General features: G+C 45.6%; 1 protein-coding gene across 1 annotated transcript; it reads right to left on the bottom strand.

Moving 5' to 3' along the window:
• Window positions 1-6,070: 6,070 nt before the first annotated feature.
• DNAJC27 (DnaJ heat shock protein family (Hsp40) member C27) lies at window positions 6,071-120,342 on the bottom strand. The gene is made up of 7 exons (XM_086928028.1): window positions 120,081-120,342; window positions 94,274-94,356; window positions 92,922-92,991; window positions 62,254-62,418; window positions 56,728-56,850; window positions 12,737-12,897; window positions 6,071-11,120 (listed from the first exon to the last, which is right to left on the bottom strand). Exons 1-7 carry the CDS (start codon window positions 120,165-120,167, stop codon window positions 10,988-10,990), a joined length of 822 nt encoding a protein of 273 aa, XP_086784154.1. The 5' UTR covers window positions 120,168-120,342; the 3' UTR covers window positions 6,071-10,987.
• Window positions 120,343-144,179: the final 23,837 nt, after the last annotated feature.

The raw sequence follows: 144,179 nt of genomic DNA on the forward strand, positions 1-144,179 counted from the left end.
ACCCATACGTTCTTTTGCCTACTTTCGATTTAATGGATTGAAGAATTTGCATGAACCCATTGGCAATTGTTGAAGGGGCGTGGGTACCACAATCTGAATCACATATGTTACCACTGAAAGATGGCCGCTGTGAATGTCAAATCAGTTCCCCCCACCTGATCTCTTTAATTTTAAGCCACCCCTATTGCCGGCTCCAAGGAGCTCAAGGCATATTTAGACACTATATAACTACTATGGCTAGACGGTGCACATCGGGAATACCTTCACCCACCTGTAACAGTGGAGGAAATCTCTCAGCTAATAGCGGGCATGCCCAGGGATAAAGCCCCGGGCCTTGACAGCCTAACAGCTACCTTCTATGAAGAATATGCCTAGATCCTGGCTCTCCAACTCCTAGATATGTACCAGGGTTCCCTGACGGTGGGCTTGCTCCCCCTCCTCTGCAGGATAGTCAAAGTTCAACCAGACAAGCCAGTCGAGCATTGCAACTCCTATTGCCCGTTATCATTAATAATATTGATAACAAGATTTTTACAAAAGTTATGGCGAACCGACTGCTATATTGTCACTGATCCTGCGGCCGGACCAGTCCGGCTTTGTTCCGGGCTGTTCGACATCACACAACCTCCGCACAATCTTTGCTATAATGCACCACTTGCAACCGCAGGTATCAGCCGCAGCCATGCTATTTGACGACACCAAGACGTTCGTTTCACTTGAATCGGCATATCAATTTATACTGCTTCGGCGACTGGGCGTTAGTCATCAGTTCATTAAACAAATCCAACTCCTATACACCTTTCTGGCGGCCCGGGAGCGACACAATGACCTGGTCTCCAAACCATTTACTTTCACGCGGGGCACTAGGCAAGGATGCCCGCATACGCCAATTTTATTCATCCTCGTCATGGAGCACCTAACTGCTAAGCTGCAAAAACACCACGTGGGGATAAGTGATATCCTTGTATGCAGACATCACCATATACACGCACGAGTGATATCCTTGTATGCAGACATCATCATATACACACACGACCCCCAGAGTAATCTGGCCCCACCTACGCACGAGGTGATGCGAATTTGGAGAATACTTGGTTATCCAAATAAACTAGTCCAAGTCTGTCCTTTTTTCCTTTAACCAACACCACCCTGCAATTCCCCACAGAATACCCCTTAAAATGGGCAACATGCCCGACCCAATACCTGGGAATAAGGCTAAGCAGGGACCCAGTGGAAGTGTGGCAAGCCAACAATAACCGCGCAGTCAACTGGTTAGATCATTGGGTTCCGGTATGGTCCAAACATCCGTTAACCATAGAAGGCCGCATTGCGATAGCAAAAAAGATCCCTCTATCTATTCGTAAATATCCAAATTCCACTCACAAGCTTTTTTAAATGTCTACAGCCCAAGTTGATATTGTTAGTGTAGGCGGGGAAACAACCTCTGGCTTCCTGTGAATTGCTTACATCACAAGGGGCTTAGAAGTACCGGATATGCAGCTTTATGCTTTGTGTGCGCAGGCCCAATTCTTACATTACTGGCTCCATCCCACACCATTCCAACTGCACCTGGCCATCAAGTGTGATAAAGTCTCTCCTTGGGCAATCACAACAGCACTATTCTTTCCCCATATGACTCCAAGAGCTGAAATCGACTCTGTGGGATGCTTATGCTGGGTGTGGGATGGACTCAGAATGCGGGTCGGCGCCCCTATTCTATATGCCTCCTCCATCCCTGCAGCCAGCAACTCCTTAGTCCCCCCACACCAAGACAAGGGTGCAACCACTTTCTCCCTTCCCCAGCAGCTACATCGGGCCCTGCACAGCTCAAAACTTTCCTATACTTCCAACTGTGAGCGGCATGCCGGATGCTTCATAGTACCTTTCCTGTCCCAAAGGCGACCCTCACTGCTTTGGAATACATGTATACTAACCCATCACTGAGTAAGTTGATAACCCATATTAACACGCGTATGCTACACGCTCATCCAATCCTTCTCCTGAAACGTGAAAGACATCTAAAGCCCACCGCAGAGACGCCGCTATGTTATTTCTTTTGGCTAAGCGAAGGGTTGCAATACACTGGGGAAGAAAACAGGCCCCAACAATCCAGCGCTAGTTAAAAGAGGTGTCCTACTGTTGCAAACCACTGTCCACATTCTGGGAACTCATGCCTTTGTGATACCGCTCGAAAGACATCTGCGAACTCTTTTCTATGCCTATCTGCGACAAAGAAATACAGACTCAGCCACCGTGGCTAGCACCCGGGCAGGAATTCATACTGCTAATCCCGAGTAATGACTCCATATACATGTGCCACGCTCTACGGTTCTTGCATCCTACAACTCTGAACACACATCACTATGCATGTTGGCCTGACAGCTGCCTAGGATATAATGTATTCGTAGTGGTTCTACTGACTAGTTCTCTATTGAATAAGACTCAAATGTGATCCTAGTTTGCATGAGCACTGTAACTGGAAATGTATCTTAATAATGTGAAATGCCAATAAAAAATTAAAAAAAGATTGCCGCAGCAGTAATTGTATTTAAACAAGGATAGCTACAGTCTCTGCCAGTGTGCCTTTTCCAATCCCCCAATAGGAGCGCATTATGTTTTGCATAAAACACACACTTTCCATATGATGTTAACTAAAGAGCCAGTATTGAGAAAGGCGTAAGCCGAAACACGCCTACCTGCAAAATGAATAAATCCACCTGGACCCCGTGAGTGCTCAATATTGTCCTTCTTGGATATCTCGCATGTTACACGTGAGTTCTACCCTCACAAATCTTTGAAGCATCCGCCTGAGTTTGGCTAGTTGCTGGTGGAACGTGTGACATTGGTATTGTGGAAAAATATGCAACTGCCAGAACCACCACAATCAAGTCAAGTAAGCGCTTATTCCATCGATCTGTATTGGCAGTTTTTAAATTGTGGGATGCATGGCAAAATGACCGATCCCTGCATAAATGTGGCTAAAAGATATATTATTTCCGCTGTGGCGAGGGGCACACTGATTAAATAAAGATCATGTGGAGGTACCATAGCCTCTTATGGGGACTGGTGGCAACCCATTGATGGGTGATATTGTGGAGAGGACTGAGCAAATTGTGCCATTGATGTGGTGATATGTGTAAATGTACCCATATGTTCCTTTGCCTACTTTCGACTTAATGGATTATTGAATGTGCAAGAACTCATTGGCAATTGTTGAAAGGACATGGATACCACCATCTATAATCATGTATAAGTTGCCATTGAGAGAAGGCTGCTTCAGTAATTGTATTTAAACAAGGACAGCAACAGTCTCCAACATTTTGCTGATTCAAATCCCCCAATAGGAGCACATTATGTATTGCATAAAAACGCAACCGCTATGTGATGTAACTAAAGAGTAAATATTAAGAAAGGCTTAATCCACAACGCGTCAGTCTGCTAAATGAATAAATCCACCTGGACCCCATGAGTGCTCCATATTGCCCTTCTTGGATATCTCACATACATATATATCTATATATATTCACTATATATATATATATATATATATATTCACTGAAAAAAACAAAGGTTACAGAGACGTTATCGTTCGACTCAGGTGCCACTGGTACAAAACCAGAGAAATTCAGTCATTATAGTTCGTGAGGTAACTATAACATCACAACCCTCAAAATACACTGCTTATGACCTCACATATTAAATTGCTCATGACATGGTCAGTAGAGGCTTCCTGGAGCATGGTAGGCAGAACAACTAGTTAGACATCTGAACAACCCACTATGGGACTATTCTCTAGTCTCTGCAACCCCTGACCACACCCACCCAAATGAGTGTCTTTCAACTTGGAGGTCAGCTATTGAAGATATTTTAGATTAGCTGGGGTAGAGAAGGAGCACAATCTGGAGGACCGTGGTTGGTATCACATGGGTGAATATCAGGAAAAAATACAGGTTCCGCCTAGCACTAGGAGAGAGAACACATCATTTATGAAAGGAATCAAGAAGACAGTCCTCTCACTGTGCAGAAGCCCCTGCAATCCCCAAAGACTTAACAGGTATGCTGAAGGGATGACCGGGCCTTCACAAGAACAATAAAGCTTACAAAGATCTTGTCTCTGAATGGGGCCTCAATGTGTTTCCGGAAGTCACACTGAGAGGCAGCAGACCAATGAAAGTGGGCAATAGCAGTCTGGGTCCACCCTTGGCGATCCAGGTCTTTCCTACCTTCACTAGCCCCCTGACTTGTAAGTGTCCCAGTCCCAGGCTTACACAGTTCTCGCCTGCTGAGGGACCCAACATTCTTGCCATTCTGAAATCGCTCGAATCCGGTTCCCCGTCGGACCCTTGCTCAGCTAGAATTTTAGCTGAAGTGGCAGAGAATGTGTATTTAGAAGCCACTACCATCATCAATCGTTCCCTACAGTTGGCCACGGTTCCGTGGCAATGAAAACAGGCCAAACTTCTCCCTCTTCTAAAAAAAACCTACTGAAGACCCCGCCGCCCCCTCCAACTACCGCCCGATCTCCTTACTGCCAGCTTTGGCTAAAGTGTGCGAAAAAGTGGTCTTCCGCCAGCTCGAGAGCTTTGTGGAATCCTCGGGGGCCCTTCATCCAGCGCAATCAGGGTTCAGATCAGCCTACAGCACTGAAACCACGCTGGTTGAAATGGCAGAGGCCATCAGAGAGTGCCTGGACCTCTCTGCCGCCTTCGATATGGTGCTGCACTAGCTCCTCCTCGCTCGCCTTTCTTCCATTGGCATTGCAGGCTCTGTGTGGGCCTGGCTCAAATCCTTCCTGGACGAGCGCACCCAGCAGGTCTGGATGCCCCCATTCTCATCTTTCGACAGGAAGCTAGCAACCTGAGTCCCTCAGGGCTCGACCCTGAGCCCCCTGCTTTTTAATGTCTATTTGACTCCCCTGATCTTCCTGGCAGAGGAGCAGAGTGCGAAAATCATGGCGTATGCCGATGACACCCAATTATTATTCACCTGGAATGGCCTTGATTTAGACGTAGGCATTGTCCAACAGTGCCTCTCAGCCGCATTCACCTGGCTGGCACGGGCCCAACTCAAGTGTAACAAGGAGAAATCCGAGGTTCTGCTGTATGTTCAGTTTCCCCCGCTCTTCAGAGTAGCCTTATGGCCCCCGGATTTTCCACGACCCTCCACGGAGGGAGGCCCAGCGAAGAACCTAGGGGTGTTGTTCGGAGATGATCTCCGGTTCTCAGAGCACATCAATAAACTCCCAGGTATCTGTTTTGGCACCCTCAAGTCATTGAGAAAATTCTTCCCTCGGCTTCCAAAGCTGGCCAAGGAAATGGTCGCTCGCGCCCTTATCCTCTCTCGGTTTGACTATGCCAATGCTCTTTTCATCGGCATCCCTGGCTATTTGATGAATAAACTTCAGTTGATTCAGAACGCGGCGGCCAGACTCCTATTCAACATCTCTAAGAGATCGAGTGTGAGATCACAACTCCGTGATCTGCACTGGCTCCCTGTGGCCCAGAGGGTTCAGTTCAAGGTTCTCACCTTAGCTCATAGAGCCTTGCATGGCCTGGGACCCTCTTATATCAGGAAGCGCTTTGCTTTCTACAACCCCAGCCGGTCTCTGCGCTCGGCTTCTCATCGCAGGATGGTCACTCACCCCTTCCGCCGCACCAGGATGGGGGGCCAGTCTCTTTAAGTCAAAGCACCCATTCTGTGGTACAACCTCCCTGACAGTCTCCGTCACACTCAGGACCTTCACATTTTTAAGAAACTGCTTAAGACTCATCTTTTCAACCCGCCCGCCTAATTACTCTAATTTTTCTTACAGCCTCAGTCTACCTTCACGCCAGGACACTCCAGATTATTAGTGCTCGTTATAAATCATCTATAACATAACATAGCTAAATCTTGAGATTTGGTTCTGTCCTATGTATGAGTAGTCTGCATGAATGCTTTCTGATGCTGAAGCTGCCAATAAGGCATCTGTATATCAGGTTCTTACTTATGACTTTACCAAACACCAGAAAACAACAGGTTACAAAGGAGTGGGCAGATAATGAAGCAATTACAAGTTACAAGATGGAGATTTGTTTCATTTCTTTTTTAATAAAAAAAAACATGTCATCCTTAACACACCTATAATTACAACTGACGGTATAAACAAGAGAAAAGCAAAAAACATCTCACCCCCATAAGACACCACATCTTATATACAACTAGCATAGTTTCATCCACCACATTAGGCATTCTAAATCAATCCTTGGAAAGAAGGATAAAACACGATTAATGATCACAACAAAAGGATATATGTGCACACCAAATCACACATCAGAGTTTTTTAAGAATATGGAAATGTGCCCAACTCATTATGTGCGAATCTCACTAAATCTTTGTATATAGATATAATAGATGAGGTAATTCAGTGCTGTAGAATCTATTTGGTTCAGTAATGCAAATGTGATGAAGAAGATTTTTGATGTGGCTCTAGTAACACTGTCAACACTGTCAAAAATATGTAATAAATAATTAAGAGGTTTTAGTGGTAGTGGTTCACCTAAAATTTACTACATAAAATTACTAATCTCATCCAAATACTGCAAACATTTAGGGCATTTGCAAAACATGTGTGCGAGGCTACCTGCATTGCGGGATTAAGAATGTATTGGATTGTAGAAATTCAAGTAATCTCCTCTGGCAATAATAATAATACTGATGATACGTCTTTTGATGAATGGATTAAGTGTTACTGATCAATTTGGGCCATTATAGTAGATTCAAAATTTTATCCCACTGTAGTCCTGATACTGTATACAAAGCGGGAATGCGTTGATGTTTATCTATATTAATAACTATTAAGTAACACTGACATGAGTTATACTCAGGTGCAGTGGGATGGGAGTCGGTGAGGCTTGTACTGATTGGTGGCGGTGGGGTCTCGCCTGGGGACCCTGTGTTGGGACAAGTGAGGTGTCCAGGCAGAGTGCCTGGCAATTATGAGGAGGAGACTGGGAGACCACATGGGCTCTGTCAACTGGGTGGCCATCTCTGTTTCGCACGAGGCACAGATATAGGGATCAATTGCGTGCAATTTTGCCCACATTACACAGAGAGGATTTTAAACCTGCGTTATTATTCCTGCTGATGGCACTTGGATTGCTTTGATTTGGGCCCTGATAAGTCAGATTACCGTGCCTTGCCTCCGGTCTCATAAGACTGCGGAATGAGAAGTAAGTACATGGAGAACTGATTAGGTCGCCTCAACTTGCCCTTATACGTCATAAAGATAAATTGATAAGTGACTGCCACTGTAATTTACCATGTTCTGACACTAAAGCAAAGTGTGTAGTGCTGGGAGAACTTCTGGGCACTACAAAATGGTGAAACCATGCACTCAAAGGATCGCAATGGTGAAACCCCTGGCAGATGCTTTACCACTTGACATCATGGAAGAGGGCCCTAGGCTTACGAAGGTAGAAACGGTATTTGAAGGACACACTGAATAGTTTGGAAAAATACTAAAGGCATTTCAGTTTAAAAGGTTCACTAGAGTCCAAGATTGATGAAGTTAATGTAGATGTGGGTCTTCTTCAGACTGATCATAAAAAACTGGTTTAGAGAGTGACTGATACTGAATCTGTCTAGTCCTCTATGAGACAATCGATTCAGGAGCTGCCAGTCAAAGAGAAAGAGCTGTCAGAAATGGTGGGACATTTGCAGGAGTGGACAGAAAACTTGGAAAATCATTCCTGCAGGAACAATATTCGTGTTATTGGACTACCGGAGGGGCTCGAGGACCAGGATGTAGAACAATTCATGGAAAAGTGGTTCCTTGACAATATCTTTGGTGGCATTTCTCCTACTTTTTTGTGGTTAAGATACCCCAGAGACTCCTTGATCACCACTCTGTTCTGGGTACACCTCCTTGCCATATGGTGATCACAATTCTAAATTATAGGTGCAGGGATCACATTCTGTGCCTGGCTCAATATCATGGTCCATAGGCAGTTGGCAGAAATCAATTATTTCTGTTTCCAGATAAACATGAAATATGCGGTGTTATTCCTGGCATGCCTTCGTGTGATAAAAGATAACAACGTGCATGTATTTGAGAACTCCTCGGAATTCTGGGATGACTGGAAGGTCATCCCAGCGGTGGAAAGGGAAGAACAGAAAAAGGTAAGCGGCTGGAGTAACAGGCCTAGGTTGCAGCAGAGAACTGAGTTGAGTGGAAGCCAGACCTGTAGACAGGCAGAGGAGGAATGGGGCAGAATAATGGCAGCCGTGCAACAATAGGGACAATCTGGCTCACTGCCCCAAAATAGAGACTGGAGATAGATTCAGAGGCGGAGGTGCCCTCGGGTGCACTTGGGGAGTACCCTCAGGTGTCTTCCATGGCAGCAGATACTATAACATGACTGCGGTGTTCTTTACCAAAAGGGAATTGTGATAAATCAAATGCTCTGTCCTATTTTCAGTTGCTTGTGGGCAGACAGAGATATGCAATGTGCGACCAGGGTGAGAGTGAAATAAAGCTATGACAGGAGATGTGTGCAGAACCCCCCTTTGTGGTCCTCCTTCCAGTTATGGTACACACTGCTTTATGGTACATTAGAGGCCACCCCTTTACTGGTGATGAGCACATATGCCCCAAATATGGGACAGAATACATTTTTATACACATTGGCCCCGTACCTAGTGAAATAGCTGGAGTGCTGAGGTATTTGGGGTTTGTGGTCGAAGCCGAAGAAGCAGCGTTAGTCCTGCTGCAAAGACAATCTGTCAGGCCTGTATCACATGATGTATGGGGGTACAATCTTGGCCAAACTAGAACCTAGATCGCATGATGTGCCACCTTGAATGCTCAGTCTGTGTATAGCTATTTTATGCTCATTAAGCAATAGGTCTTGAATATGTAGTTACAACGGATGAGTGCAATGACTAAACAGCCAATTATATGAGCTGTTAATCGTCTATTGGTCGTTCTGAGGGTTTCTCTTTCATAGTATTGTCTTCGATAAGCCAGCTGAGATCATTTAATGTAGAAACATACTAAGCACACAGGACAATAGCTTCACAGAATAAGAGTCTTGATTTCTTTCTGAAAATTAGCCACCACATGCCAAACATTGAGAAATCATTTAGGACAAATTGAATTGTTCATGTGTTTTTTCTTTTTCTTCACATGCTCTCTAGCAGTAGAATGCATCATATACTTTAAGCTTCACTTTGGAGAGAAGAAGGTGAGTGTACAAATGACATCTGCTGTACATGTATCTAATTCTTATTTGTTTGATGGCTGTATGGGATAACGTCAATAAGAGTGACACAATATTCTACGTGTTTTACAGGTGGTTAATACCTGTTTTAAATAAATAGTTACAAAAACGTGATGTCACCATTTTTTGTGTGTTTAAACTGCTTTCGTGTGGTTATGTACTGAGGGTTACACTTGTTCGTCCTTGTTTATGATACATTTTAATAATGAGACAGATCCGATGCTAGCCTTCAAGGAATGTTTAAACATGAATCCTTTGAGATGAAGCGGGTTGTTTCTAGAGGTTTTGTTTTAATTTTCCATTTGTTTGTGTTTAACTTATTTTTTTGTCCTGGCAAGGCAAGTGCATCTGGTTTATTTCAGGCATTTCTGCTCTGTTCATGTGAGCACAACCTCCAGGGTCCCATGTAAAGTATTCTGTACATTTCCAGAAGATTTAGTCCAGTATTCATTTTCTTTTACAGACATGTGACCTTCATGGACCCTGAAGAACATCTCCTCCTTTTCACATAGTACCTTAATAATCGAATATCATAAGTAGTTGGCTATTTCACATGCCGAAGTACAGGCCTGCAATGTGGACTCGATACTGATGGCTTTTAGGTCACCCTTTAGAATGCTTACAGACGCAATGCATTGTTAACTGATGGTGGAAAACGTCGCACAGCTCTTTATAATTTGTATCTAGGCAAAATACTTCACAAGATTTTTTTTATACATTAGTGAATTGCTGTGATACCATGCCAATTTTCCTCCCCAACTCTTATTTATTTGTTCGGCAGGTGAGAGCACAAAACACTTTGCAAGGAGGTGTTTTTCTTCGCATTCGTACTCTCATACAGTTATTCTTCATTAAGTGCTTGTCGCAAGTGCTGTTGCTCTGCATTATGGATGTAGTGCCTCGATGCATCTGGTTCATGATGTGCTGGCTCCTAATCCCCACCAGGCTGGTCACATCCCACAACAATAAGGGTATTTAAACAGTGGCGTAAGGCAAAATCATGGAGTCCCACCTGCAGAATGGTCTCCATGGGGCCCCTGAACGGTTTCCCCACCCCGCACTGCAGGTGCCTGATCGCTAAAGCAGAGGTGCTTTCCTTAGCGCTTAACTATTTCTTATTGCAAATCATTGCATGCATTCTGCAAGGCATGAAATGGTACGCGTTTGAGGGCGAGGGGGCCCCTCCAAAACAAGGAACCCTGGGGGCTCCCCTCCGCACCACTTGGCTGCAGGAGCCTCCGTTACACTCCTATATCCTAACAGATACTTCACAAGAGTAACTTATGAATTATACAGTGGGGAATGACGTTAATCCCCACCTAATCGTACAGATTGTAGTGAAGCATACATTTCTGACAATATTTCATACTTATCAAGTTTATCCTTAAAAAGAAAATCTACAATAGTGACGCTGAACGGAGATACTTGCCTGGTGGGGGGATTGGAGAACACAGGCACAGTACGTTAAGAATGGGCTGCCTTGTACATCATCGACACTTCCCCATTCTTAGAAGGGAGAGTTCTGTTTGTTAAACACTGAATTTCTTCTGTCTTCTAGAATCCAACAGTCACACCGCGGAGAACAGGCATACTAGAGACCTCCCAGAGGACAACCATATGTGAAACAAGCTGGACGGTGAAGATGGTGGAGGGGAAGAACTTCACAAGACGTCTTGACTTGTACAAAACCAATCCTTCCTGTATTGAAGCTGGTCTTCTCCCATCCTCTATTTAATGTTCTTTAGAAGAGCCGTCCGCGAGTTGACCACCGCTTTGAAGGCATCCTCGCTGCCAGGGGCCACGCATTTATCTGGGTGAAGAAGTACAGCCAGCTTCCGGTAGGCTTTATTCACTTCGTCCCTAGGAGGAATAAAGATTCACTTGTCAGTAAATAACCAGCACCAGTAGTGAGAGCTGCACACACCCATAGCCATGATCTTGTTCTTCTAGCTCGGGGATCCTTAGCTGAGGCATATTTACTATGATCTTTGCAGCCACTACTCATGCAGGAGTGTGAAATATCCCTACTGAAGAAATGCCTCACAGTTTGTTGATGGGGACCTTCACATCCTTGAGGTCACTACATTCACTACCATTGAACTAGCTAATAATTACAGCTGTTAGTTATGCAGCTATTGATGTTGAAGATTGTAGCATCAAGTGCTGTTTGAAAAGCAAAGTATTATTAGTTTTAAGGTTCATGCCTCAAAGGTAATATCTGCAGTCTAATAAGGGTGTAAGGTCTTTATGAAATTTGCTGTAGAAAATATTGGCATGAATCCTGATGAGGAGGTTTGGGGAAAGCCTTACGTCAACATTATTTTACCAATCACTCCTGAAGGATAAGTCATAGACTATAACTCTGTGTCCCTGAAGTGGTACCCAGATGACATCTAATAGCTCACTAGAATGTGCAAGCTTTGAGTGAACTGTCAAGGGCAATGTTTCACTTATAGGAACCTCAGAAACAACTTCCTAGTGCAAAGTTAGGCTACATCTGGCTAACTCTTCCAGCCTAAGGTACATCCAAACTAAAGGCATTGCCAGTTTATCCACAGATATTTACTTTCAATATATGGTGAGGCCAGGCAGTAGCTTCCGTATGTCACATACCGCACATTTTCAAAGAATTCCAAGTGGAGACATTTTCAACTAACTTTGCTAGACTGCTTCTTTTTACAGGCCTTCTGTTACACAGTGAAGTGACTGACAGATGCACCCGTTTGACACACATTCAAGTCCAGTTAGAGTAAGAGAAAGTTAAACCCAAATTTCAATTATCAATGACCATGATGATACACTGAATACACTTACTCCAGTTGGAAAAACAGCCTGCATCAAATATGCATCTACCCTGGCCCCTGATTAAAGAAGTACTAACAATGTCAATGGCAACAATGTTGACTTTTTGTGTAGTGTGAGGGAAGGTGAGATAATTAACACCTTAGCAGCTATGGAACGTCCAGCTCCAGTGCTGAACGTTCCATTGCGCAGGTGCAATTGGAACGTCCAACGGCCGACGGCAGCACTCCCGAGGTAGTGGTGCCGTCGGCCGTTGGACTGGGCGCAGCACTTATGAGGTTAAGTGCCAAGGAGGGTGTTTGCAGGAGCACCAAATGTCCTCAGAGGGGAGGGAGTAGCTGTATCAGAAGACATATATTTAAAACATTTGTTATTGATTAAATATCCGGCTGAATTTCCTCCACTATAGGCACAGTATTGCGGAGAAAACATAGCAGGGGTATTCTACTCAATATTTAGAGTTTTTTCCAGAAATATGTTCCCTATTTACTTTGCTGTAGTCAAATATATTTTATGCTCTAAATTGATTTTTGTGCTATAGCAGCAAATGTATTGTACACCACACACTGTGTGGTTAAGCTTAAGTGAATTGAAAGTGAGACCCTAAGTGTTAATCATTATGTGGAAATATAAAGAAATAAAATACAAAAATAAAGATGTGAACTGCCAAGTACCTTGTTGCACCTGGTTTGACGCCCAACATATCCCAGCTGTCTTTACTGTTACGGATCCTGCGAATAGCATCTGCTTGTTCCTTCGTGAAACTAACGCTCACAGCAGACACCGGCCGTTTCCCACCATTTTCACATAAATCAATAATGGCTGAATAAAATGCCTGAAAGGAAACACATTACTACTTTACTACTGAATAACCACTCACATAAAACTTCAAGAGAATACTTTCTAATGCTCTGTTTTTCTTAGCATATAACACATTTAAAGTATGGGGCCTTGTAAATGTATATCATAGGAGATAAGTATGTATTGTTAGCTGTACGTACGTTATCTGGGATATGGCAGGACACAATACTCACATTCTTTAACTCTAGTCCCTTCAGTGCACAATTTACTTTTCATTACCAACACATAAGCCATATGCTGCTGTACATTGGAACCAGAAACTGTGACCTCATCGTTTCTAAAGGTGTAAGGAGATGAAAAACAACTTGCAGTGCCAAGCGTACCCTGGCTACAGGCCACCTTCCCAATCTCTGTGCCAAGTGACTTGTAATGGGAATATCTTCTGGACATGAACCTAGGGTACCGGATACTCTTCTTTACCCTACCATGAATCTCTCTTCCAATCAGAACTGACTGGGAGTGGATTAACAGAGACATGAGCCGCGTCAATCAGATGTAATTTGCTGAATGTGCCATTGGTTGACCACTTCCTACAAATCATGGATCTTCAGGAAGATTAAATTCGGTGGCAAGTGGTTGAGCAGGGCCAGCAAAACTGTCGGAGTTAAGACACATCGATTCAACTGCGACTAAAGAAAGTCGCTGGATAGCAATACTTGATGCTGTTCTTAAGGGATTATTGAATCTGAGGAACTATTAACACTGGAAAATGTCTCTAACATAGCTGGTGTAATGAGGCTCATGAACCATTACTCTGTATTAATTATTATGCACTAGCAAGCTGTACAGTATTAGGCCACTGTATGTTTGATGACCTTTCAACATTCAATGTATGCCTTTACTTGACGTACGCTTCTAATGTCATTCCCCTGACTATAATTTGAAGATTTGTTCTTTTGACAATGTCTCTGTACCTGTTTGCCCTATGGATTGATCTACCCTTTCCAATTTTGACGTGCAAGTCCAGGATAGCACCTGCCTGTTGTTGTAATTCTCTTCTCTGTGAGTGATCCAGCTTATCCCTTGTGTGAACCCTCGTGATTCCTCCCACCATGCCCCCGCCCCTTTCCTGTGACACAAACAGCTAATCCTGCACACAGTTTCTACATAATGTTACCATAAGTGGTTCCACATTGCTATGGGAAGACCCACGAGCTAAGGTTCCACCCACTGCAGCGGCTCCTTAAACGCAATGTGCCACTGGTGTTCTTATCTTACAGGACATGAGCGGTAGCTCCTGACTCACCTCTAGGAGCATGCTGGCAAGTGACGTGTTCTGCATTTATTTCCTTGCTGAACTGAGTAATTTCACCAGACAACACTCTGTCTTCTTTCAAGATAGTGAAATTCAAACTGCCTCTCATTAGTATTTGAATATTGCGCTTGACATCATTTTTGGACCTCATTGGTAAGTCTGATTAATTCTGTGCCCTATGTTTCCTTCCAATGGGAATAGGACCTTAATGTTAATTCATTTACTATATGCAATACAAAAGTGACACTGGCACTTACTTTGGCAGCTGTAACCTCTACTTATGCGGTCATCATTTATGAACTTGATAAGCCAGTTCCTACTCATAATTATCCTGCTGTTTTCTTGAAGCACAGTGCTAATTTATTTCAAATGTAAAAACTTACAGTGTAGTTCACCCAGGACACACTCCCTGTTTACCTGCGGGACTTCTGATAGCCCTCCTTTAAACCACTTTGGTAAGCATATTTGTTAATTAACTTTCACCCATCACCTGTGGGAGGGTTACATATTTTTCAGGCCTTTACAACAGTCATACTTCACTTTCTCTGTTCACCGAAAAAAATCCTTTAGTTCGCCAGACATTATCCAGTGAATCTTTTGATTGCTCTCGATTAATTATCAGGTACGCAATTCCTCATTTATTCTCCTTAATTACCAACACTTTACATTACCACTTAGAAATCTGAGTCTCCTTTCTTACAATTAGTGGGGATGCTACCCTCTAAACGTTTTTCATTGTGATGATGAAGGTCACTTGAATTGACTCTTCTGGGGTCGAAACATCAACTTTTTCAGCCTGGGACTGTCTAGGAGCCAGCTAAGAAGAGCCGGGGGTCAAGTAGGAAAAGGGTTGCTTTTCAAACCTCCTGCTGATCTTCCAAAATAGTGGCAGCCACTGTCCTTCTCTATCATGTGCTTTTTTGCATGTTTTATCACTTGAGCACTGTGCTGTTACTTTTATAGCACTGTTTAATAGTTTGTGAACAGCTTTTATTATCATTGACATTATACATATGAATCGTTTTTTCGATGGTTTCGGTGTTATTTATGGTGAAATGACTAGACTTTTCTTGTACATGGAGTGCAGTGCATGTGCCCCTGAATATGCTGAACATGGCAGATCCGTTCTTTCCTATACGTGGGAAGTGGATCAACAGGAAGAGGATACTCGGATGATGCGACAGATCATCCAGGCCAGGGAAATAGATTTCTACGGAATAAACAAACTGACCATCAACTCCTGAACTGATGTCCTAACTGCAGAATGAATGTGGACTGGCCCAATGGGATGCCTTACGCAACAGTGACAGAGAGGCGCTTTAAGCAATATTATTATATTTTTATTTGCGTGATTACTTAAAACTATTGCAACAGTGAAAAAAACAATATCAGATTTCTCCATGTTTAAAGACCATGATTAAGATTAAATTTAAATCCTTTACAACAGTAAAACAATAATAGTCAAATTTTCCGAGTTAAAAGGCATGATTATATACTGAGGTATGCAGTTATTAAAAGGATTAGTTGGGATCAAAGAGTCAAAGACTACAGAGCTAAAAAAAAAAAAAAACAAGATTGATGGCAATGTGTGAAGCCTGCAATGGACACATTTATTTCCTAAGCAGCACATTCGGGGAACGCGGGATATGAAATGGGGCCAGGGATGTGGAATTCCTATAGTCCCATGCCCAGGACATATTGTTTGGGGTCAAGGGCAACAAGTTTTCAGGTGCATTTTGTCCTTGGATGTAGGCCCAAACCCCTGCAGCACAAACCCCTTGGCTGCCAGTTTACAGTAACACATTATGGATCAGGGAAACACATTGTTAGCAGTTAAGGTAATATTTGTATCCATTTGTTAATGCTGGTCAGACTTGTATTTATGCTTCATTAATTGAAATCCTTTACTATTAGGGATTGAGCTCTAAGTAAATGTTGTTAGCTCTAACGGCACTACTGACTGGTTCCAGTATAAAAATGTGTGCACACATTTTCAAACTTTAGCAATATAAGGCTATGTATAATGCTCCCAGAATTCTCTCTGATAAGATGCAAATATTTGCAGGAGCTTTCAAAATAAAATGTTCACAAAAAAATGCTAGGAAAAAAACATTTAGCTAAAGTACTGTAAACGTGTAGGTACTATTTCTTTGCAGCATCATTTAGTAAAATGTGTTGATGTATGCTAGTATTCTCCAACATATTCATAATGGAAAATAAGTATAACCAGTTTCAATAAGATAATAGGAAACATAAAAATAAACAAGCATTGGAAAATCCATAGGTCTCAAATTGGTGGTCAGATTTTTGGTTTTGTCAGTGAGTGAATTGTTTTGGCATGGTTTTTGTAAAGCCTTGTCGGTATGGGAGCTGCTGGGCCCTCTCCATTATAACAAACATTGGCAAAGGCAAACATTGTTTTCGGTCTCAAAAAGCACACATTGCCACAGTAGTTCCTGGCACTGAACAAAACTACTTTGTGTGCTATGCTCCTTGTGAAAGAGCAGAAGGCTGTCACTCACACTGAAGCCAGCTGATAGACCAAAGGAGAGACAGAATTTTATAAGCACAAATGGTCATGGTTCACACCAGATCTAATTAGGGGGCCGATTAATAAAGAAAGTCTCAAAAGTGCACCCATGATATATGTCCTTGCGTTAAGTGCATATATACAGCTTTCATTAATTCACAAGAATTTACAGAAGAAGGTAAATAGATTGTACTCTTAGAAAATATTTGTGAACTGCATTTTAGCATGAGCAAATATACATGTGCAGATTTGCTCATGCAAAAGTTCAAGTTGCAAGTTCACTTTCTCTTCAACCACTTTTTCCCCAACCCTGGAACAAGTTTTTCGTTGCCATTGTCTTAAGTAATTTTCCAACCTTTTTCAGTATGGGAAAAGATTAGAGAAGAGTAGGTGAAAATCCTTAAAACACGCAAGTTAGTAGGTTTGCATGGACTTAAAATGGCATTTCAACCTTGGAACTATTGCTTACCACTACCTTCAGCCCCGGTATGTACTTCTGCAGAACCGCTGCAACATAAGGGAATTGCTAGTATTCAAAACCTACTATGATATGAGCCATTGCATAATTAGTGAGGCTATATCAGAGCTTTCATACAACGAGATTGCTGCCATAATTTGTCGCCGCATTAAATGGCACAAAAGGGACAAGTGGATTTTGTTACAGAACATGTAGATTTATGAAGCAACTTGCCCCATGGACAAGTAGATATTTTATTAAATTCCACACCTCTGTGGGGGCTCCCAACGGCCGAAGCGGGCAATGTGCAAAATCAGCAGCAGGCGAGGTGACTCTCTTGGGTACTGAAGCAGTAGTGGCTGGCGCTTAGTTGCCTATTGAGAGGGCCCAATTGGACAGCTAAGTACTGGTGTTTAGTATTTATTTCGCTATGCCGATAAATTGAACAAGACAGCAGGCTACCTGGACATCCTTGCCTTCGAAGCATGCTTTCACTGCCTGCCTACACGTTCTTAACCCCTTGATCTTTAAGGCGGGTTTTAATAGAAGTCACCATTGCTGGTTTAGTCATGCCGCATATGCACTGTAAATGTAGCACATCCTCTTTTGATTCTCCACAGTATTGACAGTTGGTTATTATCTGTGGTCATTTCCATGGAGGCAGATGGAGCAATGATGGAAGAATGCCCAGCCGCAGATGAAGATGCTTCAAACATTTACAATCTTTGTCAGCTCTGGTGGTGCTGGCATGTCGGATGCTAGTTCAATGGGATACAAATTGCCATTGTATTAGGGCAAATGCAGTTTTCTTTTTTCATCCATGGGGAAACCATTCCACCCTCCCAGTCCTCCTGCCCCCACAGCCTCTTTGCCTTTACTCTATGACTCTGTCCTTAAGGATTTGTTGTTTTTTAGGGCTGTGATCACGATCTGCATACTCGTAATGGAAACAAAGTCTTTGAAGCAAATCAATCTAAGATATTTGGAACCCAACACTAGATGGCAGCAGAGTGCTCAGCATTTGATCTGCAACAACAATCCACATAATTTAACAGTATTTTTTGGTTATATTTTTTTTCTTTAACATAATAGCGCATCTGCGTGTAATAAAAGTAGCTTAATACTTGTAATACAAAAGGCTATTCAAACGTATAAGATGAACTAAAAATCACAAAGACTTTGGTGACACAAGCCATCAAATTTCAGACTTACTAAATGTTTTGACATTCTCAAATATGTTTTGGTATTAGAAAGTCTCACTTCTTCACTCCTTAAAGTGCTGACAGTGCCACGTTCTTATGCTTCTACTCTGACGTCAGCTTCAGCTGTAAGACCCATTCATTTCAAGCACTTGACGAAATGTGCCTGGCATCAGTTGAACATGCCCTATAGACCGGAGCTATTCATACCAAAAGCAGAATACAAACCCACCTTCAAGGCGCGGGTCTTTTCTCATTTCCATAAAGGCAACACTGTGGTATGTGTAGTTAGGTAACTGTAGAAGAGTTACCTTTCTGGTCTCTGTCTTGGAACGTCCTGTGGAGTTCTCATTGCGAATGTATTATTCTCAGGCCTGAATATTAAAGTCTCCTTGAGCTCATCTTCTGCCCTGATTTCACCCATATCCTTTTAAGGTCTCGCCTATGCAGCACGCTTGCGCTACATAAAAGCGTGACCTAATGCCATCGGAACAGCTTTCCCTGCAACGACGTGCACGCATTGCATTACTTGTAATGGCAACGTGTGCACGTCTGGAGATTTCCTTGCGGGAGCCACACGCTCCCGCAAGGGAATTGCGCAGGTCCCCTCCCCTGCGCGAGGAACGCGCTTGTTTTATAAGTTCCAAGCGCGATCCGCTTTCATTTTCGGGACCGCAAGCACATTCACTTTAAAAGTGTTGCACCCTGCCGAGAAGTGATAGTACTTTCATATTAAAACATACTTCTCCCACCTGAGAAGTACTGGCACTCTACTATAGCATCCTGTGCAGAGCTGATAGTACTTTCACATTAAAAGTAGTGCACCCTGCTGAGAAGTCCTGATAATGTCCCGTTACAAGTTGTGCTCCCTGCTTTGAAGTGCTGGTACTTTCGCATTACACGTACTGCACCCAGCGGAGAAGTGCTGGTACTCTCCCGTTCAAATTAGCGCCGTGCACGTCATCGGTACCTATCCATTTAAAACACCGACTCCAGCCCTGTGGCGTTCCTCCTGTCCGGAGTGCTCGCTGCCGCCCCACAATCATTAACACTGGACACAAAACAGCGATTCAGAGGACGGCCAGCCGAAGACGGCCTCCCAGCCTGTCCATTCTCAGCCCCCCTTCAGCACACATCGCCTTGGTGTTTGCCACGAAGCACAAACAGTGAAGGAATGAGCAGAGGATGCACTCCACCTGCGACGAACAAGGGCCCTCTTTTCCCTTTCACAATCGGGCCTCTCCAAAACAGCAAAAAGTGTTTATCCCCTACGCAGTGGGTCACCTGGGATGCAAGGTGCAGACAGGGGAGTTAATGGTTAACTGGCTTGGGGAGGCTGGGCGCAGCTGAGCAGGTTCTGGTAGGAAGGTGTAGTCACTGACGTAGCACAGGTGTCTTGAGCCCTAACACAAACAAGTGAAATGCCCCCATAACCATTTGAGTAGTAAAAGACAGCCATAATGTGGGTGTAATGGACCTTTCTCTGCCTTGGACCCCGGTGCCACTGCACTTGCTGCACTGGATAGCCACACCCCAGGGCGCCGTCCTTTTTTTTTTACCTTGACCAACCTGGCAGGTGCTTTTGGGGCTGATGAGTCATTTATTTAACCTCTTCCAGAGTTACTGTTAGCTCAATAGGGCAGGGTGGGGGGGTGGGGGGGGTGGGGGGGGGGGGGGTGGGGGGGGGGGCCCAGTGATCAGGTATGCTCAAAATCACCCAGTGGGTCACAGGACCTCGGACTTTGGTAAATACCATTTACTTCTCTCTCCAAAGCTGAACCCGTTCAAGTACGCCACATGTGTTCCTTAAGCGTAAATTCCAGCGCTTGCACGCCCCTTTCCCCTTCAATAGTGCTGCTGCTGGCAAACAATATTCCATAATATTGGGGTAGACACTGCACACTTCTGCAATATGACAAGTCAAGATAAAGAGGAAAATGCTTACTGTAAAGTGCAGTTGACAAAAATGTTTTCCTCATGAAGATCTGCTCGCCGACTTTATAAAGCTTTTATTTTTTTAGCTGCATACTCCGCAAAACTTGTGGGTATGTGTGCATATTCACTCTTAGAGCTCACCTTTGCTCCATTCGGTGATTCCAAGTAAAATCTACGAATAAGGTCTCTCACAATTTACATTTGGAATATTTTGGGTTTTTTAATCAAAGGAAAAAAGTGTGTGTTGGACCTAGGTTATCCAAGTCTACATAAGGTAGCTTGGCACAGTAGTGGCTACAGCTAAACTCAAGGCGTTGGTTAAGTGCTTACAAGTCTCACTCACAGTAACTCAGTGATGAACCACTAAAATAAAAGACACAACACCAATGTTTGGAAAAATACCGTTACCTTTTATAAAAATAATATGACTCTTTGGATTCAAATTATACAGGGTACGACATCAGTTTCTCTCAGAAATAATCATTACACTTTTGTCTTGGAAAAAGAATACATGTCACTCTTCTTGCTGTGGAAAAATTACAGTAAAACACATTCTATTGTCAAGGATTCAGTAATGAATAAATAACACTCTTCTGGAATTAAAAATATCCCAAGAGAATTGCACTATGCAGTGTCACTTTACATTAATAATCAATGTCATCAACATTTCATCACTTGAATCTGACAAATCCCTGGTTACTCCATTACCCCAGGGCTAAGATCTCCCTCCCTTTCTCTGCACCTTTATACAGAGCTAGGATGCACACTCAAAGTAATCTGCAGGACTTCCCCAGGTTCCCTGTGCTCATCAACACTTGCTATAAATGCCTGAAGATAGTTCCCCAATGGGCAAATACTGTCAGCACTCTATTGACAGTAGTTTAAATTTCATAAAACCTGTAAAACTGAGGTTGGGGTTATGGAGTGATTATCCCCTCAGCTACTATGACACCGTTTAGAATTTAAGCAGACAAAACGTCAGGGCACCTTGTTAGACGCTAGATCTGGTAAGTTTTTATCATTAACCACCAGGGCACAGCACCTTCCTTCCTCACCCCCACTCTCCTTCAGTGGCAGATCTGCCACAGTCCTCCTCTCTTGCCTGACAACCGGCCTCCTGGTTCTCCCCAACCAGCTGCTTGCCTGTTGCTGGCGTGGGGGGGGGGCTTGTTAAACTTCTAGTACCAGGCGCGCTTCCGCTGTGCAACGCTGGGCGAAGGGGCCTTCTTGAAGATCAGCGCGATGCACTTGCTCCGTTGGCCGGGCGTGAAGGGCTGGGGCACGCTTTCTCTCCTCAGGCGCGCTTCCACTTGCCAGCGCTGGGCGAAGGGGGGGCCTCGCTGACGTTCAGCGCGTTGCACTACTCGCTCCGTCGGCGAAAGGCGGTTCTGCCTTCCGCCGGTTCTCCTCCGCTTCTTCTGTGTAGCGCTGACTCTCCACTGAGCATGCGCGATACACGGACGCTTCCCGCGGCGTCACCCAGGCCGCCGGAACACGGAGGCTGCTCGCTCCTGAGACACGCCTCCCTCAGGCCTCGCCTCCACCGATCCGCCTCCTCACAACCAAGGGTTGCACAGCGCGGGCGCGAGGGATTAGTATTCCCGCCCGGCGCTGTGCTTTCTCCGCTTTCCTGCGCAGTCTCTCCTCACCTGGCTCCACGGGGGACCACGCTTTGGAGCGGCGACTCGCTCCTCCAGGCTGCTAAAGTTCCCCTGACACGCGCCTTCTTCTCAGCGCGTCCAAGGACACCGGTCACAACGTGGGGCTCACAGCTCCTCCTCCAGTCTGGTAGGTGAGCGTTGGCAAGGGGAAATTGAAGGTTAGGGAAGCCCTCAGCTCAGAGCGACCTGTCAGGATTCGTTGGGGCTCAGTCTAGGAAGGGTCTTCCTTTACACACAGGTTGCTTTTCTTCTGAATATTTGATGTATGGGGTGGGATTGGTCAGAGGCTGATGGGGGAACGTCCCTCTGAAGCATGGGTACTCACAAACTTTCTCTAAGGGGCCAAATTTACAGTGTAGTTTGTGGCCAAGGGCCGCACCGGTGGGGGCGTGGTCAGTGAGAGAGGGGGCGGGGCTAGAGACAAAAAAAAACTGTGACCATGAGGTTGAACACAGGCCCTGGCATCGGATGTCTTTGTCCACTGAGCCACCAGACCGAGCATACACACATATCTCTCTCTCTGTCTCCCTCCCTCTCTCTCTTTCTCTTCCTCCCTACCTCTCTCTATTACTCTACCTCCCTCTCACTCTCTCTCTCCGTCCCTCCCTCTCTCGCCTCCCTCACTCCCTCGGTCTCCCTCACTCTCTCTGTCTCCCTCACTCTCTCTGTCTCCCTCACTCTGTCTCCCTCCATCTCTCTGTCTCCCTCACTCTCTCTGTCTCCCTCACTCTCTCTGTCTCCCTCCCTCCCTCTCTGTCTCCCTCCCTCCCGGTCTCCCTCCCTCTCTCTGTCTCCCTCCTTCTCTCTGTCTCCTTCCCTCTCTCTGTCTTCCTCCCTCTCTCTGTCTCCCTCCCTCCCTCCCTATCTCTGTCTCCCTCCCTCCCTCTGTCTTCCTCCCTCTCTCTTTCTCTACCTCCCCTCTCTGTCTCTTTCCCTCTCTTTCTCTCCATCCCTCTCTTTTTCTCCCTCCCTCTCTTTTTCTCTCCATCTCTTTCTGTCTCCCTCACTCCCTCCCACTTCCTCCCTCCCTCCCTCCATCTCCCTCCCTCTCTCTGTATCCCTCCCTCTCTTGGTCTCCCACCCTTTCTTTGTCTCCCTCCCTCTCTTTGTCTCCCTTTCTCTCCCTTTCTCTAACTGTCTCCCTCCCTTTCTCTAACTGTCTCCCTCCCTCTCTCTCCCTGTCTTCCTCTCTCTCTCCCTCTCACCCTCTTTCTCCCTCCCTCCCTCCCTTTGTCTCCCTCCCTCCTTATGCCTCTGCCTCCCTCCCCTCCCCTGTCTCTCCCTCTCTCTCCCTCCCCGACTCTCTTTCCCTCCCTCGCCTTCCCCTGACTCACCCTCTCTCCCTCTCTCCCTCTCTCCCTCGCCCTCACCTAACTCTCTCTCTCTCCCTCCCTCTCCCTCCCCTGACTCTCTTCCTCCCTCCCCTCACACTCCTTCCCTCCCCTTACACTCCCTCCCTCTGTCTCTCCCTCCCTCGCCCTCCCCTCACACTCCCTCCCTTTGTCTCTCCCTCCCTCGCCCTCCCCTGACTCTCACTCTCCCTCTCCCTCTCCCTCACCCTGCCCTGGCTCTCCCTCCCTCCCTCCCTCTCCCCTGACTCTCCCTCTCTCTCCCTCCCCTGACTATCCCTCTCTCTACCTCCCTCCCCTCACTCTCCCTCCCTCCCCTCACACTCCCTCCCTCTGTCTCTCCCTCTCCCTCCCTCGCCCTTCCCTCACTCTCCCTCCCTCTGTCTTTCCCTCCCTCGCCCTCCCCTCACTCTCCCTCCCTCTGTCTCTCCCTCCCTCGCCCTCCTCTGACTCTCACTCTCCCTCTCCCTCACCCTGCCCTGGCTCTCCCTCCCTCCCTCCCTCCCTCCCTCTCCCCTGACTCTCCCTCTCTCTCCCTCCCCTGACTCTCCCTCTCTCTACCTCCCTCCCCTCACTCTCCCTTCCTCCCTCCCTCCCCTCACACTCCCTCCCTCTGTCTCTCCCTCCCTCGCCCTCCCCTGACTCTCACTCTCCCTCTCCCTCACCCTGCCCTGGCTCTCCCTCCCTCCCTCCCTCCCTCCCTCCCTCCCTCCCTCTCCCCTGACTCTCCCTCTCTCTCCCTCCCCTGACTCTCCCTCTCTCTACCTCCCTCACCCCCTGGCTCTCCCTCTGTCTCCCTTCCCTGACTCTCCCTCTCTCGCCCTCACTCTCCCTTCCTCAACCTCCCCTGTCTCTACCTCCCTCTGTCTCTCCCTCCCTCTGTCTCACCCTCCCCTGACTCTCCCCCTCCCTCTCTCACTCCCTCCCTCGCCCTCCCTCGCCCTCCCCTGACTCTCTCACTCCCTCAACCTCCCCTGACTCTCCCTCCCTCTGTCTCTCCCTCCCTCGCCCTCTCTCTCCATCTCTGTCTCCCTATCTCTGTCTAGGCAAGGTGTATTAATTCTATTAGAAATATCACAAAAAGCAAGAGCTATTTGCTGCACACATCGAACCACCTTCCCCAGCCTTCCCAAAATCTGCAGCACATTATTAGTGACTCCCTAATGTAGAGGGTGCACGAGAGCTGTCTGGACCACTGCAGCAGAGATCAGGTGTAATCCGGAGGGCAGAGATTCCAAATAAGGCTGGGCTGATTCAGACTTTCATCCCTTCAGTGTCGATAAAACAAATGCTACTCGAGGCTGCGCAGAGTGATCTCCAAGTGGCTCGGTGCAATCAGTCACGGGGTTTGTCCTGATCACTGTAATTGTCCAACAATCCCCCCCCCCCCCCCCCTCCACCCCCCTCCTCTGTGGCAGCCCGGGATGAGTCAGCTTGCCTGGCGCGCACACAGCCGGAGCACTACACAGGTCTTTAAAAGACCATTAAATCGTTAATGAGGCTTTGTTCTGTTTCACCTCTTCTGAGGCCCCTGCAGCTCCACTCTATGGCTGGAATTTCCCAGCCCCCGTAGAGCAGAGCCTCTCCGAGTCAGGCTGCATCAACGCCGGTGTTTACTAAAACTATTGATTTTTTTTTTTTAAATTGGTACATGTCTGCAAGGTCCGGCGGGCCGCCAAGGAAGGCTTGCCGGGCCGCCACCGGCCCGCGGGCCGTACTATGAGTACCCCTGCTCTGAAGTGACTGTCTGCCTCCAAGACAAACTAGCTGCTCTCAGTGCGTCCACCTCCTCTCACCACTGCCTCACTCCTCCACTCTTGGGTCAGCACAAAATAGCTGCTGGTCACTGGCCTTATATAGGGTGGCCTGAGACCTGCAGAAGTCTCTAGTGGATTCTAGAAAGTTCCCTAATGTTAGCCTATGGACCTGTCCTCCAGTAGTGTCCGTTATGGCAGTTGGTGGACACCATTTTAGGTTTCTGGAGATCCCTAGATTTTCAAGGGGGCTGACTAGGCCTCACAGGTTATGAGGGAAAAATGGCGTCATCGCCAAGGAACACCTAGCCCCCTGACAGCATTGAAAAATCCTGATGGACATATGTAAAAATAAAAATAGAACTCTGGGAGGCTAAGGGGGACAAAAATAAATAATAATGGTTAGAGTATCCCCAGAAGCAGACAGGTCTAACACGCGTCCCCCCCAGCTGAAAGTGGGGAGAACTACCCAACCCCTTGGGAGTCCTCATCACTAAGGCGGAAATACCTGGATAGACCGTCTGCATTGGCATGGTCCGTCCCAGGTCGGTGTTCCACCCTAAAGTCCATTCCCTGTAGGGAGATGGACCACCTCAGCAACTTGGGATTCTCCCCCTTCATTTGCATCAGCCAACGAAGGGGGCGGTGGTCAGTCTGAACTAGGAAGTGTGAGCCAAACAAGTATGGCCGCAGCTTCTTCAGAGCCCAAACCACCGCAAAGGCTTCTCTCTCAATTGTACTCCACCTCCTTTCCCTGGGGAGTAGTCTCCTGGACAGGAAGACCACGGGTTGATCCAAGCCCTCATCATTTAGCTGCGATAACACTGCCCCAATGCCATGTTCTGACGCATCTGTTTGGACAATGAATTCTCTAGCAAAATCAGGGGCCTTGAGAATGGGAGCGGAACACAATGCTTGTTTCAAGGTCATGAAGGCTCGCTGGCAAGCCTCCGTCCAGACTACCCGTCGGGGTTGCTTCTTGGAAGTAAGTTCAGTGAGGGGTGCCACGATAGTGCCATACCCCTTCACGAAGCGACGGTAGTACCCAGTGAGGCCCAGGAAGGCTCGGACCTCTGTTTGAGTCTTGGGGGGCTCCCAGGCGATGATAGCCTCAATCTTTGCCTGGAGGGGCTGCACCGTCCCTCTGCCCACCAAGTGACCTAGGTACACCACCGACCCCTGTCCGATCTGACACTTGCTGGCCTTGATTGTCAAGCCAGCCTGTTGCAGGGCATGAAGAACAGCTTGCAGGTGCTGCAAATGGTCCTCCCAGCTGCTACTGAAGACAGCAATGTCGTCCAGGTATGCAGCAGAAAAAGCTTCCATTCCAGAAAGGACCCTGTTCACCAGCCGCTGAAAAGTGGCAGGGGCATTCTTGAGCCCGAAGGGCATCACACGAAATTGGTAGTGTCCCTGAGGTGTAGAGAAGGCTGACCTTTCCTTCGCCTCCTCTGTAAGGGAAATCTGCCAGTACCCTGAAGTTAGGTCAAAGGTACTTAAGTATTGAGCAGCTCCCAGCCGGTCAATAAGCTCATCCGCCCGTGGGATGGGATGTGCATCAGTTTTGGTTACTGAATTCAAGCCTCGGTAGTCCACACAGAATCTCAATTCAGGTGTGGTGCCTGGTGGGGCAGCCTTTGGTACCAAAACCACCGGGCTAGACCAGGGGCTACCAGAAGGTTCAATCACTCCTAGCTCCAGCATCTTGGCGACTTCACTCTTGATGCTGGCCTTCACCTTGTCCGACAGCCGGTAGATTTTAGACTTCACAGGTGGGCTGTCTCCTGTGTCCACGTCATGGGTACACAGGTGGGTCCTACCTGGGACAAGGGAGAACAGAGAAGAAAATTGCTCCAGGATCTGGCGGCAATCACTCTGCTGTTCAGGAGTCAGGGATGGCGAGAGAATTACTCCCTCAACCGACCCATCCTTTTCTTGGGACGAGAGAAGATCAGGGAGAGGTTCACTTTCTTCTTCCTCTGCTCCATCGGTTACCATCATTAAGACAACCTCGGGCCTCTCATGATGTGGCTTGAGGCGATTGGCATGCAGCACCCGGTGGGGCTGCCTCGGGGTCTTAAGATCCACCAAATAGGTGGACTTCCCCTTTTTCTCCAAAACCTCAAAGGGGCCTGTCCAATGGTCCTGGAGGGCGTTTAGCTTTCCAGGTTCCATTACCCACACTTTCTGTCCAGGCTCCAGTTCCACTGGGTGAGCGTTGTGGTCATACCACTCTTTCATAACTGCTAGGCTGGCCTCCAAGTTGTCTGAAGCTTGCTTCCACAACTTAGCCATTTGGCTCCGGAAGGCCAGCATGTAGCTCACCACGTCCTGGGGAAGCTTCCTGGGAGTCCGTTCCCATCCGTCTTTCACCAGGCTGAGAGGTCCCCGTACAGGGTGCCCGTACAAAAGTTCGAAGGGGCTGAAGCCCACTCCCTTCTGTGGCACTTCCCTGTAGGAAAACAAGAGACAGGGTAGGAGGACGTCCCATTTCCTCCGCAGGCTCTCAGGTAGACTTCGTATCATACCTTTCAAGGTTTTGTTAAACCTTTCCACAAGACCATTGGTTTGTGGGTGATAAGGAGTGGTAAACCGATAGGTAACACCGCACTCCTTCCCCATAGCCCGCATGTACGCTGAAAGGAAGTTAGTCCCCCTGTCGGACACAACCTCCTTGGGGAAACCCACTCGGGTGAAGATCCCCATCAGGGCCCTTGCCACTGCAGGTGCAGTGATGGTCCTCAGAGGTATTGCCTCTGGGTACCGTGTGGCATGATCCACCAAAACCAGTATGAACCGGTGACCAGCTGAAGTTGGTGGATCCAATGGCCCTACAATGTCGATGCCCACCCTCTCAAAGGGGGTGCTAACGACAGGTAGTGGTTCCAGGGGAGCTTTTAGCTTCACCCCTGTTTTCCCACTGGCTTGGCAAGACACACACGTCCGACAATATGTATCAGACGCCACTTTCATTCGAGGCCAGTAGAAGTGGGGGACAAGCCGGGCAAAGGTCTTGTCCTGTCCTAGGTGTCCTGCCAATGGTATTTCATGAGCCAGTTCCAGTAGAAAGGCTCTAAAGCATTGAGGGACCACCAAGGCTCTGGATGAACCATGGCCAGGTGCCTTGGGCTCACTGTAGAGGAGTCCATCCTCCCAGTAAATCCGGTAGCTCCCTACAATGTTTCCTGCTGCCTGGGCGTTGGCCTGTTGCCGCAGCCCCTCGAGAGTAGGACACTCTTTCTGAGCTTCACAGAACTCTTCCCTGGAAGGACCTCCCTCCACATGCCATTCAGTAGGGATGGGTAGATTTTCCAGGGAAGCAACATTCTCCCCTGTGGACTCCAGATCCACCTCCGCAGGTGGCCCATCTGTCTCACGAGGTGGAGATGTCGAGGCAGGGTCCTCCGGCCTCCTGTCCTTCTCCTCTCTGGCAGCCGGCTGGGCCATTGTTCCAGGCTCCAGCGTAAGTGAACTCCCCCTTCGGGCAGTCGCGGACCTTGTGCTGACACAAGTCCAGTCAGGGGGTCCCAGCATCTCAGAGTGAGTCTGGTACTCCACCCTCCTCCAAGCATTGTGCTCCATATCATTCCCTAACAGGCAGTCAACAGGCACGGCAGGGCTTACGGCAACTCGAAGTGGGCCTGCAACCCCTCCCCACTCAAAGGGAACCTCAGCCACAGGGTAGTGGCCCAATCTGCCGTCAGCCATTACGGCGGGATGGAGTACATCTGGGATGACCTGCTCTGGAGACACCAGCTGACTCCTTACCATAGTCATGCTGGCTCCTGTATCTCTCAGAGCCTCCCCCCTACGGCCATTGATGGTGACCCACTTCTCATACTTAGTAGTATTAGAGGGCAGTTGGGTCTTTGGAACCATCTCCTTATCTCCCAGGGACACTAAAGTGACACCCGCCCGCTCCCCTCCATTAACCAAAGGCATCTCCTCCCCGAGCACTACACTAGTGATTCCCGGGACTTTTCCTCCAGTGGGAGGGGGTGGTCTTTTTGGGCATCTCACATCTCCTTTATGGTGTCCCACACCACCACACTCAAAACAATGAACAACCCTTGGCTGCTGGCTTTGGCCAGGGGTAGGGTTGCGAGGGGGGTTACTCTTAGGGATGAATCCTCTGCCCCTTCCTTGCGAAGTATTTTGTGGCCCTTTTGAGAACTCCCTCTTAGTTTCCCCTCCCTCTTTCTTCTGGGGGGCGCCCTGTCCATGCTTCTGGGAATCCCCTCCAGTCCCCTTAGTCGACACCCGGGTACTAACCCAGATGTCCGCCTCCTCAGCAAGCTTCCTGGGGCTGGTCAGCTTGCTGTCCACCAGATGCTGTCGTAGTTCGGGAAGACATTTCTCGAGTAGGTGTTCCTTGAGTATGAGGTCATATAGTCCCTCATAGTCCCCTACCTCGCTGCCTCTCACCCAACCCTCCAGGGCCTTCCTGGAGTAGTCCAAAAAATCTACCCAGTTTTGCGTACCTAGTTTGTGGCTGCCCCGGAACTTTTGCCTATACTTCTCAGGGGTCAACCCAAACTTCCTGAGCAGCGCTGACTTCATAGCTGGGTAGTAGGTCTGTTCACTCTGATCAAGGGCCAACAAAGTATCCCTGCCAGTGGGGGGCATGTATTTATATAACCCACCCCCCCAGTGGACTTCCAAAATCCCATGGGCCCTCAGTGAGACCTCGTAGGCGGCTAGCCATTTGGCAATGTCATCACTGGGTACATAGCATGCCATAATATCTTTTGGTAGGTACGGTCTGGGTTCCCTGATGTTGGTTTGGATATCGCTGCCACCATTCTCTGATTTGGGGGTTCGTAGGTTTAGGGCTTGTAAATCCATCTCTTTGATGGTCCGCTCATGCGCCAACCTCTTTTCCTCCCTTTCCATGTCCATCCTGGCTAGTTCTATTCTCATCCTCCTCTCCTCCCTCCTATCCTCTAACTCGGCGTCGGTCAAACCCCTCTCTGAGACACTACTGCCCACTCTGGAAGGTGTCCTAGGGCCTGTTAAAAGGTTCCCCCCTCCCGCCTGGTACAGTGTTGAGGTCTCCAGGACAGTGTCCTTGTCACTCCCCTCAGGATCTACCTCCTCCCCGGAATGAGCCTCCACCCATGCCCGGATACTGGTCAGCAGCTCAACTTTCCTGGCGCCTTTCTTAAAAAACACCCCCTGCTGCTGACACCATTCCTTCAATTGGGTCACGGTATAATTTTCCAGCTCTTCCACATTTATCTCCATTTCTATTTGGAGTATAAACTTCTACCCAGGAGAAATCCACAAAGTGACCTGGGGTCAACCTCCACCCACCGCCAGAAGTCAATTTAGAAAAATCAAAATTTAAATTAGGAGGGCCGCAGGGAGAAAACTCCAGGTGAGGTCTCGTGGTTGGCACTACGTTACTAATAAGTGAGTGTAAGCACAAATCCGTGATCCCACCGCTGAAACACCAATTATGTTGGACCTAGGTTATCCAAGTCTACATAAGGTAGCTTGGCACAGTAGTGGCTACAGCTAAACTCAAGGCGTTGGTTAAGTGCTTACAAGTCTCACTCACAGTAACTCAGTGATGAACCACTAAAATAAAAGACACAACACCAATGTTTGGAAAAATACCGTTACCTTTTATAAAAATAATATGACTCTTTGGATTCAAATTATACAGGGTACGACATCAGTTTCTCTCAGAAATAATCATTACACTTTTGTCTTGGAAAAAGAATACATGTCACTCTTCTTGCTGTGGAAAAATTACAGTAAAACACATTCTATTGTCAAGGATTCAGTAATGAATAAATAACACTCTTCTGGAATTAAAAATATCCCAAGAGAATTGCACTATGCAGTGTCACTTTACATTAATAATCAATGTCATCAACATTTCATCACTTGAATCTGCCAAATCCCTGGTTACTCCATTACCCCAGGGCTAAGATCTCCCTCCCTTTCTCTGCACCTTTATACAGAGCTAGGATGCACACTCAAAGTAATCTGCAGGACTTCCCCAGGTTCCCTGTGCTCATCAACACTTGCTATAAATGCCTGAAGATAGTTCCCCAATGGGCAAATACTGTCAGCACTCTATTGACAGTAGTTTAAATTTCATAAAACCTGTAAAACTGAGGTTGGGGTTATGGAGTGATTATCCCCTCAGCTACTATGACACCGTTTAGAATTTAAGCAGACAAAACGTCAGGGCACCTTGTTAGACGCTAGATCTGGTAAGTTTTTATCATTAACCACCAGGGCACAGCACCTTCCTTCCTCACCCCCACTCTCCTTACTGTCTCAGTGGCAGATCTGCCACAGTCCTCCTCTCTTGCCTGACAACCGGCCTCCTGGTTCTCCCCAACCAGCTGCTTGCCTGTTGCTGGCGTGGGGGGGGCGGCTTGTTAAACTTCTAGTACCAGGCGCGCTTCCGCTGTGCAACGCTGGGCGAAGGGGCCTTCTTGAAGATCAGCGCGATGCACTTGCTCCGTTGGCCGGGCGTGAAGGGCTGGGGCACGCTTTCTCTCCTCAGGCGCGCTTCCACTTGCCAGCGCTGGGCGAAGGGGGGGCCTAGCTGACGTTCAGCGCGTTGCACTACTCGCTCCGTCGGCGAAAGGCGGTTCTGCCTTCCGCCGGTTCTCCTCCGCTTCTTCTGTGTAGCGCTGACTCTCCACTGAGCATGCGCGATACACGGACGCTTCCCGCGGCGTCACCCAGGCCGCCGGAACACGGAGGCTGCTCGCTCCTGAGACACGCCTCCCTCAGGCCTCGCCTCCACCGATCCGCCTCCTCACAACCAAGGGTTGCACAGCGCGGGCGCGAGGGATTAGTATTCCCGCCCGGCGCTGTGCTTTCTCCGCTTTCCTGCGCAGTCTCTCCTCACCTGGCTCCACGGGGGACCACGCTTTGGAGCGGCGACTCGCTCCTCCAGGCTGCTAAAGTTCCCCTGACACGCGCCTTCTTCTCAGCGCGTCCAAGGACACCGGTCACAACGTGGGGCTCACAGCTCCTCCTCCAGTCTGGTAGGTGAGCGTTGGCAAGGGGAAATTGAAGGTTAGGGAAGCCCTCAGCTCAGAGCGACCTGTCAGGATTCGTTGGGGCTCAGTCTAGGAAGGGTCTTCCTTTACACACAGGTTGCTTTTCTTCTGAATATTTGATGTATGGGGTGGGATTGGTCAGAGGCTGAAGGGGGAACGTCCCTCTGAAGTGACTGTCTGCCTCCAAGACAAACTAGCTGCTCTCAGTGCGTCCACCTCCTCTCACCACTGCCTCACTCCTCCACTCTTGGGTCAGCACAAAATGGCTGCTGGTCACTGGCCTTATATAGGGTGGCCTGAGACCTGCAGAAGTCTCTAGTGGATTCTAGAAAGTTCCCTAATGTTAGCCTATGGACCTGTCCTCCAGTAGTGTCCGTTATGGCAGTTGGTGGACACCATTTTAGGTTTCTGGAGATCCCTAGATTTTCAAGGGGGCTGACTAGGCCTCACAGGTTATGAGGGAAAAATGGCGTCATCGCCAAGGAACACCTAGCCCCCTGACAGCATTGAAAAATCCTGATGGACATATGTAAAAATAAAAATAGAACTCTGGGAGGCTAAGGAGGACAAAAATAAATAATAATGGTTAGAGTATCCCCAGAAGCAGACAGGTCTAACAGTGTGCCAGTTAGTTGACTGGTCAGAAAACCGAGTGCGTTCTGGGCAATGGTGGAACCACTGGCCAAGCCTCGTGCTGAGGGACAATTGTGTGAAAGAGGTGGACGCGAAGGCTCCACTTTGGGCGGGGCATTTTTGCACTGTGATCTCCCATCTGAATGTTTGCGCCTGTGTGCCCCTGGCAGAAACAGACACGCTTCTGGAAATGTGAGGGCCTGTGCTACGCGTTCTGCCCAAACAAACCTCCCCATCCCACCCCTCCCCCTTCAAATACATCATATCCTGTCTGCAGTGTGGCTTGGTAAGTTTTAACGCTCGCCACTGAAACATATGTGATGTGCAGGGCTGAGGCTTCAATCCAGGGATGGCCAACTCTCTGTTTCCAAGCATTGGTAAATGAAGCAACATTAATTGGATAAGAGTAACGCCTTTTATTTATAGCGCCTAGAATCGACAGAAGAAGTAGGGAGAGAAAGACGGGAAAACCTCACATAGGGAACCTTCAAGAGTGAGATAAAGGGGCAGGGAGTGTCTGGCAGTGGATTAAAGAGGCAAGTTGTAGATTCAATGCTACACAGCTTTGGTATTCGGCCGTAGGTTTCTAAACCGAGTTTTGGGCACCGGCACGCCCTCTTTTACAAATTAAGCACGATGAAACTAAATGTTTTGCTTAACTGAGCCCTGCAATTGATTTGGATGGCAGACTGAGTATCCATTTGCATGTGAGGGGTAGGCGCGGATGTGCCCTTTAAGAGCCCCTAGGGGCAGGTGAGTGTGTGCTTTTTATTGTGCTTCAGCTCAGCCTATGTGTGCAAGATTGTGTGCTAGTGGGACACGCTAGCACGGTCGCGCATTTGCCAAGCATAAAGGAAGGTTCCTGAGGGGAACTGAGCTCTGTGGAGTAATGCTGTGTTTTAGGGAGCCGTGTAGTGCACGTGTGTGTTTTAGCAGTGCCTACAGGGGTAATGCATGCGGGGGGAATGGAGGAGGGGGGGGGGCGATGTTCGTCACTGATGGCGGTCCCACCATTCTTGGGCCCCATACGCTCTAACTGTCATTTTCATTAGGCCTCCGTGTCTGAGCATGGTTCATGATGCTTCGGTGAGGCCTGGCAGTACTAAGAAATATGGCGGATTCATTTGCCCTCTTTAGCTGCGGTGTGGACCCATGATATGTTTTAGGCAAGATTCAGATTGTAAAACTCTGGTCCCCTCAGTCCTTTAACCCCTCCCATGCTAATGACGAGCTCAGCTCGTCATCAGCTACGGTGCTCGTGTGCTGATGACGAGTTTAATTCGTCATGGCCATTAGAACGCTCACACGCGGGGATAATTCACCTGCTGTGCGAGCGTTCTAAAGGAACGGGCGTGGCTGAGAAGGGGTTAAATGGGGGCAGGTATTCACTCTTTAGAGTGCTCCTCAGAAGTGCCAGTACTTTCCCATTAAATGCATGGCAGCAGGGCTGAGCAGTGCTGGTACTCGCCCTTTCAAACTTAAGAAGTGCAGGTACACAGCACCAGACAGTACCCGCACATTTGAAGCACAGGGTATAGTGGAACCTGAAGGTGCATTCAAGTACCAAGGCAGAGTTTGAGGGTGTATTTGAGTGCCAAAGCGGAGGTTGAGGATGCTTATGAGTGCCAAAGCAGAGGTTGAGGGTATATTTGAGAGCCAAAGCGGAGGTTGAGGATGCTTTTGAGTGCCAAAGCAGAGGTTGAGGATGCTTTTGGGTGCCAAAGCAGAGGTTGAAGGTGTATTTGAATGCCAAAGCGGAGGTTGAGGATGATTTTGAGTGCCAAAGCAGAGGTTGGGGGTGAATTTGACTGCCAAATCTGAGGTTGAGGGTACCTTTAAATGCTGAGGGTGCCTTTGAGTGCCAAAGCAGAGGTTGGGGTGCATTTCAGTGCCAAAGCAGAGGTTGAGGATGCTTTTGAGTGCCAAAGCTAAGGTTGGGGTGCAGTTGGGTGCCAAAGCGGAGGTTGAGGGTGCATTTGAGTGGTGCCAAAGTGGAGGTTGGGGGTGCATTTGAGTTCCCAAGCTGATGTTGGGGGTGCATTTGAGTACCATAGCAGGCATTGAGGATGCATTTGAGTGCCAAATCGGAGGTTGGGGGTGCATTTGAGTGCCAAAGCTGAGGTTGGGTTGCATTTGAGTGCCAAAACTGAGGTTGAGGGTACCTTTAAATGCTGAGGGTGCATTTGAGTGCCAAAGGTGAGGGTGCATTCGAGTGGAAAAGCGGATGGTGAATTCTAGTGTCAAAGATAAGGCTGACGGTGCATTTAAATTCTGAGGGTTCTTTCAAGTGCCTAAGTTGAAGCTGAGGGTGCATTTGAGTGCCAATAGTGAGGATGCATTTAAATGTGAAAGCTAAGGCTGAGAGTGCATTTACTTGCTGAAGGTAAATTTTACTGCCAAAGCTGCTCCACTTCAGGAAGGACCTCAAGACCTGGCTCTTCGAATGACCCCAGCACTCGAAGGAGCCGCCCAGCCCTAGCACCTTAAGACCCTCGTGGGTGAGTATCTGTGCTTTACCAACCCTGATTGATTGATTGAACAAGGGTGCATTTGAGTTCCATTTCAAGGGAAGATGCAAGTGTTATTTTGAACTTTGATCGGATTCAGAAGAGCTTCAAGGTTCTTTAGTTGGCTTTAAGCTGATCTCTGGGGTCCAACAATGTGCTTTAAGTGAACCCGGGTGCACCCTTCGGCTGCGCCTGAGGGCTCATTAGCGTGATTTTAAGGTAGCTGCCTTTAGCAGTTAAACAGTCAGAGTTCTCAAGTTAACCCAGGCCCATGCCTCATTGACTCACTACGGCCTGGATGCATTATGGAACTGGTAGTTCTGGTTATCACTTTGTAAAGTCATGAATACAAATCCCAGAATACTAAGCAAAAATCTAGATTGCATCAGTTGCTCACGCATGAACACAGCAAACTTGAGGACCCTGTGTTATACCATAAGACAAAAGGGTGTGTGGAGGGTCAAGGGGTAGTTTACCGACCTGTATGCTCAGTCCCCTATCCTTAGCGTTCCAAACAAAAGAGAGCAAACCAGGTCAAGGGAATGGTGTCCAACCATGTGAGAATGCATGAACAAACATTGAACGTATGTGTGAGCACCTGTCATTGAGGTACATAGGCTAAAAATAAAACCCCATCAGACCAGCCATTTGCCGGAGAATACGTCATATGGGGGTTTCGTACCGCACTATACCCCACATCCGACTTAGTAATGACGGTGTAGGAGTGAATGTCAGTACTATAGCCATGCAACTCAATGCAGAGATATTGTGCAGTGCTACAATGATAGTGAAATTTAAAAAATGGCTACTTAGACTCAGAAATAGGTTCAAAGCGAAAGACTAAGTGTCAAGATTAAAAGCATGCCGAGTAGTACGACTACCCAATGGCAATTATGCAAAACGGTCGACATGCTTCAGCCAAGTAGGGAATTACCCTGGCTTTCTTCAGGACCTTTGAATACAATATGGCTACTGCAACTTTGAAAAAAACTTATTGTGTCAAATGTAACATGACAGTATGTACTAGAAACAAGTTACATAGCTACCAGGAACTTGAAAGAATGTGAGTCCACTGGAAGGGAAGAGAAGTGTCTTCTTCCTAACAAGACAACAGAAAACATATAATTGTTTTTCTTACTCATCAACATTGGATGTCACACATACGATCGCTAAAAGCACATGAGAAACACATAGACAGGCACCAGCATAAGTAATTTACATTATGCATTATAAAGAAAGCATATTAGCTTAATCACCAGGAAGTATTTCTTCGCGGTGATACTCACCCAGCGTTGTGTGGGTGAAGACCTCATCTCACCCGGCAACCGCTCGGGAGTGTGAGGCCCCGCTCTGTGGTGTAAAAAAAGGGGCACAGTAAGTACTACGATCCTCTGTGTCCAGACCAATGGTTTTACACACTAAACCCAACAAACGTGTATTAGAAGCACCCTTGGCCATACTCCAAAAATTACCCACTGCAAAGTTCTCTTTGAACCTATAAAAGCTATGGGACTTCCACAAGAATTTTAAACAATATATTAGAAAGCACTGAAAAGTTCTGCTTCTCTCAAATTAGGAGTATCAGATAACAGTGGTTACAGAGAGCCTGGCCAGAAACTAACCTGTCCGTCGGTACCTCCAGTCAACACCGAACGGGAGGGGAGGAACTCTCTGTGCCGTTTTCCACCTTAATAAATAGATATGTTAATTGGAGGTGAAGGGCGTTGACTACGTGTAGCCTGGCGCGCCAAGAAACTCTGTGTCTGCGCGCATGCGCTGTTGCCCTAAGAGTCTAGGCATCGCGCCCGGGTTTTAGTCGTGTTTAATAGCCAATCAAACAGAATAAGCGGCTATCAACCCAGAATATTATGGGTGTATTTGCCCGAGAGACTGGAAATAATGCGCAGCGGAGCGCACTAGACACGAAGTATACGACTTGCGTGTTGAAGAACTACAACGGTAGTGTGCGCACGATCACGGGGCAGAACACTGGTTCCCGGGCATGCGCACAAGTGAGTGCTACCGCCCTGCAAATGCGTGATACATATTCAGTGTCAACAATACAGAGTGTAGAGCAATCGGCGCCATGAATTAACTCAAATGAAAACAACCAAAGGGTGTATATATTGATAAATCCTGTGATTCAAGGATTGGCACGAGCAGTATAGAACGTGTGGTACTATGTGCAGTGACTCGATCAATCTTAATTAAGGGGGTATTTATCAAGGTAGAAAACCGTTCTGTACTAGAGAGTTGGTATGTGAAGAGTGAAATACATGTGAGATTACCAGAAGTTGGCAAAAACGATCTTTAGAGTAACCAGGTCAAACCCAATAAAAAGAGTATTAACTTAAGGGAAAAAGACCATTCAATACTTTAGTGTGTAGTATTATCAAGCTTATTGCCTACGGCAATGTTTATTTTGAGTGGAAGTAGTATATAGTGTGGGGTAGGAAGAGATAAGCGAAGGGGCTGCATGCACACTTAAGTTGGGTGAGCTGAAAAGATACAAAATGTTTGCATCTATGATATACGACCCGCAACCAGAGGTTGCACTAAATACCATAAGACAAAAGGGTGTGTGGAGGGTCAAGGGGTAGTTTAACGACCTGTATGCTCAGTCCCCTATCCTTAGCGTTCCAAACAAAAGAGAGCAAACCAGGTCAAGGGAATGGTGTCCAACCATGTGAGAATGCATGAACAAACATTGAACGTATGTGTGAGCACCTGTCATTGAGGTACATAGGCTAAAAATAAAACCCCATCAGACCAGCCATTTGCCGGAGAATACGTCATATGGGGGTTTCGTACCGCACTATACCCCACATCCGACTTAGTAATGACGGTGTAGGAGTGAATGTCAGTACTATAGCCATGCAACTCAATGCAGAGATATTGTGCAGTGCTACAATGATAGTGAAATTTTAAAAATGGCTACTTAGACTCAGAAATAGGTTCAAAGCGAAAGACTAAGTGTCAAGATTAAAAGCATGCCGAGTAGTACGACTACCCAATGGCAATTATGCAAAACGGTCGACATGTTTAAGCCAAGTAGGGAATTACCCTGGCTTTCTTCAGGACCTTTGAATACAATATGGCTACTGCAACTTTGAAAAAAACTTATTGTGTCAAATGTAACATGACAGTATGTACTAGAAACAAGTTACATAGCTACCAGGAACTTGAAAGAATGTGAGTCCACTGGAAGGGAAGAGAAGTGTCTTCTTCCTAACAAGACAACAGAAAACATATAATTGTTTTTCTTACTCATCAACATTGGATGTCACACATACGATCGCTAAAAGCACATGAGAAACACATAGACAGGCACCAGCATAAGTAATTTACATTATGCATTATAAAGAAAGCATATTAGCTTAATCACCAGGAAGTATTTCTTCGCGGTGATACTCACCCAGCGTTGTGTGGGTGAAGACCTCATCTCACCCGGCAACCGCTCGGGAGTGTGAGGCCCCGCTCTGTGGTGTAAAAAAAGGGGCACAGTAAGTACTACGATCCTCTGTGTCCAGACCAATGGTTTTACACACTAAACCCAACAAACGTGTATTAGAAGCACCCTTGGCCATACTCCAAAAATTACCCACTGCAAAGTTCTCTTTGAACCTAAAAAAGCTATGGGACTTCCACAAGAATTTTAAACAATATATTAGAAAGCACTGAAAAGTTCTGCTTCTCTCAAATTAGGAGTATCAGATAACAGTGGTTACAGAGAGCCTGGCCAGAAACTAACCTATCCGTCGGTACCTCCAGTCAACACCGAACGGGAGGGGAGGAACTCTCTGTGCCGTTTTCCACCTTAATAAATAGATATGTTAATTGGAGGTGAAGGGCGTTGACTACGTGTAGCCTGGCGCGCCAAGAAACTCTGTTTCTGCGCGCATGCGCTGTTGCCCTAAGAGTCTAGGCATCGCGCCCGAGTTTTAAACATGACTAAAACTCGGGCGCGATGCCTAGACTCTTAGGGCAACAGCGCATGCGCGCAGAAACAGAGTTTCTTGGCGCGCCAGGCTACACGTAGTCAACGCCCTTCACCTCCAATTAACATATCTATTTATTAAGGTGGAAAACGGCACAGAGAGTTCCTCCCCTCCCGTTCGGTGTTGACTGGAGGTACCGACGGACAGGTTAGTTTCTGGCCAGGCTCTCTGTAACCACTGTTATCTGATACTCCTAATTTGAGAGAAGCAGAACTTTTCAGTGCTTTCTAATATATTGTTTAAAATTCTTGTGGAAGTCCCATAGCTTTTATAGGTTCAAAGAGAACTTTGCAGTGGGTAATTTTTGGAGTATGGCCAAGGGTGCTTCTAATACACGTTTGTTGGGTTTAGTGTGTAAAACCATTGGTCTGGACACAGAGGATCGTAGTACTTACTGTGCCCCTTTTTTTACACCACAGAGCGGGGCCTCACACTCCCGAGCGGTTGCCGGGTGAGATGAGGTCTTCACCCACACAACGCTGGGTGAGTATCACCGCGAAGAAATACTTCCTGGTGATTAAGCTAATATGCTTTCTTTATAATGCATAATGTAAATTACTTATGCTGGTGCCTGTCTATGTGTTTCTCATGTGCTTTTAGCGATCGTATGCTCTCATCTGGCACGTTCGCTGGTGTGGTCCGATCACTATGCCGTACACTTTGTGTTACCGCCCGGTCTGTACATAGCCAATGTTTATGTAGAGAAAACAAAACCCTCTTATAGATGGGACAAAATCGATATAGTCACCTTTAATCTGCATCTGACAAAGACCATTCCTTCTCTCAATAACACTGAGCAGAATCTGAACGCCCCTATTAATAAGTGGCTAACAGATGCAGTATCTGTGCACGCCCCCTGTTCGGGCAGTAAATTTCGATCTTTGCGTCCCCCAGCACCTTGGTACTCGGATGAGTTAAAAATCCAACGTGCTAAATGTAAGGCCTTGGAGAGAAAGTGGAGAAGATCTTACTCCATTCCCTCTAAACAGATTTACAAGGATGAGTTAAAAACCTATCACGCCAACTGTAAACGAGCCAAGGCAGCTTACATTACCTCTACTATCACTTCAGTGCAAAATTGTCCTCGGACTCTGTTTGCTACTGTTAATAAACTTACAGGTGCTGATACTGTTCCTGTGTTGCCGGCCTTAGATGCTAAACATTGTAATGCCGTCGCGGACTTTTTTATATCGAAGGTTCAAGACATTCACCAATCCTTAATGTCTCTTCCTCCCCCCATTGATCCTTTTTTACCTGGCTCTCGCTGTATTGTCCTTGTCCCTCCCACTGAGTTTCTGCACAACTGGAAATTATTTGATGATGTTTCCTTCCTGTCATGCTTAAAAAGCATCAAGTCAGGATCTCCTCGGGACCCTGTCCCTATGAGGATACTGAAACAACTTGACCTTGAACCACGTAGATTCCTAATGAGGCTACTTAACATCTCTCTCAGTGAATCTCGGGTGGAACAGGAATGGAAACATGCCATGGTCGTTCCCTTACAGAAGAAATCTGGCATGGACATTGCCAACCTGGCCAACTTCAGGCCTATATCCCTGCTGCCAGCTTGTTCTAAGATACTTGAACGTCATGTCAACTTTCAGCTAAATGAATTTGTTGAAAATACGGGATATCTCCATCCATCCCAATCAGGCTTTCGCGCCAATTATTCCACCGAATCCGCACTCCTGGGGGTGACTGAGCGACTCCGACACGGTATTGATAGTGGTGAGACCTTTGCGCTTATATTATTGGATTTAAGCGCAGCTTTTGATACCGTGTCGCATTCTATTCTTCTAGAGTCCCTTCATTCCCTTGGTGTTACAGGATCAGCGCTCGCCTGGGTGGCTTCATTTCTTAATGAGCGCACCTTTCAGGTATTTTCAACCATAGCTGAATCAGCGATCTGTTCATCTGCTTATGGTGTTCCGCAAGGGTCCATATTGAGCCCTCTATTGTTCAATATTTACATCAGACCCCTGGCCACGATTGTAGAAGACGCCGGTCTGTCTATTTATTCCTATGCAGATGATACGCAGATCGTGTTCTCCTTGTCTGACAGCAGGTCTCAGGACACCTCTGCCCTTAAAATCGGCCTTTCTAGGGTGGCAGCCTGGATGCAGGTTAACCTGCTAAAACTCAATGGTGAAAAGACCGAGGTTATCATACTTGGTAAACATAAAGATCTGTGGGGTTCCAGACATTGGCCTAGTAATATGGGCCCACTGCCTACCCCCGTGCCAGTTGTTCGTAACCTCGGCTTTCTAATCGACGAGAAACTCTCGATGCGTCAACAGGCAACTAAGGTCGCTGCAATCTGCTTTAATACTCTACGCTGGTTGCAGAAGATCCTATGGATGCTGCCTGAGTCTACTCGTCGAACTGTTGTCCAGGCTCTTGTAATGTCTCGTATCGACTACGGCAATGTGCTCTATCTGGGAGCTGATAAAGCTACAATGAATGTTCTCCAAGTTGTGCAGAACTCAGCTGCCCGCCTTCTGTGCAATGTTCCTCGCAGAATGTCTGCAACACAAGCCCTATGTGACCTTCATTGGTTAAAAATTGCTGACCGTGTAGCTTTTAAAACTTTGTGCCTTATGTTTAAGATCCATCAGGGTTCTGCTCCTGCATATTTGCACAATCTTGTCCGACCATATCAGCCAAATCGTTCCCTTAGGTCATCAAATCAAGAAAATTTTGTAATTCCTAGAATTCGCTTGACAAAAATGGGAGGTCGCTCTTTTGCCCATTTGGGGCCGAAGATGTGGAATGCTCTTCCATTGACGCTCAAAACGGAGACTAATCTTTTGGCTTTTCGCAAAAAGCTAAAAACCTTTCTGTTTTAGGTGATCAAATGTTTTCTGCTTTCCCTGCTTCAGCAAATACCTATCCCTCTTCTTTAGGCTGTCCCTGGCGCCGGGAAACCCTTTATGGGTAGCTGAGCGCAATATAAATTCAATAAAATAAATAAAATAAATAAATGCTTTCTTTATAATGCATAATGTAAATTACTTATGCTGGTGCCTGTCTATGTGTTTCTCATGTGCTTTTAGCGATCGTATGTGTGACATCCAATGTTGATGAGTAAGAAAAACAATTATATGTTTTCTGTTGTCTTGTTAGGAAGAAGACACTTCTCTTCCCTTCCAGTGGACTCACATTCTTTCAAGTTCCTGGTAGCTATGTAACTTGTTTCTAGTACATACTGTCATGTTACATTTGACACAATAAGTTTTTTTCAAAGTTGCAGTAGCCATATTGTATTCAAAGGTCCTGAAGAAAGCCAGGGTAATTCCCTACTTGGCTTAAACATGTCGACCGTTTTGCATAATTGCCATTGGGTAGTCGTACTACTCGGCATGCTTTTAATCTTGACACTTAGTCTTTCGCTTTGAACCTATTTCTGAGTCTAAGTAGCCATTTTTAAAATTTCACTATCATTGTAGCACTGCACAATATCTCTGCATTGAGTTGCATGGCTATAGTACTGACATTCACTCCTACACCGTCATTACTAAGTCGGATGTGGGGTATAGTGCGGTACGAAACCCCCATATGACGTATTCTCCGGCAAATGGCTGGTCTGATGGGGTTTTATTTTTAGCCTATGTACCTCAATGACAGGTGCTCACACATACGTTCAATGTTTGTTCATGCATTCTCACATGGTTGGACACCATTCCCTTGACCTGGTTTGCTCTCTTTTGTTTGGGACCCTGTGTTATATTCAGGGCCACTGGAATCATGCCATAATGCGGCTGCAGTGTTTTTCTGCGTAACTATATATTTGGCATATTGGACATATAATCCATCCTCTGCTGCATAACCTGCAGATTTTACCACACAAAAAATTATTTCTCAAACGATTCAAAAGTTACAAAAAATACAGAGATAAGTGCGGCTGCGGAGTGGAAGATCCTTTGCAAAAGTTGACTGGTCATGCTTTCCATTGCTTATTGCTGTATTTGGTTGTTAAACTGGTACTAATGAGGTGCAACCAATGGCCAGACAGTGTTAAACAAGTGTGACCTTATAAGTATATAATTAGGCAGCACAATATCCTTGGTGCAACATCAACTGTTGCATGTCTAAACACTTATAATGTCCCAAAGGCGAGACCTATTGGCTATGCCAATGCTTGTTTGCTTGGCTCCTGGCTCTACATAAAGAGCTGGGGAGCTCACGCAAACCCTGGGTGCTCCCATGTTTCCTGTGGCGCGAGAGCTTCATTAGCTGTTACAGCCTCACATGCCCTCATGGACAACGCAAGTCTATGGTGCACCGAGCGAAGCAAATGTACAACGCTTGACCATACTTAAAAAGCCACAAGGAATGTCGCCCACTTCACTTCTGACACCAATCAAGAGAAAACATACAATATTTTCTTACTGCATTTCTCCAATGTTCATTGAAACTCTTCTCCGACGCTCTACTGCTCCGGCTCTGGATTCTAACGTTCACATTATTAATTCACCTTCCACTGCATGATTTCTATGGCTACATCACCTCCTGTGATAAAGATTTTGAAATCTCTTTTGATTTAGAAGTAGTCTTATAAGTTAATGATAGTATCAACGCCATATCTAATGTAAATTCTGCTCATCCGCCTGATGTTGTAGTGTTAAAGAATATGGAGGTCTCCATGGCGATACATTCAGATGCTTGTTTCACCCTTGTATCTGACATGCACCACGAAAAATAGATAAAGGGATAGTACATTTGTTACCACCAAATGTAAGGCCCTGTAGCTATGAAGTTAATGAACTGAGTTACTTGGGTATTTTAAGGCGACAATTGAAGCCAGAAGAAACCTTACTGAATGAAAGTTTTACGTCCCTGAACTGAGTTATCCACATCAGGAACAGTTGGACATATCTCTTGATCCAAATGCTTCTCCCTAAGTTCAAGTAAACACGATTGCCACTGAACTACTCAAGCTGCAAGAGAGATTGGTAAAAAAGTATTTGTAAATAATGTTGGTATGTTCAAGGGTAGGTACACAACATTGGTCTTTAAAGAGGAGCTAAACTAGTAACATGCAAAGTCAGAGGAATGCGGCATAGTGTAAAGGTTGCATTCAAGAGACAATTAGCTCCTTTGAATGATGAAGAAGTTATTGAACCAGTGGAAGCTAGAGATCGCTTGGCGTATGTGGTTGTAGCGCATAAAGTCAACAGTGATATCAATGATTTGCGAGAACTCAACAAGAGAGTACTGGAGGACTGGCTTCCTTTACTTAAGATCACTGACATGGTGGGAATGTTAGCTGGAGCCATGTTCTTTACCACCCTTCAGCTAGCCTTTAAGTTAGTTTACTCAAAGAGTCTACAAATAATCTATCTTTTATTATCCCTTTTGCCACATATATCTCAACGGTATGCTTTTTGGTTGCCGATCTGCTGCTGCAGCATTTAAAAGACTCATGACTAACTTGCTAACTAGTCTTCCTGGGATTACCTTTTTCCAAGACAATGGTTTGGTTTATAGCAACACAATTGAATAACACTTTAAGGGCCAGATTTACGACCAAGGAATAGCAAATTGGTATGTACAACAGTGTCTGCGACACTGATTGCGATTCCCAATAGGGTTGCAAATTGCATGCCTCATGCATATTCATGAGGCACTCGCAATTTGCGACCCCATTGGGAATGGCATGCCCTCCCAGGTATGGAGGCCTGCTGAGCTCAGCAGACCTCCATGTCTGTGACTGCTTTTCAATAAAGCAATTTTCTTTGTTTTGAATGCAGCCTGTTTTCCTTATAGGAAAACGGGATGCATTTAAAAAAAGTAAAATGAAACGTTTTCATTTCATTTTTTAAGGGCAGGTAGTGGTCCCTGAGCCACTGCCTGTCCTTAAAAAATATTTTTAGAGCCAGTCACAAAGGGGAAGGGGTCCCCTGAGGACCCATTTGCGAATGGTTTACCACACTTCTGTGAAGACTGCGACTGTTTTGCGACAGCAATTGCGGTTGCAAAAGTCATACATGGCATTTGGGGTCCCTATTAGGAACGGAACGCCCCTTCCTAATAGCGAGTCGCAAAAAACACTATTTTGCGGGTTGCAAATGTTTGCGAGTTGCAAAATAGGGTGTGTACAAGGTCAAAAGGAATTTTGCATGCGCAAATGGGTCTAAGACCTGCTTGCGCATGCAAATAGCCGTCATACATCTGGCCCTAAGTGTTTAAGAGTGGTTCCAGAAGGTCTTAAAAGTTGATGGCAAGATTTTGAAAGTATGAAAATGTAGGTTTCAGTGTTTTGAGCTAAATTATCTTGGATGTGTTGTCTCCGCTGATGCTATCCGTCCAAAAAAGGAATTGATTGAAGATATACAGAACATAGCCAGTCCGAAGAAGAAAGAAGATATTCAAACCATGTTTAGAATGTCAGAATATCATTTACTATTAATTCCTAATTCTACTAGACTTTCAAGCAACTTATGCTTTTAAAGAAGGGAGTGGAATGTATTCGGAGTAAAGATTGTCGTTGTATATTTGACAACATTAAATTAAATTTAGCTACAGTTCAAGAACTGCAAAGTTTCATTCCAAATGTTCCTTGTTACTTGATCACTGACCAGTGATAGCACATTAGGTGCTCTTTTGAAAAAAGTTCAGGGTGAAAAGAGGTTCACCACTGTGTTTACCACCAGGGTACACGAGATGCAGCGTGTAATTAATTCACCGCTCAAAAGGAGAGTCTTGTTGCTTTTTAGGCAATATCTGTGGGGAATTTCAATCGAAGTGTACCCGGAACATAAGCCTTTGCAAGAAATCTTAAACAAGAAAGTATTAGACACTGGTTCTGCCAGAATATGTAAATGGTTTATGACATTGCACGATTTTCATTTTTCCTTTAAGTACATTCCTGTTATTGCCAATAAAGTAGCAGGTTGTCTTTCTAGAATGGTTAGGGTTAAGAGTCACAAAGGCACTCAGAAAGAATGGTTGTAAGAGGTTGTTAAGGATGAAATAATAAGATCTGTGTGCACATGGCTGGAAAATAGAAGGCAATTTAGTATGGACTGTATGAGGTGAGGTAACATGATGACAGGCTTTGATAAGGTGAGATAAGTGTTCTCTTTGCAAGATGGTTTGCTGTTAAGGGGGTCTAGATTGATTCCACCCTCCAACATGAGGCTGATGCTCTTTGAATTTGCTCATGAAGGACTTCAGGGTATATGCAAGATGAAAGAGACATTGAGAAAATACTATTGGTGGCCAGGTATGGATATGTAGTTAAGAGAGTTTTACAAAAATATGTTGACTATAATGTAAGTGATAAATCCAAAAAGGTCGGAACATCCCCTTTGGTATGTTGAGACTTGCCTAAATTCTTTGGTGAGAGATTTTTCTAGCTATACCAAGACCTTTAATGTTTGGATCCATGCCCTCTATGTTTTGGTTGTAATGGTCATGTATTTGAGGTTGGCCAATAGTTCTATAATTACTGATATAAGCACATCTCTCATTAAATTTGCGAGTCACACTTTTGCTCGTGAGAGCAACACTAAAGTTCTGCTGACAGACAATGGGTTTCAGTTGGTCTTCAGGGAGATGACGTTTTTGAGAATAAGAGGAATTTTTCACAAAAGGTGTGCTTCATGTAATCCCCAGACCAACAGGATGGTGAAACATTTCAATAGAATTTTGAAGGAGAGTATTCTGTTGTCAAAACGTATGAGGAGGAACTGGAGAGATGAGTTGTGCAGGAGGGTAGAATACAGAACTACTCCACACACAACCAAAGAGTAACTACTTTTGAATTATTTAGGAAAAGGAAACCATGCACCATTTTGTGACCTCCATGGGTTAGGAAGAGCACTAGGGAGGGTCTTTATGAAGAGGTGGCTTTGAGAAGTCCGAAGAAAGAGTTGACAGTCCAGACAAAGAGGAAACTGTATTTTGACAAATCTAAAGCAGCTGCCAAAGCTGATGTTCAGGTGGCTGATAGGGCACTGGCGAAAGATCTAAATAAAGTTGAGGGGCATTCAAAGTTTGTTTCTCCTCTTCTGTGCTGAAGCTTTTCAGATGGGCTGTGAAACTAAAGGAAGAAAGTATTTACAATCTTAATTGTATTTCTGTTGTCAAGAAAATAATTATTGGAGGTTCTCACTTAGTTTTCAGTTTTCCTTATCCCATCCCCTTTCCCCATTAGTCCATCTTCTGTCTTACATGTTGTTGATTAAAACAGTACTAACTTCTCTTGTTTTTTTTAAAGGTTTGTTTAGTGTGTTCTCTGGGAAATGGGGTGGTGTGGTATCTGTAGTTTGGTATTTTGTGAAGAGTTAGCTTTCTAATCATAGTCATAGAACTTCCTGTGGAGTTCTCATTGAGAATGTATTAGATGCACAGGCCTATGATTCCAGACTGGGGAGACCCAAAATACACAGTGACTGCGGCGGGCCGAGCAGGGATGGGGGGTGTGCGGGAGGCCACCGTTCATCCGGCCCGCTGCTGATAGGCCCTAAAGCCGTGGCCTAAATTGAAAGCGCACCAGGGGAGCAGTGAGAGCGGGCGGTCCTGGGCCTGGACTGAGAGCGGTTTGCCCGCCGCCGAAGTAGGGATCGGACTTGCTTTGGGTTGCTGCGGCCGGACGGGGGGCATTGGTTCTGGCCCCCCTGTTAAAGATCTTGGATACATATGCGGTCATGGCCACCCCAGGGCATAGAATAAGTGTGCTAGAATCAGCCAAGGAGAATTTCCCCCTTGTTGGCACAAAGGAGATTCAGGGTGCAGCGTAAAGCCGGCTACACATTCAGACCAAATTGTGGGAGGTGAGCAGCCAGCAATGAGGATATAGACCAAGTGAAAGGCGCCAAAGGCATACATAAAGGAGCGATGGTGACGAAGAGATCTGCTGATTGTTCGGCTGGGGTGCAGTGGCCAATAATCAAAAGTAGGACTGTGGGAGAGCCTTGGTCCACACCGCGGCGGATAAAGGAATTGGTGACGGGCCCCCTACCTCCCCCACCCTTGGGGCAACACCAGTAACTGAGGTGAAAGGGGTGCTACAGCATTGGAATAACAGTGGCCCAGATTGATATGCGGGCTGTGGCAGACAACTTGGGCTAGGGATAGGTGTCCTGTCTGGAAAACAGAAAGGCCAGCTAGAGCCGGTCTGGTTCTGGTGTTGGCGGCAGAGAGTACTGCTGTGATCACCTGTGTGTTTGCAGCCCGGTAGAACTGTTTTCTCTCTTTCAAAGTCGCAGGGGTGGAAAACAAAACCTCAACGGAATATCACCAGATCAAAACCACGGAACCATGACGGGTGGGAGGGGACCCTGTCTATCCTAGCAAACAAAATTGGATAAGTATGCCATGCCCAAAGATACCTCGAATGAAGCAACGGTAGCCACAGAGAACACAGTAGAGGCCGGCACAAATGCAGCAGGACTCACTCTATAGGATATTATGACAGCAATACAAGGAGTAAAGACAGAACTGGTTTGTAAAATCGATACCGTGACAGCAGAGGTGTCACTCATAAGGGCAGAACTGAGAAATTTGGGTTCAAGAGTAAAGGAAGTCAAAACTGTGACAAGTACCCTCGTGACGGACACCACGGCATTGCAGAAACGAGCCCAAGATTTAAGGGACGCAACAAGAGTAATAGAAGCAAAGCTAGAAGATCAGGAAGGGTGCTCTAGGCGCAACAATCTTCGTATCCTTGGAGTACCGGAAAGGACAGAAGGCCAGTCTGTGGAACTATATGTAGAGGATTAGGTACTGAATCAGCTTAAACGCAATAGGCTCTAGAGGAGCTTCTCAGTGGAGAGGGCACACAGAATTCCAGGTGCTCAACCAAAACCGGGAGCGCCCCCGTGCCCAATCATTGCCAGTATATTCAATTATCAAGATCGTGATGTGATCTTACAAGCGGACAGAAAAACGCAACCAGTTCAAATTAACGATGCCACTATCTCCCTATATTCAGATTTTACCGCAAAAGTGCAGCAGGCAAAGAGAACATTCATAGAGGTTAAAAGAGTGTTGAGATCGAAAGATATGGTTTTCTCGATGCTATTCCCATCCACCCTGAGAGTGGTGGCAGAAGGTAAAGTCTGGAGGTTTGCAATGCCAGAAGCAGCTTGAAGGGACAAGTAGATGTGGTGGAAAAGGAACAATGGCCGGAAGGCGATCCCGGCGGGAGCGCAGACAGGCAAGCAGGTCAAAGGAGTAATCTAGAGATCATGCCAATTCCGTAGGAAGAGCGCATCAGATGTGGTGGAAAATATAAAGAACACAGAACTGGCACAGGTCATGATTCCATCCACACAGCTATGATAAGAATGGGAGCAGATGCGATAGCATTAAGTTGATTTTTACTACTATGTAGGATGGATGATCTGGATGAGTACTCTAACCTTTAAATACAAAGAAACTTAATTACTTGGAATGGGGGGGAGGTGGGATATCTAAGGCGGACAAGCATAGGCTACCACCCGCCCAAAGTTCATGGGTTTAGTTATGGGGCGACAGGCACTCTGCAAATTGGGGGGGTGGGTAGTTCACAGCCAGCAGGGAGTGAGGAGTTCTTCTTCCGGGATTTTCAAAGTGTATGTTCTTAATATATTGTTTCCAATGCATGTACACAACACATTCCAGGGGAAGGGAATGGGGAGAGGGGAAGATGATCATAATACCCACACCCGCCCTTGAGCGTTACCAGTCTATTCAGAAAAAGCAACCACAGAATGATAAGGAGAATAATGACCCCCCTTGAAGAATAAGTCCCAGTGAGTCTGAGGTTGAGTGAGTCAGTCAGATGTGATCTCACACACAATGACTGAAACAGCAAGAGTTGCATAACATAGTGGAAGGGAAAGCCAGGGACCACAAAAGTGAAACGCAGATGAGAATATATAATATAGGAGATAAGGCTACTAAATTGCTGTCATGGCTCGAAAAAAGAGATAGGGAGAGGAATTGGGTATTGAAAACTATCAATACGTAGGGGGATAATTGCACCACCTGTGAGACAATAGCGGAAGCATTTCTCTTATTATGAACAATTATATAAGTCATCGACAGTCCGCACTAAGACTGACTGTGCAGAACTTTTGGCGGATATGCGCCTCCCCACCCGAACACAGATGGACCAGAAAGACCTAGGCGCAGACATCTCGGAAGAAGAAATTTTTGGGGCCATAGGTGCGCTGCAGTCGAGCAAAGCGGCGGGACCGAACGGTATCCCGGTAGAACTATATAAAGGGGTGGCGAGTCTGGTGCAGATGTTTGAAGAATTGTTCACAACTGGCAGGCTTCCAGAGGACCAGAGAATGGAGACTATAGTGGTTATTCCTAAACAGGACAAGCAGCCAGAGGATTGTGCCTCGTATACGCCAATCAAGCTGCTAAACGTAGAAGCTAAAGTTCTAGCTAAGGTGATTGCTACTAGGCTTTCAAGAGTAATAACAGGACTGATACACCCCAATCAATCGGGCTTTATGCCCAAGAGGAGTACCAGACTCAATTTACGGCGACTGTATGGTGTGCAACAAGCTGTTGAATCCCAGTAAGTTGAAAATGTAGTGTTGCTGGACGCCCGTATGGCATTCGAATCTATAGAGTGGAACTACCTGTTTGCAATGCTGGAACTGTTGGGCTTTGGCCCGAAGTTCTGGATAAAACGGTTAAATACAGACCCCCTAGCTAGAATACGAGTCAATGGTACTGTGTCAAGGAGAGTACGATTGCAGAAGGGCACAAGACAGGGGTGTCCGCTCTCGCCCATGCTGCTTGCACTAGCATTGGAACCCATGGCAGCGTGGATCAGGGCAGATCCACTTATAAAGGGCATCTCGATTAGGGTTGAATGGGAAGAAAGAATATCGCTGTAGACGGACGATGTCCTTTCATATGCTACCAGGCCATGCCCCACAATACACTGAGCGCTGCATATATTTCAGTTGTTTGGCAGCTACTCTGGATACCGAATTAATTGGGACAAGTCGCTAGTATTTGCTCTGACTGGAGAAGTACCAGAACTAACATTTATAGCGGCTAAGTTTCTAATTAAACCAACATTTAGGTACCTGGGCATAGTGATTACGCAAACAAAGCAGGATTTCTGAGAGGAGAATTTAGCCCCCCAGCTTAGTCGACTGAGGAATGAGGTGTCTCACTGGCGCAAGCTGCCACTGTAATTAATTGGGAGGGCTGCAATGTTCAAAATGATGGCATTGCCCCGTCTTTTTTATATCCTGCAAAATACTCCATACAAAGTTTCAATGGACTAGTTAAAAAAAATAGATGCTGAAATACGGCTGTTGCTGTGGAATGGGGGTAGCCCACGGATAGTGTTAAACAAGTTACAGAGAGGACTGTATGATGGCGGACTGGCTGTCCCGGATATTCGTAAATACTATTGGATAGCTCAGCTAGTGACACTAAATGTCTGGATTTTCGCAGGGAGATAAGAGCCAGCCTTTCGAGTAGACCACTGGGCGATGGGCAACGGGGGATGCCTGAAGGCCCTCCACAACAAAAAAATGATTAAAGAACTATTCACACACAAACAACGGTTAAAATATGGAGAGAAGCAAACACATTTTTGGGTTGGGAAGGGAAACTGACAGAACGCACGCCGTTGTGGGAGAGTGATCACGTAGCAGAGGTACGGAAATTACCGGGATTTCGGGTGTGAGCACTATTGGGCATTGAACACTTGGGAGATATCTGGAAAAGGGGAAAAATAATTGGCTTTGAAGAATTGAAAGTGGAATACTAGATGTCAGATTCAGAGAAGTTTAGATACATGCAGCTACCACATGCTCTGAGGGCACATGTGCACAAAGGTGACCAAATACCAGAGATCGCCCTGTTAGAAGACAGAATACTGACAGAGCCACCGAGGGATAAGCCAACTTCGCTCATCTATCAAAAAATTATGAATATCGCTCCGGACCCACTAATGACTCCCAGGGAGCAATGGGAAACAGATGTAGGGCTTCTTTAGGAGGACGACTGGTTAGAGGTCACACAGAGCCCTAGCGAGGTGGCCGTGAGAGTACGGTTTAGGCCTAGACAAAACAGGATCGTACATAGGTCATACACTACCAGGTCAGCACTGGGTAAATGCAACTCAAATGCGTGTGTGCGAGGATGAGGGGAAGAGGGAACTTTTTTTTCATACAGTAAGGAGCTGCCCCGAGTTAAGACAGTACTGGGGTGCTATAGTCACCATAATGTCTGAGATCGTGGGTCAAGAGGTCTCATTAGAAGCCAGCTGGCACATACTGTGTAACACGGGAGAAGACAACTGGACAAAACTTATTAAAAAATGGTTAATGTTAGCAGACATGGTCGCAAAACGGAATATAGCTAGAGCATGGGGCAGACCACAGCCACCAACAGTGAGAGAATGGGAACATGACTTGGACTGGTGTTGCTTAACAGAGAAGGTGGTGTACCAGAGCAGAGGCTGCCACCAGAAATGGGATAAAGTTTGGGGAAAGTGGGCTACACATAGAGGACTCTAACAATGTGGAAATATCTACCAGGAAACCTAGATGAGTTTGATGCCACAAAGGAAAGTAATTGTAAGATACTCACGGAATAACGCAAGAAAGGGATAGGCGGGGACATATGCACAGAGATTTCTGAGTATTAGAAATCGTGAATGACAAATATATTGGACATGTGATAATGAAACATGTATCAATGTGTTGGAAATAAATAAAAAGTATTTTTTTTAAAGAGACTGTATTATTATGCATGTGTAGAGAGTCCGTGGCTGTCTGAGTGTAGGTACTGCTGCATGGTGGTTGAAGTTCCTTACTTGAAATAAACTCGTTTTTCATTGATATGCTGGACCACTGCTGGATGTGTATACTAACAGCTGACATAGCCTCTTCTTTGGAAGACACATCAAATACACTACTGACCACATCCCATTGGCCAACCTGACTCCTGAGGTGCATCATCCATGCATCTGCTCACCTCATCAAAAGCTCTTTGGCAAAAGCAAATCAACCCTCAGAGAACCTGGTCCCCACCCACCGCCTGTCTGCATCAAATTCATGACCTGTTGCACTCTCTACAACATACTAAATACTGGCACTGCTCTCTACCTGGTAAGCAAGATACAGGCTTCTAATAGAGAACACTAGATATGCAACAGCAGCATCACCAGACTAGAAACCAGTAAATGCAGGAAGTTGAAAACGAGACACTTGTTGGCTCCTGCTACGCCATGCCAGTCAGTGCTTAATTTGTAAATAAATAAGTACCAGGTCCCTCATCAGGAGGTCGCTGCAGCATGCACCACCCACTGCCAACGACAGTGCAAACACAACTACTATCATACACCTACAAGTGTGACATTTTAAAATATTCCAGGTCCCCAAAGCTCTGAGAATAGCTTGGGTGGCGGTTATTAGTCATTTTTAAAGTATATTGAATTAATAAACAGCTGTTGTTGTACTGATCTGTAATTAGACAAACAGTATCGCCATGTGGCAGGCTGTCATGTGTTGACAGTTAAGTGCTAGTGCCGAAACCCAAAAACCACCAGCTCAAATTAAGCACCGATGCCACTTCAGATTTGAAAGGCTCTGTATTGACGTTGTAATTTCTCCACTTCCACAAAGAGCTGAAACCCTATATGTTTAAACAACACCACATCACAGTATAACCACCTAGGCAGTTTTGGGATCCCCCAACTAGGTCTCACCACCCCCCGCCCCCCCTCGGACCCCAAGGTCCCTCGCTCCAACCCATGGTGCAACCAATATCCTCACCTGTCCATTCCTTTAAAACTCACTACAGCAACCTCTACTTCACTACCTCACATGAACCCCCACTTGTGTCTTGAACTGCTTTGTAGTGTGGTTTGTGCTATGGAAGTTTCACAAATTCACACACATGTACATTTTCCCATGCTTTGGTCCATAGAGAGCATCAGTAGCATCCTTAGATATAAAATGTGCATATTCAAGTGTCTCAAAGAGAGGACCTGTAAGTCCTTAGTACAATGCCACGTTTCTTGCTAATTATCAAAAGGGTTTGATCAGTACTTTCATGATGTATGAGACAACAGCTCTACATTTTCTTTCTGACTGATCACAAGTTGACAGACTCTAACTTGTACAAGTTTCTCCATTCGTCTCTAGAGCCTTCTCCGGGTCCTCTTCTAGACAAGTGATGGATGGTGCCATCCGCAAGGTTAGTTCCAAAAACCTGTAGTGCTACAATACATCATTCAATCCTTAACGAGTAGGACGACCAGAAGAGAATTCAAATATTCGAGAAATTACATTGAAAATATCCCCCAAAAACTGAAAATATTCTTTGTTTGGCACACAAGGTGTTCTTGGGGAAAGGCTTACATTATATGTAATTACGTCAATAAATTCTAGCTGCAGAAGTTGAGAAGGAGCTGATAAGGAAAAGTGCAAGTGGAGCAGCAATGGCAGGTCTCACTGACTGATGACTGAGCAAAAAACAGTGCTGATATTTGAGCCTGTGGCTATTTTGTAATTTGTAATTGTATTTGTAGAGCGCAACGGTCGCTCCGAAAGGAGCATCCTGGCGCTGGTTTGATGGTATGCAATCAGTTACATAAGCGGAATTAGATGGCGGCCATGACATATTCGTCTGGGAGATTGAAAATCCAGGTTTTTATTTGCTTCCTGAACTGAGTTTCTTGAGTTTGGGACCTGAGATTTTTGGGCATGGAGTTCCAGGCTCTAGAGGACAGATATGTCAGGGTTTTACCACCTTTGGTTTTGAGGTTGAACCTAGCTAGCTTTATTTGATTGTCATTTGAGGATCGCAGAGTCCTGGAAGGGTTGTAGTGGGGGTAGCGCCTGGTGAGATATTTAGGGCCTGTGCAATTGAATGCACGAAATGCGATGATTAGAATCTTAAAAAGTATTCTTTTATGCAGTGGCAGCCAATGAAGAGTTTTTAAGGCGGCTGATACTGAGGATTTCCTGGGTAGCTTTAATACTAATCTGGCTGCTGAGTGTTGTACACTTTGAAGTTTTTTCAGTGTAGATTTTTTTACTCCAGCCATCAGACCATTGCAGTAGTCTAGGCGGACGAGGATTAGAGCCACTGCTACCGTCTTTCTTGAGTCAGTGGGCAAGAAGTCGAAGAACTTTTTAAGAGATTTTATGATGCCAAAGCAGCATCCTGCCACATTCCTGACGTGTTGGTCAAAGGATAACTCGGTGTCGAACAAGACTCCGAGATTTCTTGCTGTCGCTACGGTCTGTGGGGGTGCGGTGGAGTCCTCTGGCCACCAAAGGCTGGGACAGAAATTGACATTTTTTCCCATTGGGAGGATTTCTGTCTTGCTGGCGTTACATTTAAGGTGGTTTTTTTCCGCTACAGAATTCTCTGCTTATCACTATAAGTATTCATCAGATATGCCTATTGATGTTGTAAAAAACACAAACTACACAGTAGTTGTAGTTGAAAATCGTCAGATTTAAAGTTCCAACACCAGGCTCTTCACAGGGTTGTCAAACTCCCATTCCTCACACTAACTGTCATTTAGCCTCCAACACTCCAAACAGGAACATTCCATAGTTCATAAACAGAGGGGGGATTCAGCAAGAACCATTAAGGGTAAACAGGAAGATAATTAATAAAAGTATGCATGTAGCTATAGATTCTTCTGAAAACGAAAAAAACATTCAAGATATTCTAGTTAATCGGATATTTTTGAGGAATGAATTAAATGGCCACCAATGGGCGTTAGGGATGAGTCCAATAATGGATTTGTTTCAATTAAGGTCCCCCAGAGCTGGCTGAGAGATGGGAATTCAAGCGGATCCTTGGCCCCAGTGTCTTTAGGTGCCGCAAAGAGGCAGCCTCAGTACAGGAGGCTGTGAGGCCAGTAACACTTCGGACCCATCATGCCTGGTGTGACCGTTAGGATGGAGAAGGCAGTGGTCCTTTTATTAGATCTAAGTAGACTAGTTCTGTTGCAACTAACGTCAGCACCTCTGTCAGCAACTCCTGAAACACGTTTGACGCGACTTTCTAATTGGCAGCTAGTCTCATTTAAAGGCGACGAGAAGAGGCAAAGCTTCTGCCAGTTTCCCCTGACATAAGATCCCCTTTTCAGGACGCCCATCAATGGCCAGATAAAGGCATGATTGTTTTGCTGTTCAAGATTGGCACATCATGTTAATTGCACCTTCAAAGCCCTTTTCGCTAATGTGAAGCACGCCGTCTCCTTTAATTGACTGTTGGGCCACTAGAACCAGCATTTCCACTCTAAAAAAAATCCTGATGCTGCTCATCAGGCAGCTAAAAAAGACATTGTCCAAGATACAGTGGAGCAAACACCATCACTCATTTCCTTGCCTCTCTTTTTTGTTCATGAATGTACACTCCAAGGGTTCTTGGAGTTTCCTGCACTCTCCAGCTGCCTGACTGCAGTGGCATCTTTTCACCCACATAAGGCACAATGTTACTGATGCTACCATTGTACATGCTTTACGTTATCCCTGCACCAGCGCGTGCTACTTATCTGTTGTTACCTGGAACATCTCATTCACTCCTTCTCCTGTCTGTGCTGAGGTTTCGAAGTACAGGAAACCCCTGCTTTCTGCCCACAGCCGTCCTTCGCTTTCATCCACACAGCGATGCTTGGAATTGTCAATCTAAAAACATCAAAAGAGGCACAAATAAGAATACAAATATATACCACTGCATCAAACACAATACAACTGGGCCTAAACAAACCTAATCAGATTTCTTGCCCAGACTCAATAGAGTGGATACTGTAGGAATGTCCATTTTATATTGAATATAACACAATCTCATCCATCTGGTCTGAATGTAACAGACAGCTGATACTTTGAGTAAAGAGAGCGCTCTATGCTGCAGCCACCTTTGAATGTACATCGAGATCTCACCTACCCTGAGAGAACGCCACTGGCTTTCCCTGCATGCCTGCATCATATTCTAACCTTCTGCATCATCCACAAGGCACCAATGAATGAAGGGGGAAGGTGTGGGAGTGTGGCAGGAGAAATCAGGTACTTTTTAGTCCAGGATTGCTTTCACAGTCACATTTGAACCAGATATGTGGGACAGGTGACTGGGAAATGAGAGACAATAGACGGCCCCCAAGGAAAGCTCGGATTTTAAATTCAGGATTCAGACGATCTCAGAGAACTCTGGTTCCACCTAAAGAATATTTTATTTACGGATTATACTAATAATAATACTGCGGAGAAACACTAAAGAGTATATTATATTGACGGCTTGCATAGAGTTTTATGCTTCCCACCAAGTGATGAAGAGAAGTGAAGAGATGGAGAGGAGGGGAGGGGACAGATGAGACAAGCATTTACAATGCAATGGTTTCACCTTTGGAAAAGTTAGAGCTATTGGCATTGTAAATGACAAATTTTGTATTTATGTGTTGGTTTTGAAAACAGATAAATAAATGGCATTGTCATTTACATTGCCATTAGCTTAATCTCTCGCAAATGTGAGACCTACTGTACCCTACGGACGAGCTAAGCAGACAGCAATTACTACCACACACACACACACACCCAGAGCCACACAAACACAAACCCAGAGCCAGCCACACACACCCAAAGCCACACACACACACACCCAGAGCCACACACACACACACACCCAGAGCCACACACACACACACACCCAGAGCCACACACACACACACAGAGCCACACACACACCCCCAGAGCCACACACACACACACACACACACACCCAGAGCCACACACACCCCCCCAGAGCCACACACACACACACCCAGAGACACACACACACACACCCAGAGCCACACACACACATACACCCAGAGCCACACACACACACAGAGCCACACACACACACACACAGAGCCACACACACACACACACACCCAGAGACACACACACCCAGACAGCACCATACATACATCTTAAAAGTACACAATCCGTTGTGTGTCGGGGTCGATGCCCCCCACACCGCCCTACTCTACACAAGCTAACATGTGCTGCATCAATGCCCACAGAAGAGTGCCACAGCCCAGCCACCGCCCTGCATCTCTGGCGCTGCACAGATAAACAACTGTCGATATATGTGATACCAATGCAGCAAACCCGGCTGCCGTATCATTAGAGACAGGCACGCATCCTTTTATCGTCGTCCTGCTACTATAAGGCTTCCGATAAATGACTTTGATGTGCCAATGCCGTTCCCACGTTTCACGTCTCTACCAGGACAGGTCCCACCAACAGGGTCTATACCCCAAAAGCTTTACTGTCATCTTTCTGATATCGACAAAATGGGTGCCAAACTGAAGGTGGGTGGCATTAATCTATGTAAGCATTTGGAGACAAGTCAGCCTGCACTACGAGTCATTGTGCGCTCCAGCAGCTTATTAATTCCTGTTTCAAGTCCCCTCTCAACCACGAGGGCCCTAATGCTCATAACACCAAGACACTACAGTGCTCACATTTGGGCTCAATTGGTGGCAAAAGCTTCAAGTGTCACAATCTTGGCCCAGTAACTCCTGTCTGCCATGGCTTTCCTGAATTAAAAAGCTCCCACATACACCCTCACTTTATTGAATTCAAGTGCATGTCATCAGAGCTTTCAGGTAAACCACTGCCAAGAGAAAGATTTAAACGAGAAACAAGGGCACACGTTTACATCTCAAAGCATTCTGGGATTTGCAGTCTTTTTCTTCCTGTGCGCGAACTGTTTAAGCAATCCATAATTTGTTGACAATGCTAAACTAGAAACTAGGTCACTCGAGCATTAGGTAGGCCATCAGCGCCCTGTCAGCAGGTGGGATGCGGCGCGAGGAAGGAGATGAATGGGCAAGAAGGCGCAACATGCAGAGGGACACATAGATGGACTGGGAGATTAGTCCAAATACACCCACAGGCAACACACCTTCAAAGGATCGCAACATCAGCACTTTATAAAGCGGCAGCTGCAGGGGAAACTTTGCTGAGGCGCACACTCATTACTAGGGCCCTCGGACGCAGGCCAGAAAATAATCAGCAGGTTCCTCTCTGGAAGAAAACACTCCTGCTTACAAAACAAAACCACCTGCAACCCCCCAGCCCACTTTGCTGAGGACTGGCAACCGGCTCCTTAGTGCGAGGCGAAACAGGGCCGTGCGCCTGCAGCCTTGACGTCCACTAACATGGGCTCGGGCAAACCAGGGATGGGGCTCTCTCTGCCCAGACACACACAGCAACAAGCTCGCACTCAACAGCACAGGCAAGCATACAGGGGCACAGTGACTATTCAGACTATTCAGCACGCATAAACCAGGGATGGGGCTCTCTCTGCCCGGACACACACAGCAACATGCTCGCACTCAACAGCACAGGCAAGCACACAGGGGCACAGTGACTATTCGGCACGCATAAACCAGGGACGGGGTCTCTCTCCCCGGAACACACAGCAGCATGCTCGCACACCAGCACATACAAGCACACAGGGGCACAGTGACTATTCGGCATGCATAAACCAGGGACGGGGTCTCTCTGCCCGGACACACACAGCAACATGCTCGCACACCAGCACATACAAGCACACAGGGGCACAATGTACTCTTCAACACGCATAAACCGGAGACTAGGCTCTCTCTGCTCTGGACACAAGCAACAACATTCCCGCATACAACGGCACATGCAAGCACACAGGGGCACAGTGCACTATTCGGCACGCATAAACCAGGGACTTAACGGGCTCTCTCTGTATCGGACACACACAGCAACATGAGTCGAACGGGCACACGGACAGCGGGTGGGGGGGTGGGAACGGGCACACGGACAGCGGGAGGGGGCGGGTTAACGGGCACACGGACAGCGGGAGGGGGGGAGGGGGTCAAGGGAAACTAATAAAGACAAACAGAAAGAAATACATTGAAGAAAGGCGAGAGAAGAAAACAAATGAAATGAAAATACCATGGACGGGGGCGCCGGAGGGGGGAGTGGAACACGGGATGTGCTGGAGTACACCGAGGCTCATGGCGTTCGGGCACAGAGGGGGAGACCACACCTCCGGCATCATGGAGACATCCTCGGGGGCTGCCGAAGTAAAACAAGAGAAAAGGGTCCAAGCTGCGGAGCTTCCCAAGTAAGCTACTGCCCGGCCGCTATCTTCAGAGGAATGAAAAAAAAAACGGAGAAAAAAAAAAAACACCCGCCCACTGCCGCATGACGCACAAAAATGGGCGGGATGAGTAAAAATCGCCGGATCGCCAACAAATCTGCTCTTGGGATGAGTGACGCATCTCTGTTCCAATGGCTAGCCTCCATTTATGGAGCTAGCCAATGAAACAGAGAGGCGGAACAAAGCCCCTTACTTGTAAACAAAAGTTTTCGCCTGCGCGAAACGCTGCTGCGCAGCTGTTCGCCAGGCGAAACTTAATAAAGGGGGGCATCAAAAGATAAGGTGTGAGCCTTGAAAAAGATCTCACCCAAAATGGTTGTATATCACTGGACAGTGCAATTGTGCATAGTGGATATTCAACCCAACATGTCTGATCAGCAAAGAGAAGAAAGCAGGGAGTGGGGAAGTGAAGGAGAGAGGATAAAGCAGGGAGTGAGGAAGTGAAGAAGAGGGGATGAAGCGGGGAGTGGGGAAGTGAAGGAGAGAAGTTAAAGCAGGGAGTGGTGAAGTGAAAGAGAGAGGATGAAGCAGGGAGTGGGGAAGTGAAGGAGAGAGCAGAAAGCAGGGAGTGAGGAAGTAAGGGAGGGAGGATGAAATAGGGAGAGGATGAAGCAGGGAGTGAGGAAGTGAAGAAGAGAGGATGAGCAGAGAGCAGGGAAGTGAAGGAGAGAGGATGAAGGGGGAAGTGAAGAGAGAAAAGCAAGCAGGGAGCATGGAAGCGAAGGAGAGAGAATGAAACAGGGAGTGAGGAAGTGAAGAAGAGAGGATGAGCAGGGAGTGGGGAAGTGAAGGAGAGAGGATGGAGCAGTGAAGAGAGAGACGAGGAAGCAGGGAAGTGAAGGAGAGAGGGTGAAGCAGGGAGTGGGGAAGTGAAGAAGAGAGGATGAAGAAGGGAAGTGAAGAGAGGATGAAATAGGGAGAGGGGAAGTGAAGGAAAGAGGATGAAATAGGGAGAGGGGAAGTGAAGGAGAAAGGATGAAGCAAGGAAGTGAAGAGAGAGGAGCAAGCAGGAAGTAGGGAAGTGAAGGAGAGAGGACGAAGCAGGGAATGGGGAAGTGAAGGAGAGAGGATGAAATAGGGAGAGGAGAAGTGAAGGAGAGAGGATGAAGCAGGGAAGTGAAGAGAGAGGAGCAAGTAGGGAAGTAAAGGAGAGAGGATTAACAGGGAAGTGAAGAGAGACGAGCAAGCAGGAAGCAGGGAAGTGAAGGAGAGAGGATGAAGCAGGATGTGGGGAAGTGAAGGAGAGGATGAAGCAGGGTTTGAGGAAGTGAAGGAGAGAGGATGAAGCAGGGTGTGGGGAAGTGAAGGACAGAGGATGAAGCAGGAAGAAGTGAATTGAAGAGAGAGATGAGCAAGCACGGAGCGAGAAAGTGAAGAAAGAGGCGAGCAAGCAAGGAAGTTAAGAGAGATAATCAAGCAGGAAGTCAATGAGAAAGGAGCAAACCGGAGGCAGGTGAAGGTAAGAAGCGCAAGCATGGAGCGGGGAAATGAAGGAGAGAGGAGCAAGCAGGCAGCGGCCAAGTGAAAGAGAGAGGAGCAAGCAGGAAGCAGGGAAGTGAAGGAGAGAAGAGCAAGGAGAGAGCGGTGAAGTCAAAGGGGATAGAGGAGCAGGGAAGTGAAGGAGAGAGAAGTAAGCAGGGAGTGGTGAAGTGAAAGAGAGAGGAGGAGAGGTAAGGATGAAGAGATCAGAGGGGCAAGCGATACCATGGAAGCACGAAACTGCTACCCCAACTCCCCCAGTCAGACGTAATATCTAGCACTACCTATGCACCTAAAACATAGGACACAACTGAGAGACACACTAATGACATATAGTGGGCTTTACAACTACTAGGATACTATACAAACAGCACTAGCATACCATACTAGCTTAGGAGCAATTCCATGTCTTCCGCTACAGCAGACTTTACCTTGTTTGCACAGACAGCAAAGACAATGTTCTCCATGTTCCCTTGTGGTCCAAGCTCCTGCTTCATCTCCGTCAGCCAGGTCTCCAAAGATTCAAAGGACTCCTTTTGTCCAACATCATACACAAGAATGACACCTTGCGTGTCCTTATAAAACTCGTTTCGAACCTAGAGCAGAACACAAGCATAATGAAGCTTTCATAGGCACCTGGAAGCGGTTTCATGTTTGTACACTACATGTTCCTTTCACTGTGCAAGTTGGCACAGTCATACACCAACACATATGACACAGAAAATCCACCCGCAAAGATTCATAGAAGCACCGTACGCACACCATAGGAGTTCCAATTTAAAAGGAAGCACTGCTTCTTTAAAAGAAGATATTTTAAGGTTGAGATGCATTTCTTAATAATAATAATGACTGACTATTTAAGGGTTACTTTCAGCAACTCAGGAACATGGCACACTCAGATAAAAAAAATGCACGATCAAAGCATAGTAGAGCAGCTAGAGCGATTTTTTATTTACCTTTGGGGGATGGAAGGGGCACCACCTCCCCAATTTTGAATTTTTATAATGCTCAGTGTGTCTCCTCTACTCTATATAGGGCTGGGATCTGGGGTCACGGTAATATTGACATCATATCTGGAGACGGATTATGTATCTGCCACCTTTGAGTTCCCATTTTATCCTGCACTCAGAACTCAAACTTTTGTACATTCGTGATTTGGTTAAGTTGGCGCCACTTTAATAATGAATCAGTATCTTGTCTAAACATGAGGCTAAGATAAATAGGGAATCCATTCTGGATTTCTTGGATTTGGACAACAGATCTGCTATCCCATGGTTGGTATATTTATGCAAAATGTGTGTGGTCTTCAATATGTCAACCATGTTTGATCCCCGGTAAGAATCAAGAAATCCGATGAGAAAAGGATCAAACTATTGTTTTTAGATCACTGATACTTCCAGAGTCTTGAATGTGAATCCAACAATAAGACAGTTAAATTGGATTGGTATTTCCATGAACTTGTACACGATGATCTGTATCTCACTCTTCCTTTGTCATGTTGGGAAAGGTCTCTTCTTTTCTGTTTGAGGGTTGGCATTGTGGTGAGGCTTCTGAGTTTGGCGAGGTGCACAGGCGGAGAAACCAGGAACAGTGTGTCCCTGCGATGTTCACTCTGAGCAATCAATAATGCATTTTATGTCTTTTTGTACATTTTTTTTTTACCTTACCTTACTTTAAGGCTTTTCTGAAAGTGATCTCAACACATTCAGGTTTTAGAAAGTGTGAGGATGCACTGTTTGATCTCCTTTTGTTAAATACTTATGAAGTGTGTCAAGGGGTTTGTGCCTTCCTAAAACCTGTTGTAAAGTTGAGAAGATCCATGAAAGGTTAAGAGGCTGTACTATCCTTTCTGCTTTTATAAACAGTGACATTGGTTGCCTTTCTGTTAATTTTATTGGCATATCGGCACAGGTGAGTTGCAGGGCGGGGGGTTGTTGCTATTTGACAATTATTAATCTTTGTATTTTTTTCAGTCTTTTTACATCTTTGTTGTTTATATATGCGTCTTTTATGGTTATGTATAATAATTTTGTTTAAAACCCTCTGCCTCACCCACAGCGCATACTATGGCCTGGGCCCTTTGGGCTGAAAGACCACTTTTCAACAGTATGTGCCGTCTAGAAACCTGAGGTCTGCAACTAAGAATCTCCTTGTGGCCCCTAGGGTTAAAAAGATGAGATTGGGCGGAAGGGCTTTCTCATTTGCAGCTGCAAATGTCTGGAACTCTCTCCCGGACTCCCTTTCGGGACAACAAGATAATTCACTTTTCCGTAAAGCCCTCATTGTTCCCCTGAAGATCGGTTTATGTAGAATTCGGTTCTGTCTGTAGGATGCCTGTCTCAGCGCCTTGATGCCCTTGGGCTAAGTTCACGCTTTAGAAGTCGCATATTCATTCATGTATGTGCAGAAGAAAGAAAAACAAATTTAATTGATTGACAGTCGTCATGATATTATAAATAACTTTTGCAGAATAAGGGTCTCTTTTAGACATGTGAGAATCAATCCAATACACTCCAACACTCTACACTAGGACAGTTATTATCTGGGAAATTCCCATTTCGCCCTTCAGCTTGGCTTCTTTTTTGCAAATCCTATGACCTGATAGCACCTCAATTATGAGGATCGCTCATATAAGCCCTTACAAATTGGTAGCTGGACATATGTTTGAAAGAAAAATAAGTGACTTGTAAAGAAATCAACATACACATATTTTGGTACAAAATACTGTAGATGTTTTAATAAACTGATGAAGAACAGGAGTGGAACTTCAAAGAAGTGATGTAACTGTAACAATACGTTGCAGATCTATGGATCTGATATATACCGCATGGGTCACAAAGCCCTCTTGCATGACTCCCAAGGAAAGAATGGACTTAGTCACTGGCAAACAAAGATGTGCTGGTGACAGAGTGGCAGGCAAAGAGGAGCTCGTGGAGAAGCAGTAGGCAGAAGAGCTGCAGGAATGAAGCCTGGAGACCATGAGGAATGAATCCTACAGAGTGGGGGAATGCAAGAAAGATGCAAGCACCAAATGTGCCAGCAAGCGTAAACAATTATTGACAAAGCGATTAGGTTTAGCTTTAAGTCCTCAAATGTGGAGTCTGTCCACCTCCACCCCCACTCTAACTCTCACCAGTATTTAACTCCTTTTTTTCATTTTGGGGTAATTTACACACAAGCCTTCACATCCAGGCCAAATTTGCATCTTATTCCCCACATATTGGCAACTCTAAAGGGACACTGAATTTGTGGATCGCATTGGAGAGAACCATTAAAATTGCCGAAATACAGCAAAAAGAATTTGAACAATGGGAAAAAAGTGCTGATTAAAGAAATGTATTTTTCTCACAAACAAAAGATTTGACGTGCTAAGATGACCACCTTTCCATACTTCAAGAACAGGCACAGATAAAATGTTTTTTTCTTTTGAAAGTTTTTGCAGTTTTCCAAGTTGTTGTCAAGATATCCTATTTTTGAGGTTTGTGAGGGGAAAAGAGATCTGGAACCCATAAGCAGTACATTATAGAAAAGTAGACAAAATTCTGAATTTAGTCATTGGTCATTTGCCTAGACCTTAGACTAAAAACAAAAACCATAGACACGAAGTAGGAAAAAATACAAGACGGTAACAATATTTGCAGGTCTAAATTTTTGCCCATGTGGACAATTTACAATAGCAATATACAGCTACTTCCGTCAGATTTATCCAATCATAGGCGGATGCAGTGATATTTTTGTTTGTCTGCAAACATGCGATACCTAGAGTTAACCCATTTGCAACTTATAATTATTTTTAGGTCGAGCAGACCTAACCCTCAATGCGTGAGCATTGATGGTGTCTGCTTCATTAGGTCGAGCAGACCTAACCCTCAATGCGTGAACATTGATGGTGTCTGCTTCAGACCTAATGTTACCCGTATTTAGGAAAGTGGACAGCAATGTGCCACGCGCTTTTCGTTTCCAGATTTCACAGCGGGAGCGCGCTCCTAGCTACTTGCTGCGTGTGCGTCGTCAGTTGCGCTTTCGAGCCAGTGCCCCTGGGCAGCCTCGTGGGCTCTGGAGAGATGCCGGCACTATCGTTGGGAATCCCACACTGGGGACTCCAAATACCATGGCCCCCGCAGTCCTCAACATGCCCCGAGTACCTCCTGTCCCCAGAAACGCAAGCACGGAGCCCCACTCACCGGGACTTCTCCTCCGCAGGACTCTTCCGGGGAGACAACGTGCCCAGCCAGGTCCCGTTCCGGGGCTGCTCCCTCCGGCGTCAATGGGTACAGGGATACTGGCACTCCGCTCCTTGGCTTCCTGGGCGGACGCCGGCTGCACGCAGGGCTCTCCTCTCTCTGCTCCGGAGCCTTGCGCCAGCCATTGCAGCCTGCCTCCTGGGAAGCTCCGGTCGCGCTCGACTTCCTGCTTCTGGCCAGGCCCTGCCTCTGTCTCGAGGAGGGCTGCCTGACTTCCGCCCAGCCCGGGCTGCTTTCTTGTTATGTTAAAAGTCCCGTATTGATTTACGTGCTAACTCTTTTGATGACTCCGCTTCTTGCTCTGGTTCTTAGAGAGTACCTTAGCTCCGAATTTACTAGCTTACCCATATCAGAATCAGTACGAATATGACCAATAATGCAGTAAATATATTTAAATATAAGCACAATTGATGAAATGGAAACGTTCAAAACATTTTGTAAAGAACGTATTTTACCCTGCGTATTGTTTTGCTGCACAATAGCGTGAGGGATTCTAATGCTACTATTTTGCGGTTTCCTTCAGCGGACGTGACGTACAGTAACAGACGGTTGTTGCTGCGGCAGGTTTGGCTTTGGAAACTCTATGGATACGGTGTCCTGTGCGTGGTGGGCTTCAGTTGGGATGGACTGTTAGTAGTGGGGGCTTCCATTTATGTGACAGGAGTAGGTGAGCGGTGGTTAACGCGAAAATAAGGGCCCCGGAAGGAACTGAGTTGTCGAGAGGGGTGTTTCATAAGGCAGTATGCTCTAAGAAAGGTGAATAGAGACAGACTGTTATAATGCAATGAAAGTGGGTAGGGTACTGATAGAGCTGGGATCTCAAATAGCAACGTGTGAGATGTCAGCAATTCCTCCCCGTTCCAGTTTCCATTCTGTTATTAGCTAGAACATTTCACATTGAACACACCTTGACATAAAAGGAGCAACGCTTTTAATCATGCACGTTTCTGAAGGAAAATAATACAGCGTATGCGATTCAAAGTTTTATCCTTTTATTAACCCGGTTTTTCCACCGTCCGTTTTGTGATCGTATTACTAAGTTACTTTGTCATTTGTACACGTTAACATCGGGTACAAGACAACATACATTACATACCTTCACGTAACATACTAGACGTGGTACGATGGCCTGTCTGCACAGTGTGTCTGACAATTGCTATAAGGGCAAGCAGGAGCAATTTGTAATGTGCACAAATGTTGAAAAGTAAACCAAATATGCGTATATCTGAACTTCTACTAGTTAAAGGAAATGACGCCGTAGAGTCCAAGGCTAGTTACCTTCTGTCTACTGAAGTAAGTCAGTCTTTATGTGGAACGGGGCCTGGTCATGCACATCGTCTTTTGTTGCTACAGTGCCCCAGAAATATGGTAGTGTAATGAAGTAATGACCAATATTTGTATAACTCACATGGTGGTTCCTCCTATAAATAGGTCAAAATAGGAACCAGTGGGAAATCGACAAATAGCGAGGATGCTAAAGCATGCACACCAAGTGCTGAGCATGGAAGAACACATCGTCATTAATGCGATTCAATATGCATGCATGATAGCAAACATCAACTTGTAACCAGGCCAAGGGAGGAGGAAAAACGAAATGGGTACTTACCAAAATGTAATTAATTTAATCAGAAAATGTTCAGCACTTCTTTGTTTGACTTTTAGGTAGTAAAAACATGTATTTAGGCCATTGTATTTAAAACATTAACTCCTATATATCAGCCCCCACTCCCGCTCTTTCGCTATCATTGCGGTTTGCTCTAAACATGGCAGGAACTCAAAGCCACAAATCTTTAAACACAAATTCACCGACACACACAGACAAGTAAAATGCATGCACACACAACGACTTGTCACACACAGGCAATTATAAATACATACAGTCATACAGATGCTAACATGCAACCCACACCATGCACAGTTACCCCAATACGCACACACACAAGCACAAACCCACACGTTCATGCAGTTACATTCATTACTGTTACATATATGACCGCACAAGCACTCACGCACATATGAGCTAATTCAGACATGTACAGATATAAAAAAAATAAAGCAAAGACAGACAGATACATGTAACAATTGACATAACGTGCACAAAAGCACTCACGCACAGACAACAAACGGAGACACAAACAGAGAAAACACAAAATACAGAAATATGATTCCATAGATAAACAGCAACGGTTGCTGTTTATCTATGCTGCAACACACACATGCAACCGCAAGCAGACATGCAGAACACCTACACTACAGCACATCACAAAGTGTGTTATATTATGGCATGCTCTGAGCGTGTTTTTATAGTACATTTCCACCCCAGCATCAATCTGTGCAACCATTCAACAACAACTGGTTCAAATATGTTCTCTCAATGTTTCAAACTTTATTACAAATGTCACAAAAAGATGTTAATATTTCACTTCTGTTCTTGGATTTTCGTCACAATAAAATACACTGAACATAATCTTCACAAAAGTTATTTACAAAAGTTTAAACTATTTTCATTATAAATTAAAATCTCTTTTATTTAAGTATTAATTATTTTAAAAAATTAAAAGCCATTGTAATTTGTAATATTAATACCGCTAAGTAACGTAAATACAAAACATGTTGCATTACAAATGCTATAGGTGTCACATTTGCGAAAGTTATAACTATTGGCATTGTAAATGACAAAGCTATTAATTTAGCTATTTTCAAAACCAACACATGAAATAAAAAAAATTGTCATTTACAAGACCAATAGCTCAAACTTTCCTAATGCGAGACCTATTGCATTGCAAATGCTTGTTTATTGTGTACTGACGATGCAACCATTTATAAGATACAATCTAACAAGTGAAAAGCAGGTATGAAGGAAAGCTCTGCATTTCTGAAATACGCCCAAGAATCTGGGTTTAGAAATAGTGGTCATTTGTGAGAATTTACATTTGGTGTGACGTAGAATATCATGCGATTCATTGGGAAGCTTGTAAAATGTGTTCTTTCTTCCACATTGGTTTACATTTAAAAGACCAAAATTCATTGAACATTAATTAACGATAACAAATGTTTTACTGTTCTATGTTTCCAAACTTCTCACTATAAAAATGCATTGTGAGCATGCACTATTGATAATCCTACAACAAAAAAACCAGACTCAATTGTATAGCATAATCCTTAAGACCTTAGCAAGAAGGTACACAAAAAATGACTATGCTTGGAGACCATTGTACAGAGTTATATAAATCTCAGTTAACGTAACATGACTAGGGCAATGCTCCACTCTGACAGAGTTCACTATCTCCTGATTGTTTCAATACAAATGCTAATTAAGATGTTCGATAGTGAGGGCAGTGTCATTTATTAGGCATAGTATTTATTCAGGATACTGGTGTCAGGACTGTTACCTTTCCACCATCTTGACCAAGTACCCTTTAACCTAGTTGTTTCGAATAACAAAGCAGTCCAAAAGAAGATCCTAGTAATACGTTTTTCCTCCGGATTAATGGCCCATTTCATAGGAATCTTCCAGTGGGAACAAAAAAGCCTGAAAAATAAGCCTGAGACAAGTATAAAGTTAATAAAGGATGAGGGCTGCCTGAATCGACAAGCGGGACAATGAAAGAGGGTGGCTGACGGAAATACTTGACCTAAAAGGGGAGGCGCACCCAGGAGGCAGTGAAATTGCCAAGGCATTTGCAGCCTTCTACGAAAATATACATGCCACCAAATCCAACAGATCCAGCTCAGATTGCAAAGAACTCCTAGAAACTATGAACCGGAAAACCCTGACGAACGACGACAGAGAGGCTCTAGAAAGTGAATTGACGGTAGAAGAAATAGTGGAGTGCTTCAGGGACTGCAATCTGGGAAAGCACCTTGACCGAATGGTTTGCCCCTTGAATTGTTCAAGAGAACAGCTAAAAAAATAGTGCCCCACCTCCTGAACAGGTTTCTGGAGGACAGGGAAGTTGGGACCCTCTTGGACGACCAAAGAACTGCCACCATCGTCAGGGCCGGACTGGGAACCAAAATCGGCCTTGGCAAGGTGCTCGGCCGCCCGCCGAGCTCTTTGCCAGGGCCGGTTTTCAGACGATTTTGTTACAGGGCCAATTTTGCAGCTATGCTGCCAAAAAGGCCCTGTAACAAAATTGGCCCCCAGGGGCCCAAAACCGGCCACACCCGTGCGGCGCACCGGGGGATTGCCCGGTGCCCGCTAAGGCCAGTCCGGCCCTGACCATCGTGGTAGTACCAAAAAAAGTCTAACCACCAACAGACTGCGCCTCATACCGCCCTATATTACTGCTCAACGTAGAGCCCAAAGTACTGGCCAAAGTCCTTGCAAACAGGCTATCAGGGGTAATAACGTCTGTGATACAGCCCAACCAATCCAGCTACATGCCGAAGCGTAGCACCCGCCTGAACCTGAGACGGCTATATGGGGTACTCCATCTGACAGAGGTACTTCGCTCAGACGATGCGGCAGTCCTGTCCCTTGATGCCTGTATGGCTTTCGACAGTGTGGAGTGGAAATACATCTTTGCAGTGTTGCCTCGGCTGGGCTTTGGCCCCAACTTTTGCTCCTGGGTTTGTCTACTCTATGAGGCGCCACAAGCCAGGGTATGGATAAATAGTTACACCTCCCGCGTTTTCGAGCTGCAATGGGGCACACAACAAGGATGTCCGCTGTCTCCCGTGATTTTTGTCCTAGCACTAGAGCCCTTGGTGGCTTGGGTCCGTGGAGACCCGTTAATCTGGGGTATCACAGTGGAAGGCAATTGGAAGGAGAAGATATCTCTGCACGCGGACAATATCTTGCTATATGTGACAAAACCCTGTGTCATGGATCCCACGTCTCAGGGGCTGGAACGGACAATGTAGCAAAATGGTGGTCTGTGCCTCACGGAAGGGATCCTTTCCTTTATCCACAGACTAACGATCCTTCAGGCTGGGTTATGTATAGACATCTGTGCCAGAACGACAAGGTTCCTTTAATTGGGACTTCTCGCCTGAAATGGCTGGAGGGGGAAGCCCCGCTGGAGGTCCGAAAACAGGGGCATCCGGAATTCGTGATTCGAGAACACGACCAAGCAGCTACCCGATGAAGAGACGCCAGACGCGGGAACTCCGCTGCTGATTTTAACGGCGAAACCTAAAAGTCCGGAGAAACCGGGAAAGCCAGGAGGCCAACGTTCCTACGCTTCGCCCCGCCGCACTCCTGGAGGAGCGTGGCTCACACAGGTACATGAGCGGTTCTCAGGGTGGGCCGGAGGAGGGAGAAGGACAGCGGTAGCGGGCCACAAGTTAACCACTCCGCATAACCAAAAAACCCCTCCCCTCACGTCAATAGCTCTAGCTCCGTGACACAGTGTGAAGCCTCACACCCTTCCCCGAATAAAAGTATTGCCTCTGGCAGTTGTACTCACCTGACATTACTCTTCTTTTCTCCTGAGAACAAGCTACTCCATGAGCCCGGAAGGCGGAAGAAAAGCACCACCCTGGACCCCGAGAACAGGAATACAGAGGAGGACAGGATAAAAGGCATTATCCTTGAGTGAAGACTGGCATTTTCCAGACTCTGTGTATATAAGGAAATAAAAGACAAGCAACTCACTTCTGATGTGGGACTCAATCCTTTCAAAACCTCACACCCCACTTCTCGATACTGAGAATTCTGCACATCCTTGACCTTTTTAGGAGCTATGCCGGCTACCAATTAAACTGGGACAAGTCCCTGATGGCTCCACTCTCCTTCGGGACCCGGTCCCTGCCACTCCGGTGTCCAGCCCTGATGGCAAAGGACAGGTTCACATACCTAGGGATCCATATAACTAGAGATGAGAAAACATTAAAGGCTCGTAACTTCCTCTCCTAGATCGACTGCCTCCAGGCTGATACAAACCATTGGTGCACATTACCCCTCTCACTAATGGGTTAGGCAGTCCTTTTTAAAATGATGATCCGCCCACGCATGCTCTACATTCTTCAGAACACACCATTCACGATACCTGACTCCTACTTCCGTAGAATCAACTGGCATTCTGAGATCCCTTATATGGGATGGGGGGCAGCCTGAATCTCACTGGGGAAACTGCAGCGTGATGTCTATGACGGCGGTCTGGCCGTCCCAGAGCTGCAAACCTGCTACTGGGCCTCTCGGCTGGTGGTGGTGAATGACTGGGTATTTTGATAACGGACTGAAATAGCATTTAGGGTGGACCGCCTGGCCATGGGAAGCAGGGGTTACCCAGCGTGCTTATACGGCAAGGTCAGGAGGGGTTTGCTCCGACCCCACACCCAGGTGGTACTTCAGGCGTGGAAAGTATGGGATGGGGCAATAAACTGACAGCAGAGACCCCTCTCTGGGACAGTGACAGCCTGGGGGAGGTTAAAAAAGTATGTACCCACACACAATGGCACACAATAGGGATAGACAAACTGGGAGATGTCTGGAGAGCTGGTACACTAGTGATGTTCGATGTGCTGCAATCAGAATACGAGCAGGCACAGGGTGAGATTTTCCGGTACCGACAGCTACAGCACGCCCTGAAATGCCATTTACCAGAGGGGGAGCTCATCCCAGACTACTCCCCCATTGAACATCGATTGATACTAGACCCCATGCCCACCAGGGCAGTTTCCTTAACATACAGGAAGATAATAAACAACATGCTGGACTGTCTAGTCTCACTTAGGGAGGCTTGGATGGCCGATGTGGGTCCTCTAGATGATGAGGAGTGGAACGAGGCGTTGCAGAGCCCCAGAGTGATTGCTAAACAAGCACGGTTTTGACTGGTGCAGCTTCGCATTCTGCATAGATCCTACCTCTCTAGGTCAAGGGTGTTCAAGATGGACCTCAGTGATTCAGCCGAATGCCCCAGGAGTTGTGGCAGTGTGGGCACGTTCTACCACACATTTTGGACTTGTCCACTGATCCAAAATTTCTGGGCAGAAATAGAGGAGATAATGAGGGAAGTAACAGGCCTACCTGTCCCGCTTGAGGCCAGATGGCTGCTATTGGGCATGTTGGGGGAAGAGAAGTGGCCCAGTCACGTGCATACTTGGCTAAATATGGCTGCAGGGGTGGGGAAGCGCAACTTAGCAAGGCTGTGGGGTGCAGGCAGGATCCCAACGATCAGAGACTGGAAGGAAGACCTGGATTGGGGCCAACTAGCGGATCACACAACATACCACTCCTGAGGCTGCCCACGTAAATTCGAAAAGATCTGGGGTCCATGGAAACAACAGAGGGGCACCAACCGCCAGGTAGAGGAGGGTGAGGGGGAGGTCATTACCACATAAAAGGCTTGGGGGGAGGTATCGAAACCTACCCTAATTTGTCAGGAATCACTCCAATGGAATAGGGCTGGGTCACGTATTGTACTTTGTTGTGGAGAAGACCCCCTGCTAGCGACCCTTAAACATATATCACATTGCTTATGATTGATTTGTGCTCTTAACCAACTGCTTAATAAAAGAGTTTATAAAACATTTATGAGGGCTACAAAAACACAGGTTGGTTGGTGAGAAATTAACCCCCAGAGCCGCAAGTGATGCTAACAAAATCAAGATCAATGCTGAGGTTGAGGCAGCTGAGCCCAGTGCAGAAGAACCAAAAGGGCAGAGAGCAAAAGCCTACACTCAATGATTCTTCTCCAGTGTAGATGATTTCGGCCATCCTTTCCTTATGGCATCAGGTATGGTAGAAAGACTCAGCCAAGAACACTTGAGAGCGTTGTAAAGAGACAGACACAGAACAACGTCTCCTAGGGTTTGTTCCGAGTATATCCTCCAACCCATCTGAAAGAGGAATTGGTTTCGCACACAGCTGCAGCATCCTCTAGGCAGAGTTTTGTCAGCCTGCAATTCCCTTTTTCAAAGTACAGTAATATCATTTGGTTACAAACATGCATAATACCATTTCACTTCATTTGATTGAACTATATTCATTTACCATTAATACATCCTCAAGTCCTGAGAACAGAAATTCAATTTTGTAAGTGACATTAACCTTGTTGCCATTTCGCGACTCTAACAAGCAGTGAGAAAATATTCCCATGTCACACCAGTTAGGTGCTCATTTGGGAAAATTAACATACAGTCACAATAACTTTGGATTATATAGCCTGATGTTGACGTAAAAATAACACATAGTATAGAATTCCTATGCTAACTAATTTAAGGTTAATCTCAAAGCACTTATTGGATCCAAAAGTTATCACATGTAAACCGTTCAACCACCTATCCAAAAATGTTCACTAGAGAGGGATAGACGTTCTATGCACATACTTTTAAATCTTAAGTTAAGAATCTGCACAGTCACACAACCATGACAGTCAACTAGGAAGCCTCAGAGCTCACAGGCATTCCACTCCTCCCGGAGATATAAATGCAGTTGAAAGCATATGTATGACATGCCACAGGATCATTACCCACGTGGTTTTGTAATGGCACATTTTTGGACCAGCGTTGAAGTCATTTTTTATATATATGCCAGTACACTTCTGCACTCTTCACCAAGTTGTGAATGAAACAGAGAAAACAGTGCCATGAGTAATCGAGTCAACAAGCTAGCAGTATGACAGAGTGCATGTGTCAATCCCTTGATGTGTACGAGTAGAGGTAAGGTACATCATAATTCACAACAATATGCTTGCATCATCCCCCCTCTCCCCCCCTCCAACATTGAGATATCTGCCTTTTGGCCAGCAACAAAGCGACCGCACATAACTTACGTTTCTCAGCTTGAACTGTTGAAAGGAGACCCAACAAACAAACCTTCATATAGCATTCAACCTCCACCCCAACCATTTTATTGAGCATAACAGTTACTTTCCCCCAATATTCCTGTATTTTCCCGCAGGACCAAGCTAGATGAACAAAGTCTGCCTCCTGCGACCCACACCTTTCACAGCTAGCATCGTCCCTCAGTCCATATTTATGAAGCCGTACCGGGGTGTGGTAAGTTTGATGTAGGTATTTTAGATGAAGGATGCACAAATTCCCATTCGGTGTGAGTAATTTAATTAGTGTGCAAGTGGTGTACCATTCTTTTTCTGATATCGGGTCTGGAAATACCTCGTTCCAATGCAACAATGCTTTTGTGGAAGTGTAAGGGATCTCACTTTGAGCTGTCTTGTATAGGCGCAAAACTAGGCGTGTGGTGTTGGAGGATGTTATGTGTAACTGTAGAGCTTCCAGGATAGGGGGTTCCGCTGGGTAGTCCGGGTAAAGATCTCGGATGGCCCTTTGCAATCTATAATAGGTGAAACGGAAGAGTAGGGTTTGATTGCTTATATAAGACAAGTCGTCAATGTAGCGAAAAGTGCCCTCGCAGTATAAGTCCCCAAACGTATCTATACCTGCTCGTTTCAGGAGATCCATACCGACTTTTTCGGTAGTAACTGAGATCTCTGGTGGTGCAGGAGTAGCGCTGGAGCATAAAGCGGCGTTTTGCGCGCCAGTCGGCCCAGGGTTCTCCACGCATGTGTGGTCGTGTCAATCGTATTAATATCCGCCGAATGCAGCGGTGGGCGTTTATGTGTAAGTATCGCTGTTAGTGGTATCGGCAGGGTGTCTCCCTCCTCCACCGCCGTGTGCGTTAAATAAGGTGTGGTGTGATACCGGTATGCAGCATATTGTGCCTGGGCACTGATGTAGTATAAAAAGAAATCTGGGACACAAAAACCACTCTTTTCATAGGGCAGCGTCAGCGTCCGTAAGTCTATGCGTGCTTGTTTACCCGCCCATATGAGTTTCAGAACGAGCGTGGTTATGTTTTTAAACACTGCCTTCGGGGGAGTTATTGGTATATTATTAAATAAATACAGGATTTTGGGAAGGACGTTCATCTTCACTATTGCAACGCGATCCGCCAATGACAGTGGTAGTTGTATCCACCTGTCAATTTTCTCCTCTATCTCGCCCAGTACTCTACCATAATTAGTATGGGTAACCTCCTCGGGATTTCTGCTATACCAGACCCCCAGATATCTTATCGATTCAGTTTTCCAATCAAGTGGGAAGTCCGTGGCATGCTGTGTGGTAGTGTCGGTGAGTGGAATTATAGATGATTTATCCCAGTTAATCTGTAAGCCAGAGTGTCTTCCAAATGTATGTATTCTCGTAGTAGCGGGTTTAAGTTTTGTACTGGGTCTCGGATATACAAAAGCATGTCGTCCGCATAGATAGATATGTGTAACGGCCGCCCAGGGAAGTGCAGCGCTGAGTGGTTATGTGTCTGTCTAATGATGCAGGCCAGTGGTTCTAAAGCTAGTGGAAATAGTAACGGTGACAGAGGGCACCCCTGCCTCGTGCCACAAGCAATACGGAAGGAATCTGAGATGTAGCCGTTTATGCGGCCTCTGGCTATGGGATTGGTGTAGAGAAGCGTTATCCAAGTTATAAACCTTGAGGTAGCAAATATGACCACTGGAGTATCGTTAGCAAATATGACCACTCAATTGAATCGAAAGCCTTAGCGGCGTCAAGCATGACCGCCACCGCCTTCTTGCTGGGTGTTAAATAATGAGATACCGCAAATAATGTTCTGGTGTTGTGTGAAGTTGCCCTCGTGGGTATGAACTCTGCCTGGTCCGGTAATATTAGTTTCGTCATTAGGGACTGCAGTCGGACCGCTAGGATCTTTGCTAGTATTTTTGAATCCACATTCAGTAATGATAACGGCCTGTAAGATTCACAGAGATCTGGATCCTTATTTGGCTTCAGGAGCGTTATGAGCACAGCTTCACGTAGTGACGGGGGTAGTGTGGCCTGATCAAAGGCATTGCCATACATGGCAACTAGTTGAGGGGCCAAAATATCTACATATGTTTTATAGAATTCACAGGTATACCCATCGGGCCTGGTGCTTTTCCGCTAGGCAGTGATTGAATGATTTCTGTCACCTCCTCTACCGTTATAGGTAGTGATAAATATTCACGTTGATGGTCCAATATCGTGAAGATATCTGAATGTTTCTTCTGGAGGTGGTGTCTGCTTGGATTCGTACAGTGTGCTGTAGTTGTCTATAAAACAACGGAGTATGGCCTCTAGGTGTGTCAGTAATGTACCGTTGGTATCTCGTATTTGCGTTATCGTTTGTGACCCCCCTCACAAATTTTTGACGCTAGTACTCTGCCCGGTCTCCCACCTTCCCCAAATTGTTTAGCCAGTGGGCGCTTGGTGACATACTTTAGTTCATCTGCAGTATAAGTTTGGAGTACGGTGCATATCTGTCTGAGTTCACCCAGTAGTGCAGTGTTCTGTGTCCGCTCATATTCCTTTTCTAGTTCTCTCATTCTCACTTCACGTTTTGTTATCTGTTCTCTGATATACCTCAGAATTCCAACTGTGGTACTCATACAGACCCTCTCAGAGTCGCTTTGAACGCTTCCCAGAGCGTGCCAGGGTCGTCTACTGTCGCCACATTGAACTGAAAGTATTCCTTGATAGCGGTGGCTATTGTGTCTGCATATAGTGGGTCCAGAAGTGCCTTAGCGTTAAATCGCCAACTAAATGGAGGGGGCGTGTAGTGTGGTACCTGTATCGATAATACTATCAGGTTATGGTCAGATATAGTCCTAGGTAACGTTGTTATTGTTCTTGTCCATAATAATATGTTGTTTGACCCTAACCAGTAGTCTATCCTAGACCAACTGCTGTGTGCCATATTGACGTGTGTTGCAACCGTCACCTCAGGGTTTCTCACTCTCCAAATATATTTAAGGGAAATACCTTCCATGATATCCCATAGCTTCCCTCTGGCCCTCTTATGTGGTTCCACGGAAGCAGTGGAGCGGTCTAGTGAGTCGCATAATGCTACATTAAAAGCCCCCCCGCCCCCCATATAATGTTTGTGTCAGCGAATTCCAGCATTAGATTCCAAAGTTCCTGAAAAAATTCAGGGGAGTCTACATTCGGGCCATAAACATTTACCAGTGTCACGGGCTGTCCCCTCAACATGCCAGACACAACCACATATCTACCATTGGGATCAAGAATTGACCGAGTGATTTTGAAGTTGACACCTCTCTTGATAAACGTCATTACCCCCCTTAAGTAGGAGGAATAAGTAGCAGAGTGACATGATTCTGCCCATTTCGTTCCAATTTTCCTACACATCGTCGGAGCTATATGTGTTTCTTGCAGTAGTGCTATTTCTATATGATATCTATCAAAACATTAGAAAGGTATGACAAGCCAAGATCAGGGCAACTGCAGGATATGCACAACAGGCATTCCCAGGCAAAATGGAGGCAATGTTGGATAAAGTACAATGCCAGGCCTACAAACGTATTTTTAAACTTCCCAAACACACTCGCCACAGTCTAATTCGTTTGGAGTTTGGCCTAAAGCAACAAAGTAAGGAATGCTTGGGAACACATGGTAAATACTTTTAGCAAGTTCTAACAGCCCCAGCTGGAAGTTTAAAAAGTATGCTTAAGCCAATTTACGGAGAAAATGGTAACCCGTGACATAGCTACAAGGAAAAAGCAGTGGAAACGTTGGGGCTGGCAATTGAAAACTGGAAAGATGCACCAACAAACTACCTGGCGATTAAAAATGCAATAAACAAACAATATTTTTATTCGTCAAATGAAAGTGACCTAGCAGAATTCCTAACAGGAAGAGGACCACCCGGGTTGGCAACATCATATATAGGGCACAAAACACAGCCCTACCTCAGCCAAGCACTAGGAAGGAAAGCACTCAAAAACTTTATATGGGTCAGACTAGTGCCCCTCCAAATTAAAGAGCTAAACCCTGGGTGGAGGTCCCTAGAACACAAAATAAGATGCAGACTCTGCAACTACAAAAACGAATCTCTGTTACACATGATTTGCTGCTGCCCTGAGATGCTCTTGCCCCAACGGATCTTTTTAAAAGAAATCTGGCTACGACACGGGGTTCGAACAGTAAAAGAAGCTGTTTCGGTAATTTTCTCCTGCATTCTTCCATCAGACCTGACCAAGTTTGGGAAATACATGGCCAAGCTTCGAAACAGGCTTACGGAAAATGAAGGGTCAGACATGATGAAAGTCACTTTAGACCAATAAGCCAATTTGCACCACTAACCAGACGGATAAGACATTATTTTATTAACTATAATATCTTAACTTACGCAAGCAACTCACTAATGTGGACACATGGTATATGCTTGCTGTTTTTATTCACGAATGTACAGATGCAAATATTAATACCATATATTGTTTTTTACATACTGATTTTTAAAGTTTCGTATACAAATGCATTTTTTAGGATTGCCTTTCTTTTTAAGATGTATTGTAAATGGTTTTAAGTAACTGCAATATAAATAAATATTACTTACTTACCTATCAAAACATGCAAAAATGTGTCTAATCTTTTTAGGATTTGTGAAGCCCCGTACATTCCAAGTTAATAGGTTTAAACTGTTATGACCTGGCGCACCTTTGCCACGGCATAATATATAAATGTACATATTTCACACCAAGCCCAATTGACACATAATGCGTTGGTAAAATTGTGAGTGACCTCATTCTCCGCACCTGTAGCACTTCCTGGATATTAGCAATGCATCTCAAATGCCCTGGCACTTTCATCTGAACGAAACCCCAACTTACCCCATTCCCACCCACTCCAGCAACCCAGTTTTGCCGAAGCCATATTCCCCCACAAACTGTATCAAAAAACATAACTTCGTGGGGATCTCCCATTTAGAGGTCCGCCGGGGACACACTCCACCACCCTACTGAAAGGATGGGGGCAGATCAATTATACATGTACAGACCGTATGTTGAAATTGAACAGATAACCCATCAACAAAGGGTGCGAAAGGTCCGTCGCATTGTTCACAACAGAGTTTGTGACCTTGACCGTGAAAGTATACACCATGAGAGTTACAGATCTCGACCCAGCGGCGTGTATGTCAACTCACCCCAACCCACAGCGCCACTTCGTGTCCATGTGCGGGCCATAATGTAGGTCGTAGGAAGCGGGCTATGCGGTTCATCCTAGTGTGATGGCCAGCAGCAACCCCCATAGGCGTACCACAAATAAACATTGCCTTGCATCCTACAACCGATGAGTGTCCTTGCCACCACCTGACTACCATTCTGTACCTAGATGGATGTGGATAGTCCGTGTATCTCACTTCTGGGTGGTTGCACAGTTCACAGTTCTATACAATAGTTCGACACCTTACCGTTAATCAGAATCTGGCCGTCTCTCTCTTCTGTTCACCTTTCTTCCTTTGGGTGCCACCTTTTTGATGAAGTCCATTGCAGCTTTGGGGGTGGTCAGAAGGATCGTCTTGTCCTCCCACGTAATCCTCAACCGGGCCGGATAGAGCATGGCGTAAGGTATCTGCAGATCTCGGAGCTTGGCCTTGGCTGTGTTGAATTCTTGTCTCGCCTGCTGTACTGCGATCGTGTAATCCGGATAGAATTCTAATTTATTACCTTGATAGTTAATCTCACCTTTCTCTCGCGCGAGACGTAGGATGTTGTCTCTGTAATTTAAGACACGTGCGACTATGGGTCTCGGTGCTGCACCCGGTGGAGGTTTCGGTGCCAGGGAACAATGTGCTCTTTCAATAATAAAGATAGGTGACATGGAATCTTCTCCAAATATGTCCTTGCACATTTGTTCGACGTATGCCTTCATGCGTCCTGTGTTGGTCGATTCGGGCAGTCCTGCGATGTGTATGTTGTTCCGGCGCCTTCCAACTCCTCCGCCTTTGCCTTGATGACCTCCAAGACTTTTTCCATGCCGGTGCATTTGGTGGTTGTGGAATGTGATTCGTCCTCTACCGCAGAAATGCGATTCTCAGCTGTATCCAATCGCTCCCCTTGCTTATCCATCTTGGCCGTCATACTATCCATCCGACCCATCAGGTGGTCCAGCTTGCCATTGACATCCTGTAAGTTGGTTTTGATGGCTTTGAGAATGCTCTCCATACTGCAATCTTCCGAGCCTCCAGCGTCCATGTCGTCTTCCGTGGGTTCAGTCTGACCCTTTGAAGTTTTACGTGTTTCAAAGTTTATCTTTGTTTGTTGCTTGTTCGGCTTACCCATGACTGTCAGGTGCGGGTCGCTGTATAGGCAGGCGTCTAGTGGATATTTCCCAGCACCGTCTCGGCGAGAGAGCCCTGTGATTCGAGGCTACCAAGCCAGAAGTGGTGGCTACCTTTTATCGCTATAGGCAAGGTTTGTTCCGATAGCAATGCAGCATCCGCCTTCCTGGATGACCCTGTTGATGTACTTGTATAATGCGAGTCGGTAGGACTGAGGTTAACTGAAGCGTGAATACGGGCGTGGTACGTTAGTCAAGTCAATGCTGCGATTTCCTCACCAGCTGCGCTACTGGACCTGCTATCCAGCGTTGCCATAGGAGATCACAAGAGATATTCGGGTGAAAGTTCCAGGGGTTAGCGCAGCAATTACCATACAGAGATTAGGGCTTACGGTGTCCTGTGTGCTGTGTATCCCAGTACCGTCCGTGTAGAACCCCCCATGTGCTGCAGTAGAACAAGTAGCCGAGCAAACGTTGTCTTCAATATGTGCCATATTACTCCCAGGGTGTCATGTCACTCCCTCATGGTAGGCATCACTTGCAGTTAGGGGTGGTGATAATCACGCATCCGGGTTGCCGCTCTTCATCTATGCCATCCCTGTGGGCCACAGTAGGTATAAGGTTCAGATTCAGAGCGCAGCTGAAATATCGTTAGATACGCAACTCATGCAACTGGCCAGTCCATGCTCTCATTATCCGGGTGCATTCCCTCGACCATCCACTCCGCCTCCATAGTCACTAGCCTCCATCTTAGCTTTGGATATGTAGAAGTGGTACCTGAGCAACTGGGCCTGGTGTGTCGCCTTCGCGTCAGATGCGGCGTGAAGATTAATCCACAACAACCCAGTTTGCCACTGTTAGACCTGTCTGCATCTGGGGATACTCTAACCAACATTATTTATTTTTGTCCCCCTTAGCCTCCCAGAGTTTCTGTTTTTATTTTTTATATATGTCCACCAGGATTTTTCAGTGCTGTCAGGGGGCTAGGTGTTCCTTGGCTATGACGCCATTTTTCCCTCATAACCTGTGAGGCCTAGTCAAGCCCCTTGAAAATCTAGGGACATCCAGAAACCTAAAATGGTGTCACCCAACTGCCATAACGGACACTACTGGAGAACAGGCCCATAGGCTAACATGAGGAACTTTCCAGAACCATCTAGTGACTTCTGCAGGTCTCAGGCCACCCTATAAAAGGCCAGTGACCAGCAGCCATTTTGTGCTGACCCAAGAGTGGAGGAGTGAGGCAGTGGTGAGAGGAGGTGGACGCACTGTGAGCAGCTAGTTTGTCTTTGAGGCAGACAGTCACTACAGAGAGACGTTCCCCCTTCAGCCTCTGACCAATCCCTCCCCAAACATCAACTGCTGAGAATGGAAATAAGCTACGTGTGAAGGAAGACCCTTCTAAACCTGAGCCCCAACGAATCCTGACAGGTCGCTCTTATTAGAAGATTTCCCTAACTTCCAATTCCCAGCGCTGCACCTACCAGCATTGAAGAACAGCTGTGAGCCCCGTGACGTGGCTGAAGTTCCTTGAAGTATTCTGATGAAGACGTGTGTCTGTGGAGCCATAACGTCCTGGGGAGCGAGGGCGCCGCTCGAGAACATATTTCTCCTGGAGCCGGTGAGGGAAGTGACTGAGTGAGAGCAGCGGCGCTGCTCCGATCGTCTGCGGGACCCCAGGGGCACCGGCCGCGTCAGTATCACACCCCAAGGCTTGGAGAGTACAGAGGCGCTTCCGCGCATGCCCTGAGCACGTCCGCTCCTGAAGGCAAGAGGGGCCTGGAACTGAGCAGGTACAGGCGAGGAGCGTCCTTCCTGGGAGCGGCCGCCGGGAGAGGCGGGAGAAGAGCGAGCGCTTCCGCGCATGCCCGGTGAGGAAGTGTCTGCCTGAGGAGAGGCGCCGAGGGAGCGTCTCCGGATCGTCGAGTTGACCGCCGCGCAGTGGGCGCAAATCCTTCCCGGTGAGGAGCAGAAGAGAGGCCGACGTGTGTGACTTCGTCTTTACCCCCCCCCCAGCTCGAGTGCCACGGAAAGGAGCTGACGCGAGCGGGAAGGGGGGAGTTGTGCCCACCGTCGTTCCTCCGCCCCAGCCTCAAGTAAGCAGCTGGCACGGCGGGAGGAAGAAAAAGTGAGGCATCGAAGCCAGAAGGAGCCTTAAGGCAGCGGTGACGCGTGGGGACTGGGACAGCATCGTCCCCACGCTAAAGTAAGGAGTAGGGAAGAGGGGCCCCTGGGGAGTTCTGAGTAACTGGGGAAAACTTAACTCTGGTTAGTGTTCTCAGCTGTAGAGAGGAGGAATAAGAGCACTCTACGGAATCCAAAGATAATTAATGCTGAGGACTAGCTGTACATCCCAGGTTATTTACAGAATTGCATGAGGAGTAGTGATTCTGGAGTCTGATGCAATGTCTTATTGAACACAGCTACTGAAGCAGGTTAACATCTTTGCAAGTGGCACACTGAATCTATAATGTGAATGTACCCTTTTGTAACCAGGGATTGAAGGAGTAGTCTGGTAGAATTAACTATAATTAATCCCAACTGTAATGTACCTTTGATTCTCATTTACTGTCTAGGGGAAGTATTGGATGTGACTTGAGAGCTAAGAGAACTGTGTAAATTATTTGTGTACTGCTTTTATTTAAAACAAGAACAAGAAAGTATATTATTTTTATAAAAGGTACTGGTATTTTCCTAAGATTGGTGTTGTGTCTTTTATTTTAGTGGTTAATCACTGGGTTACTGTGAGTGGGACTTGTAAGCACTTAACCAACGCCTTGAGTTTAGCTGTGTCCACTACTGTGCCAGGCTACCCTATGTAGTCTAGGATACCCTAGGTCTAACATAATTGGTGTTTCAGCGGTGGGATTACGGATTTGTGCTTACACTCACTTAGTAGTAACGCAGTGCCTACCATGGGACCTCACCTGGAGTTTTCTCCCTGCGGCCCTCCTAATCTAAATTTTGCTTTTTCTAAATTAACTACTGGTGGTGGGTGGAGGTTGACCCCAGGTCACTTTTTGGATTTCTCCTGTGTAAAAGTTTATACTCTAAGTAGAAATGGAGGTAAATGTGGAAGAGCTGGAAAACTATACCGTGACCCAACTAAATGAATGGTGTCAGCAGCAGGGGGTGTTTTTTAAGAAAGGCGCCAGGAAAGTTGAGCTGCTGACCAGTATCCGGGCATGGGTGGAGGCTCATTCCGGGGAGGAAGTAGATCCTGAGGGGAGTGACAGGGACACTGTCCTGGAGACCGCAACACTGTACCAGGCGGGAGGGGGGAACCTTTTAACAGGCCCTAGGACACCTTCCAGAGTGGGCAGTAGTGTCTCGGAGAGGGGTTTGACCGACGCCGAGTTAGAGGATAGGAGGGAGGAGAGGAGGATGAGAATAGAACTAGCCCGGATGGACATGGAAAGGGAGGACAAGAGGTTGGCGCATGAGCGGACCATCAAAGAGATGGATTTACAAGCCCTAAACCTAAGAACCCCCAAATCAGAGAATGGTGGCAGCGATACCCAGACCAACAACAGAGGACCCAGACCTTACTCACCAAAAGATGTTATGGCATGCTATGTACCCAGTGATGACATTGCAAAATGGCTAGCCGCCTACGAGGTCTCACTGAGGGCCCATGGGATCTTGGAAGCCCACTGGGGGGGTGGGTTATATAAATACATGCCCCCCACTGGCAGAGATACCTTGTTGGCCCTAGATCCAAGTGAACAGACCTACTACCCTGCTATGAAGTCGGCGCTGTTAAGAAAGTTTGGGTTGACCCCTGAGAAGTATAGGCAAAAATTCCGGGGCAGCCACAAACTAGGCACGCAGAACTGGGTAGACTTTTTGGATTACGCCAGGAAGGCCCTGGAGGGTTGGGTGAGAGGCAGCGAGGTAGGGAACTATGAGGGTTTATATGACCTCATACTCAAGGAACACCTACTCGAGAAATGTCTTCCCGAACTACGACAGCATCTGGTGGACAGCAAGCTGACCAGCCCCAGGAAGCTTGCTGAGGAGGCGGACATCTGGGTTAGTACCCGGGTGTCAACTAAGGGGACTGGAGGGGATTCCCAGAAGCATGGACAGGGCGCCCCCCAGAAGAAAGAGGGAGGGGATAATAAGAGGGAGTTCTCAAAAGGTCCACAAAATACTTCGCAAGGAAGGGGCAGAGGATTCATCCCTAAGAGTAACCCCCCTCGCAACCCTACCCCTGGCCAAAGCCAGCAGCCAAGGGTTGTTCATTGTTTTGAGTGTGGTGGTGTGGGACACTATAAGGGAGATGTGAGATGCCCAAAAAGACCACCCCCTCCCACTGAAGGAAAAGCCCCGGGAATAACTAGTGTAGTGCTCGGGGAGGAGATGCCTTTGGGTAACGGAGGGGAGCGGGTGGGTGTCACATTAGTGTCCCTGAGAGATAAGGAGATGGTTCCAAAGACCCAACTGCCCTCTAATACTACTAAGTATGAGCAGTGGTTCACCATCAACGGCCATAGAGGGGAGGCTCTGAGAGACACAGGAGCCAGCATGACTATGGTAAGGAGTCAGCTGATGTCTCCAGAGCAGGTCATCCTAGATGTACTCCATCCCGCCGTAATGGCTGACGGCAGATTTGGCCACTACCCTGTGGCTGAGGTTCCCTTTGAGTGGGGAGGGGTTGCAGGTCCACTTCGAGTTGCCGTAAGCCCTGCCGTGCCTGTTGACTGCCTGTTAGGGAATGATATGGAGCACAATGCTTGGAGGAGGGTGGAGTACCAGACTCACTCTGAGATGCTGGGACCCCCTGACTGGACTTGTGTCAGCACAAGGTCCGCGACTGCCCGAAGGGGGAGTTCACTTACGCTGGAGCCTGGAACAATGGCCCAGCCGGCTGCCAGAGAGGAGAAGGACAGGAGGCCGGAGGACCCTGCCTCGACATCTCCACCTCGTGAGACAGACGGGCCACCTGCGGAGGTGGATCTGGAGTCCACAGGGGAGAATGTTGCTTCCCTGGAGAACCTACCCATCCCTACTGAATGGCATGTGGAGGGAGGTCCTTCCCGGGAAGAGTTCTGCAAAGCTCAGAAGGAGTGTCCTACTCTTGAGGGGCTGCGGCAACAGGCCAAAGCCCAGGCAGCAGGAAACATTGTAGGGAGCTACCAGATTTACTGGGAGGGTGGACTCCTCTACAGTGAGCCCAAGGCACCTGGACATGGTTCATCCAGGGCCTTGGTGGTCCCTCAATGCTTTAGAGCCTTTCTTTTGGAACTGGCTCATGAGATACCATTGGCAGGACACCTAGGACAGGACAAGACCTTTGCCCGGCTTGTCCCCCACTTCTACTGGCCTCGAATGAAAGTGGCGTCTGATACATATTGTCGGACGTGTGTGTCTTGCCAAGCCAGTGGGTAAACAGGGGTGAAGCTAAAAGCTCCCCTGGAACCACTACCTGTCGTTAGCACCCCCTTTGAGAGGGTGGGCATCGACATTGTAGGGCCATTGGATCCACCAACTTCAGCTGGTCACCGGTTCATACTGGTTTTGGTGGATCATGCCACACGGTACCCAGAGGCAATTCCTCTGAGGACCATTACTGCACCTGCAGTGACAAGGGCCCTGATGGGGATCTTCACCCGAGTGGGTTTCCCCAAGGAGGTTGTGTCCGACAGGGGGACTAACTTCCTTTCAGCATACATGCGGGCTATGTGGAAGGAGTGCGGCGTTACCTATCGGTTCACCACTCCTTATCACCCACAAACCAATGGTCTTGTGGAAAGGTTTAACAAAACCTTGAAAGGTATGATACAGAGTCTACCTGAGAGCCTGCGGGGGAAATGGGACATCCTCCTACCCTGTCTCTTGTTTTCCTACAGGGAAGTGCCACAGAAGGGAGTGGGCTTCAGCCCCTTCGAACTTTTGTACGGGCACCCTGTACGGGGACCTCTCAGCCTGGTGAAAGACGGATGGGAACAGACTCCCAGGAAGCTTCCCCAGGACGTGGTGAGCTACATGCTGGCCTTCCGGAGCCAAATGGCTAAGTTGTGGAAGCAGGCTTCAGACAACTTGGAGGCCAGCCAGGCAGTTATGAAAGAGTGGTATGACCACAACGCTCACCCAGTGGAACTGGAGCCTGGACAGAAAGTGTGGGTAATGGAACCTGGAGAGCTAAATGCCCTCCAGGACCGTTGGACAGGCCCCTTTGAGGTTTTGGAGAAAAAGGGTAAGTCCACCTACTTGGTGGATCTTAAGACCCCGAGGCAGCCCCACAGGGTGCTGCATGCCAATCGCCTCAAACCACATCATGAGAGGCCCGAGGTTGTCTTAATGATGGTGACCGATGGAGCAGAGGAGGAGGAAAGCGAACCTCTCCCTGATCTTCTCTCGTCCCAAGAAAAGGATGGGTCGGTGGAGGGAGTGATTCTCTCGCCATCCCTAACTCCTGAACAGCAAAGTGATTGCCGCCAGATCCTGGAGCAATTTTCTTCTCTGTTCTCCCTTGTCCCGGGTAGGACCCACCTGTGTACCCATGACGTGGACACGGGAGACAGCCCACCTGTGAAGTCTAAAATCTACCGGCTGTCGGACAAGGTGAAGGCCAGCATCAAAAGTGAAGTCGCCAAGATGCTGGAGCTAGGAGTGATTGAATCTTCTGGTAGCCCTTGGTCAAGCCCGGTGGTTTTGGTACCAAAAGCTGCCCCACCAGGCACCACACCTGAATTGAGATTCTGTGTGGACTACCGAGGCTTAAATTCAGTAACCAAGACTGACGCACATCCCATCCCACGGGCGGATGAGCTTATTGACCGGCTGGGAGCTGCCCAATACTTAAGTACCTTTGACCTAACTTCAGGGTACTGGCAGATTTCCCTTACCGAGGGGGCGAAGGAAAGGTCAGCCTTCTCTACACCTCAGGGACACTACCAATTTCGTGTGATGCCCTTTGGGCTCAAGAACGCCCCTGCCACTTTTCAGCGGCTGGTGAACAGGGTCCTTTCTGGTATGGAAGCATTTTCTGCTGCTTACCTGGACGACATTGCTGTCTTCAGTAGCAGCTGGGAGGACCATTTGCAGCACCTGCAAGCTGTTCTTCATGCCCTGCAACAGGCTGGCTTGACAATCAAGGCCAGCAAGTGTCAGATCGGACAAGGGTCGGTGGTGTACCTAGGCCACTTGGTGGGCAGAGGGACGGTGCAGCCCCTCCAGGCAAAGATTGAGGCTATCATAGCCTGGGAGCCCCCCAAGACTCAAACTGAGGTCCGAGCCTTCCTGGGCCTCACTGGATACTACCGTCGCTTCGTGAAGGGGTATGGCACCATTGTGGCACCCCTCACTGAACTTACTTCCAAGAAACAACCCCGACGGGTAGTCTGGACGGAGGCTTGCCAGCGAGCCTTCATGACCTTGAAACAAGCATTGTGTTCCGCTCCCATTCTCAAGGCCCCTGATTTTGCTAGAGAATTCATTGTCCAAACAGATGCGTCAGAACATGGCATTGGGGCAGTGTTATCGCAGCTAAATGATGAGGGCTTGGATCAACCTGTGGTCTTCCTGTCTAGGAGACTACTCCCCAGGGAAAGGAGATGGAGTACAATTGAGAGAGAAGCTTTTGCGGTGGTTTGGGCTCTGAAGAAGCTGCGGCCATACTTGTTTGGCTCGCACTTCCTGGTTCAGACTGACCATCGCCCCCTTCGTTGGCTAATGCAAATGAAGGGGGAGAATCCCAAGTTGCTAAGGTGGTCCATCTCCCTACAGGGAATGGACTTTAGGGTGGAACACCGGCCTGGATCGGACCATGCCAATGCAGACGGTCGATCCAGGTATTTCCGCCTTAGTGATGAGAACTCCCAAGGGATTGGGTAGATCTCCCCACTTTCAGCTGGGGGGGACGCGTGTTAGACCTGTCTGCATCTGGGGATACTCTAACCAACATTATTTATTTTTGTCCCCCTTAGCCTCCCAGAGTTTCTGTTTTTATTTTTTATATATGTCCACCAGGATTTTTCAGTGCTGTCAGGGGGCTAGGTGTTCCTTGGCTATGACGCCATTTTTCCCTCATAACCTGTGAGGCCTAGTCAAGCCCCTTGAAAATCTAGGGACATCCAGAAACCTAAAATGGTGTCACCCAACTGCCATAACGGACACTACTGGAGAACAGGCCCATAGGCTAACATGAGGAACTTTCCAGAACCATCTAGTGACTTCTGCAGGTCTCAGGCCATCCTATAAAAGGCCAGTGACCAGCAGCCATTTTGTGCTGACCCAAGAGTGGAGGAGTGAGGCAGTGGTGAGAGGAGGTGGACGCACTGGGAGCAGCTAGTTTGTCTTTGAGGCAGACAGTCACTACAGAGAGACATTCCCCCTTCAGCCTCTGACCAATCCCTCCCCAAACATCAACTGCTGAGAATGGAAATAAGCTACGTGTGAAGGAAGACCCTTCTAAACCTGAGCCCCAACGAATCCTGACAGGTCTCTCTTATTAGAAGATTTCCCTAACTTCCAATTCCCAGCGCTGCACCTACCAGCATTGAAGAACAGCTGTGAGCCCCGTGACGTGGCTGAAGTTCCTTGAAGTATTCTGGTGAAGACGTGTGTCTGTGGAGCCATAACGTCCTGGGGAGCGAGGGCGCCGCTCGAGAACATACTTCTCCTGGAGCCGGTGAGGGAAGTGACTGAGTGAGAGCAGCGGCGCTGCTCCGATCGTCTGCGGGACCCCAGGGGCACCGGCCGCGTCAGTATCACACCCAAAGGCTTGGAGAGTACAGAGGCGCTTCCGCGCATGCCCTGAGCACGTCCGCTCCTGAAGGCAAGAGGGGCCTGGAACTGAGCAGGTCCAGGCGAGGAGCGTCCTTCCTGGGAGCGGCCGCCGGGAGAGGCGGGAGAAGAGCGAGCGCTTCCGCGCATGCCCGGTGAGGAAGTGTCTGCCTGAGGAGAGGCGCCGAGGGAGCGTCTCCGGATCGTCGAGTTGACCGCCGCGCAGTGGGCGCAAATCCTTCCCGGTGAGGAGCAGAAGAGAGGCCGACGTGTGTGACTTCGTCTTTACCCCCCCCAGCTCGAGTGCCACGGAAAGGAGCTGACGCGAGCGGGAAGGGGGGAGTTGTGCTCACCGTCGTTCCTCCGCCCCAGCCTCAAGTAAGCAGCTGGCACGGCGGGAGGAAGAAAAAGTGAGGCATCGAAGCCAGAAGGAGCCTTAAGGCAGCGGTGACGCGTGGGGACTGGGACAGCATCGTCCCCACGCTAAAGTAAGGAGTAGGGAAGAGGGGCCCCTGGGGAGTTCTGAGTAACTGGGGAAAACTTAACTCTGGTTAGTGTTCTCAGCTGTAGAGAGGAGGAATAAGAGCACTCTACGGAATCCAAAGGTATGCTGAGGACTAGCTGTATATCCCAGGTTATTTACAGAATTGCATGAGGAGTAGTGATTCTGGAGTCTGATGCAATGTCTTATTGAACACAGCTACTGAAGCAGGTTAACATCTCTGCAAGTGGCACACTGAATCTATAATGTGAATGTACCCTTTTGTAACCAGGGATTGAAGGAGTAGTCTGGTAGAATTAACTATAATTAATCCCAACTGTAATGTACCTTTGATTCTCATTTACTGTCTAGGGGAAGTATTGGATGTGACTTGAGAGCTAAGAGAACTGTGTAAATTATTTGTGTACTGCTTTTATTTAAAACAAGAACAAGAAAGTATATTATTTTTATAAAAGGTACTGGTATTTTCCTAAGATTGGTGTTGTGTCTTTTATTTTAGTGGTTAATCACTGGGTTACTGTGAGTGGGACTTGTAAGCACTTAACCAACGCCTTGAGTTTAGCTGTGTCCACTACTGTGCCAGGCTACCCTATGTAGTCTAGTATACCCTAGGTCTAACAGCCACTCACTGCGGATCACCGCCGTTGGTCTGGCGGGAGAGGGGTTTATGGAGCGAAACCGCGTCCGTAAGCTGGGTATGCGGCACCAGCAGATCGGAACCCTCCCACAGTCTTGCCACGTGTATCAGTCGATCTCGACTGGCCCTCTGGTGTCGGTATGCGCTGTTTGTGCTTGGAGACACTGATAGTCGCCTATTGCTGCTTGCAGACTATGGGCGCCGCCATCTTGTGGATCTGATGCTCGCAACAGTGCAGCATGTATTTAACACTCCAGGGGGTCTGTAAACTCGGAATCCTGTAGGAGCACCACGCGCCTATACTGTCCTGTCACTTATGGGGAGAGTTAGATCCACAACCTTCATGCCGCCTCACAAGCTCCAAACGCCGGCCTTCCCCGGTATGGCTGTGGTGTGAGTGCCGCCATTTTGCGCTCCCGTGTCAAACCCCACTTCAGAACAGTTTAAGCCTTATATTTATCACCGATAGCAATACCTCCGCATCTGGGGCGGCGCACCTCGTCCTCCTCGTGGCCATCCGTTAGAATCCGCATCTTCCGCGTCCATGCGTGTCTGGTGACGAGTATCGGCCCTTCAATGCCTGTGTGGACAGACGGCAGCCATGTTGCCACGACTCCTCCGTGTTCTCTCCGGAGCTGTTTACTCCTAGATCAGAGCCCACATTTGGCAATGGTTCTGCTCTGGCTGTGCAGAAGACCTTCCCATCCGTCGCAATGTGGTTCACGCTCGCTGACGGGCCAGTTAAACAACTTTACAGCGCTGGTTCCGTATCTGCCCGGCGGAGCTGCCTGCTCAAGCAGCCATCCCGCTGTGCGCCCCCTAGCACCTCCCATTTTTTATATTTTTGAACGTATCTTGTAGTGAGTTTAAGACATTGATAGGGAGTGATACGCTCACTCCTGGGGTCTCTCCTTTTGATCCTTAGTGTGAATTAGACTGTCATTCATCACTGCAATGATAAAAGTCACTCAATTTGTCCAGTGACAGCTGGTATAAAACGAGGGGGTGAAAAAGAAAATAGAACACTTACCTCTACACGGCTGCCATATCTCCTTTGTCGTCTCTCCTCCGCTTCTGTCCCTGACTCCTGGAAGCAGGAAGCACACAGGCTCCCCTAAGCCAATCACAATTCTGCTATCACCAGCATGACAGCAGCACTGTGATTGGTCTGAGCGGCCTGGTTCGGCGCTCAGACAGGGAGTGGGAACCGGTGCATGTTCTCCACCCAGGCTGTGCAATACTGCCAGGTGGAGAACATGCTAAGTGTGCATGACTGTTTGGCAGGTCCAAGACGGCCGGCCAAACCGTCATGCACACTTAAGGTAACATATTTCCCTCTCCACCTGCTCTGGCAGCCTAGCCTCACCCGCACTAACCTGGCTCTCACTGAAAAAAATGATAACAACATTGTGTCATTATCATTGTATTTTTCCTTTTTTGCACTGCTGAAAAGCAGTGGGGCGACGATACTAAGCCTTAGCGGAGGAGCCCCCGATTAATTTGCCCTACATTGTCTCTCACTCTTTCTGAGACGAGGTGAACGCTGCTTTCTTAAACAGCTTAGGTCGAAATAATCTGCAAAACATTTTTAATACACAGCAGCAAAATGCAATCTACACAAACACATACCGCACTAGGTGCCTCTCTTGCAGATCACATACCATGAATATTATATAATACATGTATAACTTCAACAAATAATGAATGAACACTCAGAATCACGACGATCCACACTATAAAATCGTGAGGAAGGCAAGCAACTATGCAACATATTTCAACAGCAGTCTGACTACGTACAATATGTTCAAAACTGGCTAATGTTTCAACAAATACACCCAGAAGGAGAATATCATCAATGAGACGCAAACGGTATGCCATCAACTGAACTCTTTTACAACATACGAGATATTAAGGTAAAATGTAAAGCCATGATTTTAAAAAAGTTACCTCATAGAAGAACGGGTGTCCCGCCATATCAAAGATATTAACTTTGATTTCTCGGTCTCTCATGCACACCCTGTAAAGTTTGGAAATAAATTAATTAAACTTTGATATAATTTTTTGGATTAAACAACACAAGCATTTAGACTGGCTATTAACATTCTAATGTTAGTAAACACCATAGCACAAAGTATGCTTCCTTTACTAGATAACTTAGTATTGAAGGCCTGTTGAGACAAGTGAAATTACACATGTCCGTGCAATGAGACAATCTCTCGTGATATTTAGTCTTTCTGAGTGTGCATCAAGCGGTTTGCATTGTAAAGTGGTTGTAACATGGAATCTGTGAAGCGATAGGTAGTGATAGGTCAAGCTACTTAGTATGGTGATTTGCATATAACCATATTGCAAGCTATTGGTAGTAACTGACAATTTGACCGTATGGTTATAATAGTGTACAATTGTTGTCAAATAACTAATAACATAGCTACAACCTCACTGGATGTTCCCTCACAGTCTCAGCTTGTGAGTACAACTTTGAGAAAGTATTCGGGGTAAGGGTAGTGCTAGTACTAAACCGTGTTCACCCATGGCGGCACTGTGTTACATGATTAAAAGGCCACTCCTCATGAGCTGCAGTTATGAGGGAAGAGATTCCATGCTAGGTGTTTCTAGAGATTACAATTTCCTCCAGGTATTCTTTATTACTTGTCTATTTCTGTTCACATTTTTTTATTTATTTTGCAATGCTTCAGTTGTTATTTGTCATATTCCCCCTTTCTCCCTTTTATTTAATTTTTTACCATGTATTTACTCAGTTGATTCCTATTTTTACCTGCAATTCTTAGTCAATGCTCATAATGAGCATTCCACAGTCCTTTTTATTCCAGCCTCCTCCTTTTATTCTGTCCAGTTTTCTCTCTTCTTTCTTGATCTTTGCTTTTTGTTGCCTGGCCCTTTATGTCTGGCTTGTGTGAGTCTCTACCTCGATTTCCTTCCATTTGCTTACTTTTCTAGCCTAATTAACATACTGATTCACTGATAGAAATAGATTTAGATTTTTCTCCTTGCATTTTTCCTTTCCTGTTGTATATCCTCTTTCTTACTTGCTCTGCTTGAAGATGCAGGACACATACATTCTATAAGGGGAGCCTGTCCCTAGCACCTACCCTGTAGGGCTACTTTACATACTGCGTGTCCTCCATAGAGTGATCCACAATGGAAGTGAAAGGTCACTGTGCTGTGCATGCGCAGGGGGAATCTCACCCAATGCTAAAGTGAAGTTTACACATTCTCAGCTCCAGGCTGGTAGACCTCAGTACCCACAGCCACCCTTGCCAAAGGATAGGAACACTCACTTGGTCACTCCATAGTCTATCCCGATTGTTGCCATGTATTTCGGAACAAACCTCTTCTCGCAGTAGCGCTTTATGATACAGCTCTAGATGAAAAAAGAAGATGTTAAATAGAAGTGATGAACACTTCTAACAGGAGTCAAAAATGCAACACAGAGGTCAAAGCAACAGCAAGTACTTAGAAAAGTTCAAAAATAGAAATATTCAGAAAAGACAAAGCAACGTATCTGTTCTTTGTCCATTCAATCACTGAGGGCAGTGCAATGACATTTTGTTTCCGCATTAATAGGACTTTAGTATGAGCAACAGGAGGGAAAATAAAAGGTCATGCATGGATCAGGTTCTTTTCTTAGGTTTTAATGCAAGTGATATACAAGAGGTAAGAAGTTTAATACCCTTGAGTTGCCTTATCACCTCCTCTCTACTCTCACATAGAACTCTTCCAAAGACCTATACTGATAAAAAATGCCATGTTAAGTGATTTTCATGGCCTGACAATGAGAAAGGACAGATGTTTATGGTTTTAGACTTTTAATTTAAGAGTACAGGTCAAGTGATCAAACACCGCACACAAACCATCATCAAAGACGCTTGACATTTAACTGAATTAACAGAACCTCTGTTCCCCTGTCACTTCAGCCATTGGTTGCCCTATGCTCTGTAATATGCAATTTTCTGTGAATGCTAGAAGTTTTTATAAGGTAAAAGTTTTTATAAGGTGAAGTATGAACTCCAGGTCCTTTAAAAGCAAGAATCTTTGAATGCTAACCGTTGAAGTAAATATCTGCAGTGTCCTAATTCCTATTGCGGATACCTGGCCACGACTTTTATGGTATATATATATATATATATATATATATATATATACGCAAATTTACCAGTATTCTTTCTTGTGTAGTACATGATAGGTTCCAGCGAGAGACTATTCCAAATGTTTAGAGGCCATGTTTTTGCTGTAGGCAATTTTTCTTTGCCTCCCAGACCCTCCCCCACCCGCCAATAAGGGTGCACGTTACACCATGGCTGCAGTTAAAGGAACAACTGAGAAAAAAGTTGGAGGCTCAGATCTTTTATAAAATTATGCAATATATATTCAGCTTCATAAAAAATGAGGCTGTGGCATGATAGGATGAAGAATGTACCAGACAGTGGCGGCTTTACATGGATTATCTTGATTTCCTTCTTTTCATTTACAGGTGAAGACTCGCTCTTGTTTCTTTCTACTTGAGGCTAATGCGTCAGTCGTTTGGATTTAGTGATATATAGGCTTTCGGGAAAAGGGTGAAAACACAATTGCTGACAGGAAAGCTTATCAGGTTTTCCTGGCCAGACTTTAAAAATGAGTTCCTATGAAAGCGGGTAGCATTTTCCTATTGTCATTTTTATATTAAGACTTGTTAACAAAAGTGGAAAAATTATTTTAAAAAATCACCCAAGATTGATTTCTAGCTATTCAAACCACCACTCTGTTTTAAAGACCACAGAACTAAAATCTCAATGGTAAACATGAACAGAGGCATTTGCAGTAATTACTGAACAAGTACCAGCACTTGATGCCTCCAAAACTTCAAAGTACATACAGAGGAACAGAAGGTGGCTAATACAAGTTAGCCGCTAATAACAACTACCAAACGAAGCAAGTCAACAAATTCTCCACGTACTCGTCAGTTCCATCTTTGCACCACAACGTTCCTGCTCATGTGGCCCTTCATAAAAATAGATTTACTCACTGATCTGTAAATCTATGTCCGAAAAGTCCCCCCAGCAGATGAGTGCACACAATAAGACCTGCTCCCTAAATGGTTCCAGTACTAACATTTGAGGTTTTTGTTCACCTCCACCCACACGAAACGGGCAAGAGAGCTCGAGCTGGAAAATAACATGGCCTTCTGTTCATTCAGAAAGGGAAAAAATAACGGATACTGTAGGAACTGGGGTCACCAGTTCTCCGAGGGGTAGCCTGGCACGAGCAGGTAGGCACCCGAAAGCTTAGGTGTAAAGTGACCACACAGCACACACATCCACTGAGACAGGGATCGCACACAATGACGGAGACTACACCAGTAAGTTTGATTTAAATCAATAAGTTTTATCTAGATCAAGGTTCAGGGGAATCAAGGCATCAGCATCTCCTTATTACATTTCATTAAAGCATTTCATCAAAGCATGCATCAACAACCATTGCATCAGGGAGTAAAGGCGTCATTACTCTGCAGTAAACATCTCATCATATACCTGTAGGCATTTCAGGAAGCACTGCAATAAACAGGATTAAAACATGTCACCAGACCATAATAACCAGTTCATCACAGATCAGGCGTCTTCTCATTAGGCAGAGTCAACATTTCATTAGGCCAGAATAAACACTGCCTCCTGTAAAGCAACCCTTTCATTCGAGGGATAACCATGCCTTTACTCAGCAATAACCTTTTCATTGGCAGAAGCAAGACATTTCTTTAAGCATAGGTAAAACATTTCCTTAATCATGAATAACTATTTCATTGAGTAGAAATACCCATTTTAGTAGGTAAGAGCATCCATTTCATTCCTCAGCACTAATAAACAAGGCATCAAGCCGAGGGGAGCATCTTATTAGGCAGGGGCAACCATGCATAAGGCTTAAATGAGTATTTAACTTTACCCCAGGCAGGGTTAACTCGACTAGCCAACAGTTACTGTGGGCCTTAGCAATGTCCTGGCCCAGCTCTGGTACTTTTAATGGCCAATTAGGGCCAACAGGGCCCAACAACAGTCTTCCCCAGGGGACGGGCGAACTCTGGCCTCCTCCGGCCTTCCGCCCTCCTCCCCAGGGTTAACTTGGTCTTCAGCCCCTTCGGGGTCCTTGCGGCGATCTCCGGGAAGGCTCTCGCTCTTTCCAGAGCCCTCCGCCGGTGTTGCTGGCTGCTCCCGGGCCTTCGGTAGCTTCCACAGCCCAGGAACCAATCAGGGGGCCGATAGAGGAGGGACCTGGCTACAGCAGCCAATAGCGGGGCCTGCATGTGAGGACGCGTCAGCCTAGGCCAATGGCTGCGCGGCAATGGGCGGGGGTGCGACCAATGACGCGGCCGGGCACCCCCGTCATGTGAGGGGAGTGTTCGCGCCTCCTGGGGCCTAGTGCGGCCTACTGACACTGGCCACGATAAGATCCTTAAAAGAAGACCCATCTATTGTTATAAAACAAGCAGATAAGGGCGGGCAGTAGTCATCTGGCCCCGCCATATGTATCTAGCGGAAGGTGAGAAGCAAGTTAAAAACACTACTTGGTATTGTGCACTATCTGAGGACCCAGTGAAGCAAATTCAGGGACAGATTGCTCAAATTCTAGAACTTGGTAAAGAATGTGGATTCTTAGGCAGTAAAGAACATAATTATCTTCTGAAGAAATTTCCAAGGACTCCTGTCCTTTATCTTCTACCGAAGATTCACACGAGCTTGCAAGAGCCTCCAGGTCGCCCGATTGTTTCGGGGTGTGATTCCTGCCTGGAACCAATAGCACAATATGTTGATTTTTTCTTAAAGCCTTTCCTCAGCAAGGTAAAGTCTTACCTTAGGGAAACGACAGATTTCTTACTCAAAGTGGAAGGTACCCCATTTGATGCTCAGTCACAAATAATGGTTACCCTAGACGTCACATCCCTCTACACCCAAATCCCACAAGAGGAAGCACTAGAGGTCATGCAAATATATCTTGACAAAAGAGAAAGACCCCATAGGGTCGCTACTTCTTTCATTTTAGAACTAGCGGAAGTAGCCTGAAGATAAATGTGTCAAAAAGTAAAGTAATGTGCATGACGGGAAGGAAAAAGTTGAAATATGGGAGTTTTGCTTGGTCTGTAGGTGGACAAAAGTTGGAAGTGGTAAAATCTTATGTCTTCCCCGGAAAAACAATAGCTGGCAATCTAATTAATAAGTTCATATAGCAAATAATGCTCGGAAAGCAATGGCACAAGGCAAAAGTTTAATTTCTCTTTATAGATCTACAGGCAGAAGACACTTTGCATTTTTGCTAGAGGTTTTCCGTGCTAAAATCCCAGCTTCTCTACTGTATGGCATCGAATTACTTGATTTAGGAAAATGGGATTTTTTAAATACCACGGAAGGCAAAATCTTGCGGTATTTAACCACTGTTAACACTGCCTGTACTGTGGCTGCTTTTAGGTTGGAATTTGGCCTGCACAGTAGTTGGGTTCAGGGCCTCGCAGGGATAGTGCGATGGGTTTTTAGCCTCACAAAGGGAGAACTTGGTACTCTAAGACATCTTATTCGAAAAGAAATACTAGGAACTCTAAAAGAGCATTCTCTAATTGTAAAGAATTTCTAGAATTGCAGTTGATCTTTTACAATTAGATGAATCAGTACTTTTTACACTATCTGCATATCAGCTGAAGTCCACTCTGAAACAGGCTTCCTGGAAATTAAGCTTTAAGATGGACAGGGAAGCCCGTATCTTAAAGAAAGGTGTTTCTCTGGCCATTGATTCCTGCCTAATAAGAAAAATACAATCTTATGTTACTTGGAATCTCCCTCATGGTGTACGCCACTTTTGGTTTTTACTAAGGCAGGACCTTCTGCCCCTGAATAATTTATTGTCCAGATGGCATGGTTCCTCAGCTATGTGTAATCTTTGTAATAACTCAATTCAGGATATCACTCATGTGCTCTTTGTTTGCCCGGCTCTTCTTTTACATCGGCGTAAGTGGTGGAGACCAATTTGCCTACAATTAAATATCTTGTCTGCCACTGCATTCATAGACGCCATTTATAATCCACCCAATGAAATGTTTTGTCATAAAATTTGTAAACTTTTAAAAACGTTTTTTAGATATATATTAGAGGCTCATAAAATGCTTTCTCTTTTTGTATTTTTTATTGTGATTGTATGAAAATGTATATTCCTTTCTGTTATTCTTTTATGTGGATCTCATCAGAGTTCCAAAATCATAAATAAAATACTTGAACTTGAACTAGCAGAAGTAGCGCTGAAAAAGAACTATTTCACCTTCAATGGGGAGTACTTCATGCAAGTGAAGGGGATTGCCATGGGGTGTCCTTATGCCCCAGAGATGGTAGTCCTCTTCATGGCACAGTACGAGGAAAAATTTGTAGAGGTGAACAACTCCTTTAAACATCACATCACACAGTGGTATCGCTACATTGATGACGTCTGGCTCCTGTGGCAGGGGAGCCAGACCGAACTAATGGGATTTCACAGTTGGCTCAATGCGAGACATAGAGACATCCAATTTTCCATTGAACACAGCACCAGTCGCATGACATTCCTAGAAGTTGAGCTTACTTGTGACCAAGGACAATTAAAAACATCTCTTTACAAAAAGCCTACAGATAGGAATACAATTTTACACCACAGAAGTGCTCATCCGAGAAACCTTAAATCCAATTTGCCCTATGGGAAACTACTTAGGATTAGGAGGAATTGCTCTGATATTCATGATTACGACAGACAAGCCCATAATTTTTGCTCTGACATGCAAGAAAAAGTGTTCCTAAAAAACTCTTGAAACATTCATTCAAAAGAGCTAGATGTACGCCTCGAGAATGCCTACTTCAGGGCAAGTAACGCACACCGCTAGACAAACTTGTGTGCGTCACTACCTTTTGTCCTGACACACATAAAGTTAGACAGGCTGTGCTGAAGAATTGGCACCTTTTGGAAGGACTTGATTGTCCCTTTCCCAAACCGATTTTTGCTTATAAAAAGAATCAGAGTATTGGGCAACAGCTGGTCAGAGCTGATATCGCAACACCTAAGCCAAAAATCGACTTGCTGTCACAATGGAATTTGAAACCAATTGAGGGCTACCACAAGTGTGGGAATTGTGTAGCTTGCCCAAATACAATCGAAGGCAAGGAATTTAAACACCAAGAAGTTAGATGGTCACATACAGAGTTTTCTAATTGTAGGACCAAAAAGGTGGTCTACGCGATACTGTGTCCTTGCATGAAAATGTATGTTGGCAAGACTAGCCAGCAGATTAATCATCGGATCAGCCAGCACCGGTCCCGAATTAAGAAGAAAGTCATGTCAGCTCCCATGGTAGACCACTTCTTAGAAAAGGGACATGATGAGCATGACTTCAAATGGTCTGTCTTACTCACAGTAAAATCTACAAATCAATGCCACGATGTCAAACGGATTTTGCTTCAAAAAGAAGCATACCTGATTCTGAAATTCAATAGCGCGCAAACCAGACTTGACAATCTCTCGGAGATAGCACGGTTATAATAAGTTAACCTTTTTCTGGAGTGACTTGTTTGTCAGGCTAGACTCGCCAGGCTGAGCCAGTGGGCCCGACTCTTCTATTTTCTGCAAAAATATACCCTTAACGTCATTAACCGCATCGTTGCTGCGGTGATTTTTGCGTTGTGCGGCATATTTAAAAATACCGCGTTACATGACGAGCTCAGCTCGTCATCAGCACACGCCACCCGTGGCTGATGACGAGCTGAGCTCGTCATCAGCAGCGAAGGGGTTAAAAGGGACCTTGGAATTCCACCAGTGCCGTTTCAACCATCCAGCCCGGGAATATAAAATACATTGAATCCAAAAATGAAGAACATACAAGAGCGTAATACTCACTACATACAACAGATGCTTTCTCATCCCCAGATTAACCTTCCAATAATACAGCGCCAATTTTAAAAATTAAACACCCTGTGGCCCTTAGACTCATACTAGTCAACCCCCCCCCCCCTTTTTTTCAAATCATTTTTTTCAAATCATCTGTTTTACTGCGACTATTTATCACCAAAAACTACTAGGTCCATAATGCACTGGGGCTCGATTCAAATAAATCCAGCCCACAAATGAATGGCCATTTTGATTGAGACCTCGAGGAACACAGTTGCTGAGAAAGCACTTTTGGAGAAGGTAATTCTCTACTCTAAAGGTGCCACTTTTGAGCCAAAACTTGAATTTTGTTTGAATTTCCAATAAGCGTCCCTTTTACTTGACAGGACTGCGAGTGCTAGGAACATATTGAATTCAAGAATAAGGAAGCATTTACAAGGTAGGCGCTTGTTGTCACTCCATAGTGTTCACTAATGTAGATGAGGACCCACCCCTCCCCTTTTTTCAAATTTACTTACACGCGCTTACTTTGCTCTTGCTAGGAAATAACACGGATGGTCATATTTCACAAGCCACCTTGCCGGTTGGCGGCAGACACAAGGTCAGTGTTGGTTATGAGTTATACCGCCTATTCACTTATTTATTAGGCAACAATGTAAACGCTCAGCCTTATTCAATCAAACCCTGATTTTTCAGATAAAATCCACCCCATAAAAAGAGCCTGGTATGTAGATTCTATCCATGCACAAACTAGTAGTATATCTAGCAACTTTGGAATAGAGGCTTTCATTTAATCAAAATAGTAAAACGCTTTTGTCTTTGCATCTTTCAGACACAAAGAATAAAAGCCCTGATGAGAGCCCAGGGACGTTTGTCCTGGTCTCGAAACGCGTAGGCAGCTTTGGTGGAATAGAGCATTATTAACAAACAATACTAGGATTAGCCAGTCAAGACATTATCAATCTCGAGTCATTCAGTTGACCATATTCCCCATTCTTTCGATTTGTTTCATTCATTGATTCTATATGTATATGATATTGGTGTTTTGTTATGTATTAATTTCTTTGTAGGATGTTTGATGTTTTATATATTATTTTGACATTGTTTGTTTCTATGTGTATCAAACCAATTGTACAGTGATGTAAATATTGAATGCACAGTCCGTTTCATTTCTGCCTAATAATGTTAAAAAAGATACTTTAAAAGTCAAAATAATTGGCATTGAATAAGCATGCCTGGTTGGAATGTAACCTAAAAACGTTTTTTTGTTTAAGTAAGTGTGGTTTAGGCAATTTGTTTGCTATATACTTAAAACGGGTCTAGCCTTTACCACGTTTTCATAGACCTATCTCCTTTGTCAGTGTCTCGTGTCAGTAGGTTTCAACCTACTGACACGATGCGGTGGCCCTCTCCTGGCTCCGAGGGCCGCCGGGGCGATGCGGGCAGCAGTGGGGGCCTGGACAGCCCAGCGCCGGGCAGCGGCAGGGATGGCGGGCCCTCAGTAGGCTTCCGGGCGGGGGCAGGACTGCAGATGGCAGAACGGTGTACCGCAGCGCTAGAGCTGTCACAGGTAAGCGGCGCTTCCTTTGATACAGCTCTTCCAGGGGCAAAGGAGCGCTTGGGGCTTAACAGTGGTCTCTCGCATCACAGCGCTTTCCTCAGGGACACGTCAGCCTCCAGAGCCCCAGCAGGTCGGAGGGCATAGCGCTTCGGGGATCACAGCACTCTTCACAGGTAGCGCTTCACGGGGCACAGCGCGAGGAGAAGCCGGATGGCGCTTGGCCCGTCTAGAGCCTCGGGGAGGGGGGGTCAATCCAGCGCTAACCAGGCACAGCAGGGGAGCGCTGAGGAGCAGCACAGTTCGGTTCAGTTTTAGGCAGGTTAGCAGTTCAGAGAAGGCAGGACAGGCCATACGACAGTGGCAGATCAGCAAAGGGGTCCAGCTGGAGTCAGGGAGCGCATGGGGTGACACAGCGCCAATACCTGGTTGATCCCCCAGCAGTCCTGGGGGTAGTTAGAGGGTCTTCTTGGCGCTAGATTGTTCCTGCGCCCTTTGTAGATAGTTTCTTGAGGGGGGGCGGTTGAGTTAAAGGCTGCTGACAGGATTCCTCAGCAGGTCACTGCAGGTGGTCCCTGGGTTCCCCTACCGCCGGGACAGATCAGTGGGCTAGTTCAGTGTTCCTCACAAAGCTTGGTGGGCAGCGCCTAAACCCTGTCACCCCCAGTGGTATAGGTTTCTGACTAGGCCCTACCGTCTATGTCTCCTGCGTAGGGTCCACCAGGTCAGTGATGCCCCAACTGACTAAAAACTTTCCCTCCTTACTTTATATATGCCCAGGTCAGGTGACCACCCTCTAAGGCGGCAAAAACAGACTCCGCCCCTATTCTAGAAGGTTCCAGGAGCTTCCCTAGTCTAGCTATGGGCAGGCAAGGCAGGCTGGTATGGCAACAATGTTTAAGGGTTCCAGCCAGCTCCTGGCAACTAGAGTGCGACTAAAAAGACCACGCTGCAGTAGCAGGGGCCAGTGGCAGTCTTGTTGGGGGAAGAGAGCACCTGCACCTTAGCATTGGTTAGCAATGGGAAGGTGCTCGAAGACCTAAGGCCAACAAAAAAAGAAGGTAGGAAAAATGAGGCAAGGGCGAAAAAATAGGGAAAGACCACCCTAGGGCTGACAGGTCTAACAGATACCTTTAAATCTTGTTGCATTTGCTATGCGTTCAAAGACAGAGGTCAGATGTCAGCGTATGTCTTCTCACAAATTGCTGCTTATTGTATCTTGGAGATTGGCGTTTCTTTCTTTAACTGCAAAGTTAGAGCATTTTGTAAAGTTAACTGTTTAACAATCGAGCAGGGCACACATAATTTAAATATCTTGTAACTGAACTGCACAAATATTTCAAAATACATTTCAGAAGTCAGAATAGTACTTTTTTGTCACTGTGAAGTGAGATGGAAATACTTTACTTGGTGATGTCAGAATAATAAATATTTTCTGTAACCAGATTTCCACACATTGTTTGTAATATATCTAGTTTTATCAGTAAAACTGCATGACAGTGAGAAATGTTGTGGCCTTTTCAAAGGAACATTTCTGTCTGTAAATAGCAGTGCGCTACACTTCAAGCTTTAGTAAGAGCTTTATTAAAAGTGAGAGCTTTTAAACATGAATCGAGAAACATTCCTGCACCCTCTCTGATTACAATGCTATTAGTGAACTAAGAGGCAGGTCATGGGTCATATGTACCCTAATATGTGGGCTAGATTTTTTAAATATATGGAGGAGAAGTGTCCATGTATTATTAAATCAATCTAAATCGTTTTTTGTACAGCAGACATATTAAACTTAGATATTTGAAGGTGGTCTCCCATGTAAAAAAGATGAAACAGGCGACTCATTGAAATAAAATATTTGGCTAGGACCACACAATTTGAGACGAGCTTATGGGTCAAGCTGGAAACATCTTTCAGATTGTTTGAGGCGTGCACAGGAGCTGTCTCGCTGGTGTCTGGATTGCAGACTTCTGGTCCCGGTTCACCCTGAATGTCATCGTTCTCCCGCTCCTCGAGGTCCCATTTGCGTCTTCTGTTGCATCATTCCCAACTCTTGTCGGTCCTCAGTGGGGCGTCTTCGGGCAGTACCCTCTTCTGGCCAAGGCTGAGGTTCCTGGTGAGGCGATGAAAACAGTCTATATTCTCTTTTTGTACCGGATCTCTCCTCAACTTCCTGTTTGCCCTTATCCTGATTGTCATTACTCTACTACTACCAACCCTTTCTCTCACTTACTTTTGCCCCTAAGCCCTCTCCCTTTTCTCTTTCCTTTTCAGGCACATCGCCACTGCTGGAGACTGGAATACAGTATCAAGAATCCAGACGCTCAGTTATGGCCACTGCCTCTCTGCTTGTATGCTACTGTGAATTTAACATCTTCATATTGGACGGGGTACAATGTATTACTTATTCACACTTTCAGCAGGCATCTGGATTTGTGCCTATCTCTAACCCTCTATCCAGCATTAGTGCGGCCTTTTTCTGTCCATCATCATGTAACAGACTCCAGGCGGTCATGCCCAGATTGCTATTGTGTCGTGTCCAGTTTCTCAGTGTGACACACTTCATGCTTTCGTGTTTCCCTGCCCTCAGCTTTGTCACAATATTGCAGAACGTCAAATCGCAGATTACTCTAGAGAGCACAGTAATCTCTCCAAGTTCTTGGGTTCACCAAAGGCCCCATAATTCCAAACTATAGCAAACAGCATAGGGTTGGGTTCTAGAAGGATATTTCTAATGTACTATTTCTGTAGCTGTGGCGGCCTTGCCAAGAATTTTGTGTTGAAATCCAGCCTAAGGAAACATACTATTTTGGGCCTGTGCTATTCTTGATTTGCAGCTAGATTTTAGGAGAAGAGCCTGTTGGAATGTTTCAAAAGTTTGCTTGTAATGGCTGGTATAAAGGAGGCCAGCCATTATAGAATGTTGTCTAGTTCTTTGCCTTCTGGGGTTTTAAAGAGTCTTAGATTACTTTGCCTACTTGTGCCTTTAAGGTCTTCTTATGCAAGTTCTACAATTTCTGTCCCTAATCAGGTGCCCAGTTATACTGGTCTATGAGGTCCTCCACAGCCTCTGTTTTCCTTTCCTTTACATCTAGCCTGGTCAGAATTATAGCTATTTTCATTATAATATTCACTTCAGGTGCCATATCAGAAGAAGTGGCTCTCACAGACATTATGACTGTCCTGAAGTCAGGTCTCTCAATGGTATGTCTACAGCCATGTTACTAGTTTTGATTGGTGTCTGGGGTCCTTGTTTACCCTTTACTGCTTCTGTGAACAGGATAGGTCTTGAATGTTTTAACTTAGATATGAAACACTAATTTAGGATAACACGCTCTTCTCTGAAATGGCCTGCATGCATACTTTCAGTAGCACTGCACCACTGTTCCATTGCCTCCACCCACTCTCCACTACTGCTCCCACATCGTCTTCCATAGGGCCTTCAGCCCTTGCAGTCTATAACACTTTAATAAATGAATTTTAATATTGTGTCTTTATTTCTCTGTATTTGCTTATTACCAATGTGGTGCCACAATAGCAAAAAAGGATTGGCAAAGCTTATAGATCACAAAGGCAAGCCTATTGGCTTAGCTAATGCTTAGTTATATTTAGTCAAAACCCCTTTATTTTACTATGGTCCATGGCTTTTATTATGGGGGTTCTCAGACCTTCTTGACTTACAGCTACAAGGGTTAAATTGTCAGCACACTGAAGTTTGTTGATGCAGCCATGCAGCCATGCAAGCTCACTTCACAGAACTTGTGTGCCATTCACAACAGAAGTTCATACTTGCATGAAAGAGGAAGGTGGCAGCAAAAATGCAATTACGTAATCATCCCTCTCACAAAGAACTGCTTCAGCATTGAGAGCAAGTGTATGTTATGTTATGTCCATTTGCATATTGCACTCATCACCAATGAGGGTATCCACATGCTTTGGCATGTGTGTAGGTGTGTAGTTCCCTACATGTTTATTGAGGAGCAAGTCCTTCAGCTTCTTGCGGAACTCAAGAATTGAGGAGGAGGCTCCGATATGTTGAGGGAGGTCGTTCCATCGTTTGGGTTCAAACAAGAAAAAAGAGCAACCTCCTGTCTTGCTTTTGTAGATGCAGGGAGTGAAGAAGAAGAAACTTTATTGTATAGTTAATTAAAACCATTACAAAAATACAGATATGATAATATACTAAAAACGCACTGATGTGAGAATAATAAAATTTAGAATTGGTAATAAAAACAAGTGTCTTTCTGGGGTAAAGAATAACAATTTCCATGTTCAAGATTTTGCCTATGATCTTTGTTTTTTCTCAAAATGTTCGATAAATTTGATTGATCTACAAATAAAATTGGGGGTCTGTGGTGCATAATGTTTTTATAATCGCAGATCTACAGGTACGTGTTCCAAACTGCTTGAACTTGGCTTTCAACCAATTCCGACGTTCCTCTATGAGAGCCGGGCAGATGCAAATTAGGTGGATAAAGTCTTGCCTTGCTGCACCGCATAGCCCGCATCCTTCACTTTCTTGGGGCTTCCACTTAGGGCGCTCGGCGTTGGTTGGCAAACTACCCAGCCTTATATTAAGATATTTATGTTTGATATAAGGCGAGAAGGTCAGGTCCAGGTAGTGTGCCGGCACTAGTTTTTTGTATGATTGGATAGTCATCCAGGCATGTGACCTGAGACTGAAAGCTATTTTGTCATCCAACAATGAGTGTTTGATGGCTGCCTTCCTGACCACCTGTTTGAATAAAGGTACTTGGAGCTTGGTTTCCCAGAGTTCAATCAGGTTTGTTGTTTCCAATGAAACTTTGAGGTACTTGGCGTAATTTGAGTTTGGACATTTGATGATGGTTTCCCACATAGCACGATAGATCATGATCTCTTGGTGCATTCAGACATTATACCAGAATTTTATGGTCTCATACTTCCTCAGCAGCACTTGAGATTTCAGGCCCAGTTCCAGTCTTACCTGGGCCGGGGATGCTTCACTTGGTAGCGCAAAGATGCGCTTGTAAATTCTCTTTTGCACCTTATCCAAAAGTTGTGCACCCTTGCCGTGATGCAGTATGCTCCCGTAAGCTATCTTGGGAATAAGTTTGCCTTTCATTATTGTTAGCAGTGGCGAGACCAAAGGACCCTTGAGTTCAGTAGCTAGGCTCGTGAAGGCGTGCATTAGGGCCATGCCCTTCTTTTCCATGATGGTGAACTGTGCCTGGAAGTTAAGACGCTTATCCAGCAGTATTCCGAGATACTTGTAACTTCCCACCGCTTCAAGTTTGACATTGTCTATGGTAAATGTTTGTGGCGGTTTATGGCGTCGGGTTATGACCATGGTTTTTGTTTTCGCGCAATTTATTTCTATCATATTCTGCTTTGTGTAGCGGGTCAGCTCCTGTAGTAGCCGATGCAGGCCTATTCGTGTCTGGCTTAATAGGACCACATCATCGGCGTAAGATAGGTGGATGAAGGGAGTGTGTGAGAGTGAGGCAGAGTGTAGCTGTCTGGAGGGCTGGGGAAAGTGTATGCAGCTTTTCAGGTATACCGTTCCTGTGTACAAACTTCATTTATAAACATAATATTGGTACAACATAGACAAAAGTTCAGGTTTCACTCTTACACACAGCAGATGAAGTAGGGGCAGCAGCAGTGCAGACATAATTAACATAAAGAATAGACACAGCACAAGTAGTAGAAGTGAAAGCTTCAATCACAACGGTTGCACAGTCCTTGCAGTAGCAATGTGAGCTTTATTCTCACATGCTCACAAACACACCAGGCTCCATTCACAGGGATTTAAGACTTGAGGGTGGAATCTCCACAATCGGAGAAGAGTTTCTGCACTTGTGGCGGAATCTCCACACTGAGCACTGCAGTGCAGTGATTCTGCTACGAGTGCAGAGATTCTGTCACGAGTGCAGAGATTCTGTCACGAGTGCAGAGATTCTGTCACGAGTGCAGAGATTCTGTCACGAGTGCAGAGATTCTGTCACGAGTGCAGAGATTCTGTCACGAGTGCAGAGATTCCTTCACGAGTGCAGAGATTCCTTCACGAGTGCAGAGATTCCTTCACGAGCGCAGAGATTCGCCACGAGCGCAGAGAGTCCGCCACGAGTGCAGAGATTCCGCCACGAGTGCAGAGATTCCGCCACGAGTGTAGGGATTCTGCCACGAGTGCAGAGATTCCGCCACGAGTGCAGAGATTCCGCCACGAGTGCAGAGACTCTGCACTTGTAACTTTACAAGTCGTAGGTACCTTTGTAAATAGGGCCACTAGGTGCCCTGCTGGCAGCAGCTGTGCATATACCACAACACACACAGGGAAAATACAGTACAGGCAGCAGCAGGGTATGCTTCTCTCCCCAACAAATAGTGCACATACAGCATATGCAACAGAACAGCCACCCATATTTTCTCCTTAGGCCCAATTTATGCTCCCTGTGTTAAGCAAGAGAACAAATCATGACCTTGCTGTCTCTAGGTCCTGGTGGAAGGAGGCCCGAACATAGTGAGGAACTTCACCCTAAATCGATTTTCTCAAAGGGTAGGTCAGTCGGGTTCTGTTCAAGGGTGGGTTGAAGTGGATGACAGATCTGGGAGTGGCACACATTTGAGAGTTTGGAACCACATAATGCTTCATATTCGACCTAGGTCAGGCTTGATTACTTTATGGGCACACCACAAATACTGGCGAGAAGACATCACAGAAGCATTGGAGTTACAGCCCAGTCCGATTTGTCTATTATGATAACACTACAGCACCTGCACACACCTTCGCCCAGCCGCATATGGAGATTACACAAGGCAGCAACTCAAAGTCCTTAATATGGCTGGGCTTTTGTATTCGAAAGGTGAGAATTGTGCCAATAAATTAACGGCACAGTACAGAAGAGGACCTTAGAGCAAATTACTAATAATCATTAGTACATGAGGAAAAACAGATCACTGAAGCCTTTTGTCGGTTCTATTCAGGCCTTTACACCACTGAATCCCTACCAACAACTCATATACAATCTTATTTAATTACAGTGCAGACCCCATTCCTCAGATCCACGCTACAAAAAGATATTGCTCTAGAGGAGGTTAGCTCGGGGATAGCTAAATATGCACTGGCAAGGTCCCGGCTCACATGGCTTTACTACTCTTTTATGTCATTCTGCCCCCTTTGAGCGCCACTCTGGACACATCTATATAGTTCTTTTGCCATAAAAGGCTCCCTCAAAAGTACTATGCGCAAGGGGGTCATCACGGTGATACATAAACCTGATAAATACCTGGTGCAGTGCAAGTCCTATAGGCCCATATTTCTCCTCAACATACATACTAAGATGATCATGGGTCTACTGACACATCAGCATGGACCCTATGTGCGGGGGTTACTAGCTCTGGATCAAACCGGATTCATTCCAGATAAAGGATGTAGTGTTAATACTAAACAAATATTACAAATTCTGGACAAAACTGCCAAGTCTGGGATACGGACCTTCCTGCTCTCCATCGACGTCACGAAGGCTTTTGATCTGGTGCACTTGCCTTTTCTTAAGGGGTTCTACATAAAATGTCCCTGGTCGCTAAATTCAAGACCTGGATATGGAGCAGTTATTTTCACCCCACTATAAGAGTTAGGATCAATGGCGTGCTCTGCTTACATGTGGATGAGTATAGAGGTATGAAGCTGGGCTGTCTTTTATCTGCCCTACTCTTTGCCCTATAAATGGAGTCTTTAGCAGAAGTCTGATAGAACAAAAAAAAACTAATTTCAGGGATAGAATTAAGGATGCATGAACATAAGTTGGTCCTTTATGCTGACTATGTTATGATGTTAACCAATCCTTTAAGCCTCATTCCAGCCCTCGAACATGATTTAGAGACATATGGCTAATTGTCTGGATTCAAAATAAACACTCAGAAGTCATAGATTTTGGGCCTCAACACTCCACAGGAGACATGAAACACCCTTCAGAGGTTATTTCCCCTTACCTGGACGCAGCATTATGTACAGTACTGGGGAATCAAGGGGTCTACCCCATAACTGGCACAACAGCCACACAGAACTATTATGATCTCTTAAAAATGGGCTGTAAAGATTTAAAAAACTGATAGATGGGCAGGTTGTCTTGGTTGGGTCAAATGGGAGCAATTAAGATGACACTTCTGCCCAGAAACAGAATATGTACTATTTAGACAAGCAGGCAGTTGGCCAAATAATGGGGAAAAATGTAGGCGTTAAAACACATCCCTGCCACAGCCCTTGGAAATTGGGATTTTCCATGAAAGGGTCCCATTAATGTCTAACTTCACCCATGCCCAATTATTACAATATACTTCTTTTAACAAGAAGAAGACACTTAGAAATGCCCATCCCTGTCAATTTTTGTCAACGGCAGAGCAGAAATCAACAAAATAAGTTACCTCTTGTTTCTATTGCCTTTTGGTCCATTGCCCAAAGACTGAAACAATGATCTAAAGTCGAGTGCTCACCTCAATTGTGATGAAGCCATTATCCTCAATCCAGTCCTTTAGGTAGAAGAGGATTTGTTTAGCAAATATTTTGGCCCCTACATAGATTAAGAACTGAAAATCTTCATCTTTTAGAGGGCACTATGGTGCAAGCTTCAGGCGCTCTGGCAGGGGTGTGGCCCACCAATGATCGCCTCTCTGGGTAGGACTCACCCCACAGTCCGTCAGCAGGAGATGGGTGCCTCCACTCCAAGGGGGCCACTTTCGCAGTAACTGGGGGCCAAGCCCCGAGACTGACCAAGCGAAAATGTGGAGCCTGCAGTGCCGTCTTCCTTCCTGTTGCAGGTCGGCCACATTTTCCCTATGCGACCTCTCGGTCGAAGGGTCTTTAGTGCAAGCCTCAGGTTCTCTGGCTCAGTATGGCATGGGTGGGGCCCTCTATTGATCACCCAACCAAGCAAGGCTCTCCCCTTGGTCTGTGGGCTGGGGACGAATGCATAAACTCTGGGGTGGGTGGCCAAGGGGGAGGGAAGAAAGGCTTATATATAAATACAAATGCAGTGCAGATTAACCTATGGCTGGGGTCTGCAACCTTTTCTGTAATAAGAGCAACTTCTGTTCAATGAAACTCATTGAGAACTACTAATATTACTAGTGGTGTAATTGTGACGCCATCAGACAGGATTATATTAGTGCAGCTGCCTTACACAAGGATCTTCCTCTGCTTGAGTCCACTCCATTGGAGGACAGGTTGGTACCTGACCCTATGCCCACAAAAGCCATATCCCTTCCCTATAAGAAGTTGTTGAACAATCGTCCTGACCCCATGCTCCGTCTGCGACAGAGTTGGGAGGGGGGCCTGGGGGACATGGAGGAGGAAGACTGGCGCAATGCACTGGCTTCTCCTAGAGAAGTGGCCACCCCAATGAGATTGCGCCTGGTCCAACTGAAAATCCTCCATCGCGTATACTTCAATGCACGGACCTTGTGTAAAATGGGTAGAAGACCTGACACCCTGTGCCTTCGGCAATGTAACCAGCCGGGCACTTTCTTCTATATTTTGTGGGAGTGCCCCACAGTGCAACAGTACTGGGATAGAGTTACAAAGCAGATGGAGAGAGCGGTGGTAAGAGTCTGAAGGCCTCCTCCCAGTTGTGCCTCCATAATATGTGGAAAGCCATAGATCTCACGCAAACTGAACAGACATGGAGCTCAATGGGGTGGGCCATTGCAAAACATGACATTGCACAGAGATGGGGAGTGGGGGCGGCCCGGACCCAACTATTGCTTTAACATTGTCTTATACCTTTTCTTTTTAAAATAAAAATTGTTTAAAAAAATAATTTAAAAAAGATTATATTAGTGACCACCACAGGCAAGATCACTACCAGCGATACCGCTTGGTTGCTGCCAGCAGAAATGTAAACAACTACTTGTTAATATGGAATGCCTCTACGTGCTTAATACATAACAGCCACAGCATCAATAGCTTGGACCCAAGGGTATAACATTTGTAATAAGTCTCCGAAATGTCACATGATGTATCACTCAAATTTCGGCATTAAATATATTTGGAGATTCAGCCATTTTTCTCCAGAGTTTATGTGTGGCATTTCATCGCCCCATGTGTGACACTTCAAGTGGCACTTTGAAAGTTAAAAGAACCAAACAGGTATTTCCATGTAATCAGAGGCATTTAATAAATTAGCCCACTTCTTTAATTGACTTAAAACAGTAATAAGAACTGTTTCGATCCACCAAGAAATCAGCATTCAAGAATCGACTCGACAACAACGCCCATAACAGCAAGGAACTATTCAACATCGTCAAAGAATTCACCAACCCCACCGCAGCCTCAAACGACATCACTCCCTCCCAAGACTTCTGCGATTCACTAACCTCCTTCTTCTACAACAAAATTGCAGACATACATAACAGTTTCGAAAACAGTTCCAACGAACAATCCTCTCCACCCCCCTCAGAACCTAAACCTAAACCACCCTCTAACAACCTCAGCGCCTGGAACCCAATCACCACTGAAGACACCATCCGCCTAATGAACTCCATCCTTTCTGGCTCGCCAACCGACCCATGCCCCCACCACATCTTCAACAAAGCAGACTCCATCATCGCACCCCATCTCCGTGATGTCATCAACTGCTCCTTCAACTCTGCTACCTTCCCAGAAAGCTGGAAACATGCCGAAGTCAGCGCCCTCCTGAAAAAACCCACAGCAGACCCCTCTGAACTTAAATACTACCACCCCATATCCCTCCTCCCATTCCCGGCCAAAGTCATTGAAAAAGCCATCAACAGCCAACTCGCCGCCTTCCTCGAATCCAACAACTCCCTCGATCCCTCACAGTCCGGCTTTCGAGCCAAACACAGCACCAAAACCGCACTCATCGCAGCAACAGACGACATCCGAACACTACTGGACAACGGAGAAACAGTGGCCCTCATTCTACTCGATCTCTCCGCCGCCTTCGACACTATCTGTCACAGCACCCTCATACAACTCCTCAGCAACATCAGCTTAAAAGGAAAAGCCTTGGACTGGATCATCTCGTTTCTACCCGGGAGAACTCAGAGAGTTCGACTTCCCCCGTTCAAATCAGAGGCCACCGAAGTCATCTGCGGTGTACCACAAGGATCATCACTCAGTCCCACCCTCTTCAACGTTTACATGAGTCCACTCGCTTCCATCGCACGTCAACACAACCTTAACATCATCTCCTACGCGGACGACACCCAGTTGATCCTCTCCCTCACCAAAGACCCCAACACCGCCAAAACCAATCTTCACGAAGGCATGAAAGAAATAGCCGTATGGATAAAAAAAAGGCACCTAAATCTTAACTCGGACAAAACGGAAGTGCTCATCCAAGGATCATCCCCCTCTGCCTGGGACGACTCATGGTGGCCTTCGGATCTGGGATTAGCACCCATACCCACAGACCACGCACGTAACCTTGGCTTCATCCTAGACTGCTCACTCTCTATGACCAAACAAGTCAACGCCGTCTCATCCTCCTGCTTCAACGTACTTCGTATGCTCAAAAAAATCTTCCATTCGATCCCCGCCGAAACAAGAAAGACTGTCACCCACGCACTGGTTACGAGTCGACTAGACTACGGAAACACCCTCTACGCAGGAATTACAGCCAAATTACAGAAAAAACTCCAACGCATCCAAAACGCATCAGCGAGACTCATTTTGGAAATCCCTCGCCAAGATCACATTACCGGCCACCTGAAAGACCTCCACTGGCTCCCCGTCTACAAGAGAATAACATTCCACCTCCTCACCCACGCACACAAGGCCCTCTACAAACTAGGGCCCGAATGCCTCAACACTCGACTGTCCTTCTACAAACCCACCCGTCAACTAAGATCCTCCAATCAAGGCCTCGCCGCAGTCCCGCGTATCCATAAACCCACCATGGGAGGTAGATCCTTCTCCTACTTGGCGGCCAAGACTTGGAACTCACTCCCCATTCACCTCCGCCTTACACAGAACCACATCTCCTTCAGAAAAGAACTTAAAACCTGGCTATTCGATAAATAATATTCCCCGCCCCCCAAGCGCCTTGAGACCCTCTGGGTGAGTAGTGCGCTATATAAATGCCTGAACTTGAACTTGGAAACATTTGCCTATTGTAAGGTAAAGCTGTGGCTGTAATACAAAATAGGACCATAAGGTGTTCCTTTCCTATTTAACTGCCAGAAATAGCACCTTCCCCATTCTCACTGTGTGTGCTCTCTTCAGTTAGCACTGGCTTTTTAGCCAACATTACACTGCAATCTGGGATTTACAGTTCAACACTTAGGGGCTGATTACGATGGCAGTTGAGTCGTTGGTGGTACGACTGCCGACAGCACTACAGTCCAACCACCGGATCACAATTCTGGTGGTCGGACCCACAGCATTTGGAAGGAAGACCGCCGCCTCCGCCAGGATTACAGATCCGGACAGGCGGCGGTCGCGGTCGTATGCCTGAATGGCGGCAGTGCCAAGCCAGGCACCACCGTCTGGATTACGATATCCCTTTCCGACAGCCTTTTCATGGCAGGAAGAGCGCTATGAAAAGGCTGTCAGAAAGGGATATTGGGGCTCCCAAACAGGTCCCCCGTCCAATGTGGCCCACTGTAAAGTGGCCCTGGGGGCACATGTAGTGCCCCCACTCACCTCCATGCACTGTGTGTCATGCATAAAATGATTCATGGCACATGGTCCATGGACATGCAGGAGGTTCTCTGTACCACGGTGGCTATTGCTGCGCCTCTTTTCCTTGGCCCCAGCACAAGCCGCCATGATACGGGGCACTTTCGGACCACCAGCAAGACAGTCATATCGAAATGCGGTGGTCAAAGCGCCGCCTACTTGTCGAGCGGGGTCTTAATCGCTGCAATAGCGGGCGGTGGTCCGACAGACCGCCATCAAAATCAGCCCCTAGAGACTCAGGGAGAAAAGGTGGTTTGGCTTTTGTGGCTCCAATAATATTTTCTTACCTAGAATGTTCCGCAAAAGTCAAAGTGTGGGCCAAAAAATGCACTGTTCCAAACATTTTTTTGTCAGAAATCTCGGTCAGGTCCAGGCAGCGGCAAAAGCCTTACCATAATGCATTCCCACATGTTTTTTTAGAAGAATGTACTCCGTATGTATGAGTGGGCCTAACCCCTAGTTCTTGGAATGTAGACCATTAAAGAGGTCGCTATGAGGGATGTTGAGGAATATGAAGAGTGTGAATTGCTGTCATGTATTAATTGTTCTTTGATACACTGGAGATGTATGCTAAAACTATTAGGGGCATTTAACTGCCAGCGATAAAATGTCACTTGGTATGTCACACGCCATGAAACATTCACACATAGCACATCTCAAATTTAGATAAGTCATACATATACAAACTGAAAACTTGGCAGCTGTGGCCTCTCAAATCCGGTTTGGTCCATCAGTGCCATTCCATTACTGGTGCTTTGGGACATTTTTTAAGATCTTCTTAGACTTTCTAGTTGCTAAAATGGATGTAATTTCTTATATGTTTACGTTTCCCCTCATCTTCATTGCTTACTTTTGCTCACAAGAAAGTGTCACTCATAGTCGTTGAATACCACTCATAATTACACTGAAATTATGAAAATTTCACACATAAGCACTTTAAAACCTTGGTAGCTATGCTTCATGTCATATACTGCTGGGGGGGGCACGACCACTACAGTACTTGGTAGCCTTTTTAGGTCTCGCCGGCGAGATTTAATGAGATAGAGAGAATATCACTAGCAAGGTTAAGCCTTGCCCCTCTTCTCCATTGGCTGGCCACCTAAACGGTGGCCAGCCATTGGAGAAGAGGTCCTAGTGACGTTCTTCTTTCTATCTAAGCCCCGTCCTTTTTAGATTGGGTTCCTTGACTTACTGCTGAAGTAAAAGGTTTCTTATCTTCTTTATGTGTCCAGATGGCCCTATAAAAAAGATAAGGAACCTTTTACCCCATCAGGAAGTCTGGGCGCCCAGTCTGAAAAGGACGAGGTTTAGAGACAAATGGCGAGCGCTTTTTAGGACTTGTGCCCCGCGAGGGTTAGTGACTGCCCCGTCCCCATGGGGGCATTGGTGACCCCATAGCAGTGTGACGTTGCCATAGAAATAGATATTACTTTGGTAGCGTTGACATTTGAAGGATTATTTTAAAATGACCTATTTCTGGTTTTTCAATCCATGTCGCTGCCCTTCTACCATTGCCCTAGTCTTTGTGGCCATCCAGCGGGCACGTCTTCCCTGCCGCCCGCTGCTGGCACCTCTTCCCCCCCCCCCGCAAATGCCACTTCCTCCCCTGCCCTGGTGTCCTCATCCCAGCTTCATTTTCCCTCAGTGTGTGATCTTGGCGCGTGAAGAATGCGTTTCTCTTTGTCTTCCAAGATCTGGTGTTATTGGCCTGGACACTTCCCATTAGTGAGGTGAGAGCAGGACCTGGTATCTTTTCGACCCACCCCCACCTGAGGGAGCGCCCCCCCAGCGCCCTGCCCTCTGTTCAATTACAGACTCGCCCTCCCCCTTTTCAGGGTGGACGAGGTCTCAGCTCCTGCGCCGTCCGTGCTCAGGAGACGCGATGTGAGATAGCGCTTCATCTATTATATCCATGGTGATGTGCTACACAAACTGTTCTGTTTGCCGGCCGCCTCTAGGGGCTGGCCGCTCGGGGTGCAGCTCACGGAGGTGGTGCGGGTAGAGGATTGAAGGCGGGCCTCGGTGTGCGGGAATCTGCGGGGATGTGGGCGTGGCACTCGGACAGCAGGTGGGATGGAGTGGGGCGTTCGACCCTCCCGGCGCCCAAGACCAAAGTCAGCGCGAAGTGCACATGTAGCGCCAAGATCTCGAGGGAACAACGGAGCGCCGAGAAGCGAGGACGCAAGGCGCCCAAACCGCAAGGGGCTTATTTACAAGCCCCCTGCGCGGCCAGGGCATCTCTTTTAACATGGGAAGAAGTGAGGTATCGACGGCGCATGGGGCTTGCAAATAAGCCCCCATCGGTCTTTGAATTGTAGAATGTGTACGTTTCCAGGCCTCAAAAATAGTAACGCAAATGCCCCAAAGCCGAGCGTGGGCCTGTCCCAGGGCGGCGCCTGTCCGTGGGACGAGCCTCTAAGCGCTCTCATGGAGATGTATTTGTTTTATTTTACGTGCTTATAAAGCGCTGCGTGACACGAGGAGTGTTAACACAACACTTTGAGAGTATCTCTATTAAAATAAAACACTATTAACTGAGGAAATAAACGAAAGACCTTGCAACCTTGGGGACATCATCGACAATTTGAAGATCAGATTCTGCAAGTCGAGCTGCCGTCTGTGCCTTTCAAGGGCCTCAACTCTGAAGGGCCCTGGGAGCATGAAAGACTGAGTCAGCCCTGCGATCAGCAGCTTACACACACACATATCTCGGCAGCAGGCATGTGAACCCACAGAATTCACAGAGATAAAATCTCGCTGCACAAGCGTTCCTTTAAAATAGCCCCGTCTGTCTCACGTGTAATGGGAAAGGCTACATTCGGGGTTTATTTCCTGTGTAAGGTTGCAAAAAACTATTTACGCACCAAACCCACCTCAGCTGTTGGCAAGAATATATAAAGACAGTGTTAGAAAACAAATAGCTATAAATTTTGTACTAGCCACAAAGAGTGTGAGGATTTGCCAAATGCCTGTGGAGCTGCCTTTGAACAGCATTGCGTGGGCACTCTTGCTTTGGGGAAGGGGGGCGGGGAGGCCCGCGGCAGGCACCGGTCAGCCAGCTGTGTCGCCCTGGCTCTGTTCCCGAGAGTCTAGTGCCGGGATTTGCACGCAGCCCGCTGTGTTTGAATGTGGAGACAGGTTGTGGCGGTAGATTATTGTGTCCACGTCTCTCCCCTCCTTTGAGTCTCAGACTGCCCTTTGTGTCTCTGGTTCTCGTCATGTGACCTCTCTCCTCACAGCCACACAGCAGCCCTCCCCCGGCCAAACAGAGTTGTTTGCAGTGGGGTGGGTAACTCCAACCAGAGCCGAACACACGTTTCCCAACTTCTCAAGGCGCTTGTTTAATTGAACCTACAGACACATGCCCCCTTCTTTGGACTTTATCGTCTCTGCCAAGGCAATCAGGCTTTTGTTTCTCTCTGTATTAGTTGCCGGATTAAACCGCTCCTATTTTTTTGTTTTTTGTTGTTGTTGCTATCTTTCCTACTCCTGCCTGGTGTTACTCTTTCATAACAATGCATTTTCAGCTCTGTGCGCGACAAATATTGTGTCCTCTTAGATTTTCTTGAAAGAATTCCCATGGGAAAGAAATAACTACTTGTGATTGCTAAACACACAGTGTTAATGTTTACTTTTGGGGTTTAACTAGGAATCCAATCACTTGGCTTGCTCTTTTATTAGTATTTGGCAGGGAAATGCAGCGGTCAATCATGTGTTGGTCCTACCAGAGCTTTTAGTGTTTTTTAAAGTAGTTCTTTCTTCGTTTATTTCTCACATCACCACAATATTTAAGTACACTTTATCCTATGGTATTCCCCTATTCCCATTCCAGAGCTGTTTGGGCACAAACTACACTCCTCATCAGATAATGACCGGTAACAAACTATGCATACACTTTTCAACAAAGGAACCCCTTTTTCTGATACAGTATCCTATGTTGTCGTCTTTCGTAACTGCTGTTCACCAGCCGGTTCCTGTATTCTACAGTATAGTGTTTTGCACAGCCAGCAACGGCACATCAATTCAATGCAGAGCGGCAACAGGGACCCTGAGGGCGGCTGTCTGCTGAAACCAGGCGGCTCTGCACGCTGCAGTGAGTTGTTTTGAAACTAGCGAGTGAGCGGATGCTTCAGACAGGCGTGCATGTGATTTATCAGCAGTAAGTTCCTGTTGTGCCCGCCTTCTTTTGCAACCACTTCGCGGCCTGGCAGAGAGATAACGGGCCAGACTTAAACAAGCGTGTGGGGCTCTGTGTGTGTGGGGGGCTCTGGGTGTGTGGGGGGGTCTGTGTGTTTGTGTGTGGCTCTGTGTGTGTCTGACTCTGTGTGTGGGCGGGGCTGTGTGTGTGTGGGGGGCTGTGTGTGTGTGTGGGGGGCTCCGTGTGTGTGTGGGGGGGCTCTGTGTGTGTGTGGCTCTGTGTGTGTGGCTTTGTGTGCGTGTGTGGGGGGGCTGTGTGTGTGTGGGGAAGCTCTGTGTGTGTGTGGCTCTGTGTGTGGGGGGGCTCTGTGTTTGTGTGTGTGTGGCTGTGTGTGTGTGTGTGTGTGTGTGGCTCTGTGTGTGTGTGCTTGTGGCTGTGTGTGTGTGTGTGTATGGCTCTGTGTGTGTGTTGGGCTCTGTGTGTGTGTTGGGCTCTGTGTGTGTGTGGGGCTCTGTGTGTGGCATTTGCGAGAAATTAAGCTATTGGCATTTTAAATGACAATGAAATTTACTTATCTGTTTTCAAAACCAACACATAAATAAATATGTTGTCATTTAAAATGCCAATAGCTCTAACTTTTGCAAAGGCGAGACCGTTGCATTGTAAATGCTTGTATCTTTCCTGTTACCTGCCTAAAGAACATGCATTGGGCATCACCAAAAGGGGCCGGAATGACGTGACACGCCCTACTGTTGCCTTGGAGATTACACGCATGCGCGAATCACAGTATTTGACAACTGTTTGCTGCCATCAATGAAATATACCCCCATCCCCAAAATACATTTTACTCACCTTTCCCACCTCCGCGTTGCCCATGCTTATCACTTTGATGCGCAGGGACTTCTTGATCTCTTTACGCTTCTGTAAATTGGTATCCATGACAACTACGATGACCAGCTGTTCAAAATTCTTCTGGACAGTTCATCAGCTGATGCTGAAATCCGTTGTCTTTTTCTAATCCTTTCAGGGGGTATTTAGTCCAGAAATTACGGGGAACGGGGCCAGCGCTTGTTGTAGCACCTAGGCGCTTACAACCAATCACGTAGGTGGAAATAAGGACCTTTCGTGATTGGGAGGTCGAGCGACAGGTGACCTCAGATTGGCTAGGAGATTCTCTGTTTTTCATTGGCTGTGGGACCTCGTACCATGTATTGTGAGTTAGAATTGGTTACCGAAACCTTTGCCAGTCATTGATTGGCTGAGGCACTCAGACGACCGCTCGTGCTCAGTAGTCCTGGTCGTTAGTGGATTCCATGTCTTGGTGGAGCTGTTGTGTTATACGTTCTCTTCGTCTCGGTGACCGGGTCCCCTGGTCTGACGTGGGACCGTTTACCGACGAGTTTTCCCTATAGTCGTCAGATGTGCGAAACCGTCCGGAGGGCGGAGAGTAACCCAACCCGTACTAGCCGCAGAGCGCCTCTGCCTTTCTATTGCCACCGTTCGTTCTGTGCTGTGTCCGTTAGTTCTGTACTGTTTCTATGCCACTTTCAAGTGCTGTAACCCCAGTACCCGGGGGTGGAGGGACGGCGTCTTTATTTTATTTTATGCGTTTTTATATAGCGCGGACTTTACCCGAAGGTGTCAGAGCGCTTCACAATAGGAACAGTAGCGTTACATGAGGAGAAAATTACAAGTGGGCATGTTACAAAAACAAACGTTATGTTACATGAGGCAAAGGTGACAATTGTGCATGTATCAAAAGCAAACCAAGTACAAGAAGAGGTAGCAAACGATACGTTACAAGAGGAAAAAGTGACGTGTGCAGACTACATAAGCGTACAAGATACAATTTTGGAAAACAAGTGCAATAAATGGCAGACACTCAAAACACAATAACACATTGGGAAGACACTTGTATAAGCATGGAGTACAGAATTATCTAAAGTGGAAGAATGTTGTGTTTCTTGAAGTATTTTAGTCTCGCGCAGTAGCTCGAGGAATGTTGTGTTTGGAATAATATAACTTGTGCAGTAGCACGAGGAATGTATTGCCCTGTGTGTTTATATTCAATGTGTATTCCAGCTCCTTCAGTTCTCTAGGCAGTTCGGTCGGTGCTGTTGCTGAGAGGAGGACTGAAGGGAAGCTTCTCCTTTTGATCGATGTTCATTTCACAATAAATACTTTAAATCTCATGGATTTGGGAGTTTATCTAACAGAATTGGCGACGAGGGAACAACGATCTATTGTGAAGAGCCCACGTGTAGTGTGTAATCAGGAAGGCAACGCACGAAGATTAAGTGGAAGTGTATTTATTAAAATTCTGTAACTAAAGAGCTTGTGAGAGGAGCAGTGACTTCGCAGAGTCACAGGAGGTTCTCTCGCTCATATCCATTTGACGTCACTTAAATACCATGCATATTCCTATACTAGCGCGTGCCTAGCAACCAATAGGAAGAGTGACAGAAAATAACAACTAGAACTACAACATCTCCCTTTCTGCAAGGAAAAGATTATGTTAAGTCATATTCTTAAAATGCGCTTGGCAACTTGGATAATCTGCCAGACCTGGTGCAGGGTCCTTCCCAACCTCCTTGCACAATAGTGGAACTTGTGGGATCAGAAGCAGCATTAAAGGATGCTTGAATAGGAACCTCACTACTTCTACTGTGCTGTACACATTCAGTATCATTTAGAAGGAGATTGTTCTAAACATTACCCGTATAAGTGTATCTACTATCAACAATGTCATTACTACTGCATACTCGATCATAAGGTACAAACATTTCATCTAATTGATTGCTATCATCTTGTTCTTCACACTGGTAAGTATTCAACCAAGAAAAGTCATTGTTGCCTTTAGCATTGCCTTACTTACCCTTGTGCCATAAATCGACTTGGTTTTTGTTAATCTTAATGGCATCACTTTTGTTACGCCAACCTGCTTTCTTGAGGCAAACCGCACCATCAGTAACCTCAACTATTTCTTCAGGATCTAAGAATTTAGACTCTCCTTTGAGATAATGGCCAGGTTTGGTAACCAACGCCCACTCTCCTTTGCAAAAATCTTTGTGTATAGCTCTATGCACTTTATCATGATACTGTTTGGATTCTAACTGACATTCTATTATTTTTTTCCTGACCTGTAATTGATCATCGTTTACAACAACAGTTAAGGGTAACGTGCCTTCTAAAATATCAAACTTTGGAACAATATCATTGTCACATCTTCTCCCTCTCATCAGAAAGAAAGGGGAGAACCCCGTGGTACTGTTTGGAGTGGTGTTTTAAGAAAATACTCTTTCTCCCATAAAGTCCTCCACTGGTAAATTAGATGCCAAGGCTAGTTGAATGCCATCTTTGAGGAACCGATTCACTCTCTCAATCTGGCCGTTGGACTTTGGCGAGTATAAAGGCGTTTTCTCTTGACGAATTCCATGTGAGACAAAGAATTCAGTAATCTTGTAAGCTGTTTTCCATTGTCAGAAATTATGATTCGAGGATTACCTTCAATGGAGAAGCAAGAACACAAGAAATCTATGACTGCAGTGGTGTCAATGGTACTGACAAACTTGTGATAAATCCACTTTGAGTAGTAGTCACTAACTGCAATCAAAAATCTCGAATCTTGACAAAGCAATTGAAAAGGTCTGGCCATATCTATGGCAATTTTGAACGACACCGAGTTGGGAATGGAAACAAGTTGCATTTCTTGTGTTCTGAGTTTCCAATATTTGTCAGATTTAGTACAAATCTCACAATTTTCCACAAACAGTTCAACATTGAGGTCTAAACCAGGCCACCAATAGTGTTCTTTAAGAATCCTCTTTGTCATGGTAACTCCTAAGTGTGCTTTATGTGCAATAGAAATTAATTTACTTCTGACAATGGTGGGAGGAACAAGTACATCGCCTCTCCTAAGAAAACCATTAAAAACATTTAATTCATTGGCCGCATGAGAAAAAGTTCTCAAATTAACAGGTAAACTGCGAACAGGAGGCCATGACGTAGACATGAACTTTTTCACCTTCAATATTACTGAGTCTTTACTCATTGCATCCGGCCATTCTTTATCTGAAATGATCTTGTTTGACTTTTGGATAATATCAATGTTTGACTCAACACACTCTGTATCATCTTTTTGGGATTCTGTATTATCAGTTGGTAAGCGAGATAGGAAATCTGCTCTGACATTACATTTACCTGAAATGTGTTTAATTGAAAAATTAAACTCTTGCAACTTGGCTTAACAACCTTACCAATCTTGCCGACGCCCTTCCATTACCTCTGCCATATCCATCGAACATGAAGGTGAGAGGTTTATGGTCTGTGATCAATTCAAACTCCTTACCCCATACATACATCTTTAATTTTTCCACAGCCCATACACAGGCGAGGGCTTGTAATTTTTCTCTGAGTCACTTAATCTGCTAGAAATGAATGCTACTGTGTGAGTATGCTTACCTACTCTTTGTGTGAACACAGCGCCAATGCCCACCGAACTCGCATCAACTGTGATGATATTGGAACCATTAGCATCAAATGGTTTCAAAGTAGGTGCTTTTAATATAGCTTCTTTGACCTCTTTAAAAGCGTTTTCTTGTTGTTCGCTCCACTCAAAATTTTGATCCTTGCGTAACAGGACCCTTAATGGCTCAACCATCCTAGAATAATTCTCGATGAATCTGGCATAATACTCCCCAAGACCCAAGAAAGATCTCAACGAGTCCTTCCCTTCAGGTTGTGGAGCATCTGTAATTGCTTTCACTAGATTGAGTTTAGGTTTGATTCCATCGGCACTTAGTACATGGCCCAAATATTCTATTTCTGTTTTCAAAAACTTACATTTTTCTTTGGATACTGTCATGTCTTTTGCCTGCAATTTCTTCAACACCATCTTTAAAATGTTATTGTGCTCATTTTCTGTTTCTGCATGAATCAAAATATCATCTTGGAACTTTTGTACCCCTCTGATATCACCAAACATGTTTTCCATTAGTTTCTGAAATACACTGGCTGAAGATGCCAGCCCAAATGGTAACCGAACATATCTGTAAACTCCTAAAGGCGTTATGTAAGTGCTTAACAATTTAAATTCATTGTCTAGCTTAACCTGGTGATATGCCGATTTAAGATCAATGATACAAAAATATTTGGACCCAGCAGTGTTTGCTAAAATTTCCTGAATCTTAGGAAGGGGAAAGCAGTCCACCAAAATATTCCCGTTCTTAAATCGGCACATAGACGAAACTCTCCACATTTTTTTTTAATTGAAACAATCCCAGAAATCCATTCTGCTGAATCAGCTGGTTCTATCACCTCCTCCTTGACTAGTTTTTCCAACAAAACTTGCAATTCTTCACGAACAGACAAGGGTAAAGGCCTAACCTTGTGTCTGATAGGAATAGCATTTTCTCTTAATATAATTTTATGTACAAACCCTTTAACACATCCTATACGATCTTCAAATAGTGCTTTATACTCACTTAATATTGACGTTATATCGTTACAGGATTCTGAGGGAACAGAAACAAGAGATATGAAACCCTCATCCAAAACAATGGGGTCATCTGAACCTGGTTTTAAAATTATTTTCAATTTGGCGAGATCCCTCCACCCTACAATATCTCTTCCTCGTTCGGCCACATATATTTTGGTACTCATACATCTACCTTTTATGCTCAAAAACTCCTCGGAATATCCGAACATATTTGTGTTGAATTCCCCGAACGCCTTGGGGTTTACATCTGTTGGGAACAAATCAACATATGGCCAATATTTCAAATATTTTCTGTCAGAAATTATCGTGATGGGCGAACCAGAATCCGCCATAATACTGAGCTCAACTTCACCTACATGAACAACTCCTAATGGTCCTTTGATTTCACTATTCGCCTCGCCTATGGCCAACACTATATTGGAGCACATATCTTCATTGAAATCTTCAACACTGTTAACTTTGGTTTTAACTATACGTTTTTGTCCAAAATTTCCACACACACTTGCAAAATGCTCTGCCTTCTGGCATCTTGTGCATCTCTTTCCAATTGCTGGACTATTAACAGAATCTGCCTTGTGGTTATGAGAACCACATCTAAAACATACAAGATGGGAAGAATTATAATTTGGCCTGTAATAATTATTAGCACTAACTTCCTTTCTTCTTTTGTCATTAACCATTGAAACATTCAAACTTGAAGAACCATGTGCTCTGGCCAGTTCTTTTCTCCCTTCTAATGAACCTTCTATGCCCTTCGCAATATCAATTACCTCAGCCAATTTTGGGTTTTTACAAGCAAGCAATCTCTCCTGAATTTTGTGTTCAAAACAGTGAAATACAAATTGATCACGAATGTATACATCAACCATGTCCCCAAAATCACATTTGGTGGCTAGCACCCTTAAGCTACCAATATACTCGTCTACATTTTCAGACTCTGACTGGTTCCTCATTGCAAAACGATGTCTGCCCACCATAATGTTCTCTTCCTCATGAAATTGTTTTTCTAGTCTTTTCACAGCCTCCTGAAATTCATCTAGGGGAATAAACTGTCCCGGTTCAGGCTCGAATTCTGGAAGGCTGACAAACATATCTTGACAAGCAATCCCTAAAAGTCCAAAAAGAATTGCTTTTTTTCTCCCCGGTTCATATTTCTTGTCATTAATTGCAACTAGATAATTTTCAAAGGCCCTGTACCAGTTTTTCCATTTCATCACTGGTTTACCCGGCACATCAAGAAAATGTGCAGGTGCATAAAAATGCACCTCATTTGCCATTACTTTACCTTCGTCTTCGGACTCTTTTTTATTTAAGAAATCAATTGTGAAGCTGATACTATTGTCACAGTAAGGTTAAATTATGTTTAAGAAAGAAAGTGAAGCAACAATGAGAATTAAAGTATATTGCATAAGCCTATTGAACTTGTACTATGAAGCGTAATAAGTTCTTTAAAATGTCTCGAGAATTTCACATAGAACAAAACTATGTTACTCCTTACGCCGATAAACTGTCCCCATACACTCGAGATCCAAAGTGAAATCTTTATAACATCTCTTCGTTTATTACGCAAATATTTTGCTGTAAAAGTAAAACTCACCGAACTGACACAAAACCGGCTGCGTGAGGTACACGGCAACTCCAATGAAGGAAAAATAAATCCAAGATGGCGTCACGTACTTACGTCAGTGGCGTGATGACGTACTAACGCTAGTGTACAACCTTCAGCTGGAGCATAGAAAGGGAGCTTGAATGACGTCACAGCGTCAGCTGAGATTGACAGTTGACAGTTGGACTGTCAACGAACACTTCCAACGGCAAACCGAATTCCTTCAGAAACACTACCAAAATACCCTTTAGCAACACTGCATTAAATATGTAAACAACTTAGAAATGTGAAAAGCGTTTCTCGATAACACGCAAATATCCAAACTTGCCTGAACAATATCGTTAAGCAGCTTCAAAGTTTCCGACGTTCTTCCACATGTGCCAACTTTTATGTAGACTTTTAGAAAAACCCGTAATATGTATCGTACGGCTCGAAAGACCGAAAAGAAGCAAATTACAAATAAGAAATGCTCCTTGAAGTTGAAAGAAAAGCAGACACTTGCCTTGAAATAAAGTGTCGACCTCCCCAAGAAATCTCCACCACCAGCTCTGAACAAACTCGTCCCGTCCTGGTCGCCAATTGTAGTGTGTAATCAGGAAGGCAACACACGAAGATTAGGTGGAAGTGTATTTATTAAAATTCTGTAACTAAAGAGCTTGTGAGAGGAGCAGTGACTTCGCAGAGTCACAGGAGGTTCGCACTTATCATGCTTATAGATGATAATACACATTTTTGAGAGGAACTCTTAAATCTTTTCCCGAGAGTTTTCAGTAAAAGCATAGGCAAGTTGAATGATTTTACGCATAAGATAATTTTAAAGCCTGATGCCCGTCCAAAAATTCATAATGTGAGGAACATTCCTATTTGTTTGAGAAAAGAGGTGTAACTTGAATTAGAGAAACTCGTCAAGGCTGATATTATAGAGCCTATTGAGTCTTCACAATGGATTTCTCCGATTGTGGTACCGCGCCGTAGCAATGGTAAGTTGAGGCTATGCATTGATCTGAGACACCTCAATAATAACATTGTAGTGGATAAGTTTCCTTTACCAAAAATCTCTGAAATGCCAAGTTTAATCAAGGACGCTAATTGGTTTTCCACAATTTACTTATCTGCTGCATATCATCAGATTTGTCTTTCTAAAGGAAGCAAACCTTTAACAGCGTTTATCACTCCCTCTGGGAGTTTTCAGTACAAAAGGTTACCTTTTGGACTTGCATCTGCGGCTGCTATTTTCCAAAGGTTAATGCATCGACTTTTTAATAAGTTCGATAATGTACGTTGCTTTCAGGATGATATCCTTGTCTATGGAAAAGGAAGGCAGGAGCATGATAAGATTCTTAAGAAGTTTTGGGTGTTCTGGAACAGAAAGGGTTAACTGTTGAACACACTAAATGTAAGTTTGCAGAAAAATCTATCAATTATTTAGGGCATGTGATAAGTGGTGAAGGGATCTCATCAAAACCTGCTTTGGTTGACTCTGTTTTAAGTGCCCCACATCCCAATAACAAAGACGAGGTTAGATCTTTTGTCGGGTTGGTTGAATTCTATTCGAAATTTGTGAGGGATTTTTCAAGCAAGATTTTTAATATTCGCCAATTACTTAAAGACAAATCTAGATTCTTTTGGTCTGAAGAGTGTAATAGAGAATTTGAAAGTGTTAAGAAAGCAATCTCTGTTGCACCGGCTTTGTGTGCTTTTGATCCTGAACTCGAGAATAGCATCACAGTGGATGCTAGCAACAAGGGTTTTTTGGGGAGTATTTTCTCAGGTTGATACTTCTGGAAAGGACCATATTAATGCTTATGCCTCCAGTGCTCTTTCGCCTACAGAAGAGAAATTCTCGGTTATTGAGAAGGAAACCTTAGCCTGTATTTGGTCCCTGGAACATTTTAGGGCATTCGTGTGGGGAAAGACATGCTTTTTAAAAACAGACCATAAACCCTTAGTTAAGTTGTTGACAACTGAGGGTTTGTTTAATGCCTCCCCTAGGATTGCAAGGATGTCTTTAAGACTTCAAGATTATATATACAAAATTGTGTGTGCACCAGGGAAGGAGAACACTGTGGCAGATTTTTTTGTCACAAATGCCAGTTAATCTTACAGACAGTTCGGATCATGAATGGGAAAATATTCAAGTGGCCTTATTACACGACCAGGGGTTACCTAAAGTTGATAAGATGGTGTGAGAAAAATCCTGTAAAAAAGATAATGTTTTGATGGAATTGTTTTCCTTCATCATGAATGGTTGGCCATCCAAGTGTTCCTTACCTGATAATTTAAAACATTTGTGGGAGGTTCGTAATGAACTTTCTACGTCAAATGGTAACATTTTAAGAAATGATAAAGTTATCCCACCAATTGGCCTTAGAGAAGCAATTGTTAAAATGTGTCATGAGGGTCATGGAGGAATTGTTAAATCTAAACAAAAAATCAAACAATGGTTTCGGTGACCAGGGATGGATTTATTTATTGAGAGATTTGTTAGGAATTGTGTTTGGTGTGTAAACTCTGAAAAACCCTCATCACTCTAAAATCCCCATGGCTGAACCAATAATACCAAAATCTCCTTGGCACAGCATTGCTATTGATATCATGGGGCCTATTGGGTCTCAGAACACATATGTCGTAGCTGTTATAGATCTCTTTTCTAGGTGACCCATTTCGAAAGTAGTTGAGAAAATTAATTCTGAAGTAGTAATACAGTTTTTGGACGATATTTTTGTCGAAGAAGGGCTCCCTGCGCTTTTGGTAAGTGATAATGGTGTACAGTTTACATCAAGATTTGCGAAGGAGTATTTTGACAAAGTGGGGATAAGGCACTGTACCACTTCTCTTTACAACCCGAGTGGGAATGGTATGATTGAACGTTTTAACAGAGTCTTGAAAAATTCTATACAATCTGCTATTAGTAATAATTGCGATTGGGAATTACAATTGTATAAAACTATTTGGATGTACAGAACATCTCTGCATGAAATTTTAGGTGTTTCACCTTTTGAAGAAATGAGAGGGATAATTGTTTGCACCAAATGTAATCCTGATTGGTTGTTTGATAATAATCAATCTAGCATACCTATGGACATTTTAAGGTCTAGAATTGAGAACAAGCATTTAAGAAACTAAGAGGTATATGACTTGAAACATAATACCACATTTTGTGATATTAGTGTTGGTTCATGGGTCAAGGTTAAGAAACCTTGGAAGGTAAGAAAAGGTGAAAGTCAATTCTCTGAACCCTTAAAAGTCACTAAAATTTTCTGAAATGCTGTACAACTGAGTGATGGAAAAGTATGGAACCTGAAACGCATTGCCGTACTTAAAAGTGACATTCACTTGTACAACAAGAGTGAAAATCCTGGCTTGTCAAAGAAGACATCTCAATATTTTTTTATCGATGATGATCTTGTTCCTGATGACAAAACTGTTTGGGATAATTCTTGTGATATTGATCATTCTACTAAAGAGTCTGAGCATTCTGAGCATTCCGTTGTGAGCTATGAACATCCTGCTGATGTCAGTGTAGGTACATCTGGTACAGTGGGTGATGCTAATGATACTGTGCTTGATGACAATGTTGCTTTAGGTGCTGATATAACTACTGATGTCACTGTGAATAGTAATGTTGTTGTTAATGACCGCACAGTACGTACTCGTACAAAACCAAAATGATTAAAGGATTTTATTTGTGATGAAGAAGACATTTCTAAAAATTAATCTTTGTTTTTCCCATTGTTATTATTTTGTATTCTAAGGAGGAAGATGTGTTGTGTTTCTTTAAGTATTTTAGTCTCGCGCAGTAAAAAAATGAAAAATTACACTTGTATAGCGCATAACTACCCGGAGGCCTCGCAGCGCTTGTGACTGATTGCTTAACGCGGGCTCCGGGTAGTTCAGCAGGTTTTGGCAAACAAGTGAGTTTTCAAAGCTTTCCTAAAGGACATATGGTTGCTGTTTTCTCGAAGAGAGAGAGGGAGGGAATTCCAAAGCCTGGCCGCAGTATGGGAGAAGGAGCGGCCACCCCAGCGGGCTTTGTTGACTTTGATGGAAGTTGCCAGCTGAAGGGTGCAGGAGCGAAGCGGACGGGACGGGACATAAGGCGTGACCATAGGGTGTAGAATTGCGGGGCCTGTTCGGTGAAAGGATTTGTGTAAAATACACATAGCCTTAAATTGCACTCTGGCTGCCACTGGGAGCCAGTGAAGTTCCTTTAGGACTTTCTTCGCTGACTGCCAGCGGGGGAGATTGTAGAGTAGGCGAGCAGCGCTATTTTGCGTGACTTGGAGCCTCTGTGGTACGGAAGCCGGGGCTCCCATATAAAGGGCATTCCCATAATCCAGGCGGGAGAGTATCAGGGCCTGGAACATGACCCTCCTTGCCTGGAATGGGAGCAAAGGGAGCACTTTGCGCAACATTCTCATTAGCCCAAAACAGGTGGCGGCAGTCTTGGTGGCTTGAACCGAGAAATTGAGTGCTTTGTCGAGCCAGATCCCGAGGCTCTTTATCTGGGGCTTAGGGACGGGGGGCGAGCCTAGACATGGTGGCCAGATGGATGCGAGGGCAGAGGGGGGAGGATTGCCCAGTAAGATAATGTCTGTCTTCTCCCCGTTGAGTTTCAAACAGGAAGATTGCATCCACCTGGCGACGGCCTCTAGACAGGGGCCTAAGGTGGTGGACGATCCCTCAGAGTGGTCTAAAGAGACCACCAATTGGGTATCGACAGCGTAGGTGACGATACGCACACCAAAGGGATGGACTATCCTGTCTAGAGGTTCCATGTAGGCATTAAAAAGGGTAGGACTTAAGGAGGAGCCCTGGGGGACCCCACACCTGAGTGGGTGTTTGGAAGAGGCCACCTCACCCTCAAAGACCTGGAAGAATCGTTCGTAGCTCAAGGAATGTTGTGTTTGGAATAATATAACTCGTGCAGTAGCACGAGGAATGTATTGCCCTGTGTGTTTATATTCAATGTGTATTCCAGCTCCTTCAGTTGTTCTCCAGGCAGTTCTGTCAGATGACTGCGCTGTTGCTGAGAGGAGGACTGAAGGGAAGCTTCTCCTTTTCATCGATGTTCATTTCACAATCAATACTTTAAATCTCATGGATTTGGGAGTTTATCTCACAAAGAACTTCCTTCAGGGAAAAGAGAGGGCGTGAATTAGATCCTCTGGGCCCTTCGCCCAGTGTACCATGGGGCTGGACACTGCGTCCACCGTCTTGCAAAAGAATGTATTTTGTATAGCACCCTCTCTCTTCTTTGGTGCCTGTCAAGCCGCCGCAACTGTAATGCCGTCTGTTGCTGAACGACTTGTATTTCAAATTCAATGTTTGTTAAGAATTGTTTACGGAAAACGATGTTCAGAATCTTAACGGGCATTTTACTTTTTGCTTCATTTTTCTTTTTGTAAAGAACTCCGACACTGGTGAAGGTGAAGTTGAGTTCTTTATTGTAAGTGCCAACACAAGCTCCGAGCGGAGCATAACATGCAGCATCTGTTCTCCTGGTCACCAGCTGTCAACTGTCAAACATAACGGACAGCTGGTGAGAGCAACCTTAGTACGGTGTCCTCGCAGGGACAAGCACAATAAAACATACGGTGTCCACAAGTGGACAATTAGGCTATACATAACACATCCTCCCCCGAAGGAACAAAGAACAGAATGGAAAAAGGGAAGGAGGGCTAACAATTAAAGAGCAGTATATCTAAGTTCACAGCTTTAGATTAATCACAGACATAGCCATTGAGTTTTAATGGTGGTAACCATCTCCTACCGCATCTGCTGGTGGCCACCGGGGGTGACTGATTGTATTCCGGTGTAGGGGGCAATAACCTTACAACCCTGCCTGTGTGTGTGCTCTGAGCAGCGACTGCTTCGTGGATGCCATAGAGTTGAGTGTGTGAGTTCTAGTTTTGACATTTTCGAGGTCAGGCTCGCTGTCAGAGGAGTCTGACAGTGCATAGCTGCGTTTGCGGGTGTAGGTCTGTTCACCGTCCGATTCTTTAGAGGGTGCTGTGTCCGTGCTCAATGAGGATAGTTTGCACACAGCGAGAGTGGAAAAGTGCCACACTCTACCATCACTTAAGAGAGCAGACTTACAATACACTTTTTGTATACTCTAAGAGGTGGGGAGTCCTTATCCTGTCCTTTCCCTATGTGCCTGCTCTTCTTTACCTTTACCACATCTCCCTCAGAGAGCTGCACAGGTTTGCTGTTGTGTTTAGCATCATACCGGGTTTTGACTCCGTGTTGTGCTTGTTTGACTTTTTCCCTCACTTGGTCAGTAGACCAGTGCACTCTTTTAGCTGCTACGGTCCACCCCGCATTGTCCTTGGTGAGTGGTGTCCTACCCCGCATGAGTGCAAATGGACTGTGCCCAGTACTTTCGCACGGTGTTATTCTGTAGGCCCACACTGTTCTGAGAATTTCTCTTCTCCAACTTAGTCTATTGCTTTTGGCCAGATGTATGGTGCCCTTGAGTACTCTGTTGAAGCGTTCCACGGCACCATTTCCTGACGGGTGGTACACTGATGTGGTTTTGTGCTCTATTTGGTTTCTAGTAGTGTACGCCTTGAAGGCGTCTGACATGAACTGTGGCCCATTATCGCTAACAATTTGTTTTGGGAGCCCTTCTCGTATGAACACGCCGTCTAAGAACTCTACCACAGTCTTTGCATCTGCCCTTGTAGTAAATGTAAGTTCGGGCCACTTTGTAAAATGTTCCATGACGGCGATTATATACCACTGTTCTTCATGTTCCTGTATCGGGCCCATAATGTCCACCCCCACCCTTTCCCTAGGCATTGCGGGGTAATTGATGGGGTGGAGAGGTGGTCTTAGAGTTACCTGGGTTTTGTCTGAGTTTGAGCACATGCTGCACTCTCTGACCATCCTTTCTACATCAATGCTTACACCAGGACACCAGTAGTTATCTTTAACTCTGTTTTTACATTTTACAATGCCTAAGTGTCCTTCGTGGCACAGGTGTAAAATTCTCTTTCTAAGAGTGTTGGGAGGAATAACCCTTCCCCCTCTCAAGAGTAAACCATTCTCGTGTGACAGTTCATTCCTTACTTCATAAATATGTCTCTGAGTCTCAGACAGGTTGTTTTTGTTTGTCCAACCTTCAGCCAACATTTTGATGACTTCGCGTTTGTCAGCGTCCTTTTTAAGTTCGGATAGCCACTCTTCTTTCGAAATACCTTGGAAGTCTTCTTCTAAACTGGCTATGCAATACTCCTCAATCTCATTCGATGTTTCAGTTTCTGTAATTTTCACTGGTAATCTGCTCAGAAAGTCTGCTACGACGTTTTTCACCCCTGGGACGAAGTGTATGCTGTAATTGTAGTCGCAAAGGCGCATAGATAATCGTGCTAACCTGGGTGATGCATTGTACAGGCCTTTCGTCGTGAACACCTTGGTGAGTGGTTTGTGATCGGTGAATAGGGTGATGTGGTTTCCCCACACAAAGTTGCGGAAATGTTCTAGTGCCCGTACGCACGCCAATGCCTCCCTTTCGATGACTGAGAATTTTTCCTCCGTTGGGGTCAAGGATCGTGATGCAAATGCAATTGTGTATTCTGCTCCTTTGTTGTCTTTCTGAATTAGGACCTCCCCAAGTCCCTTTGAACTTGCATCAGTTGTGATGGTGTTGTTGAGCAAAGGGTCGAATCCTTGCAAGGGCATTGCGTTGCATAGTTCTTTTTTTAATGTGTCGAATGCCTGTTGGCAGGTGACGCTCCACTCGAATTTACTCCTCAATTTCATTAGTTGTCGTAGATCGTATGGCTTACTCGAAAAGTTTCGGATTAATTTTGCGTAAAACTCGACAAGTCCCAGGAAGCACCGCAATTCTTCCTTGTTCCTGGGTACCGGTGACTTCTTTATAGCATCAAGTAAGTCCTTCTTCGGGCTGATACAGTTTCCATTGATTTTGTGTCCTAGGTAGTTCTCTGATTCGCGGGCAAATTTGCATTTGTTGTACTCTGCAGTGAGTCTCTTTGCCTCCAATATACCTAGTACTTGTTTCACTTTCTCATCGTGTCCTTCTCTGATTTTTCCCATCACGAGGATATCTTCTTGGAATATCAGTATATCTGAAATCCCCTTGGAGATATTACACATGAGTCTTTGAAACATCGCTGCCGCGGATGCTAGGCCGAAAGGCACTCTTGTGAATCGGAAACACCCAAAGGGTGTTACGAATGCAGTGAGGTTTCTGCTGTCTCAATGTAGTGGTACCTGGTGGTATGCTGACTTCAAGTCTATTGTCGAAAACCACTTAATCCCCTTTGTGGTTGCGAGCATTTCACTTATTTTGGGAAGGGGAAATTGTTCAATGACTATACTTTTGTTCAGGTCCACACACAACATAAGTTTGCCGTTGGGGCCTTTAGCGACAACTAAAGGCGCAACCCATTCACTGGCTTCCACCTGTTCTCTGATACCTTCTTTTAGAAGCTTTTCTAATTGAGTTTTTACTTCGTCTTTTACTGCAAACGGAAGGTTTCTTGTTTTGTGTACGACAGGTGTGGCTTGTGGTTTAACTTGGATCCTGTGTTGGTACCACATTAAGGCTCCAATCTTGCCATTGAACACGTTAGGGTACATATCCAATACCGTCTTGTTGTAGTCACCCCCGCTTTGTACAACCAGGACAGGGTCAGACTTGCTGGGGTCAAGTATGATGCCTAAATCGCCCTGGTCCAACCATCCTAGCACGGATGGGCCAACTGCTGCTACGTACAGTTTTCCATTGGACTCCCCTCCTTCTGGCCTGCAAGCCTTGGCAGTCCCCCCTGCCCTGTCAATTCAGCCAAAGGTCTGGGAGTCGTCATTAGCAGTGACCTCTCTATGGCGCCCCAGATAAGCGCCGTAGTATCCTCAAGCCACTTCCAACTCAGGAAAATACGTAAAATCTCTCGCCTACTCACCACCGATGCCCTCATTCTGGCCCTGCTTGCGTTAGTCATGTCTAGGCTTGACTACGCAAATGCACTATATGTAGGCATTCCTGCTCATCAACTCAGGAGACTCCAGTTGATCCAAAATCAGGCCGCCCGCCTGATTCACCACCAACCCAGAGATCAACATGTTCGCCCCCTTTTAAAAAGTCTCCATTGGCTTCCGGTATCTGCCCGCTGCAAATTCAAGATTGGCTGCATTATCTCTAAATCTCTTGCAGGTCACAGCCCCCTTTTCATCTCTTCCCTGCTTCAACTGTATGACCCTCCTCGAACCCTTCGGTCATCCCAGATGGCCCTGTTATCAGTTCCCAGATTCAAGAGGAAGACACATGGTGGTATTAGGTTTTCATTTTTAGCCCCGTCTTTTTGGAACTCCCTACCCCTTCCTCTTAGGTTGCCCTCTCCTTACTCCAAGTTTAGATCCTCCCTTAAAACGTTCCTCTTCACTGAGTCTTATAATTAGCTGCTATTTTATGTCTCTCCTCCCTGCTCCCTCAGCAAAGCGCCAAGGAACCTAATGGTGTTAGTTGCGCTTAAAAAGTTTATTTAACATAACATAACATTACAAAAGTATTTCCTAAAAGAGCTAATTCACTGTTTCCTCCTGCATTAGTCTGCTTAAAGATCAATGTACAAAAGGTCAAAGAGACCAAGTAGTAATTAATTTAGTATTTATCAAATTACAGAGGCCCACAGGCAACCAGCAAGGAGCGTGGCTGACAAGTGTGAGAAAGGCGAAAAAATGTCCAACATTCCATGAGGTGTACTATATACTGGGACGATTCTAAGTGACATCATAATGCAAAACAAAAACAAGTATAGTTGGGATTGTGTGAAAGCAAGCATTAAACATTATCATACTTTTTTGAAGTACAAGTACAACATCTCCCTTTTTTTTACAATAAGAAAGTGTTAAATGGGTCCTTCATAAACAAAACACGCAGGAGGTTGCTGTAATCTTCTTTATTCTTTACAGCACACAGCACATCTCGAGACATTCAGCTAGAACCCTAAGTGCGGTCCAGCCCCAAATTCCAGCCACCATTCCAGTAGTAATTGGAATGAAAAACACAACACATGTTTCCCCTTTAAAACAACAAAACAAAATAAACATGACTAAACTACTACATAAAAACTAACATAAAAGCTAACAATGACGCGGCAGCCTGAAAGCACCTCAGACGCTGCTAGCTGCTTTTTGGTCACAAAGAAGGTTTTTAATCATTATGTTATAATTTAATTTTTAAATGCACTTTGCCCTGATAATTCTTTGCAGTTTACATACCGATATTCCATTGGCTGCTTAAAACTCCCTTGGCCCGGTCCGACACGGCTTGTGCCGGTTGTTCGGAGGGCATTTTCGGGAGATTTGTACCACTTCCCGCGGATGCTGGGGTTAGCGCTCCAGTCCTTGGCGCCAATATCAGTATTTAGGGCGCACAGACCGCGCACGCGCAGCGGACGCGGCAGACTGAAAGCACCTCAGATGCTGCTTTTTGGTCACAAAGACGGTTTTTAATCGTTATATTATAATTTCATTTTTAAATGTACTTTGCCCTGATAATTCTTTGCAGTTTACCTACCTATATACCTATATACCTTGGCTGTTTAGAACTCCCTGGGCTCCGGTCCGACACAGCTTTTGCCGATTGTTCGGAGGGCATTTTCGGGAGATTTTTACTACTTCTGGCGGACGCTGGGGTTAGCGCTCCAGTCCTTGGCGCCACTGTCAGTATTTAGGGCACACAGACCATGCACTCGCAGCGGACGCGGCAGCCTGAAAGCACCTCAGACGCCGCTAGCAGCTTTTTGGTCACAAAGACGGTTTTTAATCGTTATGTTATAATTTCATTTTTAAATGCACTTTGCCCTGATAATTCTTTGCAGTTTACCTACCGATATTTCATTGGATGCTTAAAACTCCCTTTGCCCCGGTCCGACACGGCTTGTGCCGATTGTTCGGAGGGCATTTTCGGGAGATTAGTACTACTTCTGGCGGATGCTGGGGTTAGCGCTCCAGTACTTGGCGCCACTACCAGCATTTAGGGCACAAAGACCGTGCACGCGCAGCAGTCGTGCGCAGCGGGTGCGACGGCGCCGCGCCAAAGGCAAGCCCGTCTGCGCCTGGACTGTGCCCAGGGCCATACCCCCTGGCCAGCAGTGCTTAGCCCCGAAGAAATCATTTTCAGGTATGGAACATCTACAATTACGTCCAATTACCAACAGACTTTGTACTCAGTTTATACTAGACGGCCCGTTCAGACTGCGAACAAAAGCCTGCACTCACTGTCATTTTAAACCTGTCACCGATTTTAGGACTGAAACTAACACCAGCCAAAGTATTAACATCAAAAAGGGAATCAATATAGTAGCTGCCCTCATTAATGCCCGCTCATTGAGCAAACATAAAGAGGAGATTGCAGACTTTATTATTGACCACAAAATTGATCTTATGTTTATTACAGAAACATGGACCGATTTGGCATCTGAACCAGATCTGGTAGTAGCCACCCCTGAGGGCTATAACACTGTGAGACAGGACAGAGTAGAAAAAAAAGGGGGTGGGTTAGCAATAATCTCGTGCAGCAAATTCACCACTAAGATACTCCATGTCCCATTGACAACTTGCGAAGCAATATATTTTTCCATCTCACTGACCCCCTCCCAAATGTTTAAGGGCATTCTACTCTACCGACCTCTGGGAATCAGGATGGAATTTCTGACCAAATTTAGTGATGTGCTGGAGTCTATAGCAGTTGAACGCACCTTTGCAATATTAGTTGACTTCAACTTTCATTTAGAAAATCTATATGACAAGGACACTAAAACTTTATTAGCAGATCTTGAGTCGGGGGGCTTATCACAGCTAGTTTCGGATAGCACTCCTGGATGATGCTGGTCACACATTAGACAGTCTTTTTTCTAATTCCAAAAATATCTTTTTAAAAGAAATTCTACTCCTTGCATGGTCTGACCACCATGCTGTTATATTTGAAATATTACTTGATAACAACCTGTCCACTAATGCATCTGTGAACGGAACGGTTGCATTTAAGGCTTGGCAAAACTTAGATAATGAACAGCTAATAACACATCTGTCTTCCACTCGACCTGAGGTGTCGGACAATCCAAATATAGCCTCAACTGCCTATACCAACTGGCTCCTCAAGGCGATGAATGAGCTAGTGGCAATTAAAATTATATCTAAAAACAAAGCTCTCCATCAGCTCCCTGGTTCAGTAACACACTTGGAGAGCAAAAGCAAAAGTGTAGAAATCAGGAAAGACACTCGTGAAAATCTTATGCCAATGAAGAAAAACTTCTGTATAAGAATGAATTAGCAAAATATAAATGAATGATCATTCAAGAAAAAAGTGCATATCTTACAGCGCAGATTGAATTAGTTAAGAATTCAAATAGACACCCGAACTGAGAAAGGAAAAGAAAAAGGCGGGGATCCTTTAGAAGGAGAGGAAGAACTAGGTACGGTCTAGGACCTTCTCAGTGTACACCATAGGGGGGATGGGAAAGACACTCTTTGTCTCTTGTTGCCCTCGCACACCCCGAAGGATGTCATGCTTCATCATCGGGCGGTGCTCCTCGTTGGGCCGGCGCTGCAATGCCCAACGGGTCTCCCGAAGGGTCACTTTGGCGGAGATCTTTTGAGAGAACGTGTGCAGGTATGTGGAGGGGTCCTATTAAGTGATGGTGTAGGTGATAAGTGGATAAAAATGGCTAGGGGATCCTAGGACGTAATAATAATTTTAATAGTGAAAAGTGGGTTCCCCTGTCATACTAAAAAACCAAGGAGGTTGTGGGTTACAATGTGGGTATTTTATGTACCCTAAGTAACATGTGGTCAGGTCAACTTGTTTCGCACTGGTGTGGTCAGAATGATCCAGTGCACTTACTCAGGACCAGTGTTGGAGGTACACGCGGTGCTAGGCTCCTATTTAGAGCGTCGCAATGAACAGATAAGTTATCTTTCCTCCAAAAGAACCTAGAATAAGCAGTGGAGAGAAAGAGTCAAAGAAGGAAACACAGGAATGTAGGAAACTTTTAAAAGCACAGGTTTCAAGTACTTGTCTGTGCTGGACGTGGTACAAGAGACGTCCGTTCTATGATTCAAGTATGGATGCAGGAGGTAAAAAGCAGGCAGTTGCCCCATTGAGTGCCATGGTTGGTAGTCCTGGTCTCACCAGCCAGCCTTAGTGAATGTTGGTGACAAACCAGGATACACGCTCCGGCCTAGTCCATAAGGCAACTGTAAACAGTTTCTAAATACCACTACATATACATACTGGACGTGTTTGTAAGAGCAGCCCATGAGAGTGAGCCAGTGTCGAATTTCTCCATGGATGATAGAAAAACTACAAGGCACTAGTTCTGCTCCCATGGTCGCCCAAACATCCTTGCAATAACATAATGTACCCCCCGAGTACAAAACGGAAACCTCACCTTTGTGAGAGCTGAGAAATACTCCATGCGTAGGTTTTAACCGTCGGATCATGGTCTAAAAAGGAGGCGGTACACTTTTAGTAAGGGGCTACATACTCTCACCCGTACTTACATAAAGAGACACACAAGGAAAGAGAAAGTTTGATGCAGTCACCATATTCGAGTCCCCGTTAACGAGGCTTCTGACAGTCAATGGCTTCCGCCACAAAATTTACACTCGTACTCATGTTTTAGCTGGTCAACCAGTGCTTGTGCGCACCTACCCTCCATACGCAGCCCGAATCTTGTGTTTCGGGGCTGGCGTGCCTGCTGATATACCCTGCTCGGTGAGGAAAAAGGCGGCGGCCACTTCCGGGTGCTGAGTCAGGGCCCGTTGCAACGCGCATGTGTCGGGGAGGAAGTGAGTGTTCTTCGCGCATGGCAGTTGTTTCTGCGCATGTGTGTAGGGATCTGTTTTTGACAGCTCAATGCCGTACCATAGTCATCCGTGCCTACCAGATACTCAATTTTCATCAAGACATGCTGCCCAGAACTACTCATGGCATGTTTATCGTGGGGGAGAGGGCGTGTTTGTTTGGATGTTAATGTGTATAAAAGCCACATACTTTATACAAGCGCAAGGTTTTTCACAATTCTTAATGTTTACAGATATAGCCCTGAAGGGCGGGGGGGAAACGGGTCCAGTTTAGTGGGCTCTAGTCCCCGTAGGCATGGTCAGAGGTGGCTAGTATCAAGGCTAAAGTCTAAGGGTGCTGTTAGTGTCTACTGGTGGAGGAAGGAGAGTGAATCTTTCAAAAAAGAGTTTCCCAGAGAACCAGAAAGGACTGGGTATCAAACAGTATCAAAAGAAATTCCTTTCTGTGTTATTAGCTTTCAATATGTGGCCAACAGGCCTACACACTAATCTCACTTTAATAGTGTTCAAACTTGACCTTCTTTGTGTGACCCAAAGGCCTACACATTGGTCTTACTTTACTTATGATCAAATCTGACTCGGATAATTGTATCTACACAAACACTGGAATTTTTTGTCTCTCAAAAAATAGAATATTTTTATTATTCATAAGATTAAAATCACAATAATCACATTTATAACATCACATTTCCTCAAGACATATGTTCAAAATTAATCCTGCTCTAATACATATGATAATTCCTGTTCTAATTCTAATCAAAAAATAAAACAGTTGTTATACAATTTAAAATTTATACAATAAAATGCTTTACTTCATAACAGTTAGTTGAAGGGAGTCCTTTGTCGACGCGTTTCGGTGTGTTATGTTGTTATTACACCTTCTTCAGGACAGACATATATTTAAAAACACATGCTTGTCAATCTAAAAATAAATACATTCAATTAATAACTTGTAACTAATTCGGGACAAGATACATTATTTCCAGTTTTATGCATGCTTTTAAACCGAGTCACTTTATTGTACCATTTAGTTTTAATATCTGTAGGGCATTCTTACTTAGATTATTTTGCCATCAGACTTCTTATTTAAGAATTCCACACAAATGAGGAAGGAATGATTCTGAATCCTCTTCGCGGGTGGGGTGGGTATCTGGTAACCTATATTTTTCTAAAAGAGTAAGATCCCTGAATTAATAGTCCCCTCTTTTAGTGTCCATATCACCAGCTAAAGGGGAAAATTATCCTGTTCAGCACTTACTTAAAATCGGGAGAAGGATCTCTCTTGTGTCTGACGTATATATTGCTACTTTAAATCTGCGCAAGGTCTCTCGTGGCTGTTAACGTAGGTTTAACCTATAGGAGAACATTTTATACATTTAACTCTCTGTTCATACATGTTAGGGTCTATGGGCTTTTCAATCCTAAGACAAAACCGAACATACCTTTTAATATCGTAAGTATGATCCCTTTTTGGGGTTCAGAGGCTGGATTTCAATTTGTATTGGGTATTTCTTCACTTTAATCTCTCATACAATTGTTCACAAAGATATTCCTCACAAGGTTACCTGGATGTAAGAAAAATTCTAAGTCTTAGTTTTTAAATGAGATTGTTTTCTAAGTTCAAAGTAGTAGGCAATAGTATCAGGGCTTATAGTTCAATGTAATTCAATGAGACAATATTCTCATATAATATTCCTGTGTTGTTAAGTACTTTGGATTACTACTGCTGCAAGTATAGTATTAATTAACGATTAAACTTTGTATTCAATCGACCTAGAGCTTTATTGTAAATAGATTCATTTTGTTTCTATCTAGTTTGCGGTAGACATGAGCTGAGGATCTTCCTATATTCCATACGCATGTACCCTTGATTGTATCACGCTAGTCTCCGTTCAAGACAATCTAAGTTATCTATTTGTCAGGCTATCCCGACATTTGAATTTAAGAGTACTCCATAAGTCTACACTCAATCCCGCCCGAGTCCGTACTAAACTCTCGTTCCCGCTTACCTCGTCTTAATCGTACACGGAGCTCCCGACACGTCCTCTCTCCCGTCTGTGGAATGAGAGAGCACGCCGGCTGCCGGGGTTATATACCGGTCCCCTCTACCCGTGATTAGATAATTAGTCCCAATTAATCAGTTGCGTACGCTTTTTGTGCTTGGACCTTTCGTACTCACAAAGAGTTCAAGTACACTCGGGACATATTCTTTTATGAACTAAATCATAGTTGCGCCTCTTAATTTGTTTTATGGTATATCTGCTTTATTTAAAATGTTTGTTACTCCACATCTAAAAAGGTTAACCCTTATAGTTAGGTGAGTTTTATAACCTTTTTCGTCACGCAGGAGCCTCCATTTTAGTAGTTTGTTTATAGTCAGAAGACTACTTGTCGAGTTAAAAGTACTACAAAACCCCATTTTAGTAGTTTGTTTACCACGGGCACGGTTATATTTCTTTTATGGACTAAATAAATGTTGTGCCTATTAGCTTGTATTACGATGTCAGCTTAATTTTAAGAGGGTTATCACTCTACATCGAGGAAAAGTTGACTGATTAATGTTTCGAGAGGTGATAACCTATTTCATCATGCAAAATCGTCCATTTTATATGTGGAGGACTGCTTGTGGATTAAAGAACTACATCTCACCATTTTTAGTAAAATCTTCACCATGGGCGTAAGGCTCATTATTTTACAGCATCAGTTTCGGAATTATATTCTGCTATTTCACGCTCCATGATTAGCTAGTCGGTTGATTTGGAGCCTCAATTTCGGAATTATATTCTAAAAATTCACGCTCCTAGACTGGCTAGTTGGTATATATACTTAACTACAGCGTTATTCTGATGTTATATATTTAGCCATTTTTCATATGGTAACATTTTTGACATTTCTATATTAGTCAACTACGTATAAGTTAATCTTTATCGATGTCATTCCATGCTATTTCTTTATGTATAAAACGTATATATAATGTATCAGTTTGGTTGTACAGTGAAAATTCACCATTATTCAAATGCATACATCACTTTATGTTTACCTACTGAATCAAGGATATTTTTACAAAACATGTGAAACATTACTCTATGTGATTTACTACAGAACTCTATATATAATTCCTTAGATATTGTATACATTATTAATAACAATCTCTATCCAAAATATACATCACTGTACATTGATGAATTTCACCATCTGATGTATACAATTTTTAGTATTTCACTACCGGTATGGTAAACCTCCCCAGTGGTTAACCTGGTTACTCTCCTAATTGTCATGAGCCTTACTAGGTCAGAAACATTCTTCTAATGGCTGCTCTATAATGGTATTCTTGTTTAATCTGTCACCAGTAGAGTGCAACGTTACCTAATCAGTCTTTCCCATTCCTCACGACAATTCAATCCCGAGCAATATGTCTTAAACTTTGACATAAAGAACTGCTCTCTCAGTTTTCGTTTTTTAGTCATGTCTCCTCCTCTTGCTGATATTTTAATCTTCTCGAGAATAAACCAAATAAACCACTTGAGATCATCTATTCCATGTTTGGCAGCAGTCCAGTGTTCTACAAGTGGTGCATTCTTTTTCAAATTTTTTAGTGCGGATCGATGTTCTGTCAGTCTCTGTCGCATTTCTCGACCCGTTTCCCCATCATAGCACTTATTACAACAAATACACCACATTGGAAGTACGACAGTTCACATGGTTGTTCATCCAGTGGGACATTCCATTGATTTCCACCTTGTCAGATTTAACAATATTATCCCCTTCCATGCTCATGACAAGGCCGGCTCGTCATGAGGCACGGTTGAGCTGTGCCTATGACGAGTTGACCTTGTCATGAACAATGGGAAAACTTACAAAGCAGCACGGGAGGGGAAAACCCCCTAGCAGCCAAGGTGTTAATACAATGTGAGCAGGTCCCACATGGTAAATTGCCTCGGATAGGAGTGTTAGTTATGACATGTCTAAGACTTGAGGTTTTTGGCTCTCTGTATGTTTGTACTAAATG

This window comes from Lissotriton vulgaris, chromosome 6, assembly GCF_964263255.1.
Source record: "Lissotriton vulgaris chromosome 6, aLisVul1.2, whole genome shotgun sequence".
NCBI classification, from domain to species: domain Eukaryota; kingdom Metazoa; phylum Chordata; class Amphibia; order Caudata; family Salamandridae; genus Lissotriton; species Lissotriton vulgaris.

Coding starts and splice junctions, on each gene's coding strand:
- DNAJC27 (XM_086928028.1), bottom strand. CDS start 120,167: ATGGATACCAATTTACAGAAGCGTAAAGAGATCAAGAAGTCCCTGCGC. Junction 92,992..94,273: donor ATAGACTATGGAGTGACCAA/GTGAGTGTTCCT, acceptor CAAACTTTACAG/GGTGTGCATGAGAGACCGAG. Junction 12,898..56,727: donor GAGTGAATGAGATGTTCCAG/GTAACAACAGAT, acceptor GTTTCCTTTCAG/GCATTTTATTCAGCCATTAT.